The sequence below is a fragment of the Acomys russatus genome, chromosome X (assembly GCF_903995435.1).
Source record: "Acomys russatus chromosome X, mAcoRus1.1, whole genome shotgun sequence".
NCBI lineage: Eukaryota > Metazoa > Chordata > Mammalia > Rodentia > Muridae > Acomys > Acomys russatus.
The window spans coordinates 80,806,283-80,950,461 of NC_067169.1; the positions used below are offsets into that span (position 1 = coordinate 80,806,283).

The 144,179-nt window shown below is 37.6% G+C and overlaps 1 protein-coding gene across 1 annotated transcript; it reads left to right on the plus strand.

The window, feature by feature from the left end:
* The first annotated feature begins 2,803 nt into the window (after positions 1 to 2,803).
* Nrk (Nik related kinase) lies at positions 2,804 to 84,433 on the plus strand. The gene is given in 29 exon segments (XM_051141859.1): positions 2,804 to 2,923; positions 28,501 to 28,557; positions 29,801 to 29,872; positions 33,884 to 34,009; positions 34,791 to 34,901; positions 36,432 to 36,522; positions 40,081 to 40,211; positions 42,833 to 42,887; positions 44,242 to 44,305; positions 45,391 to 45,566; positions 47,332 to 47,395; positions 47,884 to 49,039; positions 51,348 to 51,446; positions 54,607 to 54,674; positions 57,122 to 57,219; positions 59,356 to 59,453; positions 60,798 to 61,132; positions 61,748 to 62,069; positions 63,099 to 63,273; positions 64,162 to 64,233; positions 65,814 to 65,957; positions 68,934 to 69,092; positions 72,957 to 73,061; positions 74,543 to 74,685; positions 74,932 to 75,081; positions 77,897 to 77,912; positions 77,915 to 78,055; positions 81,307 to 81,446; positions 83,452 to 84,433. Coding segments are annotated over 29 exon segments (4,584 nt in total). The 3' UTR covers positions 83,548 to 84,433.
* The last annotated feature ends 59,746 nt before the right edge of the window (positions 84,434 to 144,179 follow it).

Consider the following 144,179-nt stretch of genomic DNA (forward strand, 5'->3'; position numbering starts at 1 on the left):
TATTGATAACAGACTTGTCTTGGTTTCCTGGGTGCCTTTCCAGCCCCAAGCTCTTGCAATGTTACTATTAGTCAAAGATAGTCTGTGGGTGTATATGTGTGTCTGTGTGTTTGTATGTATGTATGTATGTTTTTTTATGTTTATGTATGCTTGTTTACTTTTAAACAACTTTAAACCATTTTGTACTTGGTAGATATATCTACTCCTCAGCTGTAGCAGCAGGAGAAATATTCAGCATGAACAAAAAGGTGCAAACTAGTGGAAGTGTAAAATAGAGTAATGGTATTTGTACAGTTCGAAGTCTGTGTTTACTCCAACCAGTGCATTGTGGAAACAGTTCGACCAATTTCCTCAACAAAACACTACTGCTTCTGAAAATACACAGAATTAAATGAGTATTTGAAGGAAATTATTAAAAATGTTTGTTGGCACCTGGTGTATATAGCCTTACTAGGATGGAACATAAATGCTTTATATTGTACCCAAAATGGTTTGGAAGGACTTCTCAGGCAAATTTAAAGGCCTACACTCAAGAAAAAGAGATGAGAGAAGAATAACTCACTGCCAGCTTCCTGCCCTGAGACCCTTCAGATGGAATGCTGTGATAGGAGGCCAGAACATTCCAGATAAACCTTCCCCCAAACCAATGACATGAGAATATGTGAAGTTGGGAGAGAGTTTATAGCAGTCTATTAAAATATGACCAATTAATCTGTACAAGATAATGCTTATAAAACAATAGCAAAATAACTATATCTATAATTTTGTTAAAGCTATTATAAGCCCGTTCAGACACTGTAAAATAGGACAATTTGTATTCTTTTAATTTTTAAAATTTTGAAATTATAATATGATTACAACAAGTCTTCCTTCCCTTTTCTCCTTGCACTCCCTCCCATAACCCTTGCCCTCTTTCAAACTCATGGCTTCCTTTTTCTTTGATTGTTGTTTTATGCGTGCGCGTGCGCACACACACACACACACACACACACACGTATATATATACATACATACATACACACACATTTCTAAAGATAACCTGCTCAGTCTGTATAATGTTACTTACTTGTATTTCGGTATTTTTGAAGGTAAAACACCTGCTTTTCTACAGGCAGAGTTTTTATGTAGCTATATTCAACTCCATAACTGCTAATGTCTGTGGGGTTGTATTGGTGTTTTGAATTATCTTTTATTTTTTTTTAAAGTGTTACACACTTGATAGAAGAGTGAAATTCAGATGAATGAGTTATTGCAGTAAAGACTTATTCCCTGAGGATGTATTTCTAGGTTTATAGGACGTGCCTTCTATTTGCACTGAAATATGCAGAATGAGAGGTAAACTAAATAACTTTGCTGATTCCTAATTCTTTTATTGAAAACCAGCCATAAGATCAAGGGCCAGATAACATACATCACTTTTTAAATGTTCTCTGTGGAAGCATTATGCCAAAACAAATTTGTTGGTTAATTGTCTTATTTTCTGCTTTTCCTTATTTAAATACTATCTTTCATGGCCTAGATGATCAGGGAGGTAGGAAAAAACAAAACAAAAACGCATGTATGGTTAAAGAAGACAGAGAAATGGAAGGATCTAGGGCCTTTAGAACTAGAGTTGCCAATTTGCCCCCCAAATGTTGAATATTCAATTAAATTTGATTCTCACTGAACAGAGAATGATTTTGAGTGCAAGTATGCCCTAAAGGTGTTTACTTCCACTACCAGCATGGTTGTTCCTCTGAAACTAGAATTTAGCTGAGAAAGTTCTTCGTCTACCTGCCAGCTTTATAAGGAAACAGATTTACCCAGTGATGTGCCAGGATATGTTGGGAAGGGTATCCTTTTCCGAGGAGTAGGGGGAGAGGGGGAAGAGTGAGGGAGGGTGGGACCAGGGGAAGAAGAGAGAGGGTGCTACAATTGGGATGTAAAATGAAAAAGAAAAAAGAAAAAGAAAACCTCAGAGATGAGAAATAATTTTGAAAGAAAAAAGAAAGAAAAGAAAGAAGGAGGGAAGGGAGGGAAGGAGGGAAGGGAGGGAGAGAAGGAGGGAAAAGACTGAGGGAAGGAGGCATGGAGGGAGGAGCCCTATCTTACCCACCTGCTAGGATATCATGAGGAATGCTGAATCAGCTTAACTAAAATTGCTGCCAGAGAGTGGGGAGGGTCACTCTTCTGGTCCTAAACCAGCTGCTTCTCCTCCCTGCCTCCAGCAAATGTTTTCTTGTGCTTCTTTGCTGGCAGCTGGCAGGATTCAGGTTCACTAAGTCCAGGTGAGTAATTCTTTCCTCACTGAAGGGCTGAGTAGAGCATAGGAGAGTTTTCACCTTGGCATGCTCAGGAGAACATTTGCCTGCTCATTCTCCTAGGCTTAAACACGCACTCAAAATCTGTCTTAAGTTTACTCTGTGGTTTTCTTCTTTCTTACTGTACAAGTAGACTGGCTCTGGACTGGTGAACTCATTGATCTTGGTCAAGCTTAATTGTACCTGACATGGGTCCAATCTCTTAGTTCTATTGCAACAAATATAAATCAATAATGTTGATTGGTCTTCTGCTGAAAGATCTCTATGACAGAGACCAGGCAGACTAGGCACAGAAAGACTAGTGTAGTTTGACACTCAACCGGATGCAGCCCGTTTCTTTGCATTGCGACAAATAACTCTTGGTCCACATATGGTACTGGGACCTTTAACTTAAAACATATATAAAATGCCATCAATTTGTATATAATATGGAATGGAGGTAAACTAGTAGCCAAGCTGCTTGATTCTAGCCATTATATCATGCCTTTCAAAATTCTATCAGCATGGTCAGAGATGCTTCCTCAAGTGTGACTGAGAGTCTCCAGAAAAATAGTGTACCTGCAGATCTTATGGAGATTTCAAAAGGAGGTCTGCAGTTGCTGTGGCATTGCTACTTACAGCAGGTGGGAATTGCTGAAACCCAGTAGGAAGAGAACAGAACCCTGGGCAGTGTCATTATCTCAGGAACATTTTCTGGTCCTTCTGCCACCACCAGTTCTCTTTTTTTTTTTTTTTTTTTTTTTTTTTTTTTTTTTGGTTTTTCGAGACAGGGTTTCTCTGTGTGTAGCCTTGGCCATCCTGGACTCACTTTGTAGACCAGGCTGGCCTCGAACTCACAGCGATCCGCCTGCTTCTGCCTCCCGAGTGCTGGGATTAAAGGCATGCGCCACCACGCCCGGCTTCAGTTCTCTTTCTAGTGGCTCATTAAAAAAAAATTAGTTCTTAATTTAAAAGTTGAGAGAGTTCATCAATGTAATATGTAGATGAAATAAATTTGATTTTCACAAAATAAAAATCAGAGTAGCCTTAATTGCTTACTATATTCTTTGTGGGAATTAAATCATTTACTTTTTTTTCCTTTTAAAGATTTATTTATTATTATGTATACAGTGCTCTGCCTGCTTGTGACACCTTCAGGCCAGAAGAGGGCATCAGATCACATTATAGATGGTTGTGAGCCACCATGTGGTTTCTGAGATTTGAACTCAGGACCTCCAGAATAGCAGTCAGTGCCTTTAACCTCCGAGCCATCTCTCCAGCCCATACTTTTTCATACTAACCCCATGAAGTAGTTTTATAAATGTTAATTGTTTTTTACTGTGTTGTTGTTGCGGTGGTGGTGATGGTGTGTGTGTGTGTGTGTGTGTGTGTGTGTGTGTGTGTGTGTGTTTGTGTGTGTGTGTGTGTTTGTTACCCAGGTGGAAATCAGAGGAAGGCCTGCTGGATTAGCTTCTCTCCTTCCACCAGGTGGGGACTGAATGAAATCCTTAGACTTGGCAGCACTGAGCCACTATTTCAGTCCTTTAAATGTTCTTCTTAGTTTCTCTACGAAACTGGGGGAGTAAAATGAAAGAACTCACCTAAAGCCATACAGTAAGTTGCTAAGCCAGGTTTGAAACAAGATTTCTTTGGCATACAGAATCCCTCACTTTTAGCTATGCAGTGTTAAAATTATCAGACACTTGTTAAATACAAAAGGGGAGCCTCTTCCTACTTGACAGGTGAGTGACAACACAAAAGGCAGGGTCTGCATTGGCCTCCCAGAAGGTGTTTATGATGAGGCTACCGTGTATACAACTCTCAGCCTCTGTACGAGTCTTTCCTTTTTAATTTTGGCAAGTCTCAAAGATCTGGGTCTTCCCAATAAAGATGAAGAATTAGAGAATTATCTTTTTTGGTCACTTGATGAAGGCAAATTACACGGTATATTTTATGGGAAACATGGAGAGCTATGTGAGAAATTACTTAGCTGTTTATCACATGCTTGTTCTGAATGGTCAATATTTAAGGATTAAATTTGTCACAAAGAACAAGCTTTTTTTCTAAAGAATCAATTTATAAATTTTATGTAAAACATTTTGACAGCAAAGTGTCTAGTGCATAATGTGTTTTGAAACGAACCAGAACAGAGTAGAAATAAATTAGACATGCTATTGCTATTGCACTATACAGGTTCAAAGGAAAAATAACTGTTTCATGAATTAAATTCTATGTTGCTAACAAAAATGAATGCAAACACTTATTTTGGCTCATCTTCCTATAATCAAATTTATTCTAGTCCCCCATGCCCCAGTGGGAGCACAGGCTTTGGTATCACACAGTTCTGCATTTAATTGAGTTTTATGGCTTCTTGAGTGGAATAGCCAGCAGGTGGGTCACTTACCCTCCTTTAGGCCCAGTTTTACAAAACAATGGGAACAAGGAAATTTACTATGTAGTGTAGTTGTCATTAGCCCTGAAAGAACTTGCAAAAGGTTTTAACCAATGCTATCACTGAGGATGGAGAAATCATCAAGGGATTTTTTTCCTTTAATACCAAGCTTATTTTAGAGCTACAGGCAACTAAAGAATGCTCAGAATGGGAGAAGTACTCTTCCCCAGGGAAGAGTACAGCAAACGCTTATCCAGTACTAAAGCCACCAAAACAAACATACAAGTAACAGTTTATAGACAGTACAGATTGTGTTTAAGACTCTGTGTGTCTGTGTGTGTATGCATATAACAACTAATGAAAAAATAAGTCATGAATTTGAGGAAGAGCAAGAGGGGTATATGGGAGGGAGGAGTTGGAGAGAGGAAAGGGAAAGAAGCAGTAATATAATTATATTGTTATCTCAAAAATAAAATAAAAAATGACCACTCTGAAAGCTAAAGTAGATGGGAAGAATCAAACTCTACTCCAGGTCAGAGTGGAAAGGACTCCCTAGACACTGTAGGTCTACTATTTAGAAATAAAACCTCAAGCCCTCAGCCGGGAAGGTCCATGCTTAAGGTCAATTAAGTAAGGATGTAAATCCTTGTGCTTTATAGAAAAACCATGTTCCCACCCTTTGCTAACTTACACTTATTCAAAGCAGCAGTGACTAAGTATCCTACTTCTTTTTAGAGAGCTAAAGGCAAAAAGTCTCTCTTTCCCCCTGCTTCTGTAAAAGACTGTCAATCATTAAAATTAGAATGCAGGCTGATAGTACTAGCTTTGGTTACTATGCCAGGGAAGCATATTTCTTGACCTATTAGGTCTGGTTTGAATGTTTCTCCGAGATCTTTTGAGTAATAGCGATGAGTAAACAAAATTAATCAATTTATGCAAGTTAATCTTACTGATATTCACCACAATTCAAAGATGAAAAAAAAGAATCATCTGTTTTTCCATCTTTCCTTTGATATGTTCCTTTGTTTTTTATCTTCTCCCCTGACCCATTTCTATTTAGATACTACCACTGCTTATAGCAGCGAAAAACGTTGACTGCCATGAATTTCTTCAGATTTTTTTTAGAAGAATCTGAAGATGTGGGAAGGAAATTTGTTCTTGGCTTTCTACAACCATTTTCCACCACGTTTATTTCCATATGTTATGTATTATTATGTAAAATTTTAGGTAATTTGTCCTAGGCTTATTCAGTGGTGATGATCATATGAAAGTAGGGTAGTCTGACCTGCCTTGTTTTAAAATATCTACTTACATTGCTAATGCCAGATGTGCCCAGGATTAGGCGGCAGTAGTAAGGGGAGAATGCATGATGTAAATGGACTATATTTCACTATTTCATTCTTGATTTGAACTAAGAAACTGAGCAGTGTTATAAGCAGAGTCAGTCACAGGCCTTGGATCCCTGCAGTGAAGTATTACACACAGTGTGTGTGTGTGTGTGTGTGTGTGTGTGTGTGTGTGTGTGTATACTGCACAAGTTCCTAAAGTGGAGTGCACACCAAAAATCCTCCAGAGGAATCATTTGCCCAAACTCATGCCCCCAAAGTCTACATGAAAATATTTCTGTTGGGAACTAATGCTCCATTACAGTTGAAATGTGAACTAAAACTCTCAAGGAGGGCATAATGATTTATCCAGAAGCTAGAAAGTTCAAACATCAGTTTTGAGAACATAGAGATTTGGCTCAATATGTTATGATTTGCTGGAAAGATAGACCAAAATTATTTCCCACAGAACAGCTTGCTGCATTCCTCCAAACTCGCATTATCAGACAGTCAGGCACTTTAGGTCTTCAGACCAGAAGTCACCTTTTCATGTGCATTTTAGAAATGAAGAAGTGCATTAAGCCACTGATTAACAGTTTAATGCATGAGATTAATTCTCGACTTAATCCCAAGGGAAATGAAGTCCATGGCAGGTAAATTATTTCTGATGCTTGTGTGAGAGTTAAGAGGGAGAATTTCGTAACAAGGAGACTTGCTCCCAAGAAAAGCAAAGCCAGATGTAGCACCTCTGTAAAAGGAAAGAGCCTTAAGGGGCTATGTGGGAGGGGTGGGGGATGAAGGCAAAATACACTTTGCCAGAGGTTATCCAATTGCCCTTGATGGAGGGAGCCTGGTTCTCTCACTCTTACAGGCTCCAGTCTCTTTACTTAGAGTGACCCTCCACTGACCCTAGTTCATTTAAATGCAAAGCAACAAAAAGAGAATGACTGAAGAACTTAATCCTACCCCTTAAGCTTGAGTACTAAACAGCTGATTGATCTGACCAATTCAGAGAAGAGACAACAAGCACTGTATATTCAAAGCAACTGTTTAAATTTATTTGTCAGTTCAGGGAAACAGACTGCATTAAGTCAAGGGAGAAACAACTTTCTCAATCTCTTTGCACACAGTATTTTATTTGCTTACCTGAACCTCATCTAGAGTTAGGAGGCCTTTTAGGTTTTCTGGTGGAAAGGAGAATGGACCTTTGGCTCATCTATCACGAGGTCTCTTTGACATAGTGAAAATTTGAAGTGGTCACATGCTAAGGACTTACGATGAAGGACAGAGAAGACAGCAGATAGGCATGTAGATTAGGTGGCTTTAAATGAGCTGATGAAGAGGAAATGGTAGGGTTGTGTTAGTGGAATTAAATAGAGTTGGCAGACTTCTGACATTGGTAACCATGGCTTTTTCCATCCCCTTTTAAATCTCCTTCCAATTATCAATGAAGCCTACTTGTCTAGATGTCTTCAGAGTACATATAATTCAGAGACTATGTTCACTTTAAAATGTGGTTTTGATTAATCCATTCTTGGATCATCCAGTTGGTTTTTGGTCAGTTAAGTTGAGCCTTGGACTTTAATACTTTTTCGTTTTCATATTTGGCCATGTAAAAGGACGATTAAAGCACATATCAAATCTAAGCAGCAGGATTTAAAGCAAGCCAGACTCATGAACTCTTGTTCTTACTCCTCCCTTCCGATGTTAGACATCTATTCCCTAAAGCATCACCAATGTTTTCAATTAAGGAAGCTAGTTTAAGTGGCATGTGGACCACTTTTTTAAGGGATGCCCAGAAGCCAGTGCTAAAGTCTTGGCAGATAATAAAGGCAAAATTAAAATCTAGTCACTTTGGATTTACTGGAATTCTGGTGAAACTTCTATGAAAACCCAAAATTTTAACAGCCAAAATGGTAAAGGAAGAGGAATACAGTGTCTTTCCTTTTTTTGTTTTTTGTTTTTTGTTGTGGGGTTTTTTAAAATACCCTGTTTAATACCCTGCTTGGGAATCTATCCTCCATCTAATAGAATTACAAGTAGGTATTCACTTGTGTTTCTGAACCTTCTCTTCTGGCTAAGTCTGAACATTTAGTGCCTATCCTTGTCATCCTTTCAGCTTTTAATTTATGACCTGTGGAGTGGTTACTTAGTAGATTCTACTTGAATATAGTAATCTCTTTTATGTTGTCATTCTCAAAGTCAGGCTACTGGATCACCAACCGCATCAGCTTCATCCAGAACCTTGTTAGAAATGCAGAAGTCTTGGTCCATTTTAGTAATATTGAGACAAACAGTTGGGATTGCCAACTGGGTGAAGCAGGAAGCTTGTTTTAACAGATGATGATTTCATTCTGGGCTAGCATCTAGTGGAGAGTCACTGCTGAAAAATATTTTTTAGTTGTACTCCATCTTTTAGGTTGCTATTTTTCCTTCCATTGTACGCATAGCCTTGAGTTAGAATCAGCTACTAAACAGAAGAAAAGCACATTCTTCTTGGAGTTTAAGGATCATTAGGCAAAATTTACCTAATCTCATTCCCAATCTCATGAATATGTGAAACACACATACTCAACCACACACACGCACGCGCGCGCGCGCGCGCACACACACACACACACACACGGGGGGGGGGGGGGGGGGAGACAGAGACCAGAGAGACTCAAACTAACATATGCAAAGATAGAGTTAGAAAACAAAATGTTTATCATCATTGAGATGTTCTAACATTTCACGAAAGGGAAAATGAATTGTCTTCTTTTTACTTTGAGAAATCAAAAGAAAACGATGAGCTAGGCAAAATTTCGCCCCTGGTCAAAGCATAAAAATTTCCAGGTTAAGTTCTTAGAACATATAGATTTGATGAAGAAATTTAAGACTTTCCTTCACAATAAAAATAAATTATAAAGCATGAAAGTATGTCTTTGGGCATGGATAAAAGCAAACACCCTGACTTTCCTGCTCCCACAAATCCCTAGAATTTTAGAAATACATGCAGCCCTGGTTTTGATTATAGAATTAGTTACTTTTCTCTGCATGGCATATGTATTCTGTTAGTGAATTGGAAACTTAAGCAATTTGTTCCTTACATCTTAATACACAGTCGAGTAGCATTTTGGGACAGTCTTCACAAAGTTCTTTCTTGGCAAGTTAGTGATGGCAGCTTAATGCACTGGTTTGGAGGAGTGTAGCAGCATTCTGCAGTAAATTTCTCTGTGATGATGGCTTAGAATGTACTAAATGTTTCTGCAGACCTTTCAGATCTGGAAACCTGGGCAGAGTTTTTTAGAAAGGGCAGAAGTTGACAGTGGTGATAGAAAAAGCTATAAGCTCTCACGGTAAGATTTACAAAGAGATAATTTGGAGATAATTTGAAGGCTTTTGTTATTTTCTTGTCAAATGTATTCATCCATCATTCCAGTCAACTTGTGACTTCATTTAAGAGTAAAGGTAATAAGAGAGAAAGAATGTTTGTTAAACCAAGTGTTTGGCTAAATTAATTCTTAGTTAGCTTACACTGGCTGAATATATCATTCAAGATGCATAACCTCAAGCTACTGATGAAGTTTTATATATTCCTAGCAAGAAACTGAGGCAATATTAACATCTGTAATCCACATGAATATAATATTTAGTTAATGAGCTTCAGATGAAACATATTCATTTGAGTCACAGAAACTACTAGCCCTTACATATTCTAGCATATGTCACTTACGTTTCTCCTAATATTCAACCAAGTTGACTGAATCTAGATTCACTATATACTGGTACATATATAATAATTTAAATGAATGTGCCATGTCATAAAGGTTCTTAAGTTCTCTCAGGGATTGGATTTCAGTACTTACAAGGAAACACTATATTCCAAAAATCTTGATATTTGAAAATATTTGCATGTAATAGCTTTGGACATGCACATACTAGTTGTTGAAGAATATTCATGGAATCAAAAATAACAGAAAAACATCAATGCTCACTATACTACAAGCTATTCTAATTTTGGTAAAAGAATGAGATAGAATAATCTCAGAAGTCATTGCTACAGTACTGTCTGTTTAGGAAAAGGAATAGGGAACATGGGACCACTTAAGTGATAAAAGACTCAATTTTCGTATACAAGGAATCAAATACACGTGGGATCAGTAAAGAAACTTAACTAATATAATTATGTAAACATATGGTGAAATGAAGTGTTACATAATGGTTGATAAGTTGATCTATGGAGTCAGATTTTTGATTCATGAATTGGCTCTGGCACTTGGCCATGAGCTACACTTTCCTCAACTGCAAAGTGGGTATAATGATATGACTTAGTCTATCAAGTAGTTGTGCGATGTAAGTGAGCTTATTTACATAGCAGTTTTAAGAACTAATGTATTATGTAATGAGCCACCAGAATGTTTGTTGTTGGCTTTGTTAGTTGAATCTAATGACTTTGATGCTGAAAAATTGGGGGACCATATAGCATCATATTAAACATACTAAAGGGACTTTAAGTGTTTATTTCCTTTCTAAAGCAGTCATTAGTTTGTTGTTCTATTCTAGTCTCTGGAAAATAGATCTTAAATTAGAGGACAGAAAAAGAAAGAGGATAATGGAGTACATTTGCAATGAATGCAGAGAGAGGGGCTATTAAAGAGTGAAAGAGACCAGCAATAGGAGAGCAGGGTGGTAGAGAGGGATGTGGGAAAAATAAGACAAAAGAATGTATGAAACTGCTATAATGAAACCAGTTACTTTGTATACTATCTTAAGCCAGTAATAAAAAGGAAAACTGTGTTGCTCTGTATCTTTGGTTGGTGTTTTAATCCTCTAAAAGTACAGGCAATTGGCTAAGAAGCAAAAGCTTCATACAGATCCTGTGTTTCTAAAAGCTCCTCATAGCCAGCTATCAAGCAGCTGGATGTAAACAACTGAAATATTCAATTCTTGCTGTTTGTCAGGGGGTTTGAAACAATTTATGATAGCAATATGTACAATATGAAGGTGAGACGTGAGAAACAAAAGTAGGAGAATAGAAAAATCATTCTAAGAATCTAAGATAATCATGAGCTAGAATATAATAGAACAGAATAGATAGATAGATAGGTAGATAGATAGATAGATAGATAGGTAGATAGATAGATAGATAGATAGATAGATAGATAGATAGGCAGGCAGGCAGGCAGGCAGGCAGGCAGGCAGGCTGGCAGGCAGGCAGGCTTTCTGGCATTCTAAGGGAACAGATGAATAGCTTCAATCAGGCATCAGCAAATGATGGTGATACATTCTAAGAGAAAAGCCTTTAGTGAACAGCTTCCATGTTAGAACTTCACATATTCTATATGCTAGAACTCCAAGGTTAGAACTTCCATGATTTATACATACATATGCACAGACACACGCACACACACACACACCTTAGCGATATTATAATTTTATGAGGCCACTTTCATATATGCCATCGAACATTGGCAAAAGCAGCATTATACAGCAGATTAAAACACTGATGACATATCAATTTACAGAAAACTGCTGTTTCTTCAGAAAAAAAGAGCTAATTGCTTTTAGTGAAATTTTTATTAATTAAGCCCAATCAGAAGGATTTGTGATTGGCTGGGCGTACGTGTTTTATTACACAAATAACTTAACAAAACTAGTAGAACTACAGCAAAGTAAGTTTAAAAACTACTTCCAGGTATTTGCGGATATCCAGGCACACATTACCCAGGCACATATTTAGCTGCATATTATCAATAGACAAGACTGACATTTCAAAATATGTGAACAAGCCACATTCTTGGTGCTACCTACCTCATCCCCCACCTCTACTGCTTGTACGCCTCTCCTCTCTCTCTTCTCCTGTCTTTTTTGTTTGTCCCTATTGCTCCTGTTTGTTAGGCAAGCCCTTTGTCTCTTCTCCCTTCCCCTCTTCTCCTCTCTGCTCCTCACCATCAAATGAACTCTGACATATTAGAAAGCTTTCAACAAATACGGGACAAGAAAATGTTTTTGACTGTCCCTCTATTAAGCTAAAGATTTAGTATAACAGAAAATTCGATTAACTAATAAATCCATTATCAGAACTGCAATATTGTAACGCATGTGTATGTATATAATATGTGGTACTGGTGAGACAATTACATGTATTTCTTAAAACTCATAAAAATGTACACTAACATGGGCAAAATTTATGAATGTAGATTATCCTTTAATAAGCTTATCCAGATTATAACTCAGTAATCTTTTACAATTATTTTGCATCATGGAGCAAGGCATGTGACATACATATGTAATCCCAGTACTTGGGTGGTAAAGGCAGGAAGATAAGGGGTTAAAGGACAGTAAGTTACAGGAGATCTTGCAGAAGAGTCAGACAACTGGGGGATTTGCTGTGAGATATTATCTTCTCTATATGACAGGGAAATTGTATCTATGAAAGCTCACTGATACAGTTGCCTAAACTAGAACTGAAATATGATAATTCCAGTTGACATATCAATATAGATGGGGAAACCATACAATGCCCGAGTCCTAGAGCTACAGACAATTAATGGCTACTGACAGAGGAAGAGGGAGAGCCATTCTTCTCCAGGGACAAGTCCCTGTGTAGGTTATCCAATTGCAGTTGTCTGCCTTAATCATATGTGCATACAAGCGACGCTAAAAGGGTTAAACTGGCTATAATTATAAACTCATTTGTGCATATATATTTATGTAACAAAAATAAAGAATAAAAGATCACAAATTTTTAGGAAGAGGTGTGAGAACACAGAAGGAGTTGGAGGGAAAAGATGGAGGAGAAATGATTTACTCATATATGAAGTTCTGAAAAATTAAAGAAAATACAAAAATGAATACATGAGACAGATGTATAGATGAGTTAAGGGTAGACAATCAAAATGCTAAAAATGTAAACATGTAAGACCAATCATGATAGCAGTCACATCCTTTCTCGGGTAACAAACAAGAAAGCTTGGAAAGTGCATTGCTTAGGCCTAGGAGTTTAAGGCCCTCTTGGATGGCGTAGAAAGACCTACTTCACAAAAATAAGAGATAAAAATTGATAGGGAAAACAATTGACACTGAGATCCCACAAGCATAGTTTAATGTTTGGCCGGTAACATACCTTGTCCACGTGACATCATTGAGGTTACTTTTGTTTTCTGTAGTTTGTTTACATGTGTATAAACTGAAGGGGTTGGGTTAGAATCTCATTAAGCTAAGGCAGTTCTCTGTTGAAGTGAAATGATTTGCAGGGTGATGGGGGGACTAGAACTGTTTAAGTTTCAGAAAGTAAATCATCTGTCACAAAACAGGTGGAATGGATAATGTCATGTGAAATTTGAGAAACATCTGTTTGCCTATAACAGTGACTGGGTCAAGATGGAGCCACCTGGTGAAGATGATGTATCAGGTTGCAAAAATTAGAATCGCATTGACCCAGGACAATTTGAGCAGTGAGGGAAAAAAAAGCTTTATCAGTTTTATAGTTATAAAGGCTGTTTTATTTCATTTCTGGTGATTTGTTCTAATGCTAGTAGGGAAAGAAGAGAAGTGAATCAATGAGAAGCACCCATCATTTTGAGGATTCGGCTCAGAAGAATAGATTGTAGCTAAGATGAATAAGCACTGTCTTCTGAATCTGAATCTTTTACTTTCTTGCTTTTCTACATTGGCTTGCTCAAATGGGTCTTTTTCATATAGGCAAAGGAGAAAACCCTGTGTCATTGATTCCATCAGTGCAAAATGTGAATGATTAATACATTTTTGTAATTTTCTTAATTATGTTTTACAGACCTGAATTTATCTTCCTAAGAATAACACAAGCATACACAAAATACAAATCGTGGTTTAAAAATTATGATTATGAAAGGGAAATAATAAGAACTAAGGCCAAGGAGATTCTCTGTTGAACTTGGATGCCCTTGATATATACAAGGAGTACCTATAAGTACCTTTCAGAAAAGCCTTTCCAGTGCTGAGTACACTTATTTCAGTGACTTTACAAATCGTTTTATATAGCCAATCCCATATATTTTAAAGTGCTTTGGTATCTTCTGCTTTACTATGTTCACTTAGGGACACACAAGCAAAACAATTTGTACCACAATCTGTAGTATTTCTGTGGACATGTGGCACAATGCATTTAAGTTTTGAGGGGAAGACCAATGGTTGGGGATCCCTTTTCATACAGAAAGTAAAAATAGTTGATGGTAATTTTGAAATACTTCTTGCTCTTGAGTCAAGTCCTTGACTTGATTTCTCTTTGAGGCTCAAGCTTACTACTTTGCATTGAATGAAGTAGTTCTGAGTGGTTTTTCAAGGATTAGTGCTTACTATGTGACAAGCACAAGGCTACTTTTTCTATTTATTTTTTTCTTTCTAATTTCTAAAACAGCCCTCTATGGAAGAGTTAACTCCTGTTTCACCGACAAGGTAACCAATAAAGAGGAAATCAAAACGTTTGCATTTCCTAATGACCAATAATTTTGAGTTCTTTTTCACGGGCATATTGACCTCTTGTGTATCTTACTTCAATAATATACTGAAATGTTTTGTCAATGCAAGTGCCTGAGAAGATGCATAACTATCTTCTCGTCGTCTGTGAATTGTCTTTACACTTTAGTTTTTGAGACGCACTATGTAGCCAGAGATATACCTGAACTTTGAATCCTTTTGCCTCTTTCTCCGCAGCCTTATAGCCTAGTGTTTATAAGTTTAATTTATGTTTATCTTACTTCTTTGGTCTTTGAAGGTCATAGTTAAAAAACAAACTTTCTTCTACTGTATTTTTAGCTTTTCTTTTGTGTTTAGGTAGTTCATTTTGAGATACTGTCTGTATAGGGTAGAAAGAAGTGGAATTACATTTTTGTATTTTTTTAAAAATATTTTGACCATTTCCATTGTCTTCTTCTGCTGCTGTTGTTAAAAAAAAACCACTGTTAAGCATAAAGATTTTAAACTTATTTTGTGTAATTGTTAGTGCTAGTAATTATGCTTGATATGGATTTGGTTTAGACATTTGGCATCCATACAAAATGAGATAATAACATACAAAGTGGGCTTACTTGCTGTCAAATAATTGTCAAAAGAATTTTATACTCAAGAAAGTGGCTTTTAACACTGAATATAAATATGGCCAGATGTGGTCATTGACACTTGGAATACTACTATTTGAAGGCTAAGGCAGTGTGGCTGTCAGAATGAAGCTATCATAGTTAGTTTCAGGCTAGCTTGAGCCATGTACTGAAACTCTGTCTCAAAACAAACAAAACAAAACAAGACAAAACCTCACCAGCAACAACCAGAAAGAAAATGTAATTGAGTCTTTGTTAAAATAAATTATTTTTTCTCTACAGCTGTTTAACTGAGAATTTGGATTTAATCAGGAGCTAGTTTAGAAAAATATATAAATGTCATCTTTGGTGTCTTCTTTAAAATCCAAGATTTTCTCGCTGATTAGCCACTAAAATTTCAGACAGGAAAAGAAAAGGAAGCCAGATAATTACCCTGCACTAATTAAACCTAATCATAAGACATCTCACAAAACAAGTACAGGAAAGTCGTCACCTGTATGTAAAAGGAAGAGAAAGTATATTTTAAAATCTCAGACATACTTTCTTCTTCATGATTTTCCTTTGACTGAGATTTTCTAAAGATGTATTTCCAAAAATAGCAATGAATGACAATATTTTGGTACCAGGATATGGATCATTTGATGTACAAACAAACTATATGGAGAAAAGTTTGGCTCCAAAATGGATATATCTGTGACTTTAACTTTCCTAAGCCAACACTTATGATGAACACAATTAGAGGCAGATGTGATAACCAGGGTATGGAGTGCTATATTTATGGTGTCTTTAATGCTTTTCAGCAAATTTGTTAAGCTAATTTCTAGTAAGCCATATATTTGTGGCAAGTGCCACTATATAGTACCTAGCAAGCTTATACTTTGTGTTTAAGCCTACTGTATGGTGAATAGTTTTTTTTTTAAAGTAAAGAATCTTACCATTAAAAATACCCCATTCATTTTTGGGATAGGCCCTGGGAGGGATTAATATTGTTAGTTGCTAGACAAGGAAAATTAGGAACTTCGTGGAATGGTATAATAGAGAACTTCTATGAAATTTCAGCCAAATCATTGCAAAAAAAAATCATGAAAAAGGTATCACTGTGAAGACACCAGATATTATTATAAGGATGCTAAAGTTACAAAAGTTAAGGGGTATTGGTTTTATTGACTGCTATTGGGGGGAAAGAGTTCAGTTGCAGCACCCTCTATTCAGACACGCAACACTTCAGACTCGAGTTAATTGAGCAAACATACATACACATGCCACTTTCAAAATTAGAGTTTTTTAAAAATGTTTTATTAATTTATTCATATTACATCTCAATTGTTATTCCATCTCTTGTATCCTCCCATTCCTCCCTCCCTCCCACTTTCCCATTATTCCCCTCCCCTATGACTGTGACTGAGGGGGACATCCTCCCCCTGTATATGCTCATAGGGTATCAAGTCTCTTCTTGGTAGCCTGCTATCCTTCCTCTGAGTGCCACCAGGCCTCCCCATCCAGGGGACGTGGTCTGTTTAGTTAAACTACTTCATACTTTTAAGTAAACCTATATCATTTTTATCGGCTTCTTGTAGTTGTAGCAGCAGCCAAGGCCTTCTCAGTACCAGAAACGGTCTTCAAAGTGAACATTGGACGCTTTCTCCTCTTAGTGTAGCACCTACGAACATTCTTAGAATGATTCTGTCAGTTCAGTTATTTTAGCCAGTATCACATTCTTCACCTTTAATGGTAATTGGCTGAGGTGAACTCTATTCAGGAAAGTCTCACTTTTTACATTTTTTTTTTCTGGTGAAGGACAGTGCCTTGCAATCTCAGACTTCTATCTGGGTGACTTTACTTTTGGGCCTGACTTTTTTCACAGTGTTATTTCTCACCATCGTATTTAGTAATGTATATGAATTATATAAACAAGACCTATGTGAAAGCATTTGCTAGTCACTTTTACTGTTGAAGTCAATTTGGTCATGAATACATAGGCCATTTTTTGCAAGAAGATGATCTTTTAAGGTTTCCCTCATACACAGGCTGAATGCACGTGTCATTTGTGTGGAGATGTAAATATGTATTTTAAATATTTTCTATATTATTGCCATTCTATTAAGATTATATACTTCAGAGATAGTGTGAATTTAATTTATTCATTGAAGGAGAGAACATACAATTATCAATACAATAGGAAAGATCCCACCATTCTCAGTGTTAGTTAATAATCAGAAATCTAAATAAAATGCAAAAAAATATCATTTAGCATATAGTACAGAATATCATATTTAGTAACCTCGTAAACCTGGAGGAGACCTTGAGACTTCTACAGGCCATGGTCCAGTTATGACTTGGCAGTTTTGCAAATTAAGTCAGTCTGTTTCTTAGAGAAATTCTCAGGTACTTGAACTTCAAGTTCCTAGATCCTTTAAAATTAAAATAAAATATTGACATGGAATATCTGAAACCATCCTGTGCAACAGTTATACAAAGACATCAAAGGCTTAGAGAAAAATCACCATTTGTTTTACCTGGTGGCAGAGACAATTTTAATGTTCAAAGTGTGCAAATTAAATGAACATAAATGTATAAAGTGAGGCACACATATATTTATATTTATATTTTCTTAAGTTTTCGATTGTGAGCCTAGCCTTTAACAGCTAAGTCTTCTCTTCAGCCAATGAATAAATGTGCTACCTCAAGTTGGTGGTTAAGCTCGCTAAAATAAAACAATTAGTTTCTGGTTGACTTTCTATAAAAGAAGACTTGGTCGGGACAGAATTAATTTAGTAGAATAAAATTGAGTCATTTAGAGAATCTAGATTTTTGCTAAAAATAGTAGATAAACTTGGAAGCAAAAGAGCCACTTCCATAGGTTTCCTGGCTGTCCACTTTACTCCTCTCTTTTTCCTTTTTTCCCCTCTCTGCATCCCTTTCTCCCAATTCTATTCGACAATTGAAGAGTCCTAAATTTGCCAAGTCAGAGGCCCCTTCCCTTTCTTAGAGAGCACTCTGTTTCTCCTGAGATGTTTTCCGGCCGCCTCCTCACCTCCCGTCTTGAAATTGCTTGTTGTCTTCCTTTGCAGCTGCATAAGGAAACATTTTTCCAAGGGTTCTACTAAAGCAAGGTAACAATACAACAATGTATCTAAGTCATTGCCTCGGACTGTGGGATGAGAGTAGGGATGTAGAGACACTGTCTGAGAAGATTTATTTTTGCCAGAAAAGAGTCATTAAGGAGGCCCTTGAGCTCCGTTTTTCAGCTATTTCCCCATGAAGGATGTAGATGTCCTTCAACTTGTCATAGTTCACAATGAAATAAAGGTACACAGTACATGACAGGAAGAACAAGCTCTAAACTGCAATGCTGACAGTGACTCATGACTCTGATGCCAACAGAGACCCTTGGAGACAAAATACTTCCATGTTAAACCCCAGATGGAGAGTTAGTTTGTTTGGTTGTTTGTTTTTAATTGTCCCCTTGAAGTAGAAATACTGCAGCATGTTCCAGTAGTTCTTAAGGTATACAGCAAATGCTTAAGCTCACACAAGTGATGAAACTTGATGCATTGCAGTTTGTGTGAAAGCTGTAATTTGTCCCAGAATCTAATGGGTTTGGTATATTAATAAGAAATAATCAGAGTACTGAAGTAAAATTATCCACACTAACTTTGCCACCTTTCTTTGTAAGGCTCTAGCTCCATTTCTGTATCTGGTGAAGATTTGTTTAAGGAGGAAAATAATTGGGCTTGCAGCCTTATCAGCATGCCTGTGGCAAAATCTATGGTATTGCAGGGGTGGGGAGGCAGTCCATGAAAAAAAAAACACTAGTCGTATTTCCCCCAAAAAAGTTAGTCTCAAAGAATTCTTAGCTTTGTGAGTATTCTAGGTGTTTCAGCTTTATAACAATGACAGTCAGGTGCATTTATTTATTTATTTATTTTAAGAAAAACTCAGAAGGTATTGTTGTGAAGTCTCAAGTGGATTTGCTTTCTTGGTTCACATGTATTTCTGTAAGAAATAAGAGGCTTAAATTGTAGATAAATTTTAATGTTTATTGTTTGAACATTAATATATAAAAATTTGTTTGCTTGCAAAGGAATGGAGAGTATGTCCTAATAAGGGTCGTTAAATTAGTAAAGTTACAAGGAGATACTAATGCAGTATATCCAGCGTTACAATGAAAGTCTTTTTTATAGATGAAGTTGAAAGAATTGCTAAGGATAGAATTAGGACATGTGATCTCTTTGAACTGTGATGTATTCTGCTACTAACAAGTAAAGAATAACCATTATTTTCAGGCACATAGAAACTTTGAAAACCAGATTATGTGCTTAAGTATAAAGAAAATATTACATTTCATGGACTCCATACTGTACAGAACACACTCTGGTTAAATTCAATAATATTTAGAAGGCAATGATAAAATGCAACAATATCTTTATGATGTATTCAGTAATGAAACACATGCCTGTGTCTATAATTTGGAGGCAAATGACTACTTGAATATAAACTCAAAAGCACTTTACCTGAGATGCTTATCTAATCCAATATTACTTTTTGTTTGTGACATTTAATGCATATCAAATAATAACAAATTCACAGCATAACTCAGAAATATTTGCCAAAGGCCTGGATAAAGTATTACTAAATCAGTTATAATTTACTTACATTTACCTTTCTTAATATACTTGTAAAAATGGTTTTATTCAAATTTTGGCACCATTAGATTATACATTACCTATCTGGCTTGCTGTGTAGTTTAAAGGTAATACCAATACTTAAAAAAAATACAGAAACAATTTTAAAGACTAAAAATACAACACCAGAATAGAAAAGGATTTTTGGACTGTGCTTTAGATCTGTTGTTAATCCTGTCACTGGCTGTGTGAATTAACAAATTTGGGGATTAGCAGGGGAAGTACAGTAGGAAGAATTATGAAACAGTTTGAAGTAGGAAAGAAAAAAGCTAAATTGTTGAAAAAAGCAAAGTGGTACTCTACGTGTTCCCATGATACTTTTATTTCAAGACTATTTTTATATAAATGCATGTCTCCTTTAGATGACTGTTTTAATCTCTCAAATTACCTTACTTTTCCAGATTGCCTTAATAAATTTAATAAACTTTTCCTCAGTGATTTTCTTGTTATGAGTACCCTTAAATAAAATATGTTCCATGCCTCAGATGAAACCTTTTTTTTAAGTCATAAACACCCTGTGCACTTTAGATTCATACCCAGTACTTTTGTGCTTAAACTTCTATTGGTAGACCTGGGAGAGTTAAGAAGCTCCTTTTGGGTGGATAGATTTAAATGCAGGGCTGTTCCTTCTGGTTGTTGCGCCCCTTTCCTCACCCATCAACCAGCTGTTCCAATGCTTCTCTCTCACTAGTTATGCTGCTTGATAGAATTGGAGACACTGCCCCTCACATCTGTCAGAACAGATGGAATACATTTTTGTGTGAGTGTTAACTGATTCATGCATTGCATAAAGAAAGCAGTTTATATTAAAACATTGTGACATTGTGATGAAGCATTATCCATTCTGTGTTAGAACCTGTTTGCTTATAAAAGATTTGTTTTTTTGCCCTTGCCCATGCCCTGACATACTGTCCCATGCTTGAATCCAAACATATCTTAGTTAAAAAAAAAAAAGTAACAACTCTGTGACAATGAGAAAAAATAGTAACAGAAGAGAAAGGAAGAGATGTGAAAAAGTGGCTTCTGGTACCTAAATTCCATCTTATTTTTGTAAAGTATGGTGCTTCTAAGGAAAAAATATTGTCATGGGCTAAAAAACATACACACAGAGAGCGGTGTAGTTATCTGTTAATTTATCATGTTTTCACTGTACTTTAAATGCTGATGCTTCGAATTGTGCTCTGTAGATTTAAGACAGTGTGGGCCGTAGTCTCATGTATGCCATAGATAGTTTTCCTTATCATATGACATTCTAGATCATAGACTGTGACAATTTTTAAGGTGTGTGTGTGCATGCATGCACACATGTGTGCACACACAAGCACACAGGTGTGTGTATGCCATGTATATACAGATGCCAATAGTTAGTACACTGGAGCTCGAGTTACAGATGATTGTCAGCCACCTGATACGAGTGCTAGAAGCAACGCTCAGGTCCTCTGAAGGAGCAGCTAGTGTTCTTAGCCTCTGAGCTAGCTTTTCATCTCTGCAGGCTATGGCTTTAAATGTGTATTAATGGCCAGCACTGAAGGTTTTATGATGCCACATACTTGTAAGAGTGAACTTCAATGGTTTTGTATTTTTGTCACCTCTAGACTTGGCTTATCATGGAGCAGGCCATTGAGGGCACCTCTTAGTTACCTACTAGCCAATATCCATATATTTCTGGCCAAGAATTTTGAACTTTATTGTCCATTTTCTGCAATTTGCTGTTCTGAGTGCTGTAGTGTCAGAGAGAGCAGCTCCATTTGCAAATGATGTTACTTCATATTTTGACCTATTTTTCCCTGCAGGAGTAATAACAAGGGTAATAAAAGCCAGTTGAAGCTGCTGTATAAGCCTCAAATTACAGGGCAGATCCTAAGCTACAAAGCCACCGAAACCACGAAGGCCCTCTCCCGACTCCTTCACAGCTCTAGTAAGCATGGCCATGACTGTCCCAGATTTTTGGAAGAGGAAAAACATTAGTCTGTCTGGCTATTCATGTGCTTCTGTAGCTTTTCACGTACAAAACCTGCTTCAGTATGAATCCATTCACTTCAGCTAGCCAAGTTTTGTGTAATTGGATGGTTTGCTGCTAAAGAGAATACTTGGTGCTCTCAATACTTGACGCCTCTGAAGTTGATAGATCCACAAAATGTATATGTTGCAGATATTTAGGGAGGGTGTCAATGTAGTAGCATGGATGAGCATTGGTCCAGAACACCTGACAGACCAAGAGCCTTGGCACTGCTTACTTAATAGGCCCCTGCCCCCTGACATGGACGAGCACATATCTTTCCTAGCCTTGAGGCTTTCTTACCGAAGAGAATTGCATGGAACTGTGAGTGGCCTCACAGTGGGACCACAAGAGATGATTACAGGGTTGAAGAAGGGAAATTCACCTACCGATAATTAATGCTTTTGGGTTCCTGGAGTACCATGCAACACTGCAGCTTTCAACAGGCGTTGTCTGGAAATCTCAGCATATTATAGGGCTCATTAGGCATTACAACCTCTCTAAAGTTTCTCTTAATTTGTATGGCATAAAATTATCTTGTGTCCTGACCATCACTCGGCCCATCCCCTTCCTTCTCAGAATCATAGTGTAAGTTGGTTTAGCCCTGCACACATTTGCTGAATGCCTGTAACCCTAAACTTAAATAAAAATGAAATTTCCCTTTAGATAGCTGTCATCTAGTGGTAGATGGCTAGGTAAATGACTCATCAGGTAAAAGGAATGTATGAGGTATCAGACACAAGAAGTATAACTTAGATCTCTTTTACTTAAGTAACTGGAGTGCAAACTTACCCTTATTTTATGCGATGATATGACATATATTTGCAGTGGCCTGTAAGTAACAACTGTTTGATGAGCAATATTTATCATGTCTTAAAACAAACTGTTAGCATTCTTAACAGAAAGAGGATTCTCTTTTATCCTCACGCTTTACCTTGCTGTGAAAGTTGTACTAGTTTGAGTATAAAAGTCTTAAATCCGGAGGCCCCAAGGCTAAAATAGCATTTCTTCAGTTTCAGGCTACATCTGCTTGTAGCCACAGTTACGTGTATCTGCCTATTCTTCAAGTGTTTTCTTTAAGAGGGTGTGGGAAGGAGGAAAGGAGAGAACGAGATCGTGCCTAGGAGGACTTCTCCAATCCTGATACACATGACTGTCAAAAACCTCTGTAGCAATGAGATGTTCATGCAAATATTGAGTAATAGATCATGCATTGGCAGCTCTTCAATCTAATGGAATGATCACAGTGTGTGTTTATTCAGTAGAGTAGACTGTGTGGGAGTGAACACAGGTGAGACTTGATAATTTTGTCATGTATTAATTATCATCTATCTAATATATGCATATCTGAGTTTCTTAAAACTTATTTTAAGAAAATCCAAACTTGAATCCCATAAATTCTTCTTTCTTTCCCAATATACTACACTTCCTTCTTGGTGAGTGATTGGTATATCATATATGTCCTCAGTTCTCACCTTCTCTCCTCAGTGTATCATTCCCGATTTTAATCACGCCAGCAAGCACTGATTAGTCTGAACACATCTTTTATTGTGGGCTTTTTGAGCTGGTTTGTGATGATGGAAGGAGAAGAAGGAAAGCAACATGAGAAGACATCCATGTAAGAAATAGTACCCTTATAATCAGTCTGAAAGGATAGTGAATGGGAGGACATACTTAGAAGTAAGGCTATAACTTGCTGACCTTTGAAAGCCCTCAACCGGTCACTTGCTTTTATATTTCTGTATCAATCTGTTGTTAAAAACTATTTTGTTAGGCAAGTTGTATCCACAAGTACTCCTAGATACTTCTTATGGCTGTCCGGGGTAGGGCTGGGGGGAATGGGACGTCAAGGATCAGTCGAATCTTTTGCTAGGGACCGAAATGGATGATGAAGGACAAAATCACGTGACCGAGAAGCAAGCCACACAGTCATAGAATGGACATGAGTGTCGCAAGTAGCCGAGTGGTCTTTGTCTACCACAAAGCCAATTGAAAAGAAAGAATGCCGAGGAGATTATGTGGTTTCAGTTTGCCAACTAAAAGCAAAATAAATGACTGGAGAGACTCTGAATGAATGGCTGAAGAAAAGGCAATTTTTCCACAACAATTTCTTTAACTACATGATATAAAAAATTGCCTAATGAAAATTACAAGGCCATCAAGAACTATCCTATATTCTTTCTAGGGGGAAACATAGTAATTAACTGTTGCAGAATGATGGATTTTACAAACACAGCTGTCACAACTGCTATTTTAAATCATTTGTTATGGTTTTAAATGTATAATCCCCAAGAAATTGATCATTACTGCAATTCAATGCCGATTTTTCAGTGCCTTACAAATTTTGAGGTTTGCATCAGACTATTAGCTAACAAAAGCCAGTCATAAAGTACACAGCTAATGGCATATTTCTTGGTGATATCTTGTCTTCTCTCTCCTTTTCAGCAAGATTTTCTTTTTTTCCACTGATATTTCTGATAGGACGAAAGCAGGTGCTCTGACATTCTGTTTTCATTTTTCTGCTGCATAGCCATTCCCCCATTTCCTAATATTTTTGTGTTTAGTGGTTGAGTGTTCTACTTCACATTGCCTGGTAGCACTTCCCTGTGACATCTGTCTGTTTGAGACCACCATTTAATCCCCAGTCTTTTCAAATGCTGTGGCATTTTCATGTTCCAGTGGACATGTGTACCTCTTTCATGAAGGTGTCCCAAGTATTCTAATGGAAATCAGCAAATAACTTGACGAGCCATTCATCTTCACCTGAGCAACCCCATCACAAAATAAAACGACAGAAAACTTATTGAAAAGCTCTGTGCCAACAGGAAGGAAACATGGGCTCAGAAAGGTGGCTGACTTCTTGGTCAGTTAGATGCTAAGAAGGCTAAAGTAAGTGTCAGGTGATAATGCATGCATTTCTAGTTACGTCAGTTACCGTTGCTTCCGGACCCTAAGTGTTTAAGCTAGGTTTATTTTATTATGTTCAGAGCACTTCCCCAAGTATTGAAGGGGGCTGGTTACTAAGTAGTAGTGCAGGGCTTCTTGTAACCCTCCACATTGTGTTCATGAGCTCACCTTCTTTTTTCTGCATAGTAAGGTCCAGTCTTCAATTAAAGAATTATTATGTGCATTTACATAAGTGTACATTATATGTGTTTGCATGTGATCCATATTAAACTTCGAGGTATTTGGCATTTTTCTGTGAATAAGATACATTCAAAATGCTGGTGCTAATTATCAAGCTAATGAAAACCAACAGAACAGTAATGAACTCTGCTTTTCCTGGAGGAAGCAACCCAAATAATGCTGCTTATTTGATTACCTAAATTAATTAAGAACACAAATCTTAAATTTACATAACAATTTAAATGTATCAACAGGTTTGGATCTTATTAATTTTTTACATATTCATTTATATTATTATGCATATATACAATATATTACATACAGCAAGAAGGACCACAAAACAAGTAGGAATTATATAAATGTTACATTCATAGTGTTTTGGCTATTTGTATTTGGGAGCCTTGAAGAAAACATCTCTCTTACCTTGGCGAGTCTAAAATTCTGAATGTAAATCAATATCTACCATCTTGTCATTATCAACTTAAAACATCCATCTAGACCTAAAAATATCTTACCCCCTCAACAGCTAAACCTAATTGTAGAACTAAACTATCGGGTCTTCACCTCCATCAGAGACTTGAATTTAAGAATATATAATAGATGATACTTATTCTTAGGATTCTTATTTTTCAATGTATAGGTATACATAGTATTTATATTTTTATAGTGACTCAGTACTCTGAGACTTGGTTCACTTGCTTGTTGTTTCTGAAAGTATTTATACTTACACATAAAGATACTTATTTCAGAATAAAAATTTTTCTTTCCACTTAAAAAGTGAACACAAATCTTTGCGAAGTTGAAATTAGCACATTGCAGGATTTATGTTTTCTTCTGAGTTATTTCAAGTAGGTCTGTGAAAAGAAAAAAAAAATTTAATTGTGAAGGCATTGTAATTTGTTAGGATGGTTATTTAGGCATTCTTTATGTCTTTTGATGCTAGTGTGTATTCACGGTTTTGAACCCTTTAACCAATTCAATTAGAGATTCAAAACTATATCAGTAACACGTCTTTGAATTTTCTTTTCCCTAACTGTTATAGGTATACACATCTTGAAACGTGTGACTCCAGGCAGTTTATCTTTCTTGTACTTTTTGAGTCTTTTATATTCTAAGAGATAGTATTACTCCAGTGCAAGCAGTAGTTTCTGTATAGTGCTGATATTTCTATAAGGAAAGTGAACAACAAAATCTAATTTATAGTTTTAGGCCTTTCAGGATTCAGTAGCACCAGTGACAGTTCTAATTACATTAGAGCACAAAACCTTTCTACTTTCTTAGTACTTTCTACATGTTTACATGTAATTACAGAAAAATTCACCTTAATTTTGCACAAAACACAAATTGTATGTGAAAAAGAAAAGGCCACACTAAAACCCACATTGCACATTATTCTCACTATTAGCAGAGCCTTCAGCCCTTATCAGAAAGCAGCTTGCACATAATCAACAAACCACAAGATGGCACTACTGAACAATCAGTTTATTTCTGAAAGGTGCCTTCTAGGTTCTCTAACTAGCTAGTCAAGTATAACAGCAAGCTTCTTCAAAACTAATGTCAGTCACTCCCAAATAATTACAATACGACAAGGACTTGATAATGGAGGAAATCCACAGGTCTGACATTAAGTGGGCAAGGTCAATACATCATAATTGTTGAGTTGTATGTGATATTTGTGATGAAAGGACCTTTCATTAATTTGTTCTTTCCCTGCAAGTGAGTAACCTCAGAGTAATTACAAGAAAGCATCAACAAACATAAGCTGAGGTACATTATACAAAATGGTTGACCACTAAAATCATAAACAAACTGTAAAATAGCTTAAAGAAATACCATGCCAATATTATTTATTATTATAATACCGTGGTCATGTAATATGTATACATAGGGACTCTGCACTATTTTTGAAACTATTGTCTGAGTTTAAAATTATTTCATAATACGTGTTAAAAATATCCGTGTACCATATGTAACAGATGTATAGCTTGGTCCTTGTGTGGGACCTCTAACAGCAAGAGCAGGGGCTGATTCTGACTCTATTGCTTACCTCTGGATCTCTTTCCCGTAACTGGGCTGCCATGTCTAGCCTCACTAGAAGAAGCTACACCTAGTTTAATTGATATATGCCAAGGCAGGTTGATAACCATGGGTGGTCTCCCTTTCTCTGAGAAGAAAGGGGGGACATAGGAGGTAAGAGGGAGAGACTGGGAGGAGAGGAGGGAGGGGAAATTCCTACCAGAATGTATAGTTAATAAATTAATGAAGGAAAAAATAGTGTACATGGGAGGACTCTGAAATGTCTTAATAGTAGCAATTTATAACTATGCATTTTTGTATATACCAGCCATCTAGGAAAGCTTGTAATGGTTGTGTCTTAACCTATTACATGATTCTAAGATGCCACTTTTCCTTTAGGAACACTGAGTAACTTCTTGAAACTCGACATTAGGAGAGAATTGGCCTACAACAAAGCTGTGCAATTTTGCAATGAGCATCCATATCACTGGTTGAGAGGATACTAGAAAACGGATTCTTTAGCCCATGAGTACTAGCACTTAATGACATTCAATTACCTCACTAATGTGTGCTCATAAGTCTGGTAGGGATGGCGTTCAAATTTGCAGGGTATGTTTGATTAGTATCTTTTCTAGTCTGCCCATTGCTTTATATTGCATGGAATGGTAACATGAACAGAATAGCAGTTTGACCCACGAATAACCCTTTTACAATCAATGAAAGGAAAGTTGTAGTTCATTGTGCCTACAGAGAAATGCAGATATGACCAAATAAGGTCACAATCTGGAGTACAAGGTGAACATGAAATTTGTGAGAATACTGTTCAACCTAGCGTAATCCAAGAATAATTTTCTGCTAGAGAGCTATCATATAAGGCATTTGACTTACCTTACTCATTGTAACACTGGAGAGGAATTTTTCTATTATAGAATTAAATATTTTTGAAAATTAGCTGCCACAGAATAAGCTGTAATTTAAGAAAAACTATATATTCATAACAATATTATTATAAATCTGTTATTTGCATTTAGGCTAAAATGATATTATTAGAAATTATTGTGATTCTACTAAGAAAATAAATCTTCAAGAAATTATTTCATAGGTTTTGTGGTTCCTATGATTCAAATCATATTAAAAAGTTGAGTCTGTTGAATTAATTATGCATGTTCTTACATATGATCAGACTGTATATGTAAAGAAATTCAATAGGAAGCTATTTTTGCACAGTACCACATAGATGTAGGTCAAAAAATGTAGAGTAAAATGTCTTCATTTCTGTTTTCTTCAAATGAAAGTTTGCACTTTTTCTTTGGATTCTTTGGTGGGACACAAATCAAGATTATTAATTATATTGAATAAACAATAACTATATGATTTATTATGTCTACAGCTTAATATAAGCACATGAATCTAAGATACTTATAACACTTGTTTTATTTTCAGCGACGTCCTTCGGATTTATTTAAATGTTAACAACATACTTACATTTGCTCTAAACACATATACATATTTTATAACATACCATGTCCTGGGCTTTATTTAACTATAATACATTCTACTTTTTAAGTTTCTTGGTATCTAAACATTTGTCATTTCTTTATCAATTTCCTTTATTTCAGGAACTCCATGAAAAGACTGGTTCATTCATGGCTATTAAAGTGATGACTGTCCGGAAGGTAATCAGACTGTGTCTTCTCTGTATTCTGTGCATTTAATACACCATATACATGGGATGAACAACTCCAAAAGCATTGTTTTGAAATCATGACTTTATGAATTAGTTGATTTGGAATAATTATAGTTATCACAGTTATTAATGTATTGTACTTACTGGTTTGCTGTATTTCAAATTAAAAATGTTTCACTCATAAAATTCCAAAGATTAGATATTATAAACCAATAGGGAAAATATTTATCTTCCTCTCTAATTCCACTTTCTTATCTATTATTGAAACTATTAAAGAAGATGTTTCCTTTAATACTGTGTTAACACTGCTCTTCTCTATCACATTTTTCCTCCAATAATTTCTTCTGAGAATTGAGGCCATTAGATTCCCAGTGACAGGTAGAAGTGAAGAAGTTGTCAGAAATGTACATTTGAAAATATACTTTCTGACAGATAAGCAAGAGAGACAATTTAATTGGCAAAATCCTGCTAACATAAAATTGTGTCACAGTTCATAATCTGTTGCCAAAGAATTTATGAAGAACTTATTTCTGCCCTCTTCTCAGTTTTTTTGGATAATATTAACAGAAAACATAACAGAAGTTAAGAGATTTTTAAAATGTCATTATATTCCAAAGGAAAACGATTTCAAAGACTCTGTAGCTTTATGGAACCCCTGTACCCTACAGTGAACTGTTACTTTGCAGTTAGTGAAGAAAGTCAAGTACTTGTGTTCAGCCAGGAAATGTCAAATGTTGTCAGTCTGAGATTCAGGGGGATTTAGGGGCTTTATGGTTTTATAAAGGCACAGCTTCCAAATAACCCACCTTTCTTAGTAAGATTCTATAAAATGGTTATTTCCTTTTTTAAACTTAGGAGCTCTAGAAACATACTGAATCTTTAAATATTTAAAAATCATGTTAGAACTATAGATATTTAATATTTGCTATTTGTAAGAGAAAAATAACACTTCACTACTATAAAATTTCCCGTTAATGTGCCAGTTACATCTAGTAACATAAAGTTGGTGTCCAGTTTACACATGTCAAATAAGAAATTGAATTTTTAGATTAGTACTGTTAGTGGAAGGAAAGGAAGGAAGGAAGGAAGAGAAAAAAAGAAAGAAGAAAGAAAGAAAGAAAGTGCATCTACAATTTACTGCTGAAGTAGCACAGAATACTCAGCATAAATGATTGTAAGAGTGTACCAGTAAGTCAAATAATATTTTTCTTGTTTCTCTTTCTTTTTCTCAGACTCCTTTGCCTGGAATAGGAAGACGTGTGAGAGTGAATAAATACCCAAAGTCTGTTGGGTGGAGATACAGCGTGAGTATTAAACGTCTTCATTAGCATCTCCATAGTCTCTCTTTTAATTTTAGCTTTCAGTTCACCCTTTGCATTATCTCTATATGGTCACCCTCTAAAAATGGTCATGCTAGAAATGATAACATGTATATCTCTTAGTATTCATATAGGTTTCCTTGTGATACTTGAGCATCTGTCAAAGGAGAGGGCCTAAAATAAATCTTCCTTTGCATAATAAATTATTGGCTGCAGGGGAAAAATGAGTATTGTATGTATACAGAGTGTAGATATTCATGTTGACTAGCAATCAAGAAAGCGTTGACTGTACCAAGAATTTTTCCCCTAAAATTGGCCTTAGCAAAGTATTTTATATGGTGCACACTTTCTTTAGAACAAATCGTTATTGTCCAGCTATGATGATCACAGACATCATTGTATTTGAGCCAAATTATGGCAGCCTTTTGCATTGCAAAACTAATAATTGAAAGCCAACAGTGTTCATATCCGAACACTCTTCATATGGTTGTCCACAATATATAAACACAGGAAAGTGTATGGAACACTTTAGCCTTGCAGAATTTTTGAGATCTCTCTCTTATCTCACTGATCACCAGCTTTAGAATAACTTCTGGCACACAGAACTATATTTTTCAGAACTTAGTTTTCTATCAAAATGTTATATAATCCTGAAAGCATAATTATTGTTCATATAAATGTAATTCATTGATACAACTTTCCCAGTTTTCTCTCCTGCAGCCAAATAAAGTTCAGATATTTTCAGCCATTATACTTTAATAACTATAGTGTTATATACATGAAAAATAACCATTTCATGATTTATCTGTTACATAGCAGGCTTCTTTTAGTTTATAATGTGTCATAACAGTATAAACATATTTAGAGGAAGCAGCTATAACCATCTCTAGAAGATCAAATACACACACACACACACACACACACACACACACACAGGCACACATGTACACACCACGCAATAAAAATAAAATGAAATTACTTAGTCAATTTTGCTTTTCTCTAAAGTTTATATTGACAAAAAGTTTTAAGTCTCCAAATTTTTTGTTGTATTCATTACATATAAAAAGGGGATTTTGATTGTTTGATTGTATCATTGGTGAATTTACAAAGGGAATTCTGGCATCCTTGAACTGCCTCTTGACAAAAAGCAGGGTATTCAGGGCAGTCTGGAATCAACTGGCACTGAGCCAGGAAACAGTGTAGCATCATATTACTAGGAGATGTGTGAGAGTTTTAAATTACCCACTTGGCCTGATGTATATTATGTACTTGTGTGTTTCTTACAAGCTCAACTTCCCGTTAATTGAGAGTGGCAAACACACTAATGCTTTCCAAACATATCTGATCTTCATTTATTTGTTTTGGGAGAGTTTACATTTATGTGGGAAACCCATTCTTGGAAGTTTTTTTTTTTAAGTCATGTATTTAGAATTCTGTGATTATGTTTTAGTGAAGGAACATCTTTGCTAGCTAATCGGTTAGCATCTCTTAAGTCAGCTTGACTATTTTGGCTATAAAGTGTGTTAGCTGAACGAACATACATAGATTTTTTATGAAGATAGGAAAGTGATCCTGTCTTTTACTATATCTTTAAAGTAAATGGAACCTCAAGGAGAGTAAGTGGTTTTTCTACAATGGGGAATCAGTGGTAAAGAGAGATACACTAAAACTCTTGAGTAGGTTCTCCTTTCTGGCTAAGGTAAAATTATCTTTGGATAGAGTTGTCTCTTTAAACTATGCTTTTCACATAAGTGATCTCATCTAATCAGGTGGATTCAGTTATCAATAAATAGATCATTCTTAAGAAGAGTACTTAAGCATCTGACCCCATCTCCTAAGCATCAGACCCGTATATCCATTCTTTATAATTTTATGCTGCCATAAAATGAATATGAGTAACCATTGCTATAGATTGAAGTGTTTCACGTATTGGTAGAGATTCAGAAAGACAAATATGCACTTGTTTAGATTAGAATAAATTCCACATATGCGTATCTGTAGCGATTGTATGTATCATATGTTACATATCTGTACTGTGTATTTAGCACTTCAGTCTCTAGCTACTTTATTAGCATGCACAACTCTAACAAAATGTGTACCACAACTTTTGAGCAAGAGACTGAAGAGTGAATCAGTCAGAGTAGATCATTACTTGTTTTACTACCTAGACATGATATATGACTTGTGATTAGGAAAACAAAATTTTATTATAAACTTACTTTAAAAGGTTAATATCGAACAAACCTATGCCTTTAAAATGTCTTAAGGACTTATCAAAACATTTCACTACTATAAATGTACAAGAAAAAACTGACTAAAAATAGATTGTCTAAATATAAGAAGTAAAACTGTAGAATAAGAAATAACATAAAGCAAAATATTTGTGACTTTAATTTGATCATGAATACTTAGATATGAAACCAAAGGACTAACAATAGAACAATAATAACTTGTAATTTGTCATAAGTAAGAATGGATGTGCCCCAAAGAAACATGAAAGATTAGGGAAACGCACAGAGTAGGTGAAAATACTATAAGTCCACACTATGATAAAGAACTTGTGTCTAGAATATCTGAAAAAATAAAGATAAAAGAAAGAAACTAAATACTTACAGCTATAAAATGAAAAGACAACCCAATTTCAAACATGCAAAGAATTTTTTATTATACACACACACACATACACACACTTGCCAATAACAAATTGATATGATAATGAGAAACTATTTCTTACCAGGGTGGTATAAATCAAAACCACATTATATTATCACTTCACTCTCAAGGAACAGTTATAACAACTACTGGTGAATATGGAGCACTCAGAACTTCCTATCTCAGTTAAACTGGCAATGCAAAGTGATGCAGTTGCTGTTGAAAATGAGCTTGGCATTTCATCAAAATATTGAATACACTAGAATAATCAGAATGAAATGAAAACATATACATTAAGAAATTTGACATGAGCCAGGAGTGATGGTGCATGCCTTTAATCCCAGTACTCAGGAGGCAGAGGTAGGTGGATCTCTGTGAGTCTGAGGCCAGCATGGTCTACAAAGTGAGTCCAGGACAGCCAAGGCTACACAGAGAAACCCTGTCTCTAAAAACCAGAAAAAAAGAAAGAGAGAAATTTGACACAAGTGCTCATAGAAACATTATTCACTTTATCCAGAACATAGAAATCATTTGATTGATTGTAAACCAAAATAAATGAAATACTGAGTGAGCATTTCATGCACAAACCTCAGAAATAGCTAGTCTGGAGAGACTACATATTATAAAATTCCATTTATGTACTTTGGATAGAATGTAAATCAGTGGTTTATCAAAACTAGGGTGAGTGTGGTAGAATTGGGGATAGGTTATGAACCAAAGTTTATAGGGCTTCATTTTAAAGGAAATATGTTCTTTGACTGTGGTGATATTAATATATATCTATGTCACTAAAACAATAGGGTGTCATATTTTAAGTGACTGAAGTATACAGTATGCGAATTGTATCTCAATGAAATGTACAGCATTTACTGAATACTTTCTCAAGTTCCAGTGCTGCTCTTCTAGGGTCACATTTTAAGAACTTCCGAATTAAGAGATCTTTGGTTTCCTCTTTCTTCCTGTTCCTAAATTATAATTTTATCAAAGATTTCTGTTAATTGTTAAGTTTGTATTTGACCACGTCACCTGGATGGGGAGGCGTGGTGGCACTCAGAGGAAGGATAGCAGGCTACCAAGAAGAGACTTGATACCCTATGAGCATATACAGGGGGAGGAGGTCCTCCTCAGTCACAGTCATAGGGGAGGGGAGTAAGGGGAAAATGGGAGGGAGGGAGGAATGGAAGGATACAAGGGATGGGATAACCATTGAGATGTAATATGAATAAATTAATAAAATATATTTTTTAAAAAAGATTTTTTCCTTTGTGAATATATTCTACTTTGGAGACTAATTGCCACTGACCTGCATAGCTTACAGCTTTGTTGCCTGCCTTTCCTCCATAGGATGAAGAAGAGGATCTCAGGACTGAAGTCAGTCTGCTGAGGAAGTACTCTTCCCACAAAACCGTCCTGTCCTTCTATGGTGCATTTTTCAGTCTGAGTCCTCCTGGCCGGAGATACCAGCTTTGGGTATGGTTTTTTGTTTGTTTTGTTTTTTGTTTTGTATTTTTTGTTTGTGTTTTTGCTTTGTTCATATTCCATTAAAAAAAGAAAGTCAAATTGTGAAGAGCTGAGGTTCACCTTTCCATAAGTCCATACTGATGCTGCTAGTTGAAGAACATCTTAGAATATTAGAATCACTGCATTTACAGATGTTCACATTAACCCTGTTTTTCTCAAATGTCCAGGTCTAGAGAGCTACAAATTCTTTATTCTCTGACAATGATAGTTGAGACTTTATTAAATATTGTTTCACTGCTCTAATGGTTACTTATTTGATGTTTATGTGTATACTGTGTTTTCATAAAATATTATGAAAGTTACCTTTCATACAATATGAAAAGTTATTAGGTATACTGCGTCCCATTATAAGGTATATTAGTACTCTGTTCACACAGTCATTCTAGCCCTAATATCAATGAGCTGTAAATTCTTTTAAGACTTTCTATATTCAGTCAAACTGGTCTCTCAAATATTCTTTCCTTTCTTTTCCACGCCAATCATCATTCAGGCTTCTCTTCCTCACAAACTTATTGGAAAGGACATTTGCTCATGCTTTTTACATAAGCGTGCATGACTGTCCTTCTAAATATCCCAAACTAAATATGAAAGCTATGAGTCAAGGATTAGTTCTAATCCCACCTGCTAATGAAATGTTCAAATGTGTTTGCTGGTTTACCTACTTTCACAAATTCTTATTCCACTACTATAAATTTTTAAAATATTGTATGCTTTTCTGGATCGTCCACAGATGGTGATGGAGTTATATGCAGCAGGGTCAGTCACTGATATAGTGAGGGTGACAAGAAAGCAGAGTTTAAAAGAAGGCTGGATTGCTTATATCTGTCGAGAAATCCTTCAGGTGGGTAATCAGATAGTCTTTGTCTCTGATCTCAAGCAAACCTAGCTCTAAATATATAACCTTACCATGTATACCTAAGAATTCTAGACACAGCCTGTGGATAAGGAAACCTAAAAGACCAAAATGCTCAGCTCAAAGCCTTGAACGGCTGGCTTTCTGCGAGATTTTCACTACTCTGTACAGCAGATCATGGGAATCACAGCATGGCTTAGCTATAATTTTAAGTGTAGCAGGATATTAAGATGAGCACTAGTTAGGAAAGGTCATGAATGTACTTTATTCATGAGGTAAAACCTTGTAGTGTTAGCTTAGAATTGAATCAAGCTTATTTGACACATAATCCTTACACATTTTCATTTAGATTTATCAGAAAACATACTTTAAGCAATAGAAATGAGCAGAATACTTTAGAAGGCAAATATAATGATAACCAAAGGAAGTGTGACATCAGGAAAGACAGTGTAAAATGATAATAATGACCATACTCTATTTTAATGACTCTGCAGCCATTAAAAAGGGTGTGTATCTTTTTTGAATATAGCCCCACATTTTTCTCTACTTCTAACATCTAATTGGATGAAATCAATGACCTTCTTGATCAGCCAAATTCGATTGGTGTCCAATACTTAAGTTATTAGGGTCACCCAAAAAGATATTAATAAACTAAAAGTACCCCCAACATCGGTGGAAAGCCATTCTTCTCATTTTGTTTGAATGTATTTGTAAGAACAACGGAAATGCTCTAAGAGTCCAAATCACACACTGCATTTGGAATTTAGCTTATTACATATTATTTGTGTGGTCATTAGTCAATTTCTTGATTTCCTCAGGTCTCATTTTTCTTACCTTCATAGAGGAGCAGGGCATATTCCCCAAAGTGATTCTATGACAACTTAGTAATGGCTGTCTAAACATTTAACACAATGTCTAGCACAGAGTAAAAGCTCAATAAATGTATTCCTAATGTCCGACTAGTGTCTGGCATGATCCTAGTGAAGGCCAATACTGCATGCCATGTCATGGGGTTCTCTGTGGTGAAAGGGCTGCAGCCAACATGGTTAAGCCAACACACATTGTACACACTTTAAAAGGAATTTCCATATTCCTTCAGATTCTAGGTCTACAGACCTCACCAGAAGATACTTTGAATTAAACAAATGTTTGGATAAGAAATAGAACAAAATAGTTAATAGTTAAGATGCCTGGGTCACTACTGTCATGCGTAGTCAGAAATATAGAGGCTATAAAGGAGGATAAAGTTTCCCAATCTATATAAATATTACTTTCTGGGAGTTCTTTTTCTTTCATGAGTATTCAGATATATTTTCCTTTCCTTATAGCCAAAAGTAGTATTTCTGGGAACTGGATGTAGTAATTCCAGCCTAAAGAATTTTGTGTAAAAAAAAAAAGTTAGCTATTCTTCTTAAACTAAAGCTTTTTTTCCCAAAAGGACTTAAAGCACTACCAGAAAACTGAAAACCTACATATCTTTATACTTCCTTGATTTTTAAACTATGTGTGTATGTACAGGGATTAGCTCACCTTCATGCGCACCAGGTGATTCACCAGGACATTAGAGGTCAGAATGTGCTGCTGACTCATAACGCTGAAGTGAAACTAGGTAAGTTAATCCTTGTGACATGTTAGAAGAGACAGAAAGCTAAGATAATATATTTATTTGGATTTTCTTGAAACTTTGTCAGAGAGATGGCACAAAAGTAAAAAAAAAAAAAAAAAAAGGACATGTCTTATCATTTCTTTGAAATGATAGAAAAACAACTTTAATTATAATGGAAGTTTTGGTTTTTGGTCACTTCTTGCTTTATACAATGTTAGGGATAGTTGTCATACGTATTTCAGTGATTGAATCATGGTAGGTATCACACAATAAAAAAATTTGTTGTGCACATAACAGAGCCATATTTTGAAGAATATAAAATAGCGTTCAATTACTTAAACTAAAAATTGCTTATTTGTATTTATTCCTTGAAGTTGTATTAATCAGATGTGATGTTTCAGTAATATTTAAAACAAATTCTGAATTTCCTATTTTCTTGTTAAATAAGCAGAACCAGAATAGAGAGTCATTAACTAAAAAATATTTTTATTGAATATTTGAAAAAATAAGGACGTTATTATATGTTCTTGAAATAACAGTAGTTTTTAGAAAATATACCATGTCTTGAATGCATAAGCTACAAAACTAGCAATATAATTTTAAGAAATTACCTGAAAGCACATAAAAATTATATAGATGTCACACTCAAATATATGAAAGGGATATTCTACTCTCAAGCTATGTGTACCCTATATTCATACGCTTGACTCAAGTTGCTGATAACACCAAACATTTGTAATATGAAACAGAAATTGCAAGTACAAAGTAACTGAAACATCTGTTTCAAAGTCCGTTCACTAATGTTAATGTACTTTATTCATGAGATAAAACCTTGTAGTGTTAGCTTAGAATTGAATCAAGCTTATTTGACACATAATCCTTACACATTTTCATTTAGATTTATCAGAAAACATACTTTAAGCAATAGAAATGAGCAGAATACTTTAGAAGGCAAATATAATGATAAATGAAAGGTAGTGTGACATCAGGAAAGACAGTGTAAAATGATAATAATGACCATAATCTGTTCCTTGGATCATTAAAGAAACTGCAAGTTACTCCACCGCTGAGTTGTGTTTTGAGGTGTTTGTTGTTGTTGTTGCTGCTGCTGCTGCTGCTGCTGCTGCTGTATTGAAACCATCTATCTGTGTAGTCCCAGCTGTCCTGGAACTCACTTGAACTCTAAGATCTGCCTGCCTCTGCCTCCCAGTGCTGAGATTAAAAGCACACACCACCACACGCAGCTTCATTGTTGGGTTTCCAACTCTGTGTTTCATCATACACTTTTCTTTGCCTTTTTAACACTTGTATTTCTGGATTCTACCCATTGGCTTCCCTTGCATGTATGGGATCTACCAGTTTATGGCATTCATAGGTGTGTCTTGGCTCTTTAAGCTGACTATTAGAGTGACAATGTTGGGCTATTATGTAAAAATAAGCTTTTAAAAAAAGTCTTGATAATGAGAGTTTACAGCAACCAGTGAGCTTCAAAAATATTTGGAATATTTGTTCCTCTATTTATTTTTTCAGGGAAGCAGATCATTTTTATTCTGGGTGAACAGGGGTTATCTAGAACTTTGGGGAGGGTATAGAGATATTCAGGGTAGGCAGAGGCCATTTGCTGGAGGTCTAAGGTACTGAGATGCCTCATTTACATGGAGAGGCATTCCAGGAATCCCAGTTGCTTGCTGAATAGGTCCTTATCTTGTGGAGAAAGGAAATTAGGCCTTTCCCTAAGGGCTAAGACATTCCTCAGGTAGAAGGTGTGGGTGTCCAGGATCTACTAGCAGAGACGAGGAAGCCTCGCCAACAAAGGGAGGCCTCCATTTTGCCCACAGAGTTCAGGGTTTGCTGGTCACTGTGGACTGAGGGGTCCTGATACTCACTCATTGTGTGTTTGTAGACCCCTGGATGGCACTCACTTTTGGTTACTGTGAATAATTGTGAGACACGTTAGTTTTTTTAGTTTTTAAAATGAAGAAAGAAGTAGATGGTACAAGATAATGACGAAATAAGCACAGAGAGGAATTTGAAGTTGATTTGAGGAGGATAATTTCTTCAATGTGTAGATAACTGCAGAAATACAGATAAAATATGTAATTCTTAGATAGGACCGGATTCTAGGACTGGCCACAGAGGATCTCAAAAATAAACTATTAGTTGAATGAAAAAGAAGGAGAAAGAGATTGAGACAGAGACAGATTATCAAAAGGCAATTTTATTGTCTCCACACTTACCAGGTGCAGGTGTTTGTACAGGTGACCTCTTCCAAACCTTAATACATCAACCACTACAGTGATTTTCAAACTTGTGGGAAAAGAAAATCGTCTGGCTTCTTCTTTTTTTTAAATGTTATTTATTTCATCACTTTACAGCCTGATTCCAGCCCCCTTCCTCCTCTCCTCCCAGTCTCTCCCTCACAGCTACCTTTTCCCCATTTCTCTCTCTCCTTCTTCTCAGAAGAGGAGGCCCCCAAGGGGTACCAACCCACTCAGTTGCAGCTGGACTAAGCACATCTTCTTCCATGGAGGCCAGACAAGGCAGCCCACCCAGGGGAAAGAGATCCAAAAGCAGGAAACAGAGTCACAGACAGCCCCTACTCCTGTTGTTAAGGCAGCCTACTGAGTAAACTTACCTGCATCCATGGGGGCTCACAGAGACTGAACGACCAACCAAAGACCTTACATGTGTCAGATCTAGTCCCCCTACACAGATATAGCAGATGGGTAGCTTGGTCATTTCTTTCTCTGTTAGATGCTTTCTGAAAGGCTGCTTTAAACTATTATTAATTTGACTTCATTTTTCTTTCATTTAACTAAATTACTCAGACAGCCTTTCAGTTATTTTGACTGCCATCTCCCTGATTCCCAGAAACCATTATAAATTTTAAAATCTACTTCCTATTTCATCGCTGTCTTATTGTTTTTGGAATTAATAACCCCAGTCTACTTCAGCTTCTTTCTGTCTGTTTCTCAGGATACTCTACTAAAATATTTTCTTACAATGAGTTCCACAGATGAATGAGAGGCTCAACTTTTAAAGAATAAAGCTAAGCTATAGATAGGCCAGATAGTATTTATAACTGATTCAGAAGGCCTGTATAGTAATTTGCCTTCTCCCAGGAAGCTCAGCTTGCCTTATCAATGTGATTGGAGTTTCTGATGTCATGCCCTAACAAGGCTTCCTAACAAACCGTTAACAGGATTGACAGTACTAAGATGTGGCTTACAGTGCTGTTCACCTCTCCATCTTGGTGGCAGATGCAAACTCTACCTATGCCATATGCCACATCTTAGTAACCAGTGGAGCTTTATTTTTAAGATTCGTCATAAACATTTATCCAAACTGACATTAAATTTATAGCAGCACTGTTGGGTCTCATTCCAACATCAATAGCAGCTAAAGCTCATTTCCCAGTATTCCTGGAGAAGACTTCATGGTAAAGTTTTCTGGGCCAGAAAGAAAATTTGTTATCCACTGCGGCTTTTGTATTGCCCTTCCAAGTAAAAGCAATAACTTATTGAGATTTCTGTTCCCGATTAATTATTTTGACATATGTAGTGGATTTTGGAGTGAGTGCCCAAGTGAGCAGAACCAATGGAAGGAGAAACAGCTTCATTGGTACACCATACTGGATGGCCCCTGAGGGGATTAATTCTGATGCGAACCCGAGACGCTCTGATGATTACAGGGTGCGTATGAGCGTTGAGACTGCGACGAATCAAACTTATCTTACTTTATTTTGAAGATTTGTTTTAGTCATGTGTCTATGTGAGTATATACATAGATTTGTTTCCAGGTGTGCGCAGAGGACAGAAAACAGCATGGAATCCCCTGTAGCTGGAGTTAAAATTACTTGTCAGCCATGTGACCCTGAGTGCTAGAGTCTGAACCCTGATCCTCATGGCAAAGCAACAAGTGCTCTCAACTTCAGAGGCACCTCTCCAGCCCAAACTACATCTATTTTAATGATGACCAGATGAAGAATAGATCTTCTTTTTAAATAAACACAATCAGAAATAGTAGCCTCTCTTCCTATATGTGGTTTCGTAGTATGAATAAGAATACCGTTTTCTAAGAATGAAGACAAAGTAGAACACTGGCACTTTTTCAGGTTCAGGCAGGAATATCTAGTTCATGTTGTTGGCAACTTCTTTATAAAAATATATTCGATGGCTTCATTTGGAAATTTAACTTCCAAGAACAGAGGAATTTCCAAACGCATTGAAATGAAGCCACGACTGTGGCCTCAAGACTGCAGTCCCAATTATTTGGGCAGCTAAGGCAGGAGTATTAGGCCTGCGCTACAAAATGAGTTTATGGTCAGCTTTGTATCACAATTAAGAGTGATGATACAGGTCAGTGGAAGAAGGCCCAGCATTCGTGAATCCGTAAGTTTTATACATAAAGAATTAATATAAAGCAAACAATTAATCCTTATAAGTTCAAAAATGAAAATAATTTAATTACTTGGCATACTGAAGAAAATCCGTAGCATTTGGTTGACCTCCAAAACCACAGAAAACCAATGGAATAGATAAATTAACAACAATCTGTGCTGTATATTAACATTTCTATTGAAAATTCTATTTGAAATGCACATATGTGCATATATGTATGCAAACACATTCTGAAAAGTTGATAGCAGAGGAGCAAAACTCCTCATGTGCTTAAAAACTAGAAAAACAAAACCTCACTTGTCACATCATAAGTCTTCCAAACAATTCACTGTTATCTCTCTTGCTGGAATGTGGGACTCAATAGATCAGTTTACATTTCATCTCTTTGCCATTTCCTCCAATGTCCGTCATTTGTTCTGTAAAGTAATTACTTACTGAGTCCCTGTTGCATTTTTCAACACTACATTGGGAGCTAGGAAGACCAGGAGAACAAAGATCTTTAGCTCATTTACTGCAAGGCATGGTGCTGTTTTTCTGTATATTTTAGTCTCCCACGTACTTTAACCCTTTGTTTTTATTATTTAATCTCAAAATAATTAAAAGAAACCTTAAGCTTGCAATATCTTAAAAAGTAAAATTAAAGTATCTATAAACAGAGGCTCCAAAAATAGAGTAAACTATTTTAAGGGTTAGCAAGTATGTCTCTAGTATGGTTCCCTTCTTCCTTTTTTGAATGCTACCATGTATTTAAGTGTGGTATCGGTGCTCATGTACCTGCACGCATGCACGTGTGTGGCGTACAAAGGACAACTTTCAGAGGCCCATTCTCCTCTTAAAATGTGGATCCCAAGGACTGAACACATGTTAGCAGCTTTGGCAGTAAAGACATCTGTATTTACTCACTGAACCATTGCACCAGCCCCATTTCCGTACTGTGGAAAACCAAGTACAGCTAATAATGGGAAAGACAATTTATAAGTGCTTCATAATGATTCTAGACTCCATTTATTATATTCCAGTATCTACTAAAATATGTACCTAATAACTTATAAAACAACATTGGCAAATATAGTTTATATGTACCATAATTTGTATATTACTGTTTAACTCATAAATTGTTAAATATATCTGTATGTTTATTAAATACATTTATATGTTATGTGCAGTATGTATATGAATATGTACGTATGCATGCATATCAGTCCTATGAAGTGGCTGCTATTAGAAAACATTCTAAATTAAATGAAATTGAGATACTCAGAACTAAGTCACTTAGTCCATATGACATGTTATAGATCTTCAGAGTAAGATTTCTTTATGAAAAATTACCTGGAGGCACTCAGAGGAAGGACAGCAGGCTACCAAGAAGAGACTTGATACCCTATGAGCATATACAGGGGGAGGTAATCCCCCTCAGGAACAGTCATAGGGGAGGGGAATAAGGGGAAAATGGGGGGAGGGAGGAGTGGGAGGATACAAGGGATGGGATAACCATTAAGATGTAACAAGAATAAATTAAAAAAAAAAAAAGAATGACAAAGGGGACAAAGAGGTTTCTACAATTGATAAAGTAAAAACAAACTAGGGAAGAGACAAAGAAATTCATTGAAGATGTGAAGGGATTTATTAAATATTAAATGTTGAAAAAAAATTACTTTGTATAGTTTGTGCAGCATTAATAGAAATGAACTGTCCTTTCACTGAATATCATTCCATAGGAACCTATGGCATAGTGAGGTGTTGGTGCATCACAAACTCAAATAATGTCTTTTTGTAACTTCAGTTTATAAGGAAGCTTCATTATAGAAAACCCACGAAATGGCTCTAGCATGATATCCTACCCTAGCCAAAATGGCTTTGACAGTCTCAATACTAATTTCCCGTTTTAATAGGTCTCTTGCTATCTCTTTTAGAGTGGCATGCGGTCTATGGGGATTACTGCTATTGAAATGGCTGAAGGGACCCCTCGTAAGTACAAATGTTTGAAATATTTGATCTATTTCAAAGTTTGTGGGAGGTCACAAATCTGTCTCTGAAATATGATGCTAACACGTCTAGCCATAAGCTTCTGTTTGGCTATACCGGTGACATACCATGTACCAAACCATACTGGATAGTGTTTTCAGTGTTGACCAAATGCTTCTGCTAAAAAATAACCATATGTAAACATATGTATCTTATTATTTTATGTTTCTCATATCTTAGCCTTTGATATCTACTTCTCTGTCCATCTCTTCTAATTCAGGTTATGATACTTGGCATTAATTTTACTTTAAGATTTTTAAGGTACAGAAGGGAAAGAGACCGAGGAGCAGACTCATAGTAGGAGGGCACAACAGTTTTGCCTAGAGGTTGCAATTTGCAAGCTTCTTTGGAAAGATGAGTGAGGGTCAGGAGATTCTGAACTCACAAGGAGATAGGATATACTGCCTAGATAAAGAATGAAAATTGCTTTAATCATAAGCATCTCTAGATAGCCACCCTGTCAAGACATTTCTCTTTCACCACTATCCTTTATTGCCTTGAGTATTAACTCCGCATGAAAACGGTACTCAATTTAACTGTGGCAATCTTCTAGGTTATGATAATTATCAGCTCAGAGGGGATAGCTTTCCAAAACCACAGTTATCAGATGGTGACTTCCAAGATTTAGGTAAGAAAATTATCATCCTTTGATCTTTCATACATCATCAGCCTCTCCCAGAAAAACAGAACAGGAAGAGGAAAAACTTTCCAGGGCGAGGACACTTGAAGAATAGAAAATTGAACCTTATGGATATCAGGGCCTTCTTAGTTCTTAGGTTACGGGTGGGACTTAAGCAGTATGTGGCTGTGGGGGGGGGGACTTTTATACCACGGCTGGAAGATGTATAGCAGCTTTCAAGCGCCATGACAACATAGGCCATAAGAGGAAGAGCTGTATTTCTTAGCCTCTACTTTTTTGTGACTCTTCTGCTTGACCCCAAGCAGCATATGAACAAACCGCCCTTCTGTACACCAGGACACTTTAGTCTGGACCAAATACCTCTCTGTTTTTGCATTCCCTCTGGATATTGTATAAAGCACTTTTAACATTTTGGACCATTTTTTTCTAATAGCTATTTTTATTGATTTGTTTAGACCCAGAAATGGAGACACTGACTTATGTAATGATTTTGTTAAAATCAATTTTACTGTTAGTTATTACACGGTTACTTATTTCTGTTCATCTCTTAGTGTATATTTAACAAACTATGTGAGTGAACACCGAGACTATAGGAGAGTAGTGGGCTCTGCAGTTACCCTTTATGTCCTTCCTAAATTCATCTGTTTCCCTTAACAGCTCCTCTGGAAGCTCTTTTTGTCAGTCTCCAGGATGCTGCCCCCAAAGTCAAGCCCAGTGGATGGTAAACACAAATTTCTTACATATATTGATTTAGTATCTTATAACAAACTTTTCGTTACTTTGGTCATTCTTGTTTCAACATTTTAATTGGACAATATTTCCTGTAATCCAGTATCTTAACTTGGATGTCTAAATAGCCAGTTTTCATCAAGATATAGGTGGTTAGCCAGAAAGCAACAGTATCTTCCATAACATGTGATGAGGATACTACAGTGTTTTCAGTAATGGACGTTTTCTGCTGCTTCGATAGCCATGAGGTGAAGCTAGCAATGGCACCCATATGTGATATTTTCATGGTCTTTATACATGCAATCAGCAACTGTGATGTGTAGTCCTATTGGTTGGCCCATTAATGTAAACATTGACAGACTTGAAGAGCTCCCTCTTTATTGCTACAGACCTGGCAACTATAAGAATTCTGTTTTGTGACGCTGGTTAATCCAGCTTAACTATTGTTCACTGTTACTAGTAAGAAGTGGCAATTGTTACTTGATTGTGGGCATTTTTTTGTTGATTTCAATATAACTTTTTTACATAGATTTAAGCTTTTTGACTGAGTCTCTTTGCATGTGTTATTTTACAAGCTTATTTTGCCATGGTTATCAATACCATCATTTGGAATCATATGCCAAATTAATCTTTTTTTTGAGACAGGGTTTCTCTGTGTAGCCTTGACTGTCCTGGACTCACTTTGTAGACCAGGCTGGCCTCGAACTCACAGAGATCCGCCTGCCTCTGCCTTCCTGAGTGCTGGGATTACATGTGTGTATCACTGTGCCCGGCTCACATTCATCTTTTAATTGCCATCTTAATACATGAGCTTTACCATATACATGCTGCCAAATTCATTGAAATATCTACTGTTGAGTAAAAAAGTCTGTTGACTGAACTTCTAAGTCTGAGGTTGACATTAAATCACTGTATCGTGTATATTGTTAAGACCTAGGATACTTGCTGATTGAAAAGGCAATTCTAATTCTAACAAGTCTTTCAAAATATTTGACATTGAAAGTAGCGCAGTGATTGGATAGGGAACAGTGCAGCAGGTCAAAGTTGTCTTTCATTCATATGCTTCATTTATTTCAGGTCCCCTAAGTTCCACAGCTTCATGGAAAAGTGCATGATAAAAAATTTCCCATTTCATCCTCCATCTGGAAGCATGATTCATCACCCATTTGTCCATGATATAGAAAATGAGCGGCATGTTGTGGAGTCACTGAAAAAGTATCTCACTGGAATGATGCAAAAGAGGCAGATAAAAGGTAGAAACTGCAAGGAGAAGAGAGGATCATACATTTATTTATTTATTGTTTTTAGTTTTAAAATATTTGTTTAAGATTTATGTCTGTGATGGGGACTAGAGAGGTGGTTCACCAGATAAGAGGGCCTAAATTCAATTACCAACACCCACAGCAGGTGGCTCATAACTACCCTTAACTCCATGTCAAGTAGGTCTGACATATCTGGTCTCTGTAAGCACCCCCCATCACATACACATGCACACACTTATATTAAAAAGAAATTAATCCGAACATTAAAAACCCAGAGTCTTTTGACATCTAGTTTTTTCAATAGGGCATGTCACTAATTCCTTTGATTACCTCTTTTGTGAGCATTTATCTATAAGGCTATTCATTTTTTCTATTATACCTATCAAGTATTCCTATTTACAAGACATTAAGTCTCAGATTCAAATAGAATTTTGTATTGTGGCTATATTATTTTAACTTAACTTCGAACTAAAGGAATGTAATCAACTCTTTGGAGATGAATGTGTTCAGAATTGCACATTTAATGACTTAATTTTTGAGATAATTTTTATATACCATATGAAGTTCATTTTATGTCCTAATCACATACTTTGAGATATAATTAAAGAAGCTACTTTAAGTACATAAAGGTAAGCTCTCACTTACTGATGCCCAAAGTGACCAGAAGATTTTACACAATGTTCGGGAACATACTCAGGAAGCTCCAATTTCATATTTTCTGGGATTTTATGCATTTAATTTCAGGGACCATAGGCAGGTAGCACTCACAGTAGCAATGGAGTGCTGAACATAGAAGCCTGAAACTCATAGAAAGCATGCTACTCAGTTGCGGGAGTAACTGCAGTACTGCTTGTCTCAGCTACAAAAGCCTGTCAGCTGTTTCTGAACGGGGAACTACAGGCTTCATTTATGTGCCTCTGAAAATGAAGTTCTTGAGACCAGCATCATACAGGCCATTCTCAAATCGCTAAAAGAACATCAGCTATAATTGGCTGAAATCTAGAGGTGTACGATTTTTTTTTTTTTAAATGTTAACTCCAGGAAAAGTATTTGGCGATTATTCCACAAATGCAAGTGTGGCTGTCCTAAGCAATTGAACACAGGGAACTGGAAGAAAGTCTTACATTTGTAAGATTGCACATTTCAGTAATAACAGCACGGCTGTAAGAAGCTGAATGCTTTAAATATATTAAATATAAGACAAGCAAAGATTGATTCCTTAGAACTGTGCATGTAGAATCGTCTCCCCTCCCACCCCCTCACCCGCCCCACCCCCACCCCATCAAGGTGGGTTACCCAAGCGAAAAGCACTTAAACAACTTCAGGGAGCAGCCAGGATATTTATGCCACTACAGGCTTGGGCTCCTACACATAATTAAGCTTCTCCTGGGTCAGGCTTAGGAACATCAGTGGCCCAAGTGTTGATGGTCAAACCCACACCATCAAGTTGTTCTTGTCCTTTTTTCCTCTTTTTATCCCACTCTGCCTTTCCTCAGCAACAGCAATTAGATTGCTCACTGTTCCTTTCGTATGCCCAGAGAAATTACCCTGCTTGAAGTGTTTCCTCTGTGTTTCAAAAGTATGCCTAGAAAGCTGGCACCGTCACCAGCAGAGTCATTTTTAAGGGCTCGCTTACTTGTTAACTTGTTACCTGTATGAGTTCACTCTACATCCTGAACCTTAGAAGTTGCAAAGTGACTAAGGGGGGTCAAATGCTGCTTATGCATTATTTCCTTTCCTCTTTTCCATACAAAAGACATACCTCTGGTCTTCGAGGAAGAAGCAGCTTTTAAGGAACAGTACACCACCAAGGGATTCAGGTACGTTGGGAAAAAGAATACATAATTAGATGATAGCATGTTACATAAGACAGTAGATTTAATACTATTGCCTTCTGCTCAAGACAGTCCTTGATGGCACAAAAGAAACCAAAACCAACAAACAATCAGAAAAAAAGCCCCAACAAACAAAAAACAGCATACTTCTATTTCTATGAGATATTGTGTGAAAATATTGAGAATCTTTGTTAATATTGCAAAATCACACACACGTCTGTGTGTGTGTGTATGTATGTATGTATGTGTGTGTATGTATATATATATGCACACTAACCTACATTAAGGATTTAGTCCATTAGCATTACACATGCTACCTACAGAATATTTCAGGGATTGCAAGAATGAGTACAGAATTATTTGTTATCTTTGTGGGTGGGTCTATCTTTTAACAAAATAAAGCAATTCTCATGCATGGCATAGCTTCATTGACCACTCTCATCATGTGGCAATCATCTGTGTGTTTATTTTAGAGAACCTTCTTGCACTCAGGAACTTCTGAGAATGCCAACCAGCAGCAGATGCAGACCACTTACAGCTCTGCATGGAGACCCACCCCAGTCAAGGTGGTGGCCTCATCCAGAAGAGCTACAGGTCCAGGCAGGTCAGCAGCTGCAAGTGGCAGCCAGTGTTTTCATGGTTCTACATGCTCAGGACAATGCACCGAAGCCTTTACAGAGGCAGGCACAAGAACCACAGTGCCTACATGGGGCAGCTCAGGGGTTCATGCCACCACAGGCACAGGTTGAAGCTAAGGAGTCTACACCTCCAGTCCCACAGATGCAAGCACCTCCCCGACTAATGGGAGCAGGCCAGGTGCTCATGCCCCTACCTACTCAGGGTACAGAAGTAGAGGTACAGGCCAGAGTACCTAAAGAACAGCAGGCCCAGACCGAGGCCTCAGAAACAGAACAGCCTCAAGATTTGGATCAAGTGCCAGAAGAATTTGAAGGGCAATATAGGGCACCTGAGCCACAAAGGCAGGGCCAGGCTGCTGAGCAACAGCAGAGGCAGAATCCAGTTCCTGAGCAGCATGTGGAGCAGGATGAGGTGCCTGAACAGGCTGAGGTGCAAGAGGAGGCTGTTGAGCCTCCACAAGCTGAGATGGCAGAGAAGGAGCCTGAGTTAGTACAAGTACATGCCCGGGTGTTCCTGCCTTTACTGTCGCAGAACCATTATGTGCTCTTGCCTCTTCACTTGGATACACAGCTGCTGATCCCAGTAGGGGAACAAAATAATGAGTCACCTCGGGCACAGGCCTGGGCTCTAGAGGCCTCCCAGGCATTTGGTGCAATTCAAGCACTGGTAGATGGACTATCAAGGAACTTGCTTCAAGCACCAAATGCATCTGTCTCAAAACCACTTGGTCCACTGCAAATCTTGCTGGAAAATTTGTCTGCAAACATGTTTTACACTCAACCAGAACAGCCACAGAAGAAAAAGTCCAGAGTTTCTAGTCTAAAGCATGCACTGGCAAAAAGACTATCACCCAAGAGGTTCAGGGCAAAGGCTTTATGGAGAGTGGAAGATTTTGAATTCTCAGATATAGAGGCCGGCAGGAGAAGGCGCCAGCGTAGATGGGAGGAAATCTTTAATCAACATGAAGAGGAACTAAGAGAAGTTGAAAATGTAAGTGATTTTTATATTTTTCCTGAGTGAAAACTGAGAAAATACGCTAGTTATTGCTTACATATTTCCTCTGTGAAACCAAATGAAATAAATATTGCATGTTCTACCAAAGATTTACTAATTTGCACTCCAAATGATTCATTCTGAAATCTCCAGATAACTGTGGTCAAAAGAGGAAAATTTGCTTTAATAATGCAACTAGTGGTTTAATGTATCTCGATAGGAGTTATGCCTTAAGTATTCGGGTTTTTTTACTTCATTTTATTTTTACCAATTACTCCCTTAGCCAGTAAATGGATAACATACAAACACTTAAAATAGCTATTTTGACTCTTGAAACATTCCTAGTTTAAAATTGCGAAGTCACCTCCGTTTTTATTCCTTTAATATGTAACTTTTTGGGCCTCAGGAGAGAAGAGCATTCACTGCTCTTGCAGAGGACATAGGTTCAGTTCCCAGCAGCTTACATGGCAGTTCATAACTGCCCACATCTGCACATATGTGGTGAACACGAATTAAAATAGGCAACTGCACATAAATGAAAATACACATTTTTTTCATTTTGAAGTTGCTTATCACTTCTTGCCATAGAATGCTGCACTGCACTGTCTGTGTAAATTGCATTCATTTGTACTTTGGGACATGTAAATTGAGGTGAAAAGTAGAACAAGAAGTCAGGACTAGAGATACAGCTCAGAGCGTTACGATTCAGAGCAGGTGCTCTATCAGGGAACTCAAATTTCCCTTCCCAGTACCATATGACATCTAGCACACTGTCTAAAACTCCACTTTCAGAGGATCTTCTGGGTTCCACAGACCCTGTGCACACATGGTGCACAGACGTACATGTTAGCAAAAATGCCCATACAAACAAAGCAAAAGTAAATCTTGAAATGAGAACCAAACTCATTTCCAAAACACTTTGTATGTAGTTGTCATATTTACAACTTGTCTTCTTAATACTCCGTACTCCGTGCTTTTATGTCAGTATGCAGTGATGTGACTGCACAGACCAAGGAGCAAGTGGAATTTAACTTCTCATTCAGGAACAGTCAACAAAACTTCCAAATTCCCATATGTAGGTGGATCAAATTTGACAGGCTTTGCTGAATTTTATCTGGCACTATTAATCTGATAATGAATAGTTTAAAGGTTTGATAAGCAAATTAGTAAGGTCAGAAAAGATAAGAAGGACGGTTGTTTTCTAGTAATTTTCAGTATTTGTCTATATAAAAGGAATTATATGATGATTAGTTAACCACATCCACTTAATAATAATTGATGCAGTAATTACAAATGAACCTTTCCCGAATATCTACATAAGTAGTAGTTTAGGTTACTGCACATTAAATCATTAAACAAACAATTGATATTTTTCCTGGCACATTTACATAAGAAATGATTTTTTAAAACTGAAAGAGGAATGACCTAAAAGGGGAAATGGACCACTGCTCCTAGAATATAGAGATAGAAATTATATGCAGAAAGAAATATATGAGCCTGAAACAATGATATGTGGCAGGAATGAAGGACTCTAACATGCTAATGACTATTCTCAATGAGCTGTCCTAACCAATTAGAGCTAATGGGATTTGCATTAATGGACAAGGCATGTATTTATTCTGGAAATATGCCTAATACTACCAGCAGAGGACTTACTGTCATTGCTTTGAATATATATGTGATAATTATTTCAAAATAGAAATAAGTCAGCTAACAATTGTTAGCCATCATCTGAGCATTCAGATCTCTATATTTATTCCTTAAAGAATGCAGAAAAGAAAAAATTCTTTATACTGCAGACAAAAATCATACTTCTTTTGAAATATTTGCAATATAATTAGAACTTTGAGACATGTCTGAGTGCTTTGCCATATCAGTAAGAAAAAATGCATACATTTTCATTATCATTTTTAAGAGGAAGAGATAGTAGGGCTTGATTCATTTGATTGAACAATTCCTTAAACTCTGAGAGCTCAATTTAGGATGAAGATTTGTACAGCTTACTAGATGTGAAAGTTAGGTTGTGATTATGTGCTAATCAAGCATTAAATCAGATTCTCAATCCTAAGAGTTCATTTGAAAATATATGCAAATGTGTGTGTGTCTATATGAAGGTTTCTGTGGGCAATCAGTACCTTAGTCTGTAAGGGGAACCTTCGCCAAAAGCCATTAGAAACCAGTGGTTTAAATACTTTTTAAATATTTGGAAATTATTCATTATGGTTACAAATTAAGATGATTCTGTCATTCTTATCCATTGCACTCTCATAATGATTTAATATTTATATTATTTTTGGCTTCAAAGGACAGAGAAGATGACTCATCAGACAATGATGAAGTGTTTCATTCAGTTCAGGCTGAAGTCCAAGTAGAACCATGCGCTCAAAATCCTGCAGGAAATGAGGTAAATTTCTCAATATGAGTTGTTGTGACATTAATAAGTACCTAGAAAAGTTCTTCTTAAACTTAATGGTCTCAGGATCCCCTTATAGTCTTAAATATTGAGAATTCTGTAAAGCTTTTTCATTATGTCATTCATTATCTAACTTACTGAAAATCAAAACCAAAAAGGTACAAATACATTTAACATAATAAACATAAGTGAAAAAATATTTATTTTTGCCCAAAACATTATATAGATGTCATTGTCTCATATGTTTAGATCCTTTCAATCTGTCTTACTTAATAGAAAACTTGTGGATATGCATATCTACTTCAAAATTCAATCTGTGGTCACATGTTGTTTTGCTTATGTGTAAACGCTGGCTTGTTAATACAGATGGCTAGAAAGGGGAATTTGGTATAAATTTTTCAGATTTTCTTTCAAATACTTGTGTATAATTTGGGTAACATGCTCAAACTATAAAAATTGAATCTAAAATAGTATTAAAGCTTTGTATATCTAATGATATAAGGATAAGATTCATTGCCCTGTCTTCTACTATGAAGTGATACTTCACTTAATACCTGATTTCTCAATTCATGTAGTCATCAATGGGAACATATTAGTTCAGTGTGTACGCAAATTGTCCCAAATGTTTACATTTAATCTCACAATATCAAAACTTCATTTTAAACATCATTACCAATTTTACCATAAATCCAACTGAGTATTCATAAGCTGTCAAGTGCTTAGTGACAGGTCCTAATTTACAGTTTCTAATTTTCCATTGAGAGCTCATGTTTTTATCATTGCCGGCAAATGGCCTCAGTTTGATTTTTCTTGAGTTTACAAACTTGAATTTATCATTAAAAATAGCTAACATCTGCACATAGTTTAAGTAATAATGCTTTTAGTATTTTTTAATATACAATATTTCATATCATAATGCGGTAGTTCACTGTTTGCATCACCGTACATGTCATCTTTTACCTTGATTCGGCCTGGTCCTGGTACACTGTTTGCTATAGATCCTGCATCACTTAATCTAGGATTCATTTTCTCACACACACAAAATTAAATGTTGATGTGTCAGGATGACTCCTGTTTTGATGACCACATCAAATAGTACAGTATTCATAGCATACATGTGGGAATCAGGCTGTGAGTTTATTTCTTATGTAGAGAGGGTAGCATTATCATGACTTGAATTCCTAACAGCCAACATTGCTAATTCTTCTTGGTCACTGGAACTATTTAATATGTAAATAAGTTACACTGACTTATGTATGAGTCACATTGTTGTGTACAATCGGCACAAGATACTTCACAGAAGTCTACTATGAAAAAATTTCAAGGCGTTCAGAATATAGTTTCCTGGTTATGAGTGACTAAGATTATTGCTTCGTAAGTATTAAATATTTAGAGAAGGAACATAAGTTGCATTGTGTAAATTAATGAGAATAGTCAATAATGTCTCCTACGCTGCCTTAAGACATGGCTTTGCTTGTTTTCGCATATGGTAGTTATTAACCGTCAGTTTGACACTAACCAATACATGCAACGAGCAATGTTTGGTTTGGAATGTATTGTGTCTTAATATATGCAATTCTCACTAATTACTTTCAATCTCCCATTTTTTTCATAGAAAAGAATGTCAACTCATATTAAGCCTTGTCTTTTCATTTAGTACCATTATAGATGTTTAGTGATTTTTGAAAATGTCACTTAATAGCGTCACTTAACTTCTTGGCCCTGTTGTGGTGGCAATATATACCTTTAGTCTCAACTACAAGAGAGGCTGAGGCAGGAAGATTATTTGAGCTCAGAAATTTTAGGACAGCCTGTGTAACATAGGGAGACTAAATGTGAATAAAATTTTAAATTAAATAAAATAGAAAGTTCTTGAGATCAACTTCATAAATGACATAGATCAGTAGAATGCCAGTTATCTAAGCTACAGTTGGAAAAAGGTATTTAGGAAGGTGCTCATCATGGATACTGCAAAGCAGTGAGTTATATTTGGAATTACCAATTAGCCAAACGTGAAAGACTGACAGTGTATTCCATTTCTCACCAATAGATTTGTTGAAGTCCAAGGACAACTTAGATAAGTCATTTCATAGGGCACACTAATCTACAAAGGCTAAGCACAGTTTGCAGGAATTGTAGGGAGTTTTTTACAATGCTATGCTAGGTTTTTTTTTTTTTTTTTAAGTACAGCATGATGCAGTTTCCTCTCTAAAGAGTCTAGATGACTTTACAGTCAGAATGGCCTATGGGGCGGCCGGGGGGGGGGGGATAGCTGAAAATTACTGGGAGGGAAAATAGTCCTTTAAAACCAAATGAGACAAAGCAACACTTTACGACTCTGCTGGCCATTGCTAAAAGAAAGTAATTTTATTCCATTGATGTAAGCCAAAATTCTTGAGTATTTTACTGTATTAGATGAGTGTATGATTATAAAAACCCAAAATAATTTACTTAGAGGCCAAAAGTATTTGGTACACTGATTATGACATACTTTCTTAAAAAACTATATTGAATATGCAAATATGATAACCATAGAAAATCTAGAGTTAGTCTAGAAGGGTATGAGTTTGAACTTAAAATTCTTTTTTGTTGCTGTTTTTGATTGTTTGTTTGGGGAGGTTCGGGTTTTGGTTTTGGTTTTGATTTGTTTGTTTTTGAGACAGGGTTTCTTTGTGTAGCCCTGGCTGTCCTGGAAGTTGATTTGTAGGTTAGGCTGGACTTGAGCTCAGGGATCCACCTCCTGAGTGTTGGGATTAAAGTTGTGAGCCACCACTACGAGTTGTGAACTTAAATTTTTTTATTTTTGGTTGAAAAGTAAACTGGTTTTAGATTTTATTTTGACTTGTACATTTTTAGAAAAGCCATTATCCTTCTCTGGGTTAATGATTACTCAATAATAAAATAAAAACTTCCAATTACAAAATTCTCAGAGTCTACTCCTAGGCTAATGTTCAAAGAAAGCACCTGAAATTTTGATTAACTAGTTCTAGGGTTATAGCTATAAACATACGTTCAGTTTATAAAAAACTGTGCTATTAATTACATGTTTGGGGAAAAATATGTGAAGAAAGTGATTTTCTAATAAATTAATATATCAAAAGAATTTATGGTCATGAATTTCCTTCAACTATTGATTGCATTGCACCTCTAGGTCCAAGAGAGATCTGCTCCTCTGCCTTACAGCCGGAATCGTGCCCACCGTGTGAAATTTTCTCCAAGGTATTTGTTTCAGCTTTTAATTTTTTTGATTTTTGAACATATTTAATTTTAGTATCTTATTCCCAAATGTTTAGGGACACAAAAATTTTACAAAATTTTCTTCTCCATATTTTCTTTTTTCCTCTTAAGTAAATACAGTGGTATCCTCATACCTACCTGCTCGTTAACTCATATGTTAATAAACGTGTCGAATGCAGCAAAATCTATACTACACATTAAACTAGCAAAGGATCATCCTGGTCATGAGAAGCTGATAATGCCTTAAGAAAAATCCAAGTGTTCAGCAAATCTATTCAGAAACTTTGTCTTGCTAAGCATAATTTTCTCCCTTTTTTAATATCTGATTCTAGAACTTGTATTTTTAAAGTAAGAGGCAAGAAATCCTGGTATAGAATCCATAAAATGAAATTTCACATCAGTGATTACCAGGAAATAGCTTGCCTTTCACATTTCCATGAAGTCTGGAACAGTCCTTAGCATAGTCATTGCTAAAAGACAATAGTGGATCAGGTAACAGAATTCACAGTGAGTAGTTTTAGTAATGCAGCAACAAGAACTTACTTCACAAATTATTACTTAGAACAACATGTGAATCAAGTAGATTGCACTGAAAACATGCATGCGAGTAGTGGCTATGATCCTGAAAGTAACGCATCCCCCAGCATAGATCTAGAGAGGCACAGATATTTACATTAATATCATTTTAGTGAGGTGTTATATGCTTGTGTTAAAGGATACATTAAGAGCCTGGATGAAAGACCACACTTAGTTTATGCTTATGCGATATAAATTTAAACTGTTTTTATATGTCAAACATCTGTTGCAGTTAACATATAAAATTCACATTTCTGCATTTTGTTAAGAAAAGCTCTAGACATATACAGCAACTTGTTCCATTTTAAATTAGCAATATTTATCTATATTTAATTCTATATAATCCTTCTTTACAAAGCATCCTCCATGTGATGGTTGAATGGGGATATCAAACATAATCTGTTAAAGGACTTGGGAAATGTATCAGTAGATAGAACTCTTATTGTATAGATGTGAGGTGCTGTGTTCACATTCCCCATACTCAGATTAAAAGATTAGGCATGGTCATGTATAGGCCTTTAAATCCAGCACTGTTGAAGGTGGAGAGAGGGAATTTCTGGGCCATATTGTCCACCCACCTAGATAGAGGGTAAATCAGAGGCTGTACCAGAGTGCATAGAGCAAGAAATCATTATTCACCTCTGACTTGCAGCAGCCACACACACACGTGCATATATATCAAACACATATACCTCATATATTTATTCTGCTTTCTCTCTCTGTCTCTTTGTCTATCTTTCTGTGTCTTTCTGCTCTCAGCTTTTAATTTATTTGTGAGTAACTACAAGATAAAACACAAAAGTTTGTTTCTTTAACATTAAGTTCTATGTGAAATAAAACTAAATTATCACTCATATCATGACCGTTTGTCAAAATTGGCTTACATTTAGAAACCTAACGGCAGTGATCCAGGAACAAGATATTCTGCTAACAGCATTTATGTAATTATACTCTAGTCCATGTGATTCAATTCAATAATTACATAACAGCTTTGACAATATAGTAATAGAAGTAATCACAATAATGTATTTGATACCATTCATTTGATAGTAGGATTTAATAAATGTCAGGTGAATTTTCTGACATGTACAATATAATAAAAGAGAAATTATTCATAAGTGTGTGTCCAGTGTTCTGTGCCATGCATTACATTTGAAAGACAATTTTTAAAATGGAACAAACTCACAATGGAGAGAGCTTCAAACCTATTCTTGTTAGGTTAGTCATTCAGTAAAAATCTGTTGGCCATTCCTTATACTAGCGATATTAAACAGGTCCAATGAAGTGGCTCAGTGTGTAAGAACACATAGTTTCAAGCCCAATAGTGACCTAAGTTCAGTTCCCAGCACCTCACAGTTAAAGGAGAAACCAGCTGCCACAACTTTTCCCTGTGACTTCTACATATGCTATATGGCATGTTTGTAGTTGCAGGTGCATACACACACACACACACACACACACACACACACACACACACACACACACACACACACACACACCACATACACACACACACACTGAAAATTATATTTTAATCACTATTCAAAACAACTTTTGCCTGTAAATAAATTAATTTGGTCTTTACTAATTATAAACAATACAAATGAAATAAAGTTTAAAAATAAAGACACTGCACAGTATGAACAGATGATAAAAGAATTCATATATAGTAAGCATAGCCCGACAACCTGATTTTAAAGCTTTCCACTATACATTTTCACATGAAACCTGTGGGAGAAACTTTGTTCTGTCTTTTGTTTTGTTTTTCAGAGATATCGATGAAACATCTCAACATGCTTATCATGACTGTCAACACAACCATCTTTAAACCTTCTATCTCTTTATCATTTTAGTGTCTGCCAGGAGTCTCTTTTGGAAGAAGAAATTCAGGAGCCCAAGGACACCAGACAGAGCAGTCCCATAAACATTCAAAATTGCAAGGCAGAACCAGGTGATTCGAAACTCAAAGTTTCAACATGGGGTTAATATGACATACAACAATACTTATTTCTTAAATGTTATAAACTGATGGTTTAATCAAAATGTATGAAAAGTGAGTTGATCAAACAATACTAAGATAGCTTTTCAAACTGTCGTATCAATTCCAATCAAATATTTTATTTGTGATGTTCATTTAAGAGGTTTTACATTTTTTACACATTTTTAAACATTATGACAAATTCAAAGAATGTGCATTGGGTCATAAAATCTAGCAGTTTCCACTTTTAAGTTTTATGTATAACTAGAGGACATTTCCTGACCAAGCCTTCATATTATTTATAAAAATGTATCATACAGAATTTTGTTTAATCTCTGTATCATAAGGAATACAGTAGACCAAATATTAAGATATCTGAATTGTAAAACCTTATCCAGGTTAATTTAATGAAAGAATTATTTCTATAGTGTATTTTCACATAGAAATACTGCTCTGAAGAGACAAGGCAAAATTTGGGGAATATTTTTCTTCTGTTTTGGTCAGGTATAAATTTGCTAATACAAGGCAAATGCATAAATTTTACGGTACACTCACTTACCTTTTTGAAATAAGAAAATTTATCAGCATTGGTAGAAGGAAGCAGTACTGTCTCTGCAAATAACAGCTGAACCTTTCTGTTCTGAGACTGTTATGTGTATGACACAGACCATCTGAGATTCCCAGCAAGTTTAACTTCCTCATAGAGGAGATCATCTCACTGTAGAGAAATCACTAGGCACTCAACCTTTATAGTTCGACTACTTCCACTCTAAAAGACTCTAAAGAATTACTTCCTGAATAAATAATAAATAGCTAAGTTATAGCCCTACTTGAAGGTACATTCTATGATATGTAGAATAACATTCTCAAAAGATAACAGCACTTACACATGCAGGGGGGTTATTTGTAGTGTCTAGACTTTGACTGTATTTTAGTTTGCAGATAAAAGAAGGGCAGTAGAAATAATCTAGACATAAACATGGATCCAGTATTCCTTTGGGAAACCCTTTTATAATAAATAACGTTCACCTAGACTCCACTGATTTCTGAGCCGATTAAATATTCTCACTGAATTTTTAATACAATTTATTATTTACTACATCACAGTTTTCAAAACCTATCCTGACAAACCAAAAGAATTTGAATTTTCAATGGAAATATTATCACAGTGGAAGCTGGGCGTGGTGGCGCACGCCTTTAATCCCAGCACTCGAGAGGCAGAGGCAGGTGGATCGCTGTGAGTTCCAGGCCAGCCTGGTCTACAAAGTGAGTCCAGGACAGCCAAGGCTACACAGAGAAACTCTGTCTCGAAAAACCAAAAAAAAAAAAAAAAAAAAAAAGAAAGAAATATTATCACAGTGGAATTGTGGTATGCAATGTGATGGTAAATGGCAATACCACATGCAATTATTAAAATGAAAACTGAAAGCAAAAATGAAATAGACATTTTATAGCCTATTCCTTAGGTGCACTGGCCACATTTTAAATGCTCAGTAGTATTCAGTACTTTAAAATGCCCATGTGAGAGAGAACAAACCCAAGCAGAAAGTTGTTCTCATGAATAATTACTATAAAGTTTTCAGCTGTATGAAACATAAACTTTGTAATTTTTATTAGTTAATGCTCCATATTTATTGGACGATTGGGAATGCATAGCTTGGTTAAAACTGGGGAGATTTAAAGTTGCAGTGCATTTTTAAGAGTTTTTCATCTTCAAATGACACCTTTGGCCTCTTTTGTACTGGTTAGTGTGTATAAACAATGGCATTGTCAGTCCTTCCTGCTCTTCATCATTCTTTGACGTCTTATGGATCTACATGCTTACCAGTCTTACTGAGTACTTTCTTACATAGATAGATTGATCAAGTACACATGAAACATTGGAGACAAAAATGCCTTACAGCATAAACAAACCTTGAGTTGGCTAGTTACCTGGAAAGCAGAACTCAGGATCATGGTCACATGAGGTTTTAATATAAGGTGATATTTCTGTAAGAGAATTAATTACAAATGATGAAAGAAATAGTAAGGTATTGAATTGGTTGACTATACATATGGACACAATTGTGAAATCTCTGTTTGTACTAATGGATTTTTGGCATTCTGTAGAATCATCTTCTGAGGAGGCGAGTCCTGTGACTAGGAGGAAGTCCCAGTCATCACCACCTTACTCTACTATTGACCAGAATTTACTGATTGATATCCATGTAGGTTTATATCATGATGCACTTATATCTGCTTTTAATATCAATTTCGTTTGCCCTATTCTTTCTGACGTTAAAACACTAAGGCTAAGGGGTGGACCGATGGCTCAACACTTGTTTCTTTTTCAGAAGACAAGGGTGTGTTTTCTGGGATTCATATGGTGACTCATAGTCATCTGGAACTCCACTTCCAGGAGATTTATTGCCCTATTCTGGCCTATGTATATACCAGGCATGCACAAGACGCACATGTATGCATTCAGGCAAACACTCATACATATAAAAAGATCAAAGTGTTTAAATGTATTAGTCTTTATTAAAAGGTCTTATTGTTGGGCAAGTATTCAGAATACAAAGCTTTGAGGTTGAAGTTGAAATGCAGCAAAAGCATTTCTGATCAAACAGTATTATATTTTAACATTTTGGTCAGAATGTGTTGATGAGAGGTGCTAAATACATTGCTTGGTGATAGAATGCTTGCCTAGAATACTCAAGTCTCTAGGTTCAATCCTTTCACCACACAAAATGGAAACAGGATGTATAGAAAAGTTAATTCACAAACAGCTACTTCTAGAAAGTAAGCTATGACCAACATGGGTATGTTACCTTTTCAACTTTTGCTTAATAGTATCCTTATATAATGAGACAAATAAAATATTAGTGAAAAATAATGCCTTCTGATTGTATAACTAAAGGCCTCACTAAATTTTTGCAATGTGACTCTGTCATGCACACATCTTGCCTATCATAAGAATTGTATTTGTAGCTAGGCGTGATGGTGCACACCTTTAATCTCAGCGCTCAGGGAGACAGAGGCAGATGCATCTTTGTGAGTTCAAGGCCAGCCTGGTCTACAAAGTGACTCAGGATAGCCAGGGCTACACACAGAGAAACACTGTGTTGAAAAACCTAAAAAACAACAACAAAAAAATGTATTTGTATTCATTTTTTGCTCTTTGAAGGCATTTGAAGTAATTTAAGATAGTCTATGGCCCATGCAGACAAAACTGGGAAAATGACATATCTATTTCATGAGCTGTGCCTTAATCTTAGTGTTGGGATAAAACAAAAGGAAAGAACGGAATTTGTCTAGAACATAAGTCCTGGCATCAAAAGCAGATGTCTACTCCTCAGCAGGCAAGTAGGGTTAATATAGCAGTGAGTAATGTGCTGTGTGAGCTACAAAGGACACTAATAAGCACTAATGTTTGGGTTTGGGCAACTTGTCTTTAATAAAATATTGTTTGTTTCAATAAAGAAGATAATTTTAACATGTTTTAAAGTATTGTCATTTTGGGAACTTCCAATAGCTAAAGGAGGCTACCTTAACCTTTCTTGTGCACACAGGTTCCAGATGGATTTAAAGTGGGAAAGATATCACCCCCTGTATACTTGACAAATGATTGGGTAGGCCCTAGTGCACCCTCTGAAATGTTCTGGGATGATTGGTTAATTCCTGCACCTGCCCTTCATCCACCTGTAGAAGATGGTGATTATGTTGAACTCTATGATACTGGTGCTAATACTGATGAAGAAGCTTCTAATGGGGCTTATGAAGATGCCTATGGCCATGGCAGTGGCCGTGATGACTTGAATAACCAGGCTGATCAGGCATATGCCTGTAGAGACTATGATGATGGTGACTATGATGATAGTCTTGGTGCTGTTAACAATCGGCCAAGGTTGGTTTGTCTCTGTTATTATACCATAGATGCTTATAAATCCAGAACTATGGGCATATTTGGTTTATTTCTTTTTTAATTTTTATTTTACTTAATTAACTTATTCATATTACATCTCAATGGTTATCCCATCCCTTGTATCCTCCCATTCCTCCCTTCCTCCCATTTTCCCCATATTCCCCACCCCTATGACTGTGACTGAGGGGGATTTCCTCCCCTGTATATGCTCATAGGTTATCAAGTCTCTTGGTAACCTGCTATCCTTCCTCTGAGTGCCACCAGGTCTCCTCATCCAGGGGACGTGGTCAAATATGGGGCACCAGAGTTAGTTCCTGCTCTCCACTCAACTGTGGACAATGTCCTGCCCATTGGCTAGATCTAGGTAGGGGTTCGATGTTTATTGCACCTATTGTCCTTGGTTGGTGCCATAGTTTGAGCAGAAGCCCTGGGCTCAGATCTGCCCATCATGATGTTGTTCTTGTAGGTTTCTAGGTCCCTCTGGATCCTTCTATTTCCCCATTCTCCCCTTTTGGCTTATTTCAATATGTAACATTTTCTGGCTTTAATTTGTGTTTGTATTGAATGGCCTTCTTTCATTATTGTCCTTTTTATCAGGTCAAGGTATTATAGACGAGGAATCCTGAAGCGTGCTGGTAATGATGGACGTGAGCAAAAGAGGGGAGATTTCAGAGCCTATAGGAGCAATGGAGCCAGGAGTAACTATGGAAACATTGCCGGTGGAGCGTGTGCAGCCTTTGGAAACCCAGAAGGATATGAAGCCAATATAGATGATCGAAGAGGTAACAGATACAGGGGAGCCAATGGAGGCAGCGAAGAGAATGGAGCATTTGGATTCTATGGAGAAGAAGATCACTCACAGAGAGATGGTCTAGGATTGGATCAATATGAATTTCAGGATTTTGAACCTGACCAGGAGGTAATGAAACATTTGGAAACAAGATTATACTTCTTTTGTAAATGTATGCTAGCACATGATATGTAATATTACAGCTATTCAACTGATTATAACCTTGTATCTCAAATCCTGAAATGATTTAAATTATAAGTGCATAGGATCTTTACTACATATAATTTGATGGTTCCTATATACTTCCAACAGGGCAAAACCTGATTTATTTGGTTATTTTAAGTCAGATCATATGCTTGAGATAGTATTTTAAGGAACTGGTAATATTCTTTATAGCTGTAGAATACAAATACTGGAATTTTCTATGTTAAGTATGCAAATTGCTAGCATTTTGGACATGTACGATATTGTGCAACCATTACCATTATATATTTATCACACGTTTTAAAGCACATAGAGTGTTGGGTTTCATTATGGAATTTCCACACATACTTTGTTTTTGTTGGTCCTCTTGTCCTTTCCATTCACCTGCCCTCTCAATTGAACCCTATTTCCCTACATTCAACTCTCAAGTTACATCTATTTTGTTGACCAGTTTTCCCCCATTAATCTTTCTTAAAATCTTTCTCTCTCTCATTCATGATCCCTTCTAGTTCTATACTACACACACACACACACACACACACACACACACACACATTTATATCTGTAAATTAAAATATAGGTACATACACTTCAGAAAACGTGTAATTTCTCTAAGTTTTGGTTTCCTTATAACCAAATCAGAGGCAATGGTATTTAGTCCATTATATTATAAGTATTTGTGGAGATGAATAATCAAGTTTACTAGCATAGTACCTGATATATTTCCACAAATATTAGATCTGAAATTGTATATTTGGCAGCCCAATGCTCCTATTTCTCCCCTCAAATTACCTCAATAATAACTTGCTTCTCTGATGATACTGTTGAATATTATTAGTAAAGTTGCAGTTTGAGGATGTATATACTGCAGATTTTGCATTTTCAAGTCACCCACAGCATTTTTTCCTGTTATTAACCAAATAGCTTTAACGTTGATCTTTGGTCTCCTTTTAGGAGTCAGATGGTGGAACTGAGACCTCAGACTCAATTGCCTTGGATATTGCATCCTTCGGCCCTGATGATGAGCCTAACAACGATAGACCAGAATCATCACCAGCAGCTGGGTTTCCTATCACCCGCGCATCTCCCAGAGACTCTGCTTCTGATACTGACAGTGCCAGTGCCATCTGTGAGTATTTCTGCTGTGATTGCTCCGCCCTGAATGCTTCTACTTGCTCAGACAGTAATTCACAGTGTGTGATAAATCACAGAGTTTGGATCTTCATTTGGTATAAATTGAGATTCATGTATGCTTTTAAAAATTTATCCCTCAGGCTGGCAAGATAACTGAGAAGGCAAAGGTATTTGCCACCAAGCCTAACAAGGTTAAGCCTGATCCCCTAGATCCTCATAGTGGAAGGAAACAACTCACACCAACATATGTGCCTAAATACGTAAATCCCCTCTCTCTCTCTCTCTCTCTCTCTCTCTCTCTCTCTCTCTCTCTCTCTCTCTATATATATATATATATATATATATATATATATATATATATATATTTAATTACTCTTCAGTGAAATCTTTTCTTTTTTCTTAGATTTTTGGGAGTCTCATGTAACCAGGATGGCATTGAGCTCATTCTGTAGCTGTTACTGGCACTGACTTCCTCATCTTCCTGGGAGCACAAGCCCTTGCAATCACACCCAGCTGTCAGTCTTTATGGTGACTAGATTTGACCTGTAATTGAGACATTGAGTCCTTCATTCAATTCTTGGTTTTGCAGTATAATCAAAGCTATAAATCCCATTCATACTCAGCAATGTATTTTAACCACTATAATTTGTGTTTTCCAATGCGTTAAAATTTTACAAACGACTTGGCATAAAAGATGAAATGCAATGAGGAAAACTTTGAGGGACTGCTCCATTTTGGAAATACTTGGCACATTTAGTATATAAACCAGTGATTTGTCTCAATACCTTTCCCTTTACAGTATGTACTGGGTTTATTGAGGTGCCTGAAAATCCACCTCAGCTAGCACCTGAAGTCAATGTTAACCCACTCTATGTCTCTCCAGTGTATAACAAACCACTAATCCACGTGTATGAAAAGGAATTCAGCTCTGAGATCTGCTGTGGTTCGTTGTGGGGTAAGTTTGCTTTCTTGAAACTGAGGCGTTTTTTAATCTATATTTGTGTAGAAAACTTGCAAAGCTTGTAGAAGTAAGATATTTTTACCATTGCCAATACATTAAAAATGAATTTGCAGTAATTGATTCAGTGCTGAATTGGCTTGTTGACTTAATGTCTTCCACTTTTTTATGCTTTTTAACTTGAGTTAACTGGGGTGAAATACAAATGTAGATTTCATTCTGACTGTTCGAGTATAATGCTTTCTAAGTTAGCGTATGCTTATTACAAGAAAGATTTCTGCAGGATCTTGAAAGTTTTAAGTCTAGAAGATGTGTAGTTTCTCCCTGTAAAGTCTTAATTTTAACATAATTTTTCAGTTCTTTATTTCAGAAAATTTATGACTATCTAAGTAGGACTGAGATTATAGGTTGTCCCAAGCTAGTCTGCACAGAACATTGCTATAAAGTAACTTAACTACAACCAGGGGAGAAATCGAAAGTAAACAACAACTTCTAACTTAACCCTTTATAGAAGTTCACCTACTGTAGGACTGAACAGAAGCCAGGTATTTCCAATGAAAAATAGAAACAAGTGACACATGGATGGAGTCCGTAGAAGAAAATGGTCATCCTCAATATTTTTCTAATTTAGTGGCTCAGACAATAATGCATGAGGACTTCAGTCTGGCAAGGACCCAGAAATGTAGCTCACATCTAGAAAATGAACAGAAATGAACTGTATATTATAGACTTAAGTTTGCTTAAAGGTAACTTTCAGAAGTGGCGATTGGTTCTGGAAATACCTGTAACAATATACACAATATTCTGTATGTCAGATGGCACACTAGGCAGCAGGCAATAAAATATTGCTAGTGTGTGTGGACATGTGTTTACACATTTTTATGAGACATACGCTGACAGGAGTGTACATAGTTAAACAGTATGAAGATAGCCTGAAATAGTAATCTTTATATAGATTAGTAAACTGAAATTACAAATGTATATGTGTATATATGTATGTTTAGTTTAAAAATCAGTAAGTGGGTTCTCCAACATCGCTCTCTTACTCTTCTCTCTCTCTCTCTCCCTCCCTCCCTCCCTCCCTCCCTCCCTCTTCTCCCCCTCTCCCTGGGGTACCCCTTCCCCCTTTTCTTTCTCCCACAGTGTTCATTTAATAAACTCCTCTACAACATAAAAAAATCAGTAAAGGGTAAAAAATGTTGTGGAATATGTATATGCACAGTAGAGTGTTAGTCATCTGTGAAAAAGAGTAGAAACATGTTTGTAGGAAAATAGTTATAACTGGATATTGAAATAAGCCAAATGCATAAAGACAAAAACTACATTTCACCTCATATACAAAATCTAGGCTTTTTAATTTAAGGTCCTAAAGTATAATAGGGACTATTAGGGAAATGGAAGAGGACTGGAGAGGGAGTCAGAAAAAAAAGGGGGAATAGTAAAGGAGAATGATTTTGATTGAATTGTGTGACTGATAAGTATAACAGCATCAGACCAAAACCCCTTTCTGTAGAATCAATTCATACTAATAAATATAATGAGCTAATACAGCACTTTCTTTGTCTGTTTCTGAACAGGAGTCAATTTGTTGCTGGGCACCCGATCTAATCTGTATCTGATGGACAGAAGTGGAAAGGCCGACGTCATTAAGCTTATAAAGCGCAGACCATTCCGCCAGATTCAAGTTGTGGAGCCGCTCAATTTGCTGATTACCATCTCGGGTTTGTTTAAGTCCTAAAATTAACTGAGTAATTATGTGGAGCAATTGAACTGCAAACTAGGTTAAAGGCTTCCTTAGGTGAAAGTGTTCACAGGACAACACTTTAAATATAACCTTTAATTGGGACAGCAGAATCTCCTACTTGTTTCATAAGTTCTTATTCAGTTGCACTTTAAACAAAAATCCCTTTGATCTCGATGCACTGAACCTAGGTTGGAGATCAGGAAAAGTGCAGTGTCTTCCTTGAAAAGTCGTTTCAGAGTCATCTCTAAACCCTCAGAGCTGTTATCACATGCACAGGGGACACTACCAATATCCGCTATCTAGCTTTTGATGTGTCTGAAACAACAAAGAACCAAATGGATGAGTATTTGGGGGAAAGATACAATTGTCTTCATCACTGCCTTCTTACAAGGGCATACTGACAAGATTCGGTACGAGAATGGGTGCCCTAAGGACAGCAACACCTTTACCAAACACTAGTTGGTTTTCATAGTCTTGATCCGTCAGAGCTTAACACTTTGACTATAAAAATGGCAATAAGTTGATGTTAAATTGTAACTACCAAATGAATGAAAAATACATAAATAAAGGGATGGCATGACTGCTCCTAGGTATGGTGAAGGAGCAGATTTATTGTAGATATGAGCCGGAGCACAGCCAGAGACAGGGACAGAGGCATCTGGGAGAGTCTAGAGTGAACACGACCAGCAGACTGAGTGGGGCCATATGAAGAAAGAGAGAGAGAGAGAGAGAAGGGAACCTGGCGTGCCAAACAAGAGGTCAAGAGGCCAAAAGGCAAAAGGGTAAACAGATCAGCTTAGCCAAAATGGAAGAGCAGCTGGGGGAAGGGCAGCCCATCCCCTGAGTTGGAAGGTTCAAGAAAGGGGGCAGGAGGACCCTGTAACAGGTAGGCACTTAGGACTGCTGAGACAGCCTCGCTGCCAGTGTCTGCTTTGATATGTTTATAAGTACCTTAGTTAGCCCTTTTTTCTGGGCTTGAGACTTAATACTAAACAGAACTTGGAATTAGAAAATCAAAAGACAGCTAATGAATTAATAGGGGATGGTTAACATAAGATTTTGCCATCAAATAAAACCATGCCAATAACTAGTATTTTTATGAGCTTTTGTACTTCATAACATGTAAGATATATATGGAATATTTATTGGTGCAAAAATGCCATATTATACATTGGTTGGATGAGATTAACTCTGCTTCAAGGTTTGATTAGAGGCAAAAACCCCTTAGAGGTAAGCTTCATAATATTCTAATCATATTTCATGACCAATTATTTGTAATGACTTTAGACATACAAAAACAATACTTAGTTTAGAAAACATCTGGGTAACTGAGAGACTATACACATCTGGATGAGAGATTTATTTTCATCTAATTTTTGCAAACCCAGAAATACATTTTTACAGTCCTTAAACTTAACCCAAATGTGATTTGGTTTTTGTTTAAAGTGGGGTTTAGAACTAAGGTCCCCATACATGGTAAGTAAGCATAGCATTGTGTCAAATACTATAAAAACATCATCATCAGATGAGGATCTTCTAAGGCTTCTCTGAAAAAAACTTTGAAAGATGTAATGTGATTTTTTTCAGCAGTTTATTTTACCAGTTTAGTATAAAATAACCATAAGTATAATTTTAGAACCCTAACACTTCTTTAAAGTTTCCCTACGAAAACACAGTAAAATTAACCACAATAAGAATTTGACTGGTAGGCTGAATGTGGTGGCTCATGCTTTTAATCTCCGCATTTAGGAGGCAAATGTGAATCTCTAAGTTTGAGGCCAGCCTGTTCTCAAAAAAAATTCCTATTTTGGGAATTTTTATAACAATCTTTAAAGTGACTAAGAAAAATATATAAAGTCAATATATAGAGCCTTTAGTTCTTAAATAAATTATAAGAACTTCATAGGATTAGTTATTAGGAATTAAAATTAAAGGGGATCTCACTCATAAGTAGAATATAAAAGTTATCTCAACAGGTTATATTTATATATTTAGGAATATCCATGTATATACATAGATGCATGTAATAACCGTTAATGACAAGTACAGCCCATGGCTTTGCAAGAGAGAAAGGAGTGTTATAGAGGACGACTTGGAGGGGTGAGGGGAGAGGAAAGTGATGTAATTATATCATAATCTCACCCAGTAAAAGAAATAACTAAAACATTGTAGCAAAAAACCTGAGAATAGACTGGTGGTTGCCAGAGGCTGGATTAATGGAAAGGGAACAGACAGGAGATGGAGAGCTCAGGTACATGTTAGGCAAAATTTAAATAAGATTACTGCATTTTTCTGTGCTATGGCACAATAAATAAATGAAATAAAAACCAATCGTTATATCCAGGCATGGTAGTGCATGCCTGTAATCCCAGCACTGGGAAGGCAGAGGCAGGTGGATCTCTGTGAGTTCAAGGCCAGCACGGTCTACATAGTGAGTTCCAGGATAGTCTAGGCTACAGGGAGTAACCTTGTCTCAACAAAACAAAACAAACAAAAACAAAGACAAAAAAGCCAACCAACCGAGAAAAGTGCATTATGTGTGTCAAAATAGTTAGAAAAGAGGAATTTTAATCTACTCACAATAAATACGTTTTTACAATTAAGATAATGAATATGCTCATTTCCCAGTGTCTACCTGAATAAAGATACCACTTTATATATATAATAAATACATAAAGTAAAGGCTTTAAAATGATCATTGTGATTGGATTGGCTTCCTAGAGACAGTCTTAATGTATCCTAGTGGAGTATTTTAGATCCACTTCAGACATGCACAGAGGCAGCAAGTAGAACACAACAGTCACATGCATTTGAGACAGAGGAGTCTTATGTCACTTTTTGAAAATAACTTTTATTTAATGAACATTTATTTAAAGAGTAGTGCACCCCTACTTCCTTGAATCTCTAGAATATAAAGAGAAAGAATTAAAATGCCATCGTGTTTTCCTATCAGGCCGCAAGAACAGACTCCGCGTGTATCATTTGACTTGGCTGAGGAACAAGATTCTGAATAATGATCCAGGGAGCAAGAAAAGGCAGAAGGCAATGCTGAAGACCCAGGAAGCTTGCAAAGCTATTGATAAGTTGACTGGCTGTGAACACTTCAGTGTCCGTACGTGCATTTCACATTTCATATTGCTCTATAGTTTCTGCTTCCCTTCTTCATGTGGAGAGATCCAGAATTGCAAAAGACAACATGAGGAAAGGAAAGAATTTGCAATTTTGAGTGAAAATAAGAGTGACTGTCATTGAGGCATCTCCCAGGCCAACATACCTACTACTACTGGCTGAAACAGCTCTTGGAGTTAAATTTGCTTTACTTCTTCTTCCTTCCTTCCTTCTTTCCTGGTTACTCTTAATATTTGAAAGTCATATTTTCCCCACTATAAATGCTCTTGATGGATCTTCAGCAACTTGCAGAGGTCTGTAGGATGTTTTCTTTCCTTTGAATAGCAATAAAATATGATCCCATTCAGTACTGACCAGGAAACATTATGATAGATCTGAAAGAGAGTTTTTCTGTGATCTGTTGACTGTTGTTCCTAATGCTTCATTATAGAATGTTTTATATCCTGTATCTCTCCATAAATATCTCTCTAAATACAGTAATAACCCTCCTTAGCCTCTGAACTCTGTTCTCAGCTGTGGATGACTGTGAAGTAATGTTATTCCATTCTATTCCATTTCTGAATCAAATCCCTTCTACTCTCAGCTTCCTTTTACTTTGAAGCAATTGACCCTTCAGGAAGAATTCCTAATATATGTGAAAGGCTGCTGAAATCACTTTATACAAATTGCAAGAGAGTGTTTCTATCATAACTGAAAATTTTTGCTTTCACATGTGTGCATATATATATATATATATGTATATACCATTAAATGAAGAAATTTGTGTCTAGAAAAATAAAGTACAAGATAAATGCTTCCTTCTAGCCCCAACTACCAGCACTGCCATGAGATAAATATTATATAAATATGACAGCCCCAAAAGTAAACGATACTAAATCCAGGAGTTTATATTTTAAAACTACTTTTTATTAAGTTGGCAATTTTTACCTCAGTGATAGATCTTTACAAAGGGGAAATCTGCAATTTTGATCAATGGACAAGCAAGTGAAGTCCGTTTTTCTAGCTGAGACCATTCCAGTCAATGATACTGCTTTCCAGAACAACCAAGAGTCACTTATTCCATTGACAAGTAGAAGGGTAGGAGAGAGAAAAGAAAAGGGGAGGAAAAGAATATGATCAAGAGAGAGAATATTGGAGAGTTCCAGAACAGAAAAATATTCTAGCCAAAAACGAGAAATGTTGCATAAAACAAGCATGTGCTTTGTCTAAATTTTACTTTCTCTATCAGTAGTCCCTTTGAAATTATTTACATACTAGGAAATGTTTTTATTTATTTAAAGTGGACAACTCAATGGTTTTCATCTCCTTGTTGAGTTAAGTTGCTTTTACTATGATCTTGCTCCCCAAAGAAAGCAGTGTTCCAATGCAGGCGTTCAGTATTCCCTCCCTTCTTCAGTTTCTCACATTTTGTCAAGCATTAGATAAGCACTGACCTACTTTCTTTCTCTATGTATTTGCCTTATTTCAGAAGTTAACAGAAAGATATCTATATATTACGTGGTCTTCTGTGACAGATTTCTTTTACTTAGCATAATGCTCTTATGTTCATTCGTATTATATCGTAATACAGAATGTGTCAATGTTTCAGTTTTTCTTACTCCTAAATACTAATGTATTGTATTGACATTACTTTTATTTGTCTACATATCAGTTAATAGACATTGGCATGCTTTCTATTTCTGGACTTATAAGAATAATTCTTCTGTGTGTTTTTATGTGCATCTATGTTTTCTTTTCTCTGGAATAGTACATCTAAACTCTTTTCAAACTAGATGTAGAATTTCACATTGCCACTAGTAATATACAAGAAACGCATTTTCTCTGCATCCATTTGAAAACTTATGTGCCTGTGTCTCCTTATAATATAGTCATCCTAAAAGAATTAACACACTTTCTCATAATTTAATATGCATTTTCTTGATTAGCAATGCCCCTCTATATTTTTCCATGTGTTTATTGACCATTTGTATATTTTCATAGAGAAATGACTTTGCCTAGTCTTGTTTCTCTGATGTTGAATAGAGTTATAGTAATTCTTTATACATCCCATATACTAGTCTCTTAGCAGATGTTTAATTGGCAAATATTTTCTTTAGTACTTTGATTGTGTCTTTCTTCTTTCACTTTTCTCCCCCCCCCCTTTTTTTGTGATACCAAGAACTGAACTTAGGGATCCTTGTACATATCTGGCTGCCAGCTTATCATGGATCTGTATTTCCAGCCACTGTTATATTTTGAGATAGGGTCTCACAAAGTGGACAGACTTGCCTTGTTTTTGAGACGCTAAGTCTTTCTTAAGACGTCCAAATAAGTGAGTGTACAGGCTGGCACTACCAGGGCCAATTTTACTTTCTTATGCCCTGGAATGCACAAACGTTTTTAATTTTGGTGAAGCTTAATTTATTTTTTCTTGTATCACTTATACTTAATTTCTGTCAAATGTAAGAGTAGATTGCCATATAGAAAGCTAATACTTAACCCTGTTGTTTTTTTAATTGCTTATACTTTTGCAACTTAAGTTCTGACACTTAGATCTCTGATTCATTTTGACTTACATTGTGTGTATGTTGCATGATAGTTTCCTGCTCTGTTCTTTTGCATATAGATTGCAGTTTGTTTCAGCAACATGTGTTTAAGACACTACATTTTTTATTGAATAGTCTTGGAGCTGTTGAGGTTAGATGTGAGCGGTTTATTTGCTGACTCTCAATTGTATTTAGTTTATCCATATTCCTATTACTTTAAAAATATTTGATTTGTTTTCGCCTGCATGTATGTCTGTGCACCATGTGTATCTGGTGACCGACAAGGTCAGAAAATATTCCATTGATCTAGACTATAGATTCTAGAGTAACAGGCAGTTTTGAAATGTCCAGATAGGGTTGCAGTCATTGAACTTGGGTCCTCTGCAAAAGCAGTGTGCTGTCTCGATAACTGGGCCATCTCACCAGCCCCTTTATTTTTTGTTAACACAAAGTAAAAGTGTACAGAAAAGATTTGTGATATTTTTCATTTTGATTCTGGTTTGTTTAGCTTAATATAACAATCTCCAGATATATCTAATTCTGAAAATGATATATGACTTCGCTACAATTAAAGTCAATTAAATATTACTACTTACAGTAGTAAACTTTGAAGTCAGAAAGTAGGAATACTTCAACTTTAGGCTTTTGGGAATATTTTCGTGAAGATTAAGAACCTTTTAAGATTCTGTGTCATGTTTAGGAATATCCTTTTCAGTTCTACAGAACAAGTCATGAGATTTCAACATAGATTGTGTTTATTCTATGGAGACTGTTTTAGATAATTACATTTTAACAATAAGGAAAATCTGTCTATCCATGAACATGGCAAGTTTTCCCATTTATTTTGACTTTCTGTACTATCTTATGCTCTGGAAAGAATGGAACTCGGCATCTTGCACACACTACCACAACATTTCGCCACTAATCTAGGCTCACAAGCCTTGGGTTTGTGAGATAGGATCGTGGTACAGAGCCCTAAGATGCCCTCAAACTCAGAATCTTCCTTTCTGTATGTCCCAAGTACTAAGATAACGGATATGTGACACTTGTCCTTGGTAGATCTTTATCTTTTCATCCTTTATTGTGCTATAGTGTATAGTTAGAAGGCAATGCACTTGAATGCTAAATAATACAAACCATGGAATTATGCAATGACGTTAATATTGAATGAAAAGAATAACATTCTAGCCAAGTAGCTATTCGAAAAATATGTAGTTTTTGCTCTTAATATTGTGTTTATTTCGTTTGTGGTAATAAATATAAATGCCTGATTATATTTGTGAATTCTAAGGTATGTAATGTGTTTTACGTTACCATTGTAGTTCAACATGAAGAAACAACATATATTGCAGTTGCTTTGAAATCATCAATTCACCTTTTTGCATGGGCACCAAAATCCTTTGATGAAAACACTGCTATTAAAGTGAGTGACCATTTCATTTGCATCTACTATTTTCTCTTAAGAAGACATTATAAGTAAAATAGTAGTTTGGAATTTAGATGTGGAAATATATACCATTTGGCTACCGTTATTGTAATTTGAATATATCATGTCAATAATGATCATTTAACCCTCTTTTAGACAATCCACAGGTGCCACAGGAAGGGAGAGTTTGAGGGAAATCCCCAACCCCTCCCCTTACAGGACATCCCCACCAGCTCCTCACTCCCATTTCCTGTAGTCAACATGAAGATCTTCTCTTCTAGAGGCCCAAACACACAGGCTTCAGGTGCCACCACAATGACTTGAAGCTGGGAAAGTCCCTGTTCTCTCTTAGTGGGGGGTGGAAAGCAGAGGGAAGGTAAGAAGAGATGTGGAGATGCTAAGAAAGCAGTGTCGGAACAGGGAAGAGAAAAGTGTTGCTCCAACTATCATTGCAACAATAGGTGGGTGGGGGAAGGAGAGGGGGTCTATATTTCTTCCAGTGTGAAACCCATGTCTCTGTAGAGCTGTTCTGGGACATAGTGGGTAGACCTGTTTCTGATGTAAATGACCTTGTATTGATCAGCTACAGAAATTAACCATCTAGTGGCCCAAACAAATTGCTGATTTTTTTTCTTTTCCCATAACCTGAGGACTGTAGTTGAATTACATACAATGCTCGAGAATTCTATTTAAATAAGATAGATTTTCAGAAGAGCCAAGTTGCCTTTTTATCTTGCCTGTGGTAAGCATCAGCATATGTGAGAGCATTTTGTTAAATATTTAGATCTCAGACCCAACCCCAGACTGGATTATTGTGTCTGCAGTGGGGCCTGAGAGTATGATTTTAACAAATGTTCTTGATGATACTGAACTACTTGGTTCATATACAGATTTCACAAAGCACTGACAGACTTCATCAAGGTAGTCAGGAAATACATTTATATCTTACATCAGGATCTGTTTATATGTTCTAATTTTGGGGTCCAAACATCACACATTGATAGGTGATAGACAGATAATTGTATAATGCATATGACTACTCCTCAAGAACCATTTGCACAGAATACCTCTTTATAGATAGAATAGATCTACACAGACAACCAGGCTACCATGACAGATGTGGCATCCCTGATCTGATCTACCTAAATTGGGTCTTGGCTCAGCTGTCAACATTTGGATATGAGTTACTTCTTGGGTGTCTGCTGACTTGTCAGCGCTACCTGATATGGAACTGGAAAACAACAAGAGAAGTAGCAACAACACATGTAGCCTGTTCCTGCTGCAGTCCTCATTCCATTCTTGATGCCCACCTCATGGCCACATTATTGTAAATCCTATGATGCTCACTCCTTGACAGAATCCAATCTCAACAGTGAATCCAGGTTGACCTTTTGTTTCCTTGGACTATAAACCATAAGAGTCGTAGAGTATAGTCTGTCTAGCCTAGGTTAATGTGTATGGCATTTTTCATTCCTTACCAAGTATGCATTGATCAATCAGCAGACTCCGAAGGAGACTACATGTCCTATGAAGCCTATATACGAATATTGGCAAAAATTCAGGCAGCTGATCCAGCGAACCGATTTAAGAGACCAGATGAGCTCCTTCATTTACTGAAGCTCAAGGCAAGAATTTAAGGGCAGCTAATGAGAAAAAAGACCATATATGGTTCTGAGGGTCACAACAATTTGATCATTGTAGGCTGTATGCAGCCCTAGGTTCAATCCTCAGGATCATAAATGACTCTATCAATCATAAGCAAGCCATCTGAGTTTTATAAACTTGTAAGTATGGCAAAAGAATAGGGAAATGTTCACCGTAGTCAGAATGTCATTTTGGCCTTTGGGCCGTATTTGCTTTTTTATTTTCAGGTGTTTCGAACTCCCGATTTTAAGCCAGTGACAGTTGACCTGTCCATTGGAACTGAGAAAACACTCAAGATTTTCTTCAGCTCAGCGAATGGATATCACATCATCGATGCAGAATCTGGAGTTATGTCTGATGTGGCCTTGCCAAATAACGTAAGATAATTACTTTCAGATCCCTAGAAGTTATTGCAAAGCACCTTGAATTTTTCCAATTATCAAAATTCTCAAAAAAATGCAGTATAATTTATATTGCAGTAGAGATCTAATAAGCAAGATTAGTATGCCCAAAAGTGTAGATACATAAGTAAAAGTCACTAATTATTTCATACCAGATATATAAATGAGGTTTTTATTTGGCCACAATGATTTTGTTATTAATGAATATATGTAACATTTAAAACCCAGAGTGCTATTGATTAACCACCATATCAGGCCCACACCACCATCTGGCCATCATCAACTGGAACTAATTGAGGTCTGCCGCCTTTTAATGGCTTTGTGTTGTACATTTGCTATCCATTCATCTTTGTGCATTTATACTAATTGGCTCTAAGATGCTTTTCAGTTGCCTTTAGTATTTCTATGCTCTGTAGTAGGCTGGTGTGTTTTGTTAAGAAATCAATAACATCATTACCTAATTATGTGTACTCCTCTCTTCATTACATTAGCTATAGAGTATAGCAAATATTTTTAAATTCATTTATTATATTCATTATATTTTAGAATTTCTGGTGAAACATTCAGTATTTTTAAAGTAATTGTACCACAGTTTTTAACCTATAAAGCCCAAGATCTAATTTGTGAATATTTGTACCTTATTAATATAAAGAGTTTGACCATAACATCATAACCCACCAAATGGATCAAACAAGATACTGATGGTGGAATTGATGGTTGTCCTGTTGAAAGTTATACTTAAGAGTAATGCCTTTACTGGCAATGTTTTGTTTTATCCTTTCTTGTTATTCATTTTGTTGAATATTAAACTTTTAGCAGCTTATCATTATGTAAAATCTCTGAACAAAACATTTATGTACTTTAAATCACCCCATTTGTGTGATATTTTGAACACCTTTAGTAGTATAATCTGTGTCTCTAATAACACAATTTTTAAAATTACACAAAAACCATCAACAAAACATGGTGACAACATCTCTAAAGTTGTTTTGGTCAAACTAGCAATTAGGGAATGACCAAGGCGTTGTCTATATAGATGATTTACCCTCCTTGTATTGTGAAAATATTAAACACAACTTCAGCCAAAACAACAGAATCATTTTGATATGACTGCAGTATTCTTCAGCTAAGTTGTCTCCATAGCTTCCTCCATCTTATATTTATCATGGTAGCAGATAGCCTTTATTCAGAAGCCGATGATAGAAGGAATGATATGTGAATTTTGACTTAAACTTACATTTATTGAAAAAAAAAAAAACAAACTAGGCCTATTAGTGCACACATACAATCTCATAACTTTGCAAGTGTAGGCAGGAAGTTTGGGAGAATTATAGCCAGCATTGGCTATTTAACAAATTTGAAGCCAGCCTGGGATATGTGAGTCGCTGGCTTGAAAAATAAAATCAGTGAAGAAGTTTAAATCTAAATAATCCATGATTTGTTTTAGAAACACTCAGAAAATTAACTATAAAGCCTGCAATGAGAAAAGTTGGGGCAGTTCGTTTTTTTTTTTTTTTTTTTTAACCTAATTAGGATTCCTCATATATATGCAAACATATTTTTAGACAAATTCCCTCGTGTCTTGACCCACTAAAATAGAAAGGACTCTAATATAAGGGAGAGGAGGGTGTTGTCTGAAAGAGAATGTCCTAAAAATAATATTTTCTCAAAAGTGCTAGATTACAATGGGACAGCAGAGTTACACATGCTGAAAAGTATCCAGTTGCTCGAGAAACCATCTGAGAAAGCAAGGGAATTACCTCAGAGGCTGGCTGGATTTGTGACCGTCCTGCTTTATTACAACCAGATTTTCCTAAGAAAACCTTATTCTTTCTTATCTGCTTTCTGGTTCAACTGCTCATGCAAGTATCCAGGGAACGCATTAAGATTGCGTTTCGCCTCTGGATTCCCATTTTAGTGCTGAGGATTGTTGTTGCTGAGACATGGCCTCAAGCACTTGGCCTGAGTACGCTGGCTTTGGCAAGTATAGTTCCCGACCTTTCCCCCCATCCCTGTAACTTGCTAATTGTGAGAAACAGCAGAAGATGCCTTTTTTTTTTTAATTTCTCAGAGAAATACTGTCAATATCGTAATACCTGTGCTCTAAGCAGATTTTGTCCCATTTTTAAGTCTGGCAATTTGCAAATGCTTAGTTATCTCTAAATATTTCCTTATTCTGTCAACAAATACATCTGAGTTTGTATGTCAAGCCTATTTTAACATGTGAATTGAATGAGAAAATCTGCATTTTCTGTAAAGGGGGCAAATTTTTAAAAAGCCATGAACAATAATAAAAGTTGCCCCTTAAAACGTTTTAAACTCAAGCTATTTGAGGTTTATTTTCCCTTCTCTCATGAATTTGCTGATGGCCAAGAATTATATATATATGATTTATTGCTTGGTTCACATGTACATTATGAAAATATTGCTTACTATCTGAAATAAATCTTAAATTCAGGACTGTATTATTTTTCCTATCACAATACATAGTATGTTTGTAGCAGTTCAAGAAACCTCGCTGTGTTAGAAATACATCTCTTCTTTGTTTCCCAAGTAATTATCCTAAATTTAAAAAATAGAGACTATTAAAACTGATGGCTTTGTGACATAAAGGAACTCAACTCTTCTCAAACGTTTAGTTTATCTCTTTCTAGTGAATTTAGAAACAAATGGTACCTTCCTCCGTGCACTTTGAGCATCTTTTGGACTTCAGTTAAAACAATAGTTATTTTAGTTAACCTATTAGTGATACAATGCTGGACACACAAATCTTCATAAAGCATAATCACAGTCCCTGGAAACCATAATTCACAGAATATCATCATGTTACCTGATTGCCTGGGAATTGGCGTGATGCTCACCTTCAATGCCGAAACTGCCTCTGAGGAAGCAAATGAACAAGTCATGAAGAAGATCCTTGATGTGTGGAAAGACATACCATCTTCTGCAGGTATGTGTGAAATGTCCTTTTCTCTCAGATGATCCAGAGAAGCTTTAACAGGATGAAAATACACCCTAAGTGAGGTTTCCTGAGTTGTTCCTTTTTTCTTAAAGCACCAATGTGCTTTAAGACACCAATGTGTCTTAGCCATTTACAGAAAATACTTCTATTTTGACCAGTCATCAATGTTCTGTTTATAGAGCGGTATTTGTGTGAAGTCATTTATATAAAACAAAGAACTGACTGAAATACCTGGTAGTTGCTACCCAGATGACAACATGGAGAACCCCATTTTTTTCAGACTAGAGCACCTTTCCCCCTAAACAGTGCAGGGCTGATGGTCTGGGAAATTCAAATACCTAAATTAAGATTCTTTTGTATGTTTCCAAGGTTTGGTGACTAGACGACAGAATACATACAAATAGTTAAGATATTAGAGACTGTAGATGGTAGAACGAGACAAGATGAATGACAGGTGTGTGTGTGTGTGTGTGTGTGTGTGTGTGTGTGTGTGTGTGTGTGTGTGTGTGTGTTTGCAGAAACAGAATGGGTTATAAAAACATGAGAGGGAACAGCTGTTTGACCATTTGGTTACTAAAGAACAGAGTACATGCAAATAGTTAAAGTATTAGAGAGGGTAGAATGTAGAATGATAAGAAGAATGACAGCTCCCTGCCCCTCCCTTCCCTCTCTTTCCCCCTCCCTCTCTCCCTCCGTGTGTCTCTGTCTGTTTCTATCTCTGTCTCTGTCCTTCTGTCTCTGTCTCTCTGTCTCTGTCTCTCACTATATCTCTGTCTATCTGTCTGTCTCTCTCCCCCCTCCCCCCTCTTAGTGTGTGTGTGCGCGCGTGTGTGCGCGAGTGCATATGAGAGGGTTTTCAGTGACAGAGTGCGTTATAGAAGAGAAAGGAAAGGGAGAAAAACTGTCCAGAGGCCAGAATCTCTAAAATGTCGGTAAAGGGAGTACAAGTGATACCCACGTTATCTTAGTGACCAATCTGAAAGAACTCCTTTTTTGACAACTTTCCTTTGGGATGATAGGGTTTTTGTTTGTTTGGTTTTTGTTTTGTTTTGTTTTGTTTTGTTTTGCCTAACATCTACAGGATCTTTAAAATTTATATGCATAAAAAATTATACAAGGTTGGTGTTAAGAATTGTTCTAAAAACCTGCTCTAATTTCTTCAAACAGGTAAGAATTCACAGAGGGTTTTAAACCATTAAAAGCGACAGACACTAAGTACAAATTGATGAATCTAGGACAAAAGCAAGTAAAAGTGACGAGTCATGTTCTATCTTTTGTAGTGATAGTTTTGGGAACAAAAGTAGGAAGTAGCGTTGCAGCCTGGTAAAAGATTGCCTTCCTGGAATGTGCACAGTACTGGATTCCATCCCCAGAACCTCACGAAGTATATGAACCAGAAATGAAAATGAGGGAGCTGAGTTCCAATGGGAAACTGAGCATAAACCTAATAGTCAAGCAGCTCGGTAGCTGACTATGGGTGTAAAAAGGCATATTCAAAGTTGTCAGCAGCATCTCTTGTTCTCAGGCAAGAACATTTCTAACCTAGATCAAAGAGCTATTTTCAGTTGGTAGAATTTGGAAGACACACTTATAAAATAAATCATAGCACTACAAACACATATTTTATACTGAGACTATGTTACAATATAACACTGATATCAAGGCAGAAAATGCAGTCTATTTCGAAACAACCTGCTATTACAAATAGCTTAATTCTAAAGTAAAATCTACATTTCTTTTATCCATGATGTTTTCAATAACAAGGTGAAAAGAATTGGAGAAAATTTTACCAAAAATCTCTACTTCCAGAGTCCATGGTTCCATTTTAGAAAGCAAACTAGCTCCCTAGGTATCTAGGTTAAGGGGCAGCTCTGTGAGGACGCGCTCAGGAGTCAGGCTGTGCTAAATGAGGAAAGTGTACACTGTGTGGTTGCTGAGAAGAATACTAGTTTACTATAGTAGTCACATGAGCAAAAAAGTTCACATTCAGATCTGCTAAATCTGTTACTAGTTTCTGTAAGTCAGGTCACAGGTTCTTCACACTTCCTGTGGCAAATTTAATTCTGGCTTGAAATTACAATAATATAATTTAAGAACAGCCATTTTTTTGTTAGTCAAAATATGTTAGAAATTTAATTACAATCTTGGAATCAAATTCATACAAGTAACTAGTTTGAAATATATTTTTAAAAAACAAGATAATACATATTTTGCACTTTAAGGTTACATTATAAGATTTTATGGAGTGTTCTATAAGTTATTTTATGTAAATTTAACATTGTGTACAGCAGGTAATTTTTGGTTTAAATGAGAGTACCTGGGAGCATTTGATAAAATGAGAGATTTAAAGAATTCTAGTTTCAATCATATTAATAGAGAAATCAAAGTACTATGTTTTGTGTCTTCAGTTAAAATTTGTGTCATTTTCCTCCCTGTAAATTTCATAAAGGATAAAAATTTGAAAGTTAAACACTTAATAACATTGCTTCTTAAGCTATAAAATACTCCACAGAATCAATGGAGTATATGGACTTTTCATAATTAGGGTTCTTCTTTCAAGCAGTATTTTCATAAATGCTGCTGTCACAATGGAATATAAAACAAGTCTCAAACATTTAAAATGAAATACAATTTTCCCCAGCGGGAAATTTGTTAGTAAAATTTCTTCTTATAGAAGAAAATTTTATTCAATTAAATTAGGGTTACTAAAGTCATTATTTGAATAAGACATTATTCAACAGTTTTAATTTTTAATTTTTTTCATCACTATGAGCTGAACTCAGATGCTTGCAAAATACTACTGAGCTAAATTCATACCCCCTGTTTTAATTGTTGAAAATTCGGTTTTCCATGTATGTTATAGTTATAATACAGCTCTTCAGTTTGTATCTGGTGTGATACTGTGTCTCATCTACACTATGACTTTTTTTAAAGCCATGGATTGACCTGAACATCTACACACAGAGTCATTAACTCTTGGGTTTGTCTGTGGTCTTACAGTACACGAATACAAACATTAAAAAAGATGTAGCAAGTCAACGTTGATCACTATGGTACCTATAGAATACCAAGCCTATGTAGCAAAATTTCCAAAATGGTAGACTTCAGAGTAAGGTGAAAAATAGATGCCTTTAACCTATCCTATAACTATGAGCGTCTCAGTACTTCACTTTGGTTATGTTTTTTATATCAGTGCCTCAAAAATCAATGTGATTTTGATCTTTCCATTTGTATTGTAGCTTTTGAGTGCACACAGAGAATCACCGGATGGGACCAAAAGGCTATTGAAGTGCGCTCTCTGCAGTCAAGTATTCTGGAAAATGAGATGAAGCGCAAATCAATCAAGAAACTGAGATTTCTGTGTGCCCGTGGTGACAAGGTATAGTCTCTGCACCCTTCAGTAAAGCAAAAATAAACAAAGCATAGAAATTAAGGATCTTATGCCCTTTTCCTTTTACTCATAAATATTTACGTATATATTTCCATTGGAACGTTCATAGGAATGATTTCATTATTTTTATCTGTTCATTTGTAGACGAGTGCCTAGCTTGACTCAAAAGTTATTGTGAATAATATTCCAATAACAGTGGGCATATAAATATCTCTGGTACTTTGGTATCTAATTCTGGTGGACAGATACTAAGAAATGTGAGAACCTGACCACATGGAAAGTTTATTAGGTTGGGTTTTTTTTTTGTATTTTAGATGTATTTATTACTTGTATAGTATGCTGGCTGCATGTGTGGGCATCAGATCACATTATAGATGGTTGTGAGTCACCATGTGGTTGCTAAGAATTGAACTCAAGACTGTTGAAAGAACAGATCGTGCTTTTAACCTCTGAGCCTCACACACGCTAAGCAAACACTGGGCCACACCACTAGCCCTTGTTTTATCTTTTTAAACTTCATTTACTTTATCTCTGAAGTGTAACTACTAAAAACTGTTGGGAACAACCATAAATTTCTAATGTAATCTGTGCATGGTTAGCATCTTACAGAGCATTTGGCACATAAAACACATTAAGGGTAGCTGCTGTAGCTTACCCTCATCATCATTGTGACATCATTGTGTACTTCTAAGTATACACAATTGATGACTCAAGAAACTTTGTCTTCTTTTTGATAGGTATGCCTTTTTTCTATTCTGGTTTTCTTTATTACAGAAGAACCCACATTTATACATGTTCCTCCCCCAACACATTGCGTTAAGCAAATTGTACCAAGTGAAGGAGGAAATGTAATTCAACTATAAACTCAAAAACCAAAACCAAATTTATTTTAATTCAAATTGGCTTTTCTATTAATACAAGGAAGCAAATTATTTTTTTCTGTCACTTGCCACTTTTGTTTATGTTTAAGAACTGAAACTATCTACTTTTTTATAATTTTCTATTTCAGTCAAATGAATAGACATCATAAAAAATAGGAAAAAAATCCCCTTCCCTTTCCTCCCTCCAAGCCCTTCCCATTTACCCCCTCTACTCATTCAAATTTATAGTCCCTTTCCCCTTATTGTCATTGCATGCATATATTCATATGCATATGCACATATATTCCTAAACATATCCTGTACAGTCCATATAATGTTGTATGTATGTATTCAGGGCTGCACTTTTTGGCACTGGACAGCCAATTGGTGTGTTCTTTGCTAGGGAAGACCGCCTGTCCCAGTTCCAGCTCTCAGCTTTCCTCAGTTGCCTATAGTTCTTTGTGTAGGCTTTCCACCATCCAGTTTGGTGTATCCATTGGTGTCATCCTTGCTCGGCTAAAGGAAGGTGTTGTTAAACAAAACTACTAAGAAACTTCAGCAGCTGAACACCATAAGAATTGTATGGCAGTTTGGTAGCTGCTAAGGGAAGAAGAATCCTTATAGTCTTTGGTGGGCTGCAGGCAGTGGCCTCTGGTAGTTCCAGTGGATGGCCTCACACCTGTCCATGTATGCTCAGCACTGATTAGATCCAGTGGATTACACATTTTAAAAAGACAAGAAGATGGGAAGAAACATGTTGAGAGGATCAAGATATAATTGAAGAAGTAGTTAGATCATGTGACCATAATTCACTGTGCAGATGTATGAAATTCTCATAGAATATTTTAAAGGTGAAAACAAAGCCAAAATAACTAACTATATAAATTGTATTTATATCAACTATCTTTTTAAAAAGATTACTTTGTAATATGTAATTTCAATTCCAATCTGATCAAATTGATGTTTCTTGAAATAAGGACAAGTGGTTCCAAACAAGGAGCCTTATTGTTTTATTTAGATAATATTATAGTTATATACTGGTACTTAACACTTTTGTGTACTGGTTATCTAGTTTAAATGGATCAGAAACCAACTGATGATGCTTTTCTCTCTCTCTCCCTCTCTTTTTAAAGCTTTTCTTCAGTTCCACACTGAGCAATCGCCGCAGCAGGGTTTACTTTATGACCCTTGGAAAACTTGAAGAGCTGCAAAGAAATTATGCTGTGTAAAAGATTCCAGTGATTTACTGCAACATTTACATCCATTACATATATGACACTGCATCTTAACATTTGAGTTTTATCGTTAGAGAACTTTAACCAGAGGCTTTTAATGTAGCACAGAATAGCTGAGAAATGCAGCTTTCTACATACAATTAACTATAGCAAGCTCTGTGTACTCCAGTGGTGTACAATACATTTTGCACAAGCTTTGTAACTTCTGTTACTGTGAATTCAAACATTTCTCTTAGGATACTTTGGACAGTATCTGTATTCAGATTTACAGCATGTAGTAAAGAATCCTGTTATAAATTACATTCTCAGTGACTTTCAAAAGAATTGGCCCTAAATTTAAGTTTTCCCAAAGGAAAAAAAGGTTAGATTGAGAGACAAAACATAATGACTTTTATAGCCCAGACTAAGGTTGAACAACCTGCATTCACAAGGAGAATTACAGTGATCTAGGGGAATATGCCACCCAAATCTTTTTCCCAATAAATTCACAGTTGGAGACCAATTGTGAATTTTTCTGCCCCTTGTTAAACTGTTTTTCTCTATATAAGAAGAAAACCTTAGATGCTTGGTTTTACCCCCCTAGAAGCCCCTAATATGTGCAATGGCTGTTTTTATAAACTGCCAAACAATATACTTACTAGCTTGAATACAGGACTGAACTCCAATACACACGTACTGTAGAAAGGTTTGTTTTTTTTTTAATACTTCAAAGTAGGCGTCAAATTCTGTCCCCAAGATTGGCTGAGGTCTAAATTTTATTATCGAGACAATATTTTGATCATCAGAGAGCATTACATATATCCCAGTTCTCCATTAAACTATATAAAATGTCCTTCCAGTTATTAAACAAAGCAGTACAACAGAAGGAAAAGAATATTGATCGCTAATTATATTTTCACATTTTTACCACTATAAAGTAAGAAATTAAGATAATCAAAGTGATAATCTCAAATTTAGAGTCATTTTTCCTAGGTATATAAATCATAAATTTTAGAAAAATAACATCCATTTTATATCAAAGTCTGCAAGTAGTGAAATTCATGCCACTCCATATCCAAACCTTCTATAGACGCCAAAAATAGGTGACATTTGCTCACCTATGGTAACTGCTACCTGATTTAAAAAGTGTGATTCATACCTATCCATCCTCAATGCCATGGTTAGTTCTGGAGCAATAGAAAATGCTCCAGAACTTACCACAAAGTATACCTCAAGAAGTCCTCTAGTTCTGCTTCTAAAATCTGAAGACTTTGCTAGTAGGATACTAATTTTTAAACTACCTGGTTAACCAAAACAAAAAGCAGCTGACTATGTGTGATTTCCTGATAGTAGATCGTTTCCGGGCACCTTTGTGCTAGAAAGGAAGATTTGGATTTTCTTAATAACTCCTTTCAAGAGTGTAGTAACTCAGTGTTCGGATTACAGGAGACCCTGAATCCACAAGTTAAATGTGACTCACGTTTCTGTTACTGTGACACACTAATGTGATCCTGAAACTGGCTTATCCTTGAGTGTTTACAATTCAAATTACTTTTTTAAGTTCAGTAGTTATTTTTAATAAGCAAACTTTAATGTCAAATTAATACCTTAGAAGTAGTTGTCTTTAAAAAAAATTTTTGTACACCAAAAGGCCATGGGGAACTTTATGCAAGTACCTCATCACTGGGCAAATGGAGCTTGCTATGTTGGACTTTCAGAACAATTTCTCATTTAAGTAGTATGTTAGGAACAAGCCTTTAAGATTTTTTTCATAATATTTACTCAAAATTAAGCATATAATACATTTTATCTTAAAATTATGTGTTTAAGGCCATAAGACACACATACAAAAAACTCTCTCAGCAACTCTACTCCATTGCTCTCTGCAACACTTATTCCAGCAAGCACAGGAAACAGCAAAGTTGAATATATAGTGTCGTCCCTAAGCAACTGCATAGGAAAGACTATCAGTGTATTGCTGGACTTTTAAAGCTAAAGTGTTATCGAAGAAGAGAAGCTTGGCACCTAGCAGGAAGAAAAGAGATTTAAGTACAAAAGTTTGAAATAGTTGAAGTAGTTCATTAGTACTAAATGTCACTAAGGATTATTTCCAACTTTGGTGTAAAACTGGTTTTTTTTTACAGTCTTTGACATGTGAAACAACAAAGTGGAACAGTGTCATTTCATCCTCATCCTTTGTAATAGAAGAAATGACATATGCCCTACACCCTGTCAGTACACAAGGCCCAGCACATCACAGAACTGTGGAGAGGAGCCTTTGAAAGCCAGTTTAGCTAGAAGTACGGTTTGAAGCCGGAACATTTTGGCAGGTTGAGAGTAGCACTGCTGAGAGTATGGTTTGCTTTCATAGCAGTTTAGGTTTTATTACCAACGCACTGGTAATCAAAGGTAGGATGGGAAATGTTTGAAAACTAGAAAGGTTTAAAAGAATAGGGCTGATAACAAGATCCTAAGAGCAAAGAGCAAGAAGGGAAAAATCATCAAAGCCATCAGACAGGAAAAAGCAGTATCATCCATACACTCACATCCCTTCACATAGCCGTTAGCATGGACAAGAATAAGTGCTTTCTCTATGACCAATTCTGAGATAAATTGCTAGCTAAGTGATGTTTTCTTCCAAGATTCACTTATCTGAGGACTGGAGAGATAGCCAGGTTAGTAAAGCCCATGCCTTATAGCTGTAAATTCCATCCCCAGAAATCTCATAAAAATTCCAGTCATGGTGAGGGAGACTTTCATTTCCTGTGCTCAAGAGGGTAGACAAGTAGATCTCTGGAGTTTGCTGGCCAGTGAGAGACACTGTCTCCAAACAAGTGGATGGATGGCATTCCTGAGGATGACACTGGATGTTATCCTCTGCCCCCTCCCCCGTTCTCCCTCTCTTTTGCCCTCCCTCCTTCCCTTTCTCCCCCTCCCCTTCCCCCTCCCCCAACCCCTCACACACAGGACACAGACACAAGTACATACATACAAACAAACAGATACACAACACAATTCATTCATCTGAGACAGTCTCCATAATATATGGAGTAATGCCACACACTCTCAGTGGAATCTTTTAAGTACTTTTGATTTGTTTCAAGATACGTTCCGTTTAAACATTTATATTCAACTTGTATTGAGTTAATCTTTGAGACTAATTGTTTGATCAAAAATTCTGTAATCATTATTTGGCTTCCTAAATAAAAAATTGCAGTTACTGATTGGTGTTCATTATTGAAATATACAATCACAGTGTCTTCGAATTAGGGCTTATTTGAGAAATGACTGGTTCTTTAAATTAGATAAGAATTACTGATTAGGGAATGGTAGAGGGTCTCTCTGTTATGCTAAGAGTTCTGGCCAAGGAAAGGTATATATATCTAATAAGAACTCTTTCTGTCATGTATGAGTTAGTAAACTGCTTGTCATTCAAACATGAGCATGTCAACGTGGATCCCCACAGTACTGGTAAAATCTGCTAATAAACTGAACACTGAGGAGGGACACGTAGATGCCTCGGATTTTCTGGCCAGCCAGTGTAGCCAAATCGGGGATTCCAAATCAGCAAGACAAAAGAGAAGGTGGCAAACAGCTGAGCAAGATGCCCAATGTCAACCTATGCCCTCCAAATGCACATGAACACGTACAGAAAACACACACATGCAACATACAATATCCCACCCAAATAGCTCTTTGTGGCTACACTTGTGAAATAAGAAACTACTAACATTTCTTCTGCAAATTTAGGATATATAGGCATATTACAACATAGAGAAGACGTTTTGGGGATACTATGGTGGACCCAGGCATATAGTCATATGGTATGGGCAAACCTAAGCAAGTTTCAATACTACCTTTGCTATCACCCTACCCCAGTATCTTCATGTCTGGTGGATAATAGAAAGTGGGAACATTATCCAACAAAGAGAGTACGTATTTATAGCTTATTAACAATCAAGAAAGGGTTTAGTGAAAGCTGATCGTAGAAGACAGAAGAGAGTGTAAATAAAGCATTGTCACATGTCATGTATGCTCATATTCATTCGTAAACATATCACCCAGATTCAAAATAGTAGTTCTAGGGGAAATAAAATGAATTTTTATGGATTTGTGCTTTCAGAACCTGGTCAATACTGTAGGTAAATAAAAAAACATATACAAATAGAAAATACCACCTCGTATGCTAAAGTGTCTCATTGGTATTTATTACAGGGAAAAGTTCAATAAGTGCATGAGAGAAAGGAAAACGGGCTTCAGCACTGGGAGGCTGAGTTTCTCCTGCATGCTACACTATTTCCAGCCATTTGAAATTCAGAAATACATTTGTTATTTCATCAAAGGATTTCTGTCCTAGTGGTTCCACGGCCATGGCACATTAACCATTTGGTTAATTACAAAAGGTCTTCACAAACCTGCAATTTAAAAATAGACCAATAGCCTTCCTCTCTTAGCTCTCACATTCCCATTTTTCTTCTTTCTGTGTGTTTATTATTGAATCCATTTTCATCTTCAGATTTTGGAATATACCCAGAAGATGCTCCAACACACAACAAGAACATTTGCACAACTATGTTCATAGCAGCCTTATTCATAATAGCCGGAACATGGAAACAGTCTAAGTGTCCCTCAGTAGAAGAGTGGATAAAGAAACTGTGGTACATTTACACTATGGAACACTACTCAGCTATTAAAAACAAGGAATTCCAAAAATATGTGGTCAAATGGATAGAACTAGAAATGAAGCAGAAAGAGTCAAATGGTGTGTACTCACTTATATCTGGACACTAGCCCAAGGGGCATGTCCCATGAAAGTGGGTCAGAGGGGGAGGACATCCTATTGGGACTCTAGGTGAGAGAAGCATAGGAGAATGGGGAAATAGAAGGATCCAGAGGGTCCTAGAAACCTACAAGAAGAACATTATGATGGGCGGATCTGGGCCCAGGGCCAAGGACAATACGTGCAGTGAGCATCAACCCCCTACCCAGATCTAACCAATGGACAGGACATTCTCCACAGTTGAGTGGAGAGTGGGGACTGACTTTCACATGAACTCTGGTGCCCCATATTTGACCATGTCCCCTGGATGGGGAGAGCTGGTGGCACTCAGAGGAAAGATAGCAGGCTACCAAGAAGAGACTTGATACCTTATGAGCTTATACAGGGGGAGGAGGTCCCCCTCAGTCAGTCATAGGGGAGGGGAGTAGGGGAAAATGAGAGGGAGGGAGGAATGGGAGGATACAAGGGATAAGATAACAACTGAGATATAATATGAATAAATTAGTAAAAAATGATGTCAAAAAATAAAAAATAAGATCAAAAAACAGACCAATATAATAATCTCCTCAATTTATTCTTTACTTTGGAAAGACACACAAAGGAGGCCACTAAAGCTCATGGGTAATGACAAAGTTTCTTAGTCACACCAAGCATCACAAAAAATAAAACATTTACTTGCTGGTTTTATATAAATATTTGTTTTGCATGTGTTTCTTCTGCACAAATTACTTTGTAGCATCCTGGAGTATGTTTAAGTGTCTTCAGAAGTTTTAAATATATTTTTACATTAATTCATCATTTTACTTAATATTCTGGGATGAAGTTCCCTTCCCTCCTCTCCTCCATGTCCCTCCCACTCACACCCCCTCCTCTCCTCTCAGTCCTTCCCTCTCCCCTCCTGTCCCTTTCCATGGCTATAAGCCTGCTTTGCATATCAAGTAAGGCTGGTTACATCTTCTATAGAAGCTACACAAAGGAGTCCAGTTAGGGGAAAGGGATCCTAAGGGGAGGAACAGAGTCAGAGACAGCCCCTGCTCCTGCTATTAGAGGTCCCACATGAGGACCAAGCTGTACATCTGATACATGTATGGGGAGGCTAGAACCATCCCAGATGCTCTCTAGTTGGTGGTTCAGTCTCTGTGGGCCCTATGGGTCTAGGTTAATTGATTGTGTAGGTTTTCTTGTGGTGTCTTGACCTCTTTGGCTATTTCAGTCCTTCTTCCCACTTTCCCTTAAGATTCCCCCAGCTCCGCCTATTGTTTGGCTGTGGGTCTCTGCATCTGTTTCCATCAGTTGCTGTGTGAGCCACTCTGATGACTCTTATGCTAGCCTCCTGTCTGCAAGAATAGCAGAATATTTTTAGTGTCAGTAGTAGGCTCAATCTAATGCCATTTTACTCATGTGTGGACAGTCATTGGTTGGCTGGGTCAAAGGTTTTGAGTGAGGGTTGGTGCTCCACTGGAAGTCCACCCCTGTGTAAGGGAAATGGCCACTTCCGCCTCCATTATTCCCCTCTGCTAAGAGTCTCAGCTAGGGTCACCACCCATGAACTGCCTGGAGCCTCCCTTGTCCCACAGATGCCCCCCTCACAGATTTCAGTTCTCACTCCCAGTCCTACTCTCTTTTCCCACATTGGATCTTCATCGCAGTTCCTCTTACTCAGAATGATCTTTTCTGGTCCCATCCATTTGCCTGCAAGTTTCATGATGTCCCTGCTTTTAATAGCTGAATAATATTTCATTGTGTAAATGTACCACACTTTCCTTATCCATTCTTTGGTTGAAGGACATCTAGATTGTTTCCAGTTTCTGGCTATTACAAATAAAGCTGCTATGAATATAAGTGAGCAAGTGTCCTTGTAGTACGGTGGAGCATAGTTTGGGTATGTGCCTATGAGTGGTATAACTGAGTCATGAGGTAGAATTATTCCTATTTTTCAGAGAAACACCACATTGATTTCCAAATTGGTTGTACAAGCTTGCACTCCCAACACTACTGGATGAGTTTGTCCCTTTCTCTACAACCTCACCAACATGTGCTGACACTTAAGTTCTGATCTAAGGAGTCCTGATGGGTGTATGATGGAATCTCAGAGTCATTTTGATTTGCATTTCCCTGATGATGAAGGACACTGATCATTTCTTTAACTGCTTCTCAGTCATTAAAGATTCCTCTATTGAGAATTCTCTGTTTAGCTCTGTACACCATTTTTAATTGGATTATTTGGTTTGTTGGTCTCTAACTTCTTTAGTATTTTATATATTTTGGATATTATCCCTCTATTGGATATTCAGAATTGACATGTCTTTTTTTTTCTATTTAAGTCAAGTTGGACAAACCAGTTTATTGGGGCTGCTTATAGGAACGTGGGAAGGGTCTTCACAGGAGCACGCGTGGCCATGCATTAAGTAAAGTCCTTCATTGATTGCATACAATCTGCAACACCAGGGTTCCTAAGGGACTTCTCTCTGCCAGTAAGTGCTTCCTGCTTGGTCACCTTAGGGAAGAGCCCTTTCCCGAGTCTTCCAGCCCCTATCAGCTCTTCACAGGAGGATGGTTCAAGTTAGACCAAACAGACAACCCAACTCCAGAACTTGAATCTTTCTGCACCCTCTTCCATCCTCTTCTAAACCTTGGAGCAGATGACATATGCATCTATTTTTTTTTTTTTTTACAGAATTTACATGTCTTCTAGGTGGATTTTTATTTGATAAGTAGGAAGTGTTCTTCTCCATCTCTTTTGATTAATTTTGGTTCAAGTTCTATTTTATTAAATATTAGAATGAGTCCTCCAGCTTGCTTCTTGGATCCAGTTTTGTTTTGTTTTTTGTTTATTTTTTCCAACTTTTTACTCTGAGGTAATGTTTATCTTTATTGCTGAAGTGTTTTTCTTGTATGCCTTGAGTAGAGTATGGAACAAAAAGAGAGAAAATAGAATCCTCTGTGTTCCTATTCCTGCAGCAGAGCCACACATGCCTCTATGGCACATAGCTGTCCACTTGCCATGAATATGAACTCCTGGTACTTACCTGATAGCGTGACGTAGCAAATATGTTCTTGGTTGAGAGCCTAGCCTTTAACGGCTGAACCATCTCTCCAGTCCCACCTAGCAGCTGATCCAATCAGATGCTAAGACTCACAGCCAAGCATCAGGCAGGGCTGGGGAGACCTGTGGAGGAGTTGGAAGGAAGAATAGAAGGACCCAGAAAGGGCAAGAATGCTGCAAGAAGACCAGCAGAGTCAATTAACCTCGACCCATTAGGGCTTACAGCGACAAGAGCGCTAACCAAAGAGCATGCATGAGCTAGACCTAGACCCCCAACACACATGTAACCGATGGGCAGTTTGATCCTCATGTGGGTCCCTTAGTAAGTTGAGTAGGTACTGTCTATTACATGGACTCTGTTGCCTGCTTTCAATTACTTTGCCTTAACCAGGCTGCCTTGCCTCACCTCAATGCACGAGGAGGAGCTCAGTCTTGAAGTGACTGGATGTGCTGGGGTGGGTTGGGGGCTCCCTTTTTTTCTGAGGACAAGGGGAGGTGGGATATGGGTAAAAGGGTGGGAGGGAGAGACCAAAAGGAGAGAAGGGAGGGGGCAATGATCGTGATGTTAAAGTGAACTAAAAATAAACTTATTAAAGGAAATATGATATAAATTTCTTAGAGTTGGGAGCTGTAATAATTCATAAGATGTAAGCGAAGTTGAAGGAAGCTATTATCTCTAACAAGTGTGTCTTTTCTTATTCATCTGTATACATGTGCACCCACTGAGAACCCTCCATATACCCAAGTCTGCATTTGTAGCTGTTTATCACTTACAGGGATACGTGAGTTTATATAATGGACTTCAACTAAAAGAATGTCCTTACTTGTATGTGTAAATGTCTGTCTAAACCTCTTATAATAAAACGTTGTGCAACACCATAAATCGATGGACGTTTGTTTCAAATATTGGAGCATCATCCCTCATTAGGCTCACCTATTACAAGTACATAGAATGAAGGATGGCTTTGTGTAGACCTGAGGGCCAAGTTCCTTCAGCCACATCACAGTTCATTTCATTCAGTTTTCAAGAACTAGAGTGGGGAATAGCGATTTGATTTGTTAATGGCTTCTTTGATGAGGTTTTCTCCTTTTAAAAGTGTGTGTGTGTGTGTGTGTGTGTGTGTGTGTGTGTGTGTGTGTGTGTAATGTTATGTTTGAAGAGATCAGTATGAGGCTTGTAGAAATCAAAGGACAACGTGTGGGATCAGGTCTCTCCTTTCACTTTACATGGGATCTGAGGACTGAGCTGGGGGCGGAGGCAGGCTTGCACCATGTGTTTGATGCACCGCGCCATCATGTTGACCTTGCTCTGGCTTTTTTTTCCCTCTTGATAGGAAGTCTCATTATCTAGCCCTGATCTGAAACTACCTATGTAGACCTGGCTGGCCTCAAATTCTCAGAGATCCTCTTGCCTCTGCCTCCAGGGCAGTAGAATTAAAGGCACACACATCACAATGCCTGGCCATGTTCTGGCCTTTTGTTTTTCTTTCTTTTAGCTTTGAGTTTTTGAATTTTTAAAAATTTTTAATAGATTCTTTTTATACAATTCTCATTATGGTTTTCCTCTTGCAATTCCTCCCAGATCTTCCCCACTTCTTCACTCACCCAAATCCACACCCTTTCTTTCTCTCATTAGAATACAGTCACATAAAACAATAACAATAATGGTTATGATGATGATGTAAGATAAAATGAAAACAAACTGAATAGGCCTAAACAAACAAGGTTAATAACTTCCTGAAGCTACATTGATGGAGTTCCTCCATTAGTCAATCTCCATTTCCTGTGTGTTCTAGCACCTCATGGTATCTTGAAGGTAAAAGAGAATTACATACATCTAGGAGGTGGGTGCAAGATTATTCCTAGCCTTTTCTTTTATAAAAAATTAATAATTTTTTACATATACATTTATATTATTGCACATATACACAATAAACTACCTAGAACAAAAAGAATCATGAAACAATCAGGAATTATATAAATGTTACATTCTTAGTGTTTTGGCTATTTGTATTTGGCAGCCTTGAAGAAAACATCTTTCTTATTTTGGTGCATCTAAAATTCTGAATTTAAAACAATATGTATCTTATCTCGATGACTGCTCAAGGAACAAACCATCTCTGTCATCTTCTTATTTGGGCAGCTGCTAACTTGCACCCCATGTACACTCAGGTAATTAATTTTATTCCTTTTCAAGTCTCTGATGGAGTTGAATACCACATAGTTTAGTTTTACAATTAAGTTTAGCTGTTTATAGGTTAACATGTTTTTAGGTCTCAATCAATGTTTTAAGTTGATAATGACGAGACATGATAAATATTAATTCACATCCTACCCCTTTCTTAAATAGCATTTCTCAACCTGAAAGTCACAATCCCCACAGGGGTCACATATCAGATATTTACATTACAATTTATAGCAGTGGCAAAATTACAGTTATGAATCAGCAACAAATAACTTCGTGGTCGGAGATCAGCACAACATGAGGAGCTGTATTGAAGGGTCATGGCATTAGAAAGGTTGAGAAGCACTGCCTTAATGGAAGCACCAATGGATCCAATCTTGTGAAGGTTTCCTGTGGGTATTCACAGCTGATCTCATTTCATGGTGGTAACACAGCCGTGTGTCATCTGGAAAGTAGTCCACATTCCACCCCGCCTTCAGCTCTTACACTTTTTCTCATTCCTCTTCCACAATGATCCCTGAGCCTTGGTAGGGATGATACAGATGTTTGATTCTTCTTCCTCATTTTGGTGACGTGAGGACAGAAAGATTTCTGACAGGATAGACATGGAGAGAGGCCATAAACAGATAATAAAGATGACAAACTTCTGTCATCCTCACACTCTTGACCTGAAACAAATGTCTAAAGTACTGGCAGCCTTTTCCTCCTGCTAACAGGGCCCTGATGCTGGTCAGCTAGTCCGCTAAGGACCTGATCAGGACCTGTTCACACTACAGCTGTGGGCCTATCAGCCTCCCTGTCTTTGTTCAAACTGACCAACCCTTAAATTATGGAGAAAAGATGCCTCAGAGATGGTCAAGTCTCTCAGCCCTGGAGGAAAAGCCTCACTTCATCTTCTACAGTCCCCACTCTACTTTGCAGAGAATAGTTCTCTCTGAGTGACTCTCTTTGTCTCTTTTTGGTTTTCATGCTGTCTCCTTGTCTCACTCTCTCCCCCTCTCTCCTCTCTCCCCCCTCTCTCTCCCTCTCTGTCTCTCTGTCTCTCTGTAACTCTATCTATGTCACTGTCTCTCTCTGTATCTCTGTCTCTGTCTCTCTGTGACTCTATCTCTGTCTCTCTCTATATCTCTGTCTCTCTCTGTATTTCTGTCTCTGTCTCTGTGTGACTCCATTTTTGTCTCTGTCTCTGTCTCTCTCTGTGACTTTATCTCTGTCTCTCTATCTCTCTGTGATTTTATCTCTATCTTCTGTCTCTCTCTGTCTCTGTGTCTCTGTCTCTGTCTCTCTCTCTCCCTCTCTTCTCTCTCTCTCTCTCTCTCTCTCTCTCTCTCTCTCTCTCTCTCTCTCTCTCTCGTGTGTGTGTGTGGTGTGTGGTGTTCCTCGTCTGTAATAAATTATCTTTCCTCTCCAGTTGATTCTGTCTGTTGTTTCCAGGATTCCCACCCTGCTACCTGTTGTGCTTGAGAATTTTTTCCTACCTTTTATGTCTTTAACTGGCAGAGAAAACAAACCTGATCAAAGCTCCTCACTGGTCCCTAGATGCTAACAGCAGGATCCTGCCAGAGGAGGTACCATGCACTCCTACTCACACACAGGGACTCAATATGGTTGGTTTCTACTTCTTGGACTAAGAAGAGCTAAAAAATTGTCACAGCCATGCCTCCTCTGGTTGTGCAACTGTGCATGCCACTCAGTTCAAGCAGTGTTAATGCAAGGTGTAAAACAATAGAAAAAATATTGAATAAGAAATGTTGCCTTCTAAGGAGGGAAATGCTATGTAGGTGAGTAAAATACCTAATTTTCTTTTCCTAGCACATTTGTCCTCTTGGAATACTTAAATCATACACAGATACTACCTTTTTGACTTGTTTAATTAAGAAGGAGCTGGCCTCAAACTTGCTATGTAACCAAGAATGCTCTTTACCCTCCCTCTTTTACTTCCCAAGTCCCGGGATTATAGGCATATGCCATCAAGCCCAGCTCAGATGGATTTTTATTGAATAACTTTGATTTAATTAGTAATTGTTTAACAAATAAGTTATGAATCAAATTAATATTCTGTCTACTTTTTCTTAGATTTTCATTTTAATTGAGACATCTATGACATACACAAACTCCAAGAATAGAGCTTAAGGAATTACTTGTACATACATATCCATACATATGGGTATGTCAAACCTCCATTCAAATCACTACATGTATTTTCAGTAATCAAGATCATTTACATTCTGTTTTATCCTGCCTCTACTTTTATTTTTTCTTTCTATTGAATAATCTTTAATTTTATTTACTTCTTTCAGATAAAAATTTTTTGTCACATAATTTCTGTGTATAGAATATTAAATACCCCTAAGCAATAAAAGTAATTATGTACATGGGACAAAACTACTTTGTCTATCTTTTAAATTTTCCAAATTATTTTCAAAACATAGGTATTATTTTAATTATATCTAAGATCAACAATCAGTAAATGAGACCTCATGAAACTGAAAAGCTTCTGTAAAGCAAAGGACAGTCAATAAAACAAAACAACAGCCTACAGACTGGAAAAAGACTTTCACCAACCCTACATTTAACAGAGGTCTGCCATCCAATATATAGAAAGAACTCAAGAAATTAAACAACAACAAACCAAATAACCCAATTTTAAAATGGAGTACAGAGCTAAACAGTGAATTCTCAACAGGGGAATATTGAATGGCTAAGAAGCACTTAAAGAAATGCTCTAAGTCTGTAGTCATCAGGGAAATGCAAATCAAAATGATTCTGAGATTCCATCTTACACACATCAGAATGGCTAAGATCAAAAGCTCAAGTGACAGCACATGCTGGGAAGGATGTGGAGAAAGGAAAACACTTCTCCATTGCTGGTGGGAGTACAGACTTGTACAACCACTTTAGAAATCCATCTGGTGCTTTCTCAGAAAACTGAAAATAGTGATACCTCAAGACCCAGCCATACTACTCCTGGCCATATACCCAAAAGATGCTCCACCACATGAGAACATTGACTCAACTATGTTCATGGCAGCTTTATTCATAATAGCTAGAAACTGGAAATAACTCAGATGTCCCCAAGTGAAGAATGGATAAATAAACTGGTACATCTACACAAGAGAATACTATTCAGCTATTAGAAACAAGGAAATCTTGAAATTTGCAGGCAAATGGATGGAACCAGAAATCATCCTCCTGAGTAAGGTAACCCAGACTCAGAAAGACACGCATGGTATGTACTCACTTGTAAGAGGATATTAGCCATATAATACAGGATAGCCATACTGCAACTCACAGACCTAAAGATGCTAAGTAACAAGGAGGACTCTAGGGATAATGCTTAATTCTCATTCACAAGGGCAAATAGAATAGACACTGGAAACAATTGAAGAGAGGGAACAGAACAGGAGCCTACCATAGAGTTCTTCTGAAATACACCACCCAGCAGGGGATCAGAGCAGAAGCCAAGTCTCACAGCCAAACTTTGGGCAGAGCACAGGGAATCTTATGGAAGAGTGGGGGGATGGAAGGACCCGGAGGGGACAGGAGCTCCACAATAAGACCAACAGAGCCAACAAATCTGGGCCCAGGGGGCGGCAGAGATTGGTGCACCAATAAAGGACCATGCATGGAGAGGACCTAGGTCTACCCCACCTAACCTCCACCTCACTCCCCAACTCAGATGTAGCCAATAAGCAGCTCAGTCTCCATATGGGTCCCGTATTAAGGGAGAAGGAGCTGTCTCTGCCATGGACTCTGTTGCCTGCACTTTGATCACTCCCCCCATAGGGTGCCTTAACAGGCCACAGAGGAAGAGGATGCAAGCATTCCTGATGAGACTTGGTAGGCTGGGGTCAGTTGTTGGGGAGGAGGGCTCCTCCTCTCTGAGGACTAGGGGAGGAACATAAGGCGAAGAGGGCAAGTGGGTGGGACCCAGAGGAGACAAGGGAGGGGGCTATAATCAGATGTAAAGTGAATAAATTCTCAATAATACATTGAAAAATTTATAAACGGGATTAAAAAAAATCCTCTCCTTAGAAAGTCCCATTTCTGTATTCTACAAGGCAAGACTGAATACTGTCTCCTTAACTCAAAGCTTCTTTATCCTAATAGTCATTGTTCCTTTCTGTAACTAACTCTCCCACTGGCCAAATTCCTGTTACTGGACTAGAATAGTATAGTATGGGACAGAGAAGTCATCTAAACTACTACCTATGGCAGATAAGAGGGAAACATGATGCTTGTTTGAGCTCTCATGGGACAACTATTTAATATTCAGATTTTGTGATTCTGCTGTAGCTAGTTCTTTTACATTTTAATTTATTATAATTTATTAAAATTACATTCCAATTGTTATCCCTTCTCTGGTATTTTCCCATTCCCTCCCTCCCTCTTCGACCTTATTCACCTCCCCTGGACCTCTGACAGAAGGTGACTTCTTCCCCCACCATATGACCACAGCCCTATCAGGTCTCATCTTAACAGCCTGCTTCCTCTTCCTCTGTGTGCTGCTGGGCCTCCCCACCAAGGGCAAGTGGTCAAATTGGGGGCACCAGACTTCTTGTCAGAGGCAGTCCCTCCTCTCCCCACAATCATGGAGAATGAGCTGTCCATTGGCTAGATCTGAACGGGGGGTGGGGCATCTAGGTTCACTGCATGCATCGAACTTGATTAGTGAAATAGTTTGTACAGGCCCAACCGGGTGAAATAGTTTGTACAGGCTTTGGTGGTCTCCTTGTGGGTCTCCTGGACCCTCTGGGTCCTTCTATTCCCCCATTCTTCCATACCACTCTTATCCGAGGAGGTCTAGCAGCGAATTCCAGCATCTATCCTGATTCCCACTCTGTGGAGTCTCTCAGAGAACATCTATGTTGGGCTAATATCCACTTAAAAGTGAATATATACCATGCATGCATTTCTGGGTCTGGGATACCTCACTAAGAATGATAATTTCTAGTTCCATCCATTTTCCTACAAATTTTAAGATGTTTTTAATAGCTGAATGGTATTTCCTTGTGTAAATGTAACACAGTTTTTTTTATCCATTCTTTGGTTGAGGGACATCTAGGTCATTTCCAGATTCTGGCTATTATGAATAAAGCTGCTATGAACATAGTTGAGCAAATATCCTTATTGTACAGTGGAGCATCTTTCAAATACATGCCCAGGAGTGGTATGGCTGGGTCTTGAGGTATCACTACTGCCGGTTTTCTGAGAAAGTGCCAGACTGATTTCCAAAGTTGTTGTAGAAGTTTGCATTCCCACCAGCAATGTAGTAATATTCCCCTTTCTCTACATCCTTGCCAGCATGTGTAGTCACTTGAGTTTTTGATCTTAGCCATTCCGGTAGGTGTTAAGATGGAACCTCTGAGTTGCTTTGACTTGTGTTTCCCTGATGACTAAGGACACTGAGTGCTAGTTTTAAGTGTTTGACCAAATGTAGAAGGTAGAAGGAGCCTGTAGTATTGAACCTCTCTGAGTCATCCTTACACTTGCTTCTATGAACCATGCAAACCACTAAGTGGTGCTATAAGCTCACATTTGAGAAACATGTATCCTGAATTCAGTTATGTGGTTACATAGAATAAAATTTAAGGGTTCTTAAGGAATAGCAGAAAAAAATATAGGCTCTTTTCCTCCCAACGTTTCATCAACTTGTTCAAAATGAGTACTCAGGAGCTGAGGTATCAGTGTGGTGGGTATTACCATGTAGAAGGCCTAGGGATAAGAGACTCATGGAACATTTAATTTCATTATTTATAACAACTGCAAAATTATAGCATAATTTCAACATTAAAGAATGTCTTTTGTTTAAAATTCCATTATCCATCCATTTTATTTGCTTATGCTTTTATGGGTATTGCAGGCATAGGTAAATGCTTGACACACTAGAAAACTTGAAAGGATAAATGCCTGACATTTATAATTAATAAACCCTTGTGAACTACTTCATACTTATAATTGAAAGCTTCTTTTTAATTTATTTTTCAGTATCATATTTTCTAGAATAGTGATGAAAAAGAAGTATTTTCTCACAGGAACCGTGCTCTCAGGGGACATGTGGCAGAACACAAAGGCAATTGATTTGCCACAACTGGATGAAGGTGGTGATACTGACATCCAAGGGGTAGAACCAAGGGAGAGAAGGATATTAGGGAGGGAAGAGAACAGGAGTAGAGCACACACTGAGGAGATGGCACAGTGGGTTAAATCGCTTGCTTTAGGCAGAAGTCTGAGTTCCTAAATTCACCATAGCACTGAAGAAGGCAAAATGAACAATCCCTAGAGCTTGCTGGCCAGCCACTCTACCTTGACCAGTGAGTTCCAGGTCCAGTGAGAGGCTTTGTCTCAAAAAATGACAGTCAAGTGCTATTGAGAAAGACAGACACATCAATCTCAGGCCTCTCCAATGTGAAGTATTGGCTTACAGACATAAACACACACACACACACACACACACACACACACACACACACACACACTCTGGAGATGAAGGCAAAGGCAAAAAATAAAAAATAAGTGAATTAAGCCCGTCTTAGAAAGACAGCCCTGATTTTTGTCATTGTTACAATTCATAAAGTCACCTAAAATCATGAATAAATATATTAAGCAAAAGTAGAAATGAAATTATTTGAGGGGGGAATGAGCACAAATGGAATAGAGAGGGGTAAAAAAAATGGGATGAGGAGGGCTGAGAAAAGAGAGAGGATGAAGAAAGTGTTGTGGGGAGACAAGTTCATTATACAATATATACCTGATGGGGGGCAGGGGGGAAGGACAGAGAAGGTAGTGAGGACGGTACTTCTAGACACGGGGTCCTGCTATTGGAGGCGGCCACAGCTTTGATCTTCTAGTCCTCATGCTTCCACTTCCTGAGCCCTGTGATTATGAAAAAGGCTTCATTGTGTTTTCAGCCCATGGGTCACATACATGTGTCTTCCCAGATACATCAGAAGATTATTAATACAGGGTATGTCAATTTCATAATGACTGTCATTATTCAATTACAATATACAGACATGGTAGGAATTGAAAGCCATCCTGGACAGCATAGATCTTGCTCAAAAATATGTTCAGTGTGAAGAAAGAAAGACTATTAATAGAGATGCCCAAAGCCAATGGATTTAAAATAGATTTTCCTAAGTTTAAGGCCCCTCTAGAAAGCCACATGTGCTGAAAAATTATACTCCAGGCCACAAACATATTGAATGTTTTCACTCCAAACATTACTCACTGATACACTTATGTTTTATGTGGATAATTGCATATATATCATAATGAATTTTCTGCTTGTTGAACTTAGTTAAATGTGTTAATTTGTATGCATTGTTGTGACAAAATTACAGCAACTTAATCTCTGCAGTTTATGTGCTTACTTTGTCTTACAGAGAGCAATACAAGGTTTGGGAAAGTAAAATAACTTGACCAGAAGGATTACAATTTGATTCTGAAGTGTATTTTGTTGTTTGCTGTTGTTGGTTTGCTTTGTTTTTTCTTTCTTTCTTTCTTTCTTTCTTTCTTTCTTTCTTTCTTTCTTATTTTGAGACAGGGTTTTCTCTGTGTAGCCTTGGCTGTTCTGGAACTCACTCTGTAGGCCAGGCTGGCCTTGAATTCAGAGAGATCCGCCTGCCTCTGCCTCCCAAGTGCTGGGATTAAAGATCATCACTACACTGACTCAAATGCAGGGGCTGTTTTCCTTTATGTGGTGCTGAAGATTTTACTCAGGGACTTACACGTTATCCGTGAAAAAAAAAAAAAAAAAAAGGACCTTTGATCTACATTCAAGAGCTTTAAATGATTCTCCCTGAAATATTACCGAATTACTCTGTATTGAGCATTTTTGAAGTCACAGCAACATCAAATGGAATCAAGCCCATGCTTTTCAATTCCACCTTATCTCATATTTTCATTCTCATAACAATGACTCTATCTATATAGGGAAGGGTGGACAACTCTGGAGAGAGAGGAGGGAAAGGAGAGGGAGAGAGACAATAACTAACTGCTTACATATTACGTGTAACCAAGAAGTAGCTGAATTGAGAAAAGTGAGAAACTGCTCTATCCTTCTAGATTCTAATACTGGCTTCTTAATACTGTTGCCTTGAGCATTAAGTTTCAACTGGAATATTCTTAGATGGAGTTGTGGCTATGCAGAAAACCAAGTGAGTCTGTGGTGGTTTCTGGGATTAGCATTATCCACCCATGCAGGGTACCTCTATTCAACCTCCTTTTAAAAAATCACATATGTGTGTGTATGTGTGTTTGTGTATGTGTGTATGTGTACACATATATAATTTTATTTTTGTTGTCAGTTAGCTTTTAGTTGTTTCTTTCATTTTTGTTGTTTGTTTGTTTGCTTGCTTGCTTGCTTGTTTTGAAACAGGACCTCACTATGTAGCCTTGGCTGTCCTGGAAACTGCTATGTAGACCAGGCTGCCCATGAACTCATAGACTCTGTCTGCCTCTACCTTCCAAATTCTGAGATGAAGCACAAAGGCTAGCACACCCAGAAAAATTATATTTTAATTTCTTTATACACTAGTGAATATTCTTAAGGATTTTCATAATCCTTCATTTAGGTTAGTGTAAATATTGTTTTTATCTTCTCAAATGAGGGGAGGAGATGAGAGCTGTACTCAAGCTTTACAAATACATGGATTGGGCTGAGCCCTGAGCATTTCTATCTAACCATCCCTAGATCTAGGCCTGGAAGCTTCTGGCTTCCATGCACCCTAATCTTCTGCAAGCCGGGCATTGAACGCTTCAGCTTCCAGCCTCCATCTGCTAACCTAGACCTAGAATGTTTTCAGCCTCAGAGCCTTACTGCTGAATAAACTCACCCTTTCCAGTTCTTTCTGAACTCTGGCTGGCTGGTTCAACTCAGCTGTTCTGGCTCAAAACTCCTCTCCAAGCTGAGTGATTCAAATTGGCTTCTCTCAACTTCTGATGGAATTGCTGTACTTGGAAAAATTGCCTCTGAACTCCACCAACTGAACTGCACTGACTAAAAGGAAGTGAACTGCACTGACTGAACAGAACAGCACAAACACAAGTGAAATCAACTGCATTCCACTGAATTGTACTAAACTCAATTCTCCTCTCCCTGCACCATTCTTTTTAAAAATATTTTATTAATTTATTCATATTACATCTCAATAGTTATCCCATCCCTTGTATCCTCCCATTCCTCCCTCCCTCCTGCTTTCCCCTTACTCTCCTCCCCTATGACTGTGACTGAGGGGGACCTCCTCCCCCTGTATATGCTCATAAGGTATCAAGTCTCTTCTTGGTAGCCTGCTATACTTCCTCTGAGTGCCACCAGGCCTCCCCATCCAGGTGACGTGGTCAAATATGGGGCACCAGAGTTCGTGTGAAAGTCAGTCCCCACTCTCCATTCAACTGTGGAGAATGTCCTGTCCATTGGCTAGATCTGGGTAGGGGTTTGATGCTCACTCTACATATTGTCCTTGCCTGGTGCCACAGTTTGAACAGGACCCCTGGGCCCAGATCCACCCATCATAGTGTTCTTCTTGTAGGTTTCTTGGACCCTCTGGATCCTTCTATTTCCCCATTCTCCCATGCTTCTCTCACCTAGAGTCCCAATAGGATGTCCTCTCCTCTGACCTACTTTCCTGGTGAGTGAAGACTTTCATGGGACATGCCCCTTGGCCTAGTGTCCAGATATAAGTGAGTATACACCATGTGAGTCTCTCTGCTTCTGGGTGAACTCACTCATTATGATCATTTCTATTTCAATCCATTTAGCCTCTCCTACTTGTCTGTGCTCAAGAGAGTTGGGCATATCCTATCTCTGACCCATTCTGTCAACTCTTTCTCTGATTCATCAATTTGTCTGTCCCTCAATTAGATATCATTATTTGAGATTGAAGGTGTGTACTAAAGGTGTGTCTATATTCCAGACAGAGGGATTAAAAGTGTGTGGCATGTCTACATTCCAGATGGATCACACAGACCTAGAAGGTCTTTGGATGTGATCCTTTACCAGAGCAGCCATGTTGCTGGATTAAAGTTCCTGTACAAGCCAGCATTCCTCCTACCAAGTCCTCCCTCCATACCTCCCATTCTAAGATATTATTTCACTTAACAATAAAACATCAAAGTAAGACACACAAAATTGCTAAAACTACAAATAGCAATAAATAAATGAGAACATTGGTATTGAAGCTTAACAAAATTTTATAGCTTTATTTTCATTTGGATGTAATTCAACCTATTTTTAGATTTTCTTAAGAGGTTTTGAACCATGTTTTATTTAGAAATACATTGTTTAATCTCCCTAGATTTGGTAATGTCCCAGCTGTCTTTTGTTTGCTGAGTACCAGTTCAAGGTGCACATTGAGTCCTATAATATGGGATACTATGGGGAATATCTCATCAATGTCAATTCCATTAAGTTAATTTTCCTAGTGTTTTTATGATTTACTGAATCATTATCAACTCTCTGGGTGCTTAATCTATTGACTACTGACAGTTTTATTACATCTTCAAATGTTGAGGCAGATTTATCTATTGCTATTTGTAGTTTTAGTAATTTTGTGTCTCTTATTTGATGTTTTATTGTTAAGCAAATATAATTTAAGGATTATTATGTGTGGGTACCTGACACATGTATTATCAATAATGTCTGTTTTTATACATAATAATCATCGAGATTCTAAAATTTGTTTTACAGAAATTAATAGAACGTCCCAATTTCTTTTTATTCATATATATCTTTTTCATCCTTTATTTTCAATTTAGCTGTCTCATTTTTTAAGGTAGGCTTGTTAGCTGGATTTGATAGTGAACTCCTGTAGTATCAGTTCTGAAGGTGCTGAAATGGGATGGTCACTAGAGCCTAGAAGTTTGTGACCAGTCCAAGCAACATAGTGAAAACCTGCTCAATAAACTAATGTTTTTATAGAGAATATGTACTCAGGACTGACCTATTTTGCATTGACTTTTTGTGTTTTAATTGATGTAGTCAGAATATCTCACTCCTTTATGACAATTAGTACATTTAGAATAGAAACAGTAACTTCCATGTTTGTCTTTTCCACTCATAGCATTTGTTCTTTGTAGCCTTCTGGTTTTACTTGCACTTACATTTAATGTATTTTTAATGTTCTTAGGCCATCTGAAGTTTCAATAGGCATTTTAAGTAGCATGAAATCTTCCTTTAAATAACAGTTTACTACTTCATATGCATCACACATACCTTTGAATAGAGTATATCAAATTCTTCAGTCCTGTCATTCATGACACTTCTACCATTCATTTCAATCTCCATATGCTACAAGTCTATAAGACATTGTTGTCCTTGTTACTTTAATCAGTCTTTTACCTTTTAGATTAACTAAGAATAAGAAAAACAAGATTTTGTTGTCTTTTTTATATATAAGGATAGATACAAGGTACCAGATATTATGTTATATGAAGTTTATTAAATGAGCATGGGGGGAGAAAGGAAGGGGTACGGGTGTCCCAGAGAGAGAGAGAGAGAGAGAGAGAGAGAGAGAGAGAGAGAGAGAGATCCACATGTATGGTTTGTCCTTTTATATGGCCCTGGGCAGGGCCACGCCCCCTAGCAGGTAAGCAATGACATCACAAGTAGGTGGACTGAAGCAGAATCCTAGCAGTTTTCATTAATCCTTTCTTCTGGAAGTCTTCCCATTTGTATATAAAACCAAGTTTTGATGTATAGAATCCCTTGTCACTAAAGAAACATCTCTATGTTCTCAACCTTCCTAATGCTGCAATCCTTTAGTAGAGTTCCTTGTGTTGTGGTGACCCCAACCATAAAATTATTTTTGTTGCTCCCTTACAACTGTGATTTTGCTACTGTTATGAATCATAATGCAAATATCTGTGTTTTCTGATGATCTTAGGTGATTCCTGTTAAAGGAACATTTGACACCCCTAAATAAGTCACAACCCACAAGCTAAGAACCACTATAAAATGGCCCCAAATTAATTCTTTTCTGTTTGCCTGTATGTTTTCCTTTATTCTGTAACATTTTGAAGCCATCACCTGTGGTAGGCAAGCACAGTATCACTGAGCTAAATCCTTAGCTTCTTTCAGTTTATTTAAGACAGGATTTCATTAAGTTTACCAGGCCGCCTTAAATCCACTCTGTAGCCTCAACAGACTTTTAATTTACAAGCTTCCTGCTTCAATCTTCAGAGTAATTAGGAATATAGACTTTTACCATGAGGCAGAGATTTTCTTTAATTTTACCTTACTAGTAATGCAACCCTAAGTTCCTTATTACTCTTTTTATGTCCACCAACGACTTAACTATCTCACACTTCTTTATGCTTATATACATGGACAATTATTTTTAAATACCAAAGTACATGATCATTCCAGCAAAGTGGTAGCTTACAGAATGAAATACAGAAGGGTGTAGGACTCTGTTGTAAGGTTGAAGTTTGGTGTTTCCAGATAGACTCTGAGCTTGGTATAAAAACAACAGACTACCTTTCTCAGTGGCATCCACTATTCACCTGATCTGGGGAAGCCTAGATCCTCCAAGGATCCTCATATAGGCCCCCAGGGAAGATAACAGGCCCAACCTTTTTCAGATAAGCAACCTGTTCAGCAAGCACCTGGCAATTTCTGGAGATACCCACCCTATGCTAATACGACGTTTTGAGTGTCTTGGCTTTCAACCAATGACCTTTTAAAACTGTACCTGGGGATTCTCCCCATCCATGGGATATCTAGGAACTACTTCTCCTTATTATAGGGCTGTTCTGTTACATGTAGATTAAGCATCCCTGGCATCTCTAGTCCCAGCAAATCAAACACATTCACCCTCAAACCCCTCCCCACTGCCCAAGGTTTATAAATCCCAGATTCACAAATAAAGGCTGGCTTGCTCTTTCACTCCACTCCTCCACCGTGACCAGGCAATGATCTAAGACTCATTAATTCTGGGGAAGAATCACTGCTGGATACCCCAGGGCTTGACTTCTGGTTAGGCAGCAATGGTAGAGCTGCCTTGGCAGCCTCTGAAGCCACAGCTCCACCACCAGGAGATCAGTGCTGACCTCAGTGCTGATGAAGCACCCTCTGAGCCTGAGGCTTACCAGACCTGCCTTCTGGCTGGTGCCACATGTCTGTGTGCTTCTTCTGCTGTACTTAGCACGGCAACTTAATGAAGGGCTGTAACACTTTGATATCATCATGGACTTTTGGAACTCTGGGGCTTCCACTGCTATCTGATGGACAGCAATCTCATTTTAAAAGAACTAACTGTAACACCCAGTAGAAAACTCATTTCTACCTCCCCTGCTGAGACTGGAAGCCTAAAGTAACACATAGGCCTTGCCCCAGAGTGCCCTAAACTGCCCCTGAAAGAGAAATGAGAATTTGACCCCAGGGGCCCCTCTGTTCCAGTCCTGAAGTAAACATCACCCGAACCAGCCTGCTGATGGGGAACCCAGGCTACCACCTGACACAAAACAATGGAAGGGGAGATTGGAAAGATTTTTAAGAGCCAGAGGTGGTGGGTGATAACAAGAAAACAGCATCTTCCTGACACAACAGGGCAGATGCACGTGTGAACTCAATGAGACTGTGGCAGACCTTCACAGACTTAAATCAGACAAATTTCCAGCACTGAGGAGAGGTAGCACAAAGTTCCATGCTTAACCAAGAATGTATTTACGATTGATACCTACTGGAAGAGGGAAAAAAAATCAATTTTCTCCAATGCAGTAAAACTGAGTATATAAACCACACTCCAGGGCAAGCCCCCGAGCCAGGAGTAGCTGGCCAACACAAAACAGGCTTCAGAATTTTTTAATACATTTTACTCTTCTTTCTTTCTCTTTTGTCTTATTGTCTTCTCTTTCTTTAGTTGGTCTGTTTTTATTTTTGTGGGCTTTTTGAGTTTGTTGATGTTCTTACTTTGTGTTTTTTAAGAAGGAGGGAGGGAGAGAGAGAGAGAGAGAGAGAGAGAGAGAGAGAGAGAGAGAGAGAGAGAGAGAACATAAAAGTTGAATGGATAGAAACGCAAAGAGGATATGGAAAAAGTTGGGAGATGGTAAAGAATGTGATCATGTGATCAAAATATATCACATAAAAAGATGCTTAAAAGTTAACTAGGACACCCTCAGAGAGAGAAGAGGGGGGAGGGAAGAAGGGAGGGAGGGGGAAGGGAAAGGGAAGGAGGAAGAGAGGAGGGAGAGAGGGAGGGAGAAAGAGAGATTGGAGGAGGCTGATGCCAATAGGATACTTCTTTTTCAGGTGTCATGAAGCTCTGGTAAAATCTGTACTGTGGAGAGCAGGTCTTGGTAGTGTTTGCTTTTTCCTTCTCCCACCAGACCAAAGTTGTGTGTTTTGGTCTTCCCATTATGAAAGGTTGACGGGTGTCTGGAGATAAAACTCAAAGAACTGTAGCAGCCTCCCCTCCCTCACCTTCTGATTGCTGTGCTCCAGAGGTGTCTCCTTTTCACAACATTCCACATTACCATTTGTAGGCTCCAACTTTTCCAAACCTACTTGGGGTTCTTTAAATGCTTATATCTCTCTTCCAACCCACCTAACCCTAGATAGGGAGAGAAAGGAGATTTAGGGGAACAGGAGAAGTAGACCTTGTTGAATTCAGGTCCTGGGAGCGATTCCCCTGGAGCAGTCGGCAGGATTTCTGCAGACTGGCAATTCCACTAAAGTTGCTGCTGGAACCTGGAACAGCAGCGAGAGGCCAGAGCCTGGAAGCCTTGATGCCTTCGCTGGAGCAGTCCTCTCTTGGAGCATCTCAAAGTGCAGTGATGAACAGGCAAACTATACCAAGACCCAAAAAGGCCCCCCTCTTGTTTGGGGCTCATATATACATCTCCACTCGGAAGTCTGTACTAGGGTGGTTTTCAGCTGGCAAAAACCAAGCCCCCACACTGTTCCCCATCCCACACTTGGGATCAGAACAAAATCATGTTAACATCCAATACCTATCCCACACTTGGGATCAAAACAAAAACATGTTTACTTGCACTACAACCATTTAGGTGTTGTCATCCCTTTATGGTTTTAGTGGATTCTGTCCCTGATAAAAGCTTGGCTGCGACCCTCTGTGTGCTCTGCCTCTCCATACTGAAGTGTGGCACTTGCCCTGGACACTTAGCCTGATCAGGCCCCTAGAGCTACCCACCTTCAAACCCCTCCCCTCCTCCTCAGGTTGATAGCCTCTCTTTTTTGTTATATGTTCAATGAAAAAAAGAAATACAAATAAAGTGGAAAAATACTGAATTCATTTAGCTTTCAGCTTTTGAGAGCATAGAAGTAGTGACTACTCAGGTTTTTGTGTGTTAAATATTAAAACAGAAGGTCAAATGGATTCTTTTTTCCCGTTTCATTGGTTAAATTTAATTTAAGGCTGTTCATCTCTCTCTCTCTCTCTCTGTGTGTGTGTGTGTGTGTGTGTGTGTGTGTGTGTGTGTGTGTGTGTACAAGACACAGGATAAAATTTAAAGTGTACAATAAAGTAGTGTGTGTGTGCATTGCTTCCAACATATCTCTGGAGCTTTTCCATCTGGCAAAACTGAAACCACAGCAACTGAGACTGGCTGTGGCAGCTCTTCTTTCCTCACTCCACCAGCACCTGGCAACTATCAATCTCCTTTCTGCTTCTAGTGTTTGACTGCTTTATGCATGGCATGTAAATGGAATCGTGTAGTAATTGTTCTTTTGCAACTGGTTTGTTTAACTTGGTATATTGTCTTTAAGGTTCATCTATGTTATATAAATCTTGGTTTTGGGGGGAAAAAAACTACAAAGCCAAAACATGCCAACAGTGCGCAATTTCAAATAGCTTTTGTTCTGCTAAGTCTCACTGAGAAATTGATTTTTAGGAAGAGATTTGAAGGAAGTGAAAAACATAGTCAATCAGGTATCTGGGTGAAAGAATCCAAGTGGGACAGAGCCAGAGCAAAGAACCAAAAGCAAGACTGTGCTTGATGTATCAGCAGGCAGGCAGTAAGGCCAAGGTGATGGAGTGAAAAGACAAAGGAAATATTCCAGGAGCAGAGACTGGACAGAACACAGTAAGCATAGCACAAGGAAGCTGGAGGCAATTGTAAAGATGATATCTTTCTCCTTTAGTATAAAGGCCCAGTAGGCAATTATAAAGACCATGGCTTTGCCTCTGAATGAAATTTGACTCCATCGAAAGTGGTTGAGACAGGAGAGGTACACAATCTAATATACACTATGAACATAATGTGCTATGCTAAAAATAGGCTGTATATACGAACTAGATGAGTCCCAGATGCAAATAGAATTCACACGAACCAATGATTCATTGCACAAATACATCCTGAATATTTGTCCAGATTATATCAGTAGAAAATAGGATAGAAGACAGAGAAAAATGCAGTAATTATGTTTCTATAGTCTTCATACTTCAGGCTGTACAAACTAGAATCCAAACAAACCTAAAATATTAGGTACTACAGCCTAAGCCTCTTGCAAATCAAATAATGCCAAATTAAAAGTGGTGGCAGTGGTGCAGTTGGGAATTAGCCTCATCAGCTATGCAGTAAATTTAATTAAAACTATAGCTATGTCCTCATCCCGCTCTAATTTAAGAGGAATGAAAATGTTCATCCTTTCAACCTAACCTATAGTCAGCAAACTAAAATAAGTCCTAAAGCAGAGTTTTCCCCTACTTCAATAAATAATATTTTATCAAGCCCAAACCACTCGGTTCATTTATGTGTTGTGTGATTGTGTTTGAACTCTAATGGCAGAAGTCAGAAGTTGCAACAAAGAGTATGGGGCCTACAGTACTGACAATATTTGTCCTCCCTTCCTTTCTTAATAATATGGTCTTATATAGGTAAATTCAAGTTCTACCTACCAGAAAGTAGAACCCAAATTAAGTTAATGAAGATCAGAGAAGAAATTAATGAAAAAGAAAATGAAGAAACAATGGAAACAATCTATAAGAACAAAAACTAGTTCTTTGATAAATCTGGAGTACAATGGAAAAGGAGAGGGACTGCAGAAAATAGAAATGAAAGAGATGTCATCACAGAGCCCTGAGGAATGCTAAAGCTATCCTAAAGAATACTCTGGCTAACATAGAGTAACTAAGAAGCATTTTGTGATGGGCAGTGTTACATATGCACCTGGCAAGGCTATAATTCCCAATTGTTTGTTCAAATGCTAACCAGCACAGTTCCACACTGTTGAATCGATAGAACCTCTTTCACGTCTGTTCTTGGTTTATGTGAGTACTAGGGATCTGAACTCAGATCTTCATGTTGGCATGGTACATTATCTATGGAGGCTATCTAGAGCTATTTTTTAATTTTATGATAAATTATTTTTTCTGTGTTTTTATGTGAATGTGATATATGTATGTAGTTTATTTGTATATGTCTTGGGGATCTACATGTCTATGTGTACTTGAGTAGGCCAGAATAGGACATTTAGTGTTCTTTATTACTCTATTCCTTATTTTTGTAATGGATTTTTATTACATTTAACTATGTATTTGCATGTGGCTAAAACTATATTAAAATATCAACTCAAATCTGATATCATGTAATATTATATCCAGGCAACAAGATCTTTTCTTGAAAGCAGATAAAAAATAAGATAATTTAAATTCATTTGATTATTTTTAACTCCTGTGTGTGTGTGTCTGTGTGTATGTATATTTGTGTGTACATGACCAAGGAGGCCATAGGCATCAGATCCTCCTCAAGTAGGAGTTAGAGCTACAGTTGACTATGAGCCACCCAACATGGGTGCTAAGAACCAAACTCAAATCCTCTTCTCTTAACCACTGAGCCGCTTCTCTATCCCTTTCTGCCTTAGTTCTTTATGACAAGATATCTGGAGCTCACATTACCCGCACCCACCCACACACATTAAGCTGGAAGGCATCAGTCCCAGAGATCCTCCTGTCTTCACCCAACTCAATGCAGGGCTAACAGTGTGTCCAGTACCATGACTGACTGGATCTTCAGGCTTCCACAGCAAGCCTGTCTTAACTATTGAGCTGAGCTATCTTATCAGTCTCAGAAAACAAAACAATCAAATGTTAAATGTGCAAAATTACACAAACATTGTGGGAAGATATATACACATATTTACATGCGTGTATATATATATATATATATATATATATATATATATATATATAGTGATCAAATAAATAAAGAAAACTTAATGGGTGTCTAATAAGAGCTGCAGATGATAAAGGTAAGTGGGAAAATAAGATAGTCTTTAATGTGTGTAATATTTCATTTTGTATCAATGAAATCATTCTGGAGATTGATTATACAAAAACTATGAACTAAACAATACCCACTGAGTGATAATTTTAAAACTAGGTAACATGGTAAATTTTATATTACACACCTTTTAACATAATTGAATAATTTTTAAATGGATAATAACTTAAACAGATGGATATATGTTTGTAAAATGATGCTTTTTGTAATATGCCATATGAAAAATGAAAGCAAAAACTGGATTAACATATTAATTCAAACCTGTGAGTATGCCAAAAATATTTTTTAAAGTTTCTAATACTAAATTCTTACAATTCTAGCAAATTCTGACCTCTTTTCTTGAGGTCAGATACGGATATAAAATAGTATGCCACTGTGGAAGATAGTTTAATTTTTCATTAAATTGATGAATTTACCCCTCACAATTTAACCACACATATCAATACTAAAATCTGGGCATGACTATTTCTAGCAGTTTAATTCATAATTGTCAAGCTAGAAACAAGCATGTTATCATCCTTCAAGAAGTGAATAAGTTACCAAATTGTGGTTTTGATTTATCAATAACAATCAATGAACTGTCAAACTATGAAAAGATAAAATGGGAGAAAATTAACTGGATATTGCTAAGATAAAGAAGCCATTTTACAAAAACAACATACTATATGATCCAAATCATGTGAATTTCTGGACAAAACAAAAATATAAATTGTCAAAGGCTTAGGGCAGGCTAGGTGGGATATACAGGGACTTTTAGATAGTGATGGAACTATTCTGGATATGTGCAATTACACATTTTGATATAGGTATGCCATCATGCACTTATCAAAGTTTTAGAATTGTATAAGCCCGATAGTTAAAGTTAATGTAATCTACTATTTTAGCTATTAATAATACAAAACTTTCTCTTAATTGTATGAAATGACTAATAGTGAAGTCAGTTGCTAATTATTGGTGGAACATGAAAGAATGAGAATAGGTGGAACACTCTTCTAACTTTCTTTTTTAAACTCTAGGAATTGAATTCACAACCTTCTCCATTCCTAGAAAGTATTGTAACACTGATCTACACCTTCATCCTCACTCAGTTGCGTTTGTAAATCAAATGGTGTCATAGAAAATCAAGCCTTTTAAAGTTGTGCAGTGTATCCAAATAATCATCAGTAGATTGAAGTTGTTGAAAATACCTGATGCCTGTGTCATAGGACATGGAGAAATCAAGCTATTATCAACATGGAATGTTCATTCCCATTGGTTAACTTTCATAGTGCTCTATTGAAGAATGTTATTCAGAACATGGCTGCTCTGACAAGATATCATATCCAAAGACTTTCTAGGTTTGTGTGATCTGGCTGGTAAGAAATCACTTCCAAAGATCTCCTAGGTCTGTGCAATCTGGTTGGAATACAAACATGCCTTTAATTCAGGAGACAGAGGCAAACAGATCTCAGTTCAAGGCCAAGTATCCAGTAAAGAAAAGTTTAGGTCCAGGTGTGGTGGTGGTACATGCCTTTCATCCCAAACAAAGGTAAAGTTAGTTTGTAGGAGGAAGCACCCATGTTTGAAAGTGGTGTGGCACAAAAGGTGACGAATCAGAGAAGATTTGACAGAATAAGATATGCCCAATTCTCATGAGAGAGAAAAGGAAAGCTATTTAAGAGGCGGTTTTTACAGAGAGAGGAGGCAGTTTTACCAGGACAGTAATAGGGAGATGGGTTGCAGAGAGAGAGAAGTCAGGTGAAGGCAAAATGAACCAGAAAATGAGAAGGAGCCAGAAGATTAGAGCATATTGATGAGTTAGTTTGAGGCCAAGCAGAGCAATTCTGAACCAAGAGAAGCCAGATTAAATAAATCAGCTGGGAAAAGAGTTTGAGCCAGAACAGCTGAGTCGAACCAGGCAGTGCAGAGCTCAGAAAGAACTAGAAAGGGTGAGCTCATTCAGCAGTAAGTCTCAGAGGCTGAAAACATTCCAGGCCTAGATTAGTTTGTACGGAGGCTAGAGGCTTCCAGTACTAGGCCTAGGTTAGCAAAAGGAGGCAGTAAGCCTCTCAGACAATTGAACAGGAGATTAAAAGTTACTTTCACAGTGCTCAGAAGTTCTAGTTTACAATACTTGGTGAGAAAAGTTAAAATCATCAATCTTGCCAAACTGTGAACCCTGTGAGTTATAATAATAACTGTCTTGGCAAGATATGCCCACTGATGCAATAGTAGTATAAATGTTATGACATTAACTAGTCACTTTTTGATTGGAGTTAAGGTCCTTGCCATAAGTGGGATCCCATGCTCAATACTATTAACTGGGCCAAAAACCTGTGCTGGTTATGTCATAGGCCCTGACCCCATGCTCAATACTGGGGCCAAAAACTGGGCCAAAAACCTGTGCTGGTTATGTCATAGGCCCTAGGGAAGAACTTAGTTGTTTTATTCTGCTCCCTAAGTTCTTACATTCTTACTAATAGATTGAGGTATCTATCAACTCTCATCAGAGAAGCTTCTTTTGCAATAAATGGTGATTAATACAGAAATTCTCAACTGGTAATACAGAGAACAAGAGACTGTGGACTGCTTGGCTCTAAATGGGACATCTGTAACATCCCTCATTCTTCCAGGGCTCAGGGAATAGAAATACCGTTAAGAGAGAGGGGAAGTACGTGTCTTTAGTGAACCATGTATTTGCTGGACATGACAGCATAGTTGCACACATAAACTCACAACAGCTGTGAATTCATGTGCAAACCTTGCATAAAATTGAGCCAACCTGAGTCCCAGTATGGATGGAGGAGGGGCACATGAATTCCCACCTCAGTCTGAGAAGATATTGGTAATGTACAGCTGCTGGGAGAGTTTACTTCAAAGATGGAGCATCTGAGAGGCCACGCATGCTCTGGCAGATGGCTCTGCAGCCATGGACATCCTGGCAGCACTGAGTGGACTCCACGGGTATTAATTAAATTAAAAAAAAAAGACACATGCAGTTGGGAGGGAAAAGTTTGGAAAACAGGGGAGGAGTTGTGGGAGGGAATAGGAGTGGATTGGATCCAGACATTATATATCCGTGATGATTAAATAAAACATTTAATTTTTTAAAAAAGAGAGAAACCCGTGGCAGAGGAAAAAAGGTTTAGCATGTAGTCAGTATATTGGGGAGCTTAAAATAGAGCCAAAAGATTGTAAATAAAAATTAAAAGCAGAATCAAAATTTTAAAAAGTTGCACTCTGTAGAATAGCTAAAATTAAAAAAAAAAAGAAACAGATTTGCATCTATTGGTATTACTGTTGGCACCTGTGTGAAGCTACAATAACACTCATACATGAAAGGTTATACACACAACAGTCCAACTGCTTTAGTAAACAGTTTAGCAGCTTCACATAAAGTTAAACATATCCTTAACACAGGAGCCATATTGACTTATTGTATTTACTGTAGAGAAAGGGAAACATGTGCCCACAAAAGATTTGTGTAATAAAGTTAATAGCAGCTCTGATGCACACTAGCCCCATACATGAAAATTAACCCACTGCCTGTGAAAAAGGAATTGAATAAGCAATATATAGTATATTCATACAGGAGAATATTAATTAGCAATACTGGAAATAGCAGGATGCTACATACAACAATGTAACTAACTGTACTTGTTAGATATAACTGTTTACTTGGCACAACCTAGAATTCCTGGGAAGAAAGTTTAAACTGAGGAAATGCATATGGATCAGATTGGCCTACAGGCACATCTGTGCAAGAGAGATTGTCTTAAATTGATGTAGAAAGATCGAGCCTAATGTGAGTGGCACCATCCCCTGCTCTCAGGCTACAGACTGTGTCAGAAAAGACAGGGCTAGCTAGGTACTAAGCAGCAAGCAAACAAGGATCCACATGTTTATTCTTTCTCTGCTCTTACTTGTGAAGGTGATGTTTAAAGTCCCTGCCCTGACTTCTCACAATAATGGGCTATAACCTGGAATTGTAAGCTAAATAATCCCTTTTCCCATCAAAGTTGCTTTTTCTTGGAGTATTTACGACAGCAACAGAAATCAAACTAGAATAGTAACATCAATTTGAGTCTCATCAACTCCTACTCAGGGTGGCCACTAGGGAGGGAGTCATGCCAAGGATTCTAGGAATGGATGAATACAAAACATCTGACTCTCAACAGATAATTTTGACAGCTCTTTATTTGCCATGTTCATTCACAGCTTTGTGAAAGAGGATGTCACATGCCATGCTAGAACACACAAGGTTTGAACCTGGGAGTAGAGTGGACTAGCAGAGGCTTTGATGGGGGAAATCTCTAGTGAAAGATGAATGGAGTGATTCCTATCTTCCACAGAAGAAAGTTTCTGGCTTCCTTCATTAGCTTCACAGAACCAGAACATGAAACCTGTAGAGTGAGGACCATGTTGAATATTTGGTTCAGCCAATACGGAGACTAGCTTGGAAGGGCCATTTCTTGGCATTAATAGAGTGTTTCTAGAAAGAGTATGAATATTCACCAGTAAAACTTGAGCCTGATGAGGCTCAAAAACATATAGTTAGCATAAGGGATGTCCGGATTTGCAATAAGGAAAGTAGACATGAAAGGATTTATCCATGAGATATTGAATTCAGTTAAATTTTGTTTAAGATTAAAATAATTTATAACTATGAACATGGAGACACAATATTTGATGGAGCTTGAGTAGAAAGGGAAACTGGGTGATGTGTATTATTTCTTGATTTGCAGATGGATTTTGAGGCTGCATACATGTGTGAAAACTCATACTTATATACTTTCAAAACAATTATTTTACTCCATGTAAATTGCAATAAAGCACGAACATGCATGTAAGGGGAAAATACAGTGGTGTTGTAGATAGAGGTGAGAAGAGATGAGGTAAGATGAGATGAGATTAGATGGGATTGTAAACATCTTTGTAGGGTGAATATAACTAAAAAGAGACACTTGTGCCTCTCTCTTCAGCTTTCAGACTATTGAGACAATTGACCTCAAGGAATCTGAGTTTCCCTGGGAGCTCCCAATAGAGAAGAAAAGGTCTGGTCATTTGAGGCCCACCATGATGCCTTCTTACCTTGCCAGAAATGATTCCACACAGGGATGACAACTTCATGTAGACTGGATGTAAGGAACAGACAGATGATGGTGCATTTACTATGGTTCAGTGATGAGTAGGACCACATTAATGACCAGAAAACGTACTTATATGTTACGTCTCATACTCTATATAAACCTGAACCTCATGTTAGTACCCCAGAAATGGATCTAGGAGAGGTGGGGCATCACTAGACTGATTTTTTTATTCCTCTTACAACTGTGACCACATTGAATAAATCTTTCTTTGCTTTTCACCATTGCTTGTGTTAGATATGTTTCTGTTGATGGGAGAAAACCCCATGACCAAAAGCAGCTTATGAAAGAAAGAGTTTATTTTAGGTTAGGGTTCCAGATGGATACGAGTCCATCATGGCAGGCAAGCATGGCAGCAGGGGGCCAGGCATGGTGTTAGGAGCAAGAAGCTGAGAGACCACATCTCTATTGACAGGCAGGAAACAAAACAAATTGGAAGTGGGGTGACATTATGATCTCTTCAAGCCCACTCTAATGATGAACTTTCTTCAGCAAGGCTGCACTTCCTCATAACCTCTCTAAACAATACCTTTACTTGGGGACCAAGCTTTCAATTATCTGAGCCTATGGGGACACCTCTTTAAAATTCCATTTTTGTGTCTTTACATTATCTATGAAAAGTGAATACCAAAGCCTGAATTCAACAACTCTGGTGACAATAAGATGATAAGAGGAGATGAGATGAGATAAGGCTAAATTGTAGAATTTTGGATTGATAAATTTGGCCGAGGAGATTTCAAGATAATCTAGTATTAACTATCGTTGCAAGTAACCATTCTGCTGCAGAGATCTACAGTGCAAGTATGACAAGGGAAAAAAACTAAATGTACAGTATGAGAAGAAAAAGGACACCAGAAAGGGCCATGTTGAAGCCAAATTCTCTGCTCAAGGAGATAAAAAGCTTAAAGAAAGGCCTAATGTTAAGTAGAATAAGGAGACCTCAGTTAAACTTCCCTCTTGTAAAAATGAATTGAAGGAAAGCTTCAGCTGTGAAGGAAATTAGCAACAAGTCAAAGCTTATGCAAATGAAAGTCATTCAGGGGCCTAAGTTTGAACCCTAGCTAGCAGTAGAAGTTGGAAGCTGCTGGGCTACAAGGTTGTGACTCCAGAGTCAAGCATAAAAGAAAAAAAGCTAAGGAAAGCTCTCAAGGCCAGCTATAAGCCAGGGGAACCTTGGCATGGAAGTTCAAAGAGGCCAATGTGTGAAATTGGAAAGTTAAAGCCTTCAAAAATTCCATGGTATTGGCCATGCCAGTGTCCTAGGATTCCTGCCAAGGAAAGTGACACACCTGGTGTGGAACCAGCTCAAAAGACAACAATGTTTTGCAATCAACAAAGTTGATAAGAGTTGGAGATCTGAAGAGCACTTTGACATCAGACATGTGGATGTAGAATTTGGAATTTGCCCTGCTGGTTTTCAGTCTTGTTTTGGTTCAGTATTTCCTCGCTATGCTTCCTTTCCTCATTTCGGGAATGGTAATGTATATGCTGTATAGTATATTGTATTATGGAAGTAAGTATGTGATCTGCTTTTTAATTTTTATTTTACAGGGAATTACACTTAAGAGATTGCCATGAATCCCAGAATCAATGTTGGACTTTGAAAGAGTGTTGAGACTCTGATAGGCTATGGGGACTTTTGAAGTTAGACTGAGTGTATTTTATATCATGATATGGCTACAAGCCTATGGGGCCAGAGCCTGAATATGGTGATTTGAGTAAGATTGACTCCCATAGGCTCTTGTATTTGTATGCTTGGTCCCCCAGTTGATAAGCTGTCTAGGAATGAATAGGGGATGTGGCTTTGTTGATAGAGGTATGACTTTACACACCTCTCTTCCTTACTAATTCCTCTGCTTCAATCTATTTCAAACTATCTTCTTAATAAATTCTAACTTTAGGGCAGGGGACATGGCTTAGTCAGCAAAAATGCTTGTCACACTATCCTGAGGACCTCAGTTCAGATCACCAGCACCCATGCAGAAAGAAGCTATGAAGAAGTGCCTCAGGGAATTGCTGAGCAATCAGTCTAGCTGTATCTGTGAACCCCAGATTCAGAAGGAGATTGATCTCAAAAGAAAGATTTTGTTGATGTATACCTTTCATCCCAACAGTTAGGTGGCAGATCTCTGTCAGTTCAGGCCAGCCGCTTGGTCTATCTAGCAAGCGTCATGGCAGCCAGGAGCTTCATAGTAAGGGTGTGTTTCAAAAATCAATCAGTTAATAGATTAATTAGGCGGAGAAGTGACTGAGGAACACACTGGATGTTAATTGATGATATCTGTACACTTATGCACATTCAAATGCACCCACACATGCCCCTACATATAAACACCCACACACTAAACTCACACTCTAGTTCAATCTGGCTCATCCTATAATTATACACGGTTGTGTGGATATCTCTGTTTCAAGTAGTAATGGAATTGTAGCTACGGCCCATGTAATATAAACTGCTTCAAACAGCAAGTAAAGGGCACACCTCCCAAAAAATGGTTATGACTGACCATGGAGATTTCAGATAGATGAAACATTTATATAGAGAGATTATTTAAGTGTCACTTAAGAAAATGCTTTTGGTGTCGTGGGTTGGCTTTCTCCCATGGGAGCGTCTCAGGTTGGGCCACACATTGGTTGGTCATTCCCTCAGTAATGATACTCTACTATGTTTACAGACAGAAGTCTAACTTAACCGTTCTCTGAGAGGCCCCACCCAGCAGCTGATCGAATCAGATGCTGAGACTCACAGCCAAGCACTAGGCAGAGCTCGGGGAATTCTGTGAAAGAGTGGGAGAAAAGACTAGAAGGACCCAGAAGGGAGAAGAATACTGCAAGAAGACCAAGAGTCAGCTGACAAAGACCCATGGGAGCTTACAGAGATGGAAGCACCAACCAAAGATCATGCATAGACTGGGCCTAGGCCCCCTAAACATATGTAACCGATGGGCAGTTTGATCTTCATGTGGGTCCCCTAGTAAGTTGAGCAGGTGCTGTCTATAACATGGACTCTGTTGCCTGCTTTTCAAAATCTTAGCCCTAAAGGGGCTGCCTTGCCTGGCCTCAGTGAAAGAGGATGCATTTAGTCCTGATGCGACTTGATGTGCTGGGGTGGGTTGGTGGTGGTGGAGCTCTCCTTTTCTGAGGACAAGGGGAAAAGAGATAGGGGGAAGAGGGTGGGAGGGAGAGACTGGGAGGAGAGGAGGGACGGGGCTCTGATAGGGATGTAAAGTTAATATATAATTTAAAACTAAATAAAAAATAAAATAAAAAAGAAAGAAAATTCTTTTGGAAGGAAAAACTATAGTTTTAAAAGTGTATAACTATCACATGTTCTATTTGGAAAAAGTGAAGTATATAAAATTAAATTTTAAATGTCCTATACCCCTATCTCCTTTACCTCTACTTTCACCCTCTACTATTCAAGCCTAACTAACTACTGCTAACAGCTTAGTATGTATGTTGGAACATAAAAAATTGTATTAATACACTCAAACTTTAATTGTTGGGTTCTCTTAGATTTTTAAACTCCTCCTTGACAAAAGTTGAACCGAAAAGTGCCATCTCCCTATCTAGGTAACAATGCAAAATGTTTTTTGAGTATTATATCTATTTCATGTTACCCACCACTACGTAATTTGTCAAATTCCCATAGGATATAAATAGTAGAATCAGAGTTTGTAATCAGGTACGTTTAATGTCAAAAAATTCCCAGCATTCTGCTCCTGGCCCTGCTCCTTTTGGACCTGAGGTGAGAGTCAGGAAGTAAGTGGAGCGACCTCATAGAGGATTTTTTTCCCATAGTAGATTACGTAGTAGACTCACAAACAACAAAGAAGAGGCCTTGGGTTTGTCAGTAGTAGAATGGAGAGCAAATATGACATTTGTCACAACACAGTGGAGAAGGGAGATATAGACGAAGCAAGCCCTTGCAAAATCGCACTCTGCAAAGTTAATCATTTGCAGAGACACAAAACAAATAAGTGACAGGAGTAGGCAAAATCAACTTAGATCTTTTGGGGGCATTTCATTCCAGATTCTAGGAAGAGTAATAACATCAGAAAGATAGATACAGAGAGAGAGAGAGAGAGAGAGAGAGAGAGAGAGAGAGAGAGAGAGAGAGAGAGAGAGAGAGAGAGAGACAGACAGACAGACAGACAGACAGACAGGCAGGCAGGCAGGCAGGCAGGCAGGCAGGCAGGCAGACAGACAGACACAGAGAGAGAGACAGAGAGACAGAGACAGAGACAGAGACAGAGACAGAGACAGAGACAGAGACAGAGGCACAGAGACAGAGAGACAGAGATTTTGTTTCTCCAGCATGCAGTGCTGGCTGGGAATGGCAATATTTACTAGCTTTATTGTTCTCATAGTTCTTTCATTTATTTTTTCCATTTATTTACTTAATCAGTTTACAATATGATACCAGCCCCTTCCTTTCTCTCCTCCCAGTCCCACCCTCATGCCCCTCACCTCATTTTCCCATCTCAGAGAAGGAGAGGGCCCCAAGGAGTACCAACTTACCCTGAGAACTCAAGTCACAGCAAGACTAAGCACATCCTCTCCCACTGAGGCCAGACACAGCAGCCCAGCTAGGGGAAAGGGATCCAAAGGCAGGCAACAGTCAGAGACAGTCCCTACTCCCTTTGTTAGTGGCCTCACATGATGACCAAGCTGCACATCTACTACATATATGTAGGGGATCTGGGTCCAGCCCATGCAAGCTCTTTAATTGATGGTTCAATCTTTGTGAGCCCTCCATGGGCCCAGGTTAGTTTACTTTGTAGGTCTTCTTGTGATATTCTTGATCCCTCCAGCTCCCTGTACCCTTCCTCTCACTCTTCTCAGAATTCTCTGAGCTCAGCCTATTCTTTGGCTGTGGGTCACTGCATCTGTTTCCATCAGCTGCTGGATGAAGCCTCTCAGAAGACACTTATATTAGGCATCTGTCTGCAAGCATAGCAAAGTATCATTAATAGTGACAGGAGTTGGCTCTCTCCCTTGGGGTGGGTCTCAATTTGGGTCAGTCATCTGTTTGCCATTCCCCCAATATCTGCTCCATCTTTATCCCTATACTTCTTGAAGGCAAGTCAAATTTGAGGTCAAAGGTTTTTTAAGTGGGTTGGTCTCCCCCCTCCACTGGAAGCCCCACCTGGCTACAAGAAGCAGCAAGTCCAGGCTCCACGCCCTGCTGGTAGGAGCCTCAGCTAGGGTCACTCCCATAGACTCCCAGGAGCCTCTTCTGTCCCAGAGATGCTTCCCATGTCCCTGCCCTTCCCCCACTCCCTCTTCCACCCAGTTTCCTCCCTCTGTCTATTTCAGTGATAGTCAAGCATATTCCCTTGAACCCTCCTTTCTTAGCTTCTTTGGGTCTGTGGATTGTAGTATAGTTATCCTGCACTTCATGGCTCATACCCATTTAGAAGTGAGTACATACCATGTGCGCCTTTCTGGATTTAGGTTACTTCACTCAGGATGATCTTTTCTATTTCCATCCACTTGCCTGCAAATCGCATGACGTCTTTGTTTTTAATAGCTGAGCAGTATTTGATTGTGTGAATGTACCACAGCTTCTTTATCTAGTCTTCAGTTGAGGGACATCTAGGTTGTTTCCAGCTTCTGGATATTATGAATAAAGCTGCTATGAACATAGTTGGAAAAGTGTCCTTGTTGTATGGTGGGACATCTTTCGGGTATATGTCCAGGAGTGGAATATCTGGGGCTTGAGGTAGCACTATTCCCAATTTTCTGAGGAAGCACCAGATAGATTTCCAAGGTGGTTGTACAAGTTTGATAACCTAACATTAATTGAGGAGCATTCCTCTTGTTCCACATCCTTGCCAACATGTGCTGTCACTTGAGCTTAATTTTTGTGTTGAGAATTTTTTATTTATTTATTTTTTAATTTTTAAATTTTTTTAATTAATTTATTCTTGTTACATCTCAATGGTGTGTTGAGAATTTTATATGTTAATGTAATGTGTTTTGATCTATTTAAACCCCATTTCTTCCTCTTCAACTTCTTCCTTACCTTCCCACACCACTATTCCTTCCAAATTTCATTTGCTCTTATTTTTAGGCTCACTGAGTCCACTTAGAACTCTCTGTATAGCCATGGGTGTAGAATCATGTACTGGAGCATAGGTAGTCTTGCAGGAGCCACATTCTTGTACAAAACTGACTCTTCCTCTCCAAATAGCTATCAGTTTCCGGTGGCTTCTCATCACAGTACTTAACTTATTTGATTAACTTTTTCATGCCACATTTAGAATGCCCAATCCATGTGGAGGTCTGTTTTGTTCTATCTTGTAAAAACACACACTGATGTGTGTCAAGTGAAATAATTAATGATTGTGTCATTAAGAGGATTTGTAATTCCCTTCCATTGGAGGGAGATGTTGGGATTCTAGTATCGTTTTGTAACTTCCTAACTGGCTTCTGGAAAACTGGTCATTCCTTCTCAAAGCCCAGTAAAGCTTTTCTGACTACGTTTGTTTATTGCCTTTTATTTACCTTGTGACTGGCTTCCTGCTGCACCACTAAGTTACTTTGGAAAGAGGCCACTATTGCTGCCATTGCTTTTATTACAACCATTTCCCAAGATCTGGATGAAATCATAGTCCAGACAAGATAATACTGCTTATACTCCCAAATACCCATGTGCCTTTAAGTGGGTTCCTTAGCCTTCTCTGACTCTATTTCCTCATCTCTACAGTGGAGATAATATTTGTACATGTCTACCTCTGAGAAATGTTTTATTGACATTAATCACTGTTTCTGTGGCTTAATAAATTAGTGGTTTGTTTCACTCTTATGCATGAATTGAATGCAGTTGTTCATGACAGATGGATGGTTTTATTAGTTCTGTGGCAGGAGAGAAGAAGACATTATAAAGAGAGACACTTGTGCCTCTCCCTTTGGCTATCAGATTATTGAAGTTATGAACCTCAAAGAATTAAAGTTTCCCCAGGAATTCCATCCCAGAGGGACAGGAACAGCTGTCATTCTGGCTAGAGGAAGAACTTGTCTCCTTGAAAGATTTCACTGAGAACTGAGAACTTCAATTTACATTTGCATATTTCCTAGGTTTTGTTTTGTCCTTGTTTCTATAAATGTATAACACTGCTATAGAAAAAGGGGAAAGCAATTCAAAGTCTTTCTCTCCCTAGTTTGTGTAAACTGTAAGAAAAGGAAATCCATTTTCCTTGATTTTCCTCTTGATGTCATGTAAGATGTGAAGAGGCTTTTGAATCTGTGTCATATAGTGATTCAGATTTTCTCCTGTCTCATGGCTGACTCTTTTGTATCCTCTTGCTCTGGACTATCCTACATCCAGCTGACAAAATAAGAAAATGCAATTGCATACCTTCTTTCTAATCTCCTTTACTCAGTTGTAATACAGAATCCCTTCCACAGCAAGTCACAACATCCATCCAGACTTAGGTCAGTCTGAGAAACACAAACAACTGAGAAGCCATTGTTTGTCAACATCACATTTGTCCAGGAGAAGACAGGACATGGAAATTTGAAAGACAGTTACCTCTATTTACACATCTGGCCACTAAATATCTAAATGGACATTCCTCTCCAAACTTGGTATACTCTCCCTCCATCCCTAAAGAATATATCTTGATACTCTATCCAGTTACTCCATTCAGCTTAACATTGTCTGCCCCCTATTAAAATCTACCTATTTCCCCAACATCATCAATATGCGATGTTGGAGATGGACCTAGAAACCCCACTGAAAATCACTGAGAAATGGAACAGTGGTCACAGAGATGCTGGAATCTTCCTGATCACCTTGAGCTCACTCTGCTTTGTCATTGGGGAAAGTTCCTTAAATAAATCTAGATTCTTCCCTCCGTGGAAAACTTCCTTGGCCATTGCCCTCTATAAGCATATCTCATGGGAGTGTAGAGCAATTTCTCCTCTGTGGTGAATGCACATCTCCCCCACCCTCGCAATCCCTTTTTCTTCTGGTATAGTTAGGAGACCATAAGGCTCTTGTATAGAACTGCTTAGAACTGACTTCTGGTTTCTTTGGCAATATAAATAACTCAAAACGTAGTAATTTTCAGTTTATCTACTTGCAAGCAGTCCAGTGCACCAGCAAGCATACCTAACTATGCTTTTATAAGCATAGTTACTCTCTGTTATCTTTCTTTGATAACTCTGTCTTTTCCATGGGCATGTGTGTGTGTGTGTGTTTGTGTGTGTGTGTGTATGTGCGCGCGCACACGTGCGGGCGTGTGCATGTGTGTGTGCACATGTGTATGTCAATGTGTTTGTCTGGATATATGCACATGGAAGCCAGAGATAAACTTGGGGTTCCTTTCTGTATCACTCTTGACCCTACTTGTTGAGACAGAGTCCTGCACTGAACCTGTAGCTCACTGATTGCATAGACAGACAATCCAGAAATATTCATGGACCCAACTATGTCTGTACTTTCAGAAGCTGGGATTGTGAGTGCATCCTTCCACACCAGGCTTTTATAAGGTTGCTAGGGGTCCAAATTCAGGTCCTCATGTTTATAAAGCAAATACTTTACCCAGAGAGCCATCTGCTTAGCTCTTCTCTGCTTCATAAATGTGTAGTCATATCCTTTAAAACTTGCTTGCCTCTAATCATTTGTCCAGGTATGAGCGCTGTGAGATTTCCCACTTTTGTGTTAGCATGTCTGTTTGTGTTGTCCTTCCTCAAATCTTGTTTAGGCAGCCATTTTGTCAAGGTATCACAGGTAATGCTTCCCTGGCATTTCTAGGAAACAATTTCAAAGCACATTTCATATCCTCTGGCTTTTATATTTTTCTGCACCTTCTTCCATGATGTTCTCCGGTCCTTGGGTCTATAATTTTAAATTTATTTTGATTTTTATAAAAAGCATATGTATAAATTTACACATACATATATGAATTACGCTAGTTTAGTAAAGCAATGGTAGTCGGTTCTCCTCTAAGTTCTGTGATCTCACTAGCCCAATGTAGTTGTCTAATTTTCTAGTACCAGGTATGATTTCCCTCCTATTGAGTAGGGCTTAAGTACAACTAGACAGTTATTGGTTACCACCAAGTTTTGAGTGCCACTGTTGCACCTTTATGAATAGCTTGCCATTCTGTTATTACTGTGGTTCATATATTTTTACAGCCAGGTAGGACTGGCTCCATTGGCAGCTTACATAGTGCCTCCCGGCACTATCTGAACCAGCTTTGCTGAGTATTAAAGAAACCCCCCCCCCCTTTTTTTAATCTTCCTTGAAGTACTGATTTCATCATTTTAACTGACAGGTCTTAATAGGCCTTTCTGGAGTTTGGGACTCTTTAGTTCTGAAGCTTTTGAACCTGGGATAGATTTCTGTATATGGTACAAAAGTCCTACTTCACGCTTTTGCATATAGATATCTAGTTGCCCCAGCACCTATGCCTTTAAACAGACCATCATTTCCATTTTAACTGTCATGAAGTACCTGCTAAAAAATCAATTCACCATAAAAGTTTGAGCTATTTCTAGATTCTCATTTTTATACCACTATTGATCTGCCTGCTTATAGATGTTAGTGACACAGTTTTCTGTAGTCAAGATAGGTTTTTAAAAAATCACCTTAGAAATGGAGACATGTGAGCTTTACAGCCTTTTTGTCCCTTACAGTTCAACATACCTTTTAGGATTAGTTTGTATAGGCGAAGAGGGTTGTTAAAATTTTGATAAGAATTACAATTAGCATACAAATTGATAGGAATAATAATATCATCCTAACAATACATTTTTCTTCTCCAAGAGCCCAGGATAGCATTCCATTTCTTGGTCTGTTTTGATTTATTCCAAAAATATTTTATACTTTCAGTGTGCAAGTCTTATATTCCTTGGTTAAGTCTATTCCTAGAATTTTTTATCTCTATTGTAAGAGAGTGAATTGCATTTTTAAATTTCCTGGTGGATAGCTACAAGACTTATTTTTATGTGTTCTTTAGTATTACTGAATAGATTAACAAGCTTTAGTGATTCTCTTAGCATATCTGTATGTTATAAAACATATGAGGATGGCATCAGCAACAAGTTAGTTTAGTTCTTTTTGTTGTTGTTTTTCTTTGTTTGTTTGTTTTTTGAGACAGGGTTTCTCTGTGTAGCCTTGGCTGTCGTAGACTCACTTTGTAGACCAGGCTGGCCTCGAACTCACAGTGATCCACCTGCCTCAGCCTCCCAGAGTGCTAGGAATAAAGGCGTGCACCACCACACCCAGCCTTTGTTCTTGTTCTTAATTTCTTCTGTCTTTGTCATTTAAAAGGTAGTTATATCAAGACTGGAGATTAATCCTCTTCACTTCTCCAGATTCCATTTAGTTTCATGTCTTTTCTTTCAAATTCTCTTGTACATTCCCTCACTCCATTTCTCCTTCTCTTTCTCTTCCTCCCATCTCACAGGCAATTGAACACTGTTCTCTACAGTAATTTTGTTGGAGCTTGAAAAATGAGATTTAATCATTCATATATTTTTCTTTTAAATTAAATTTTTTTATGCAATGTATTTTATCACATTCTTTCCTTCCCCCCAAACCATATGTTTCTCTTTTTTATCTTTGAAGTTATTCTTAATTTCCTCATGTGGAATTGATATTCTTTTGCTTCAGCCTAAAATTAATATTTCATTTAAGGCAACTCAAATAATAGCATAACCCTTTTAATATATTTTTCTGCCCAGAAATATCTTAATTTGTCTATATTTCAATAGATAGATTGCTGGATCTGAAAACATTATTGATACATTTTTTTTTGTCTTTCATTATTTTAAATATGCCTTTACATTAGTTCAGCCTCAATAATTTTTTTTTACAAAAAAATAAGCTATTAGACAAGATCAGACACGTTCAGGTGGTATGGCCATAGACTGGCTCTAAGATCAGCAATTAATAAATGGGACCTCATGAAAAAAGCTTCTGTAGGGCAAATGACACTGACAACAGAACAAAGCGACAGCCTACAGACTGGGAAAAGATCTTCACCAACCCTACATCTGACAAAGGACTAATATCCAAAATATAAAAAGAACTCAGGAAATTAAACGCCACCAAACCAAATATCCCAATTAAGAAATGGGGTTCAGAGCTAAACATACAACAAGGACATTTGCTCAACTGTGTTCATAGCAATTTTATTCATAATAGCCAGATTCTGGAAACAACCTAGATAGATGTCCCTCAGTCGAAGAATGGATAAAGAAACTGTGGTACATTTACACTATGGAATACTACACAGCTATTAAAAACAAGGAAATTTGGAAATTTGCAGGCAAATGGATGGAACTAGAAATCATCATCCTGAGTGAAGTAACCCAGACCCAGAAAGACACACATGGTATATACTCACTTATAAGAGGATAGTAGCCCAACATGGATGTCCTCTGAATGTCTTCACACAGTGGGGCATCAGAACAGATGCTAGGACTAGCTATTGGGTTCCAGGTGAGTGGAGTATGGAATAATGGGAAGGTAGAAGAACCAGAGGGTCCAGGAACCCCAAAAATGATGATCAAGGCCAGCAGATCTAGACCTAGGGGAGTCTCCTCAAACTGTTGTACCAACCAAGGACAGTGCATGCAGTAAACCTAGACCCCCTTGTTCTGATCTAGCCAATGGATAGCTCCTTCTCCATGGTTGTGTGGAGAGCAGGGACCGTTGCTGACATGAACTCTGGTGCCCCTGATTTGACCACTTCCTCTTGGTGGGGAAACCTGGTGGCGGTCAGAGGAAGGGGAAGCAGGCTACCAGGATGAGACATGATAGGCTGTGATCATATGATGGGGGAGGGGGGCTCCTTCTGTCACAGGTTTAGGGAATGGGAATAGGGTGAAAACCAGGGGGTTAGGGGACAGGAAGCGATGGGAAGATACAAGTGAAGGTATAATAATCAGGGTGTAATCTGAATAAATTATAAGAAATAAATGTTTGTGCAAAGTTAACTTGAAAATAAAGACTGCAAAAAAAAAAAAAAAAAAGCTATCGGTTTTATTCAGGGGATCTTAGAACTGAGAAGTTGCTTCTGTATTTGGGATCACCACTCCATTTGTCCCCTGACTGTTTGACAGCAAGGATCTGTCATTAAATTCATTAAGCTTTGTAGATGTACAGTCATATCTTTCATATTTCAGCAAGATTTCTCCATCATTATTTGATCAAATACCTTTTCTTCCCACATCCTTTGGGGGATTTCCATTATTTATATGTTGACCCAACTAATACTGTACATCATCCATTGTTTAATTTCTCCATTCTGATTCTCAAATGACCTATCTTTACTAACCTCATGAACTCTCTCTGCTGACTCAACTCTGCTACTGAATTCAGTAGGGGGTCTTGGGGGGAAGTTATATTTTCAACTGCAAAGTTTCTAATGGGTTTGCTTTTATGCCTTAATTAGTAATGTATCACTCCTTGGATTTTTAAATTTCTTACTATGCGATTTCCCTTGGCTCTTTGAGCATAAATTACTTAAAGACCTTATCTAATAACTTAAATATGTGTTTTCTACAAGGAAATTTCTATTAATTTTTTTGCCCACATTATATTAGTTATATTTTTCACATTTCATTACATGTTATATAATTTCTTGCCAAATACTGGGACTTTTGAGTTTTATAAAAGAAAATTCTGGGATCAGATCCTATCCCTTTGATTTGGTTGTTATCCATATATTGTATAATTGTTACTTACTTATTTATTACTTTTCTATTTTTGTGCTCAAACACTTAACAGAAACAATTTAAAAGGAATATTTATTTATTTATTCCCCTGACTACAGAGAATTCAGTCCATTTTAATGGGGAATGAATGGAGGAGTAGCTCACTCAATGATGGGAATAGCATGTGGCAGAGGTTCAGAGTTGTTTACATTACAGCACACACAAAAATAAATAAACAAAAACCCAGGAAGAATGAGGCAGGAATTGCTAAGGATTACATACCCCAAGGACCCATTTCCAGAGAAATGTCCCATGTCCCAAAGTTTGTATAGTGTCTAAAAATAGCACCAACAACTGGGCACCAAGTGTTCAAGCTATGTGTTTATGGGCTACATTTCAGACTTCAACAATTATTTTCTTGACTGGTTTCATAAAGTCTATATTCTTTTGTGTGTGTTTAATAAATGCCTATACTAGGTTAACGGTCATTCTATTTATTAGGACCTGCCTTCCGTACTTAGTATAACTGGCTTAACTCTTTTTAGCTGTCACTTGCTGTTTGCATGGAACAGGATGGTAAGGAAGATAGTAAGTTTATGTTCTAATAACTCCATGGGTAGATAAATACATTAAATAGTTTTATGACTATTTTTTTTTTTTTGGTAGCCATCTCATCAATGAGATAGATAACAAGGTAAGATAAGAGAATGGCTCAGTTTTCCTTCTAGGAAGCTATAACAGAAAAATGCCTATTATCCCCCTGTTATACTTCTGGTTAGAGTATAAGCTGTTGTGTGGAAGGCCAGAATTGAGCTGGGAAATCGGTGTAATTTAGAATTGCAAAAGTCAGTCTTTCTATTCTAATGCTACCAGTTTTTTCTTAATTACTACTTTCTCTAGTTTCTTCAGTTTCTGGTTAGTGTCTGGGGTTCAGAAAAAAAAGTTGTAATAATCATTGCTAGTTTGTTGATTTTGTGACATTATAGGACTTTAGAGTTCTTTATTCTGTTATCTACTCTCTGACTGAGGACTTCAACACATGAAGTCTGTGGAGACACAAACCCATCCCATACTAATGGCCTTCCACTAGTTAAAATGCCAGCTACTGCTGGACCCAAAACAGAATTCAAGATAAAGGTGTCTTTACACAAAAAAGGCTAACTGGCATGCCTCCATCATGGTTTCTTTTTTTACTACTATGAGGCCACCAACGCTATCAGATTAGGGCCTCATCATGATTTATAGTGTTGGTGACCTTATAGTAGTAGAAATGACAATCATTTTCTCTCTTCATATATAGGAGACCACTGGAGAATTCAGTTAGATGGTAAATGCCTACAGCCCAGAAAGAAAAGCTTTGCCAGTCTTTCAAAACTGTGAGAAAATGAATTTCCATTGCTTACGTCACTTATTCTATGGTAATTAGTTATAGCAACCTGAAGATTACTAGTACTACCACTAATTGTTAAGTTATTGCTTCTTACATTTAATCTCAAATGCATTTGTTTCTTTATATATGTTGCTAAATGCCACTGCTAAATCAGTTTACACTGCAATTGTGGCTGCTTTATAAATATGCTACACTTTTGTAATTTAAGACAATGTAAGTTTTTTTCCATTTAAGTAATACTACAATGCAAGTATTACCAGATAAATAGTAATTGTCCTGGTGAAGGTTTTTATTGTTGTTGTTGTTTGTTTTGTTTTGTTTGTCAACTTGACAGAAATTACAGTCATTTAGGAATAGGAAGCATCAATTAAGGAATTTCCTCTATAAGATTGCTTTTAGGAAAGTCTGTGGGGACATTCTTTGATTAATGACTGATGTGGGAGTGCCCAGCCCACTGTGGGTGGTGCCACCCCTGAGCAAATGGTCCTGGGTGATATAAAAAGTCAGGCAGTGGAGAAAGCTAGTCAACAGTGTTCATTCATGGTTTCTTCTTAAGTTCCTACTTGCAGATTTCTGTCTTGAATTCCTGTCATACTTTTTTTTCATGATGAAGTTTACTGAATTAAACCATTTCTTACCCAAGTTTCTATTGGTCAAGGTGTTTTATCACAGCAATAGAACACACACTAATATAGAAATTGGTGTCAGGAGTGAGGTGTTGCTGTCACAGACCTGATTGTGTTGTTTCAGAGAAGGATATGAAAGTATTTAGAACTTCAGGCTGGAAAATGTCTTAGTTTTTCAGAGCTTAATGAGCTATCATAGGAACTTAGAAAATATCGCTGAGAGGTGTACTGATGATGGAAGCCTGAATTATGAGTTTAAGGGGTGGAATCTAAGAATAAACTCCTAAAGACTCTGTCAGGGCTGCACATATAATTTAATTACAATTTATAAATTATAAGGGAGGAGTTCCCCTTCTGTCAGACGTCTAGGGGAAATGAATAGGGTAAAAGAGGGATGGGGAATGCAAAGATACACATGTGGGGATAACAACTGGGATGTGATCTGACTACATTATTAAATGAATAAATAAATTATAACTTATAATTTATAAGTTAAAAATATGTGATTCTAGTTACTGGGGCTAAAGCTATGATTAAGTGACCAGAGCCACGGAAACAAAACATTTATTTCACTGGAAAAAAATCACTTACTGGGAGCTATAAAATTAGCAATGATTCACAAGAGACCAGCATTGTTGGGGTGGACTCTTCTGGAACACCTTAGAGTCAGCATACAGAAGGTGTGCTTCAGAGAAGACCACAGCTGAATTTCACACTGGCAGCTGAACTTGATGATACAGAAGAGACTCCCACATGTGACTGGTTTTGGTCTCAAGAGAGCTGCAGGATTTGAAGGCGTCACAGAGAACAGCTGAAGCTTGGACTATGTGGCACGGTCAGAGTCACTAAAGAGAGTGCAGGAGGCTGTTGGTGAAGGTGCAGCCTGTGGAAATCCGCACATGAGAGAGATGCCAAGACTGTGGAATGGCCACCAAGAACAGCAGCAGCTGTGGCTTGGAGCAAGCCTGAGCCTATGAGGCATGCCGTGTGTGCTAGGAAAGGCAGAACCAGAGCAGTGGAGTTGCCTGAGTCCTTTGGAGCCCAAAATATTGTGTATGAATCCCAGGTAATGGACACTGAATTATGTACACTGTTGGGGGTATGTTTGCTTTTTTTCCTAGTTGTGACTGTGCTGTTTATTCTCCTAAATGGAGGAGGATAGTATTTCAATTATATTTTACTTTAAAGGAGCTCATGGTTGAGACACCTTGAACTTTTACGGAGAGATTTTAAGGAGAATGTGGACTTTTAAAGTGTTGAAAAATTTAAAGACCGTGGAACTTTTATATTTTATATTGTGATATTAATATTAACATGACATCTTAGGGATAAATAAGAAAGGAAAGTTTAATAGTGACGTATTTGTGTGTCAAATGACAATGGGTCAGTTGTATTGGTTAGTTTTGTTGGGTTGGTTCTGTTTTGTTTTGTTTTTTACCAACATGACACAAGCTAGAATCATCTGATAAAAAGGAACCTCAGTTGAGAAAACACACCTATCAGATTGCACTGTGGATGGTGCTACCCTTGGGCAGTTGGTCCTGGATGGTATAAAAAAAAAGCATGCTAAGCAAGCCAGTGACCAGTGTTTCTCCAGTTCTTCTCCAGTTCCTGCCTCCAGGTTCCTGCCTTGAATTCCTGCCCCAACTTCCCTCAGTGGTGAAGTATGACGTGAAAGTTGCAAGATGAAATAAACCATTTCAAAGTTGCCTTTAGTCATGGTGTTTTATTACAGCAATAGAAAGCAGACTAATAAAGTGCCCATGTGAAGGGCGGTTCCACTTATTTAAAAACAGGAAGTGGGTGATATGGTTCAACAGAATCAATTTGCCACCAAGCCTGATGACCTGAGTTCAATTCCTAGGACTGCAATGGCGAAAAAAGAGAACGTGTTCTCACAGGTTATCTTCTAACTTTCCCCTGTGCAATGTGGCACACTTACCCTCCCCTCTCATTAAATAAATACATAAATGTAATAACATACAAAGAAGGAGGACAAAGAGACACCTCAGTAGGGAGAGTGATTGTCCTGCAAACATGAAGACCTAGAATCCATGCAAAAAGAAATGGTGGCTCCCTTGTAATCCTAGGGCTAGGGAAGCTGAGAGAGGGGAGGTGGAGACAAAGGGAGACAGGATGATCCCTGAGGCTCATTACTCAGCTAGCCTAGCCTGCTTGGCAATCTCCAGTCAGTGAGAGACCCTATTTCAATAAACAAGGAACGTGTCCTAAAGAATGGCATGTAACTGGGGTGACCTCCATTTCAGATGCACTAACATGCATCTGCACACGTACGAACACAGAATCTGAAATAAAACAGAAGGAATGGTAATTATGGACATATCGAATTAAGCCAAGATTGTGTTCATCAACCGGGCTCAGGCACATACCTGTAATCCCAGCACTCTGGGAGGCAGAGGCAGGCAGATCTCGGTGAGTTTGAGGCCAGCCTGCTCTACAGAGTCCAGGCCAGCCAAGGATACACAGAGAATTTTTGTCTCGAAAAACTGACCCCCTCCCCCAAAAGGATTATGCTCATCTTGGTGTCAATGCAATAAAAAACCACAACTTTATAGAGAAAAAAATGCATATTAAAGTCAAAATACCAGAAATCTGTGCAAATAGCTCTGTAGTCCTGCTGACATCCCTGCTCTTTTATAGAGTCTCTATTGGTTTCCTGTGGCCAGTATAGCAAGTTGTTATAAACTCTGATGAAAACAACAAAAATATTTCTTTGCATCTCTGGAGATCATAAAGCCAAAGTAGATTTACTGTGAATAAATGAAAATATGAGCAACATTGTATTCTATCTTGAGGCACCAGGAGAAAATTAATTCATTCCTTGACCTATAGGATGTTAATCCAACCCTAAAGGCAGCAATGCTGCATCTTCACAGCTCTACTTCTCTGATTACATTACCTTTTCCAGTGATGAAATATCCCTCTTAAAGGAACACTTGCTAACCAGCTGGATAGCTGAGGCTAATCTCTCTATCTGAAGACCCTTAATTTTATTCATCTGCAAGGTCCCCTTTTTATGTAAATTAAAATTCACAGGTTACACAGTTTAGGGTCTTCACAATTGTAGGAAACCTTATTCAGCCTAACACAAGAATCAATTACATTGCTACAGGGGAATAGGGGACATATTTAGCTACTCCTCATTGGCTGCACATTTTCCAGAATTCTCCTTCACCATGGAGCCAAGCATAGGACAGATAGCTTTCCTCCATAGGGATTTGAGGAGATTAAGATAATGTATGCAAAATGCATAGTGTGGTACCTGGCCCAGAGTAAAGCCCAGCAATAGCAGGTCATCTATAATGATTCCAGCCACTTGTGTTGCTTGTTTGTCCTCATCCTCATCCACTACCTCTTTTGTTTGGTTTTGGATTTGGAAGCTGAATTTTTATTAACTATAGATCATTACACTGAGTGAATATTAACTTCATGTTCTAATCGTCTCAGTGGCTTAAATGATTTTAGCCAGCTCCTTGATAAATTAGATTCAATCAGCATTTTGTTTTCACGGTAATGTGCAGGATGGTGAGCTGTGCTATGAATAGCCAATGTGTCATCTGTGCCATTTTTTCCATTTGCTTCATTTGCATTACTGGAATTATCCTCTGTCCAAAGATTTTTGTAGGACTATCAAGGCAGTTGTCCATTTTGTAGTTAACTGATTTCATTTTTAAAAAAGAAAAACTGGATGATCTATCCATATATTTGACTAACTTGGCGCAGATCAACTATAATTATTCCTAATAAGTTTAAAGTTTTCCAAAATTGTCCCCTCATTACAAGATCTCTGGAGTCTAAGGGCTAAGTGAAAGCACTTGTGTCAGCCAATGGCTGGAAGCTTTCAGAGATTGATGAGATAAATGCACTTCTATCTTTTTCATTATGCTACTCAGAGAAACTTCTTGTACCCCTCTGAGCTATAGCATATTATTTTGTAGAGCACTGGCTTCATTTGTATAAAGCTTCACTCTCAAGGCTTCTAAGCCTCTTTATGGAATGCATCAATTTTCTGCTTCCCAGATGATTTTGCATGTAATGTAAAACTTGCTCACATCATTAAAAAAAAAATAAAGTCCTTTCCTATGGAGTTTAGGCTAGTTTGGGCCCTTTGATACACCATGGGAATTTAGAGGTTTTTTTTTCTCAAAAAAAAAAATGAGCTTGGAAGAGAAGTTTTTTGCATTGAGTAGCAGTTATTTTAGAGACTCCAAACTGTTCAAAGTGTTGAGGGAAAAAATGACAGAGAGTGTTCAGTAATACTTGGGCCATGTAAATGAACTTCCTAACCCTGCCAAGACTCAAGGACATCTTGGAAGAGGACGCAGAAAGAATGTAAGAGTCAGGATGTGGAGAATCGCTGTTAAATGCTGTTATCTGGATAAGACACAGCAGGTGCACGTGTGAAATCAAAGCACCTGTAGTTATTACTTGCACAAGATCAAGCCAGTTCAAACTTGCAGCATAGAGTACAGAAGAGCTCCCAAGACGCTCCCTAGCTGAGGAGATATTGGCTATTTGGGGTGTGGCCACTGGTAGGTTTTCCATGTCTTAGTGGTTGTATTCACACCCATGTGCATATGGGCATAATTGGACCTGGTAGGTTAAAAGTGATTCATTAATTTAAAAAGTGAAAAGGTGTCCTTTGGAGTTTGGTGGAAGATACATTGCCTCTGTATGTTAGTTTGGGTAGAATTGTCATCTTTAAAAGAGTAGGTGTTTCAATCTATAAATATGGATCACCTTATTTTTTTAGACCATAAGACATACCCAGGTTTTAGAGCAGTAAACAAGAAAAACAATAGAAATAGCAATCAGACCATAAGGCACACCCTAATTTCCCCAGCCCACTTGTCAGGCTGGGAGGATTGCGTCTTATGGTCCAAAAAATACAGTATCTTTTCAGATATCACTTATTTTAAAACTAAAGATTTATATGAAAATAAAAGACAAATACTCTAGCAAAGTACAATGAAAGAAAAAAATGTTCCAATAATAAGTGTTCTCTACTTATTTCCTTTACTGACTTGCTTTTTCCTTTTTGGGAAAGGATTCACACAGGGAAGTGTTTTCCAGACCAAATACTCTTTTCACAAATTCCGTGATCTTCCTTCAGAGTGGTCTGTTCCTTCCCCACATTACTTAACCCAGTCTGTCAAGGAATTTGCAATGGTTTTCTAAGGTCCATATTCAAAATAATTATGAGGAAAGTACACAAAATCTAGGCAATACCCAGAATGACAATCATTTGCTCTATTAATTAACTTAGAGTGGGCTTTCTGCACCCAGGACCCATGAAATGTAGAAACCAAAACCATAGGTGTGCTTCCTTTGGATACCTTGATCTTCATAAGACTTGATTATCAAGTTCAAAGCCACTTTCACTATTATCACAGAAGGCTGTTGATTTGTTAAATAAGTGGTTTCTCTTAATGCTGTTTTTTTCAGTGTCTCTATACACATTATAATGTATACATAATATATACATTATATTATTATTGACTGGGTCCTACAATGCATACTTCCTCAGATAAGCCCTACTGACTTACAAAAAAGACCTTTGTTCTTACCTCCTTCTGTGCATCAAATATGGATTCCACTTAGGTATGTACAAGAGACCCTTAACTCTGTCCTCCAGAAAAGAATGTTTCCCTTATTTCAAGAAATGTATATAAATGGAGTTTTGGTTTTACCTACTTTGGAGCACAAATTAATGCACCAGAATCTAGAAAAAGGAAAAAAGAAAAAGAAAAAAAGGAAACTTGTAACCTGCTTCTACATTGTCTCATCTGCCTAACTTGGCTGAGTCCTAAATGGAGAGTCCAAAGGAGCCTCCAGATATATTTAGGGATTGTTGTGGTACATTAACTTCTAAGCTGTGCCATCACTGTTTCCATCTTGAATTCAAAATAGCCATAAATCCTTGCATGAAATATGAGTTTCCTATTAATATTCCCTTATAGAAAGGATTTTTATGATCAGACACTCATCTGATATTACAGCCACTCGCCCTGGGCTTCTGCCCAGTTGCACATAACCCAACTTAGGTACACATGGACTCAACAGAATATATAGGCTAGTGGGGCTTCATCTGTGAAGCTTCCACGTGGTTTTCACCCATCCTAGAGTGGGACTTCTTGGCTATACAGGTGTTTAAGGCTTATCTACATTCTCATACTTAAACCCTCACCTGTGCTGTGGGAAGTGCGCTCAACATATATAATGGATTCTAGAGCGCTAAAGTCAGGTATCCCCCTCACAAGGTGTGAATGACAAGGGTAAATGAGAAAAATATGATAACAGCCTGTGCATGTAAATGTATAAACTAAGGCATGGAATCACAGAAGGTACCCTGCATAGACGGAAAAAGGGTTGGTGGCTAGATGAACATTTGCACTAACACAAGTGGGCTGCATCTCCATGAATTATATGGGAGGTAGGGTTCTTAGTCTTGCTACGCTGTACATTTTCACCATGCTTTCTGGCATGTCTAAGTTCGGGAAGTCAGAAGACTCTATGCAGACTGCTAGGGAATAGTCACCAACATTCCTTCTTAACTACAGATACTATGTTGATCCTATTAGCAAGCCAAGATGTGTCCTCTAATGTAATAGTGGCATGATTGTTTGAGGGTACAAACAACTTCTTTCCAATTATATGTAAGGCCTTGTCCACATGAGGAGCCCCATGTTTGCTATTGTAAGACAAAGAGCTGTATCTGGGAGGTCATAGGCCCTAGTAGAGAAACTACTGCTCTTGTTTTGCTTAATGGAAATGATATGGCGGTCAAATTGACTTAATTGCCTCCTAATCATTTGTGTCTACACACCAAGATTATTGCTGCTCTGGGCCATGGTCAGGGAAGCTTCTTTTTGTAATGGGTACCAGTTACTACAAAGGCTTATAATTAGCCAAACTGTTTCTGAGCATAAATGAGTACTGCTGGGATGCAGCAATCCAATATTCATCTCTAAATGGATGAAAATAATCATGTATCTGTATCAAGCCCTCCAAAGTGCAAGGAACAATATGGGGCAGGGAACAAAAATAATGTAAAACCCAAGGAAGGGTGAAGCACTGTAAATGCTGTCCATTGCACATGTCATAGACATTGCCTTCTTTAAATGACAGCCACCACTAGTCCCCTCATGGCATTGGGTATTTTTAAGTTTCATCATAAAAAGGAGTGATGTCATCAGATTCTCAACTGATATTCTATCTACTCCAGCATTCACCTGGGCCCCAGAGGTGCCCTAGTGCATTAGCGGTAGAAGATTTAGAAAAGGTGGGCTCCATCAATACAGTATTTGGGGGAGGTCACTAGCCACGTTGATGTGAAAAATTTCAGTGATGCAGCTGTTTTGAGATCACACACATTCTTGTAAGTAACCAACTGTTCGTCTATGCTTCTTAAAGCAATCCCACTGAATTCCCTGGTTCACGAAGCTAGATTTGGATGAGACTGCTTCTTTGAACTGACATTGCTGCTTTATCTGGGGTGAATAGACGTTTGTTTACATCTCAGTAGGAAAGATCAGGCAACAAACATCTCCCTTTACTATGTTGCCATCCTAAAAGTCTAAAACCTATGTAGACAAGCCATGAATCAGAAAAATTTAGAAAAATAGCAACAGCCAACAGAAGTAATGCCACACGTGTGCATGATGACAATGCTGTATGATGTAGGGAGAACAGATGCTAAGCTTTGCCTAAATCATTGAGAGAGAAGCAGATGACTGAAACTGAACGAGTTGGCAGTAGGAACATGTAGTAGAGGGGCACCTATGAGAGCAGGACAGGACAGAGCCAAATGGCAGTAGGAATGGATAAAAGCCAGTGTTGAAATATTATTAGAAGCCACTGTGTACAGATGTTAAAAACCTTTGGGCATGAAACCAATACATGAGCAATTCTTTGTCTTTCTTATTCGTTAAATCATTAAATAGCTAGAAGAAGCACGTGACAATTTGTATTTGGCCATACATTCATACAAAAGAAAGAAGGAACCTTCCTAAGGGACTAAACCTGCCTGGGAGTTACTAGATAAAAGGATGAGCTATTAAAAGGGTTGTATGTTTGCCTGGCACAGTGACATGTGCCTGTAATCCTCGAACTCAGAGAGTCAGAGACAGGCAGATCTCTGGGAGTTCAAGGACAGCATGGTCTACAAAGCAAGTTCAGGACAGCCAAGGCTGCACAGATAAACCCTGTATCAGGGGGGGAAAACGGGTTGAATCTTTATGATCAATCAATGTTGTTTGTTACAGAAAAATAACACATTTTACTTGAAAAAAATGTTCAATTTGTACTAGGAAGATCAAGAGAAATAATATATGTATATAAGGAGAGGGGGGAGAGAGAGGGAGAGGGAGGAAAGATGGCAGGAGAGAGGGAGAGGGGGACAGAGAGGGAGGAGGGAAGGAGGGGGAGAGAGGGGAAGGAGAGGGGGAGAAGGGGAGGGAGAGAACAGGACAGAGGGGAGAGGTGGAAGAGAGGGGGAGAGGACAGAGAGAGGGAGAGAGGGAGTGAGGGAAAGAGGAAGAGGAAGGAGAGGAGGGAGTGGAGGGAGAGGAGGGAGAGGGGAGGGAGAAGGAGAAAGGGAGGGGAGAGGAGGAGAGGGAGACTTAATGAATTTACTTTCCAGCTGGGCATGATGGCCCACACCTGTAATCCCAGCACTAGGGAGGCAGAGGTAGGTGGATCAATGTGAGTTTGAGTTCAAGGCCAGCCTGGTGTACAAAGAGAGTCCAGGACAGCCAAGGCTACACAGGGAAACCTTGTCTCAAAAAAATGTTTTTTTACTTACCTGATTGTTAGGGGCTGGCAAGTAAAATATCATGCATACCAACAGGTATGCGAAGAATAATCTGATGATTTACTGTTAGGATCAATGCGGTCCAGAGGCAGCATTCCTTATTTTTCTATAGACGTTCAGGAGAAATGGAGTTACTGACTATCTCAGTGAACTGCAAATCCCATCTAAATAACAACTTCACAGCAGCATTGAAGGTGGTAGCAAAACCAAGTTACAACAGCCAAGCTGAGCTGACCTTAATTAGCCGTTTCACTTAACTAAGAAAATGTCACACACTATTTATATGAACTTTCTGCCCATAGAAAATAACGTAACCTAAGGGTGATTTTCTAGATCTACTCCAGCACTTTCTCCAGGGTGATATTATATGCAAAACAGTCAAAATCCCAAGCCCCTGTCTCCAGGGTGATATTATATGCAAAACAGTCAAAATCCCAAGCCCAGGGGCTTCCCCTACAGAGACCAGACTTTAAAGGAACTTCTTATAATAAGGAGAAAACCTGTAACGTAGTTTCAAGAGCCTGCAGCTGTCACCATGTCTGTATTTGACAGTGGCTTCCTTTTGGTCCTTAATAGTCTTATGAAATGGATAGCCTCAGTTTAATATTAACAGAAGCACCACTGGTGTTTTTCCAGGCTGACACAGAAGAAGGTACCAGCTTTGTGCTATTTCTTTGCTGGAAGCTAGAAACAAATGGTAACAATGGCAACTTTGACTCAGCCTTTAGGAATCTTTGTTTGCACAGAGTTCAGACCAAAAGGAATAGGCTTTACTCCGGCAATGTTTTAGAATCACTGAGGTTTAAAAGTTTATTCATGCCCAGACCTCATCTTCAATTACTCTGCTTCAGCTGATTCTAGCAGATTTGCCATCAGGGAAGTGGGGCTTCTTTGTATATTTTTTTCAAATGGAACTAGTTGCATATGCACAAACAAATTTTATTAATGTACATTAACTGAATAATACAGTGGAGCTTGTTATCGTATTTTTATACATGTATGTCAGATACTGCAGATAAATTGATGCCTTCATTACACAACTTGTATGTCCCTCTCTTGCCACTGGTTTCCTTATTTTTTGTTAATTCCTTTTCTAATTTAATTTCCTTCTTAGACCTAGACTCTACACGAGAGAAAATACATAATATTTGATTTTCCGGGTCTGGTTCTATTTGCTTAACATGGTCCCCAGCTCTATTCATTTACTTGCAAATAAATTACTGAAGTAGATTGTGTTTAGTGCTAGGATAAGGCGTCAGGGAATGAAACTAGAGGCATATGTCCCATGGACACATTGAGTCTACTATGGGAATGACAGATTGTTTCATCAAAGCGGCTATATTTGAACTACATTTTCTTTTGGATGAAGAGGCAGGGAGGAAGGGTAAACTAAAGCAAATGATGTGTGAAAATGCCATATGAAAATCTACAAGTTTTTAATTTTACTTTTGAGATTATAATATAATTACATCATTTCTCCCATTCCTCCAAACTCTCCCACGTGCCCTTCCTTACTCTCTTTTACATGTATGGCCTCTTTATTTCATTAATTTTCATATATATATATATGAGCCACCATGTGGTTGCTGGGGATTGACAGCGGTCTTAACTGCTGAGCCATCATCCAAGCCTGGTATCGGTTTGTTGGATGGTCTTTAACTTTTGTTGTTGTTGTTGCTATGTCTGTGGGGTAAAGGAGTTGTCAGACCAAGAGAACCAGATTGAAGGAAGAGTGAGGTTGATAAGTGTCCAAATCCTGAAAATCTTATCTTGAGACCAGCAGGAGTAAGGACCACTCCCTTCCTGTTCTGGGTCTGCATGCCTGGGAGCATGTAGCCTTGTGACTCCCCACCTCTGCCACTCTTCCTTCAGGTAGTCACATTGCCTGGAGGCCAGGTTTCAGGTTAAAACTTCCTATTTCCTCATAAGGACCTGTCCAGCTAGCACCTGGAATTCCTCTTCATGCAAATGAGGCATTCCCAGCACCTCAGCCCTTAGCCAATGATGTACACTCATCCTGAAAACCTCTGGCCACACCTTCAAGATTTATACAGCCCTTATGCCCCCCCCCCCAGTAAAGGAGAGCTATTTTACTGAAAACAATCTTGAAGGAGGCTTTTCTACCCCCACCACCTTTGGACTGAGATCCTGCTAACCCACTAGTCCAGTTAAGCTTCATTCTTTCCAGCACTGGTGTGCAATGGTGTCTGGACTCCCTGAGGCCAGAAGCAAACCCAGCACCATATATGTCTTTACTTGGTTTTGACACTGCAGTGATACTGACTGCAAAGGAATTTGGGAATATTCATTTTGATTCTTTTCTTTTCCTTTCCTTTCTTCTGTTTTTTTTTTTTTTTTTTTTCTTTTCCTGTTCCTTTTTCTGAATAGTTTAAGAAAAGTTCACTGTAGAATTTTGAATGCCTGGTAGAATTCTTTGGGGAATCCATCTGGTGCTGGCCATGTTTTAGCTGGAAGGCTTGTTGTTACCATTTCAATCTCCTCATTTGTTATGGTTTTGTTTAGGTTGTTGACTTCTTCATAGTTTAATTTTTGTGGTTTCGCTGAATCTAGAAATGCATACATTTCTTTTAAGTTTTCCAGCTTAATGTGTTGGGATTTTGCTGGGGCTAACATTAAATATGCACCTTGGTTTTGGTAGTACCTCACATTGTAAATTTTTTTATGCTTTGTATTTGACAAATGCATTAGCCATGGTTTCATAGTGGAAGAGAACTGATAAAATTAGTATATATTTGAAGAGGATTCATTAGATTGGCTTACATGATAGAGGTTTGATAGTCCTATAATGACCATCTGCACCCTGGAGAAGCTGCGAACCCAATAGCTCCTCAGTACACAAGGCTAGATGGCTCAGCAGCACCAGTCTGGCAAGGAACACCTAACAGGCTCCTGGAGAGCCTTAAGTCTTCAGTGTACATTGGAAGTCTGAAGAAGATGAGTTCCAGTACCAACAAATGATGGCAACAGCAGCAGCAGCAGCAGCCCAGCAGATGCACTTACCAGTCGTCAGGCTCAAACACTACATAATAGTCAGAACTTCCTCCATTCTTTATGTATTCACTAAAGAATCCTTCAGTTCACCACTGTGAACAAAACAAAGACCAGCTTATCCCTTTAGACACCTTATATCTTCAGCAAAAGTGGCTAAATACAAAAGTAATTTTTAAAAAATGGGTGGCCCTTCTAACAAGCACTAAATAGGCTGAGAAAGAAATTAGGGAAAAACACCCTTCACAATAGCCACAAATAATATAAATTATCTTGGTGTAACTCTAAGTGAGCAAGAGGAAGACCTGCATGACAAGAATTTCAATACTTTAAAGAAAGAAATATGAGAAGATATCAAAAGATGGAAAGATCTCCCATGCATGTGGATTGGGAGGATTAACATAGTAAAAATGGACATCTTACCAAAAGCAATTTACAGATTCAATGCAATACCCATCAAAATACATACACAATTCTTTACAGACCTTGAAATATCGTTTCTCAACTTCCTAAGAAAAAACAAAAAACACAGGATAGCTAAAAAAAAAATCCTGTAAAGTAAAATAACTTCCAGAGGTATTACCATCCCTGATTTCAATCTGTACCTTAGAGCAATCATAATAAACTTAAATAGTTTAGTTTTTCTATCGTGCTGAGCTCAAACCCAGGGCCTTGTACATGCAAGGCAAGCATTCTACCACTAAGCCACATGCCCAGCCTAAACAATCATAATA